Source organism: Marmota monax, unplaced genomic scaffold (genome assembly GCF_021218885.2).
Source record: "Marmota monax isolate L192 unplaced genomic scaffold, Marmota_monax_Labrador192_F-V1.1 WCK01_AAM20220418_F8-fsc00021, whole genome shotgun sequence".
Lineage (NCBI taxonomy): Eukaryota > Metazoa > Chordata > Mammalia > Rodentia > Sciuridae > Marmota > Marmota monax.
This window is the reverse complement of record NW_026695228.1, coordinates 26,726,648-26,848,543: the sequence shown is the minus strand read 5'-3', so window position 1 is coordinate 26,848,543 and position 121,896 is coordinate 26,726,648. Positions and strand designations below refer to the sequence as shown.

The window sequence follows — 121,896 nt, the reverse complement described above, 5'->3', positions numbered from 1 at the left end:
AGGTACGGGCTCGTGGAGCCCCCTGGAGGTCGTGTGGGAACGAAGAAAAGCATCTGGATTACTGTTGGGAGCTTGAAACCCCCACTCTGCTCTGTCCTCGGAGAGCTCTAGAAGATGTGAGAGGGGACAGGACTTCGGCCCAGGGGTGAGAGAGACACAGAGCTGATCTGAGGGGCTTCCAGAGGACGCAGCCCTCCCCTGGGGGATATTAACAGGCTGGCCCAAACCTGAAGGGGTTCTGTGGGAGCTACAAGGTCCTGCATTTAAACAACTACACCCACCAACCCATAAAATTGAACACAGGGGCTGGGGTTGTGGCTGGGCTGGGGCTGGGGCTCAGCGGTAGAGTGCTCGCCTAGCACGTGCAAGGCCCTGGGTTCGATCCTCAGCACCACATAAAAATAAATAAAATAAAGGTGTTGTGTCCAACTACAACTAAAAAATAAATTTAAAAAAAAAAATTGAACATAGAAAACCACCCGGCGAATCCGAAGCTAAATGGGGGCGTGGCCGGCAGCAGAAACTCAACAGTTACTGCCGGCATTCATAGGTACCCACTCAAAACCTCCCGGTCGTGGGAGGGCCATTCCACCCACTTAACGACCATTGGCTAATTGGCTTCAGGCGGGAGACGTTTCATTGGTTGGATTCCTGCACGGTTCCTTGGGGGCGGAACCCGGGGGGCGGGGGGAGACAAGGCCTAAGGGAGGGTGGGGCTTCCTGCGGAGCGGTCGAGTTCCCAAGTGCCGTAGAGGTCCCTAAGCTAAGAAGTGAAGAGTGGGCCCCGGGGGTAGTTCCGGGACGGAGGTAGGGGTACGCTGGGCTGCACCCCGCCGCCGAGCCACGTTCTCACAACACTCCGCTTTCCTGCGTCGGATCCTGGCAAGGCGGGCGGTGTCGCGCGCGTGACGTCATCGCGTGGCGTCGCGCGCGACCGGAGGGAGCCTCGACCTCCAGTGGCGTGGGGAGCAGCTGGGCAATGCTGCAGTTAGTCCGGGTCGGGGCGCGGGCCTGGCTTCGGCCCTCGGGCTGCAGGGTGAGGCGGAGGACGGGAGACAGGGTCAGAGGACAAAGGCAGGGAGGCCGGGGGGTCGTCTCTCACTCTTGCCTACCACTTACAGGGCCTCAGCTCGCTGGCGGAAGAGGCAGCACCGCCCGCGGAGAACTCAGAGCCGGTGGCGGGTGCGGGTGAGGCAGCTAGGGTCGTCCTCAGGAGGAGCGGCGGCGACCGAGAACTTTGACTCTTGACCTTGACCCTTGACCTCCCAATCGTTCCAGGTCTCCGGGAGCCGGTGTTGCGGAAGTGCGAACTCCCACTACCCGCGCACCGGCGCCCTGTGCAGGCCTGGGTCGAGTCCCTGCGGGGCTTCGAGCAGGAGCGCGTGGGCCTGGCTGAACTGCATCCTGACGTTTTCGCCACAGCACCCAGGTGAGTCAGGGTCTGTAATGGCGAACTGATCGGCCAAGGGATGGGGAGCCCGAGTTCAGGAATGGGGTGACCAGGTCTCATATCCGTGAACCTGTTCCTCACCTGCCAAAAGGGGACGACGGTTTTCCCTGCCTCGGGATTGTGTGAAGTTGAGGCAGGAGGATCACAATTTCGGGGCCAGCGTCAGCTACCTGTCTTGTCTGTCTGTCTCTCTATCTGGGTACCAGGGATTTAACCCAGGTGTGCTTTACCACATCCCCAGCCTTTTATTTTATTTTATTTCATTTTTGAGAGTCTCACTGAAGTGCTTAGGGCCTCACTAAGTTGCTGGAGCTGGCCTGAAATTTGCAGTCCTCCTACCTTAGCCTCTGAGCCTGTGGGTGGCACAGGTGTGTGCCACCATGCCTGGCTTGACTAGCCTTAGCAATTTAATGAGGCCCTAAGCAGCTTAGTGAGACCCTATCCATATTCAGTGGTAAAGTGCCCCTGGGTTCAATCCTTAGTACCAAAAAAAAAAGGTAAAGTATAGCTGTAGTAAAAAGGGACTCCTCTCAAGTAGTTTAAGCTGGCACCTGCAAGCTGAAAAGGAACCAGCCGGAGCAAAAGCATTTCAGGCAGAGGGAAGAGCAAGTGCAAAAGCCCTGAGGCTAGACTTCATCTTTCAGAGAAACCAACTTGGCAGGAGCAGGTACAGGATGGGATCAGGAAAAGGCAGGTCTTGTGGGACCTTGGAGGTTTTAAGTAGAGTTGGTTCTCATGTTTCCCTCCTCTTCCCTAGGCTAGATATCCTGCACCAGGTTGCCACCTGGCAGAAGAACTTCAAGAGAATTGTGAGTTCCTGGGTAGAGGGAGGAAAGGGGATGGAGTTTCCTGTGGGGCTCAGGCAGGAGCAGAGGAAACCAATGGTGTGTTTTTTCTGGACTGCTCAACATGGACTTTGTCTTTTCTTTCTAGAGCCATTCAAGGGTAGGTCAATTCTTAGGCATTTTCTGAGCACCCAGCATTGTGGCAGTGTGTTAGGTGAGAGGATTCAACAGTGGACAAGACAGGCCCTGTCCCTGCCTTCATGAAGCTCAGAGTCGTGTGGGAGAGATGAACACTACTTAAGTAGTCATGTCTGTAAATGTATAGTTTGGGGCAGTCATCCCAGAGAAAGGGCATTTAACCTCAAGCCTACTTGTAGATCTGGTTAGATTAAGGTGGCAGTGGAGCTTAGGTGGAGATAATGAAAGCAGGTCATGCAAAAGTACTGTGGCAGGGACCAGAAGGAGCCCAATAGTGCTGTAAAGCTCAATGGGAACAATAGTGAGGTGTTTGGATTTTATGCCAAAAACATGGAAGAATCCATTATCAGTCAGGGTCTGTCCGCCTTTAACCACCTGCCCCAGAGGTCCAGAGAGTTCCTTCCATGTCTCCCCATCACCCTGGGAATAAAGCCACCAGCATGGCATCCCATGCTCCTCATGATCCCTACCCCACGCCTCTTCCCTGTTTTCTCCAGCCACCTACCATTAATATGTAGCTACATTAAAATTTAAAAAGTGTAGGACATCTGCTGAGAGCCAGCAGGACCCTTCTTTGGGAGGCTGATGTTCTGGTACAGAGGAGGGAACTCTGATTTCTTTATCTTCTCCTCTATCTCTAAGCACTTTGTGCTTGTCCCATCAGAGCCCTGATCTCTGTGCCTCCTGGCAGCAGGTCTCTCTGCCTGGCTTACCACCATATTCTTGGACCAGGCACCTGCAATGTAATCTGTCTTATGGACCTGACCCTGCTCACTTTGTACCCACAGAGCTATGCCAAGACCAAGACTAGGGCTGAAGTGCGGGGTGGTGGCCGGAAGCCCTGGCCACAGAAAGGCAGCGGGCGAGCTCGGCATGGCAGCATCCGGTCCCCCATCTGGCGAGGAGGTAAGTGGGGACAAGGGGGAGAAGGGCTCTGGCTGAGTCCAGCACCTGGGTGCTTCTTCACACACAGCTGCCCACTTCTCATGTGATATGGTCTCAGCCCCATGCAAACTTCCTCATCAGCCAAGAGGCTGGGACTACAGACCCTATTGTCTCAGTGGGAGACAGAGTTCTGAGAATTATTCCCTCTCCTCATCTGCATGTCTTCTCTTTTCAGATCATGGCTACAGCCCCTCTTGGCCTCCCCTCCCCTCTCATCTTTCCTTGCCCACATTTCACATGGTACCCAGAGGGATCTTCTAAACCACTCACTTCCACAAGCCTTTGAGTGAAGTCTGAGCTCCTTACTTTGGCATTCCAGGTCTTGAGCCACTGGGATTATAGGCTTGTGCCACCAAGCCTGGTCAGTCCTGGAAATTTTAACTTCCTCATAACTGCAGCATTAATGGTTTGTGCTTTAATTAATCTCATGTCGTGCTGTAATTCTCAGTGTCCTATGGGTTAGGAATCATCAAAACTCAGGACTTGACACCTGGGTAGACTAAGTTCCAGAGAGGTAAAGTCACTGGTCCAGCCTCCTCTTTCTCTCCCTTCCCAAGATCCCCACTTCTTTGCTTGACTGGGCAGGGGGGCAGCCTCTCCTCCAGCAACTTCTTTCCAGCCAGTGAGGCACATTTCTGACCTCCAAGCCCAGCAGTGGCCCATACCTGCTCACACACCTCTGTCCCCACAGGAGGTGTTGTCCATGGTCCCCGAGGCCCCACAAGTTACTACTACATGCTACCCATGAAAATGAGGGCGCTGGGCCTCAAGGTGGCATTGACCGTCAAGCTGGCTCAGGTACAAAGCAGTCCTACTCGGAGCCATGAGGATCTTGGAGAATGGGGGCAGGGTGCCTGGGGAGGTCGGCTGGAGCGGGGAGCTCTGGAGCTTTGGACCCAGGCTCAGGGGTGCTTTCTTCCTCCCACCAGGATGACCTGCATATTGTAGACTCCCTGGAGCTGCCCACTCCAGACCCCCAGTACTTGACGGAGCTGGCGCGCTACCGCCGCTGGGGGAACTCTGTGCTCCTTGTGGATTTGTGAGAATACTGGGAAGGGCAGGGACGGGGAGGCCTGAGCTCCATCCTCTACAGGGCTCACCTCCTGTCCTCTCACAGGATACATGAGGAGATGCCACAGAACATTGTGGAGGCCACCTCTGGGCTCAAGACCTTCAACTTGATCCCGGCTGTAGGTGAGTGAAGGGCACTGGCCCATCTCCCAGACCCCCAGAATACGCATGTGCAGGTCCCACAATTAGAGTCATGACCTGGTTCAAATCTTGCATCTGTTTCTTGGTCACTGAATGGTCTGGATCAGCAAATGACCTCACTCCCTAATCAGATCCTCAGCTTTCCCTAACTGCCTGCCTAAAAAAATAAAAGCTCCAAGGTAATAGCTGTCAAAGTGTGTTCCCCCCACTTCCACCAGAGGGCATGTGTGAGCATCTGAACCATAGCTTGTCCCTGCTCTGCCCAAAGCCCTCTATGGCTTCCACCTCCCTCAGGGAAAAAGCCCAAGATGACCTGCAGGCCACCCAAGCCCTGTTCAGCCTCCCTCTTCCCCCCCAGTCCTCCCCTCCCACCCCCCTTGCTCACTAACTCTGGTAGCTCTGGTCTCTGTCTAGTACATTATGTTTATTCATTTGCTCTATCTTTCCTTCTGGAATGTGAGGTAGGAGTCATGGCCAAGTACAGGGCAGAGCCCAGCATACAAGAGCCTCTAAGTAGGTGAGGCAGCTCTCTGGTGAGGGTCCTGGGGGTGGCTGAGGCAAGATCTGAAGCCAGGGTGCCTGGGTCTCCTAACCATGCTAGACCATGATGTCCCTGTAAACAGGACAGGTGTGCCCTGAGGAGGGAATGGGGTTCCGGATGTGGGCGGGACTGGAGCAGAGCCCAAGGGCAGCCTCTCCCTGACCTGGCTGCCATCCTCCCCACCTGCCCAGGTCTGAACGTGTACAGCATGCTCAAGCACCAGAGCCTGGTCCTCACCCTGCCCACTGTCGCCTTCCTGGAGAACAAGCTACTCTGGCAGGATTCACGTTACTCGCCCCTCTACCCCTTCCATCTGCCCTACAGCAACTTCCCCTGACCCTCGCCCTGCACTGCCCAGGGCCCTGGATACCCTCCTTCTTGCTGCATGGCCATGAGCCAGACCAAGCCCTTGGCAGGCTTGGGAGCCTCCTGAACCCTGTGAGAGAGATGTTGCCTGGCCCCGCCTCATCTCACTTAGGAAGCTGAGGCCACACAGAGCGACCAAGCAGGCCTCAGCCCCAGGAAGAGGTGGTTCTGCAGAGCCAGGATGAGCTCCATCCCAGTTCTCTTTTTTTGTTGGGTTTAAAATAAATTTTATTTTTTCATCCAAGGATCAGCCTCAGAGAACAGTTCATTGCCATTTGGAATAATCCTGTTTGGTGTGTTGGGCTTGGTCTCCAGAGCTGGGCTCCACTGGGCACTCTCCTCAAGGAGCTTGCAGTCTGCAGTGCAATCATTTATGAAAGGGCATTAATCATTTATTGAAATTGCCAGAATTAACTAACCCCTGGTGAGTCAGGCCCAGGAGCTTGAGGAGATGCGTGGGCCTCTGGTATGTCATCCTCCTGGCAGTCGCTCTGAGGGTTTGCTGGCCTGTTTGTCACAGCCAAAGTGTGGTCTTGAGGCCACAAGTAGACAAAGCTCCCAAGCACAGAACTTGCCCTAAGCCCAGAATCAGGAAAGCCAGTGCCTCCTGATCTCGTGATAAATGAGTAAATAAACATCTTTAAAGACACCAAACCGATATCCCAATTCTTTATTTTTTTGCAGTGCTGGGGATCAAATCCGGGGCCTTATTCATGCAAAACAAGGATTCTGCCACTGAGCTACATCCCCAGCCCTTTTTATTTTTCATTTTGATACAGGGTCTCACTAAGTTGCTGAGGCTGGCCTCAAACTTGCAATCCTGCCTCAACCCCCCCAAGTCACTGGAATTACAGGCTTGTGCCCCTGTACCCACCACAAAGACCCAACTCTTGAGTCTGCTGGTGGTGTTTCCCACTAAACAAACTTAAAACTAGCTAGACTATAAAGTAACATGGTCAAGTCTTTAAAGTCAGCCAGACTGAGTGTGGTGGGACACATGTGTAGTTCCCAACTGCTGCTTGTGGAGCTGAGACAGGAGGAACATTTGGGGCCAGGAGTTGGGGGCCAGCCTGGACAATATATTGATACCTCATGAATTTAAATATGTAAATAAGAAAGTTGGCCAGTACTACCTTCTGCATGTGCAGCCCAGCAGTGCTAGGTGGCCATGGTGATACCCCAAGTATGCTGGGCCTCCCCTGTCTGCAAACATCTCTGGAATGTGCTGGGCTCACAACTAAGTACAAAGAAAGGTACTGGAGGACTGGGGCAGAGCTCAGCATGAGTGAGGCCCATAAAACTACCACCTCCAAAACAAAGTTACTGGAGGCCATTAAAAAGGGGTGCGGGGCTGGGGCTCAGCGGCAGAGCGCTCGCCTAGCACAGATGAGGCGCTGGGTTCGATCCTCAGCACCACATAAGAATAAATAAATAAAGACTTTAAAACGTGTTAAAAAAAAGGGGGTGCCTAAGCTGAGCCAGACTGTTACCTGTGTCTCTCACTTGGCCCTGTGGGGTCACCAAGGCCTAGAAAAAGACCCAGTTGTCCTGGCAGTGCTCAGCCTAGCCTCAACAGTCATAACTAGATGTGCAAATGCAGTTCCTTCTGCTTCAAGACTTTCAGGGAAGTGAGAGGCCAATTGCTGCCCACACAGATTTTCGAAAGGAATGAGTCATAACCCATGCCTCCAAGCTGGAATCCTCAGCCAGATTCAGGATGGAAATGGTACAAAGTCTAGAATATGCTTTCTTTTTTTAAATATTTATTTATTTATTTATTTTTAGTTTTCGGCAGACACAACATCTTTCTTTGTATGTGGTGCTGAGGATCGAACCCGGGCCGCACGCATGCCAGGCGAGCGCGCTACCGCTTGAGCTGCATCCCCAGCCCTAGAATATGCTTTCAAATAACCGGAATGTAGGCAAGCTCAAGGTCGTGTGTCTCTAGTCCCAGCTTCTTGGGAGGCTGAGGCAGAAGGATCACTTGAACCCAGGAGCTCAGGTCCAGCCTGGGCAACAGTGAGATCCCATCTCCCAATAATTGGGGTGTACACAGAGTGGACAGTAATGTGGATGAGTGTGCGAGGGCTGCCAAACCACTACCACAAGCTGGAGGGCTTAGACAGAAATGTGTTGTCTCTAGAGGCCAGAAGTCTAAGATGAAGGTGGTGGCAGAACTGTTCCTTCTTGGGGAATATCTGTTCCAGGCCTCTGGACCAGCTTCCAGTGGTTTGCTGACAATCTTTGACCTTCCCTGGCTTGGAGGAGTGTTGCTGGTTATTGCCTCTGTGTTCCTCTACGCATGTCTGTTCTGTATTCAAACCCCCCTGCCAGGATCAAACCTAATGCCTCATCCATGTTAAGCTCTGAGCCAAATCCCCAGCCAAATCTTCCTTTTTTATAAGGAAATCATTTTGGATTAGGGCCCACTCTAATAACCTCACTTTAACTTAGTCATCTGGAAAAACCCTGTTTCTGGGCTGGGGTTGTGGCTCAGCGGTAGAGCACTTGCCTAGCATGTGCGAGGCCCTGGGTTCGATCCTCAGCACCGCATAAAAATAAATAAAATAAAGGTATTGTGTCCAACTACAACTAAAAAATAAATATATATATTAAAAAAAAATTCCAAATAACGATCACATTCACAGGTGCTAGGGGTTAGGACTTCAATGACTTTTTTTTTTGGGGGGGGGGTGGGTACTAAAGTCCATAGCTGTCAAGTTCCTTGTATAAAATGGCATAGTATTTGCATGGAACTTATGTACATCTTCCCATAAACTTTAAATCATCTCTGGATGCCTTATAATACCTAATTTAATGTAAATATTATATACATAGTTGTTACACTGTATCATTTAGTGACAAGAAAAAAGAAGTGTTCAGGACAGATGCAATTTTTTCTTTTAGTTTCAGTCTGTGGGTGGTGGTTGAAACAGAATTTGAAACCTATAGATACAGAAGGCTGACTGTATGTCCACGGTTGCTTATTTGAAATCTTCCATGAATGCAGGGGCCTGGTGGCACATGCTTGTAATCCCAATGAGTGGGGAGGCTGAGGCAGGAGGATGGCAAGTTCAAGGCCAACCCTGGCAACTTAGTGAGACCCTGTCTCAAAAAATAAAAAGGACTGGGGATATAGCTCAGTGGTAGAGTGCTTACCTTGCAAGTGAGAGGCCCTGGGTTCAATCCTCGGCACAAAAACAAATGAAAGTTGCTTTTTTTGGTTCGATTTTTTCCCCCCACACTGAGAGTTAAACCCAAGGCCTTGCACATGCTAGGCCAGGGCTCTACCACTGAGCTACATCACCAGCCCACTTTTCTTTTTCTTTTTGGATACTGGGTCTAAGTTGCTTAGGGCATCGTAAATTGCTAAAGCTGAACTTGAATTTGCATTTCTCCCATTTCAGCCTCCTGAATAACAGATTACAGGCATGTGCTCAAAAAAAAAAAGTTTTTGTTTTTTGGTTTTTGTTTCTTTTGCAGCACTAGGTATGAAACCCAGGCCCTTGTCAATGCTAGATAAGCACTGTACTCACCAACCCTCAAAAAGTCTTTTTAAGAAGAGTGAAGGGCTGGGGATCTGGCTCAAGTGGTAGCACGCTCGTCTGGCATGCGTGCGGCCCGGGTTCGATCCTCAGCACCACATACCAACAAAGATGTTGTGTCTGCCAATAACTAAAAAAATAAATAAATAAATAAATGTTTAAAAAAAAAAAAAAAGAAGACGAGTGAAGACTCTTCTTCCCGGGAGTTGATGCTACCCACAGGTCCTTTGTCCCAGCCTCTTGGGAGGTGAAGTAATCCAGGGCCCAGAGAGGGCAAGGACTTCACGGTCTTGAAAAGTCTCCCCAAAAGGCAGGACACTCAGGATCCCAGCTGACTCTAGTTCCCGAAAGCTAAAGTTCACTGGATCCAATTCCCCATGAAACTCATTGAGAGGCAGGTGGCCACGATGGTGGAACCCGGCATCTGCCAAGGGATGGTTGGCATAGAGGCCACCACCCAGCTCACAGATGCCCCCATCTCAGCAAAGAGGTCTCCAGGACGTCACACCCACCTAGTCTGCCAGTGAAGCCATGTCCTTGTCCCAGATCTGCAGAGCAGTGACCCAGCGGAGCCAGAGAATAGGCAGCAAGCACAGGCCATGGCTGGCAGAGCCTGCCATGATGGCCAGGGCCTGAGACAGCCTGTCACCTGTCACCCTGTGGCGGCCTAGCCCCAAGCAGGGTATGCCACAGCTCTGAACCCTGAAGCATCCACAATCCACCAACCTCAAACCCCTGGAAAGCTAGGATTGCAGGCCAGCCGACAGGAAAACAAGAGAGGGGCAGATCTGAGTGAAGCTCAGACTCAAAGGTTAACCAACATCAGTACCTTGCCAAAGCCAAGAGTCAGCATAAATTTGGACCAACAACGTTGACCCAAGTGCTACACAAACCCCTAGACTCGCACATGCAAGTGGCAACCCCCTGTGGGACAAGTGTGTTTCTATTCACACTTGAATAAATCTTACTCATGGGCTGGGGATGTGGCTCAAGTGGTAGCGCGCTCGCCTGGCATGCGTTCGGCCCAGGTTCGATCCTCAGCACCACATACAAACAAAGATGTTGTGTCCGCTGAAAACTAAAAAATAAATATTAAAAAAAAAATTCTCTCTCTCTCTCTTAAAAAAAAAAAAAATCTTATTCACTCATCCTCGTCTGTGGATTTCATTCTTTGAATTTGCAAGAGGAGAACCCAGAAAGAAGAAACGGCAGCGAGCTGCTGGGGTGTGCTGCAACTCTGGAGGGCATAGCCAGCCACTAAGAGCTGCAACACATCACTCAGAGGCAGCGGAGAAGAAACTGGCTTTCTCAGCTGTAGAGGCCTGCAGCTTACACAGACCCCACCCAAGAGCAGAAGCAGAGAAATTCCGGTTTCCCCAGTGGGTGCTACTTGATTCTGCTGGTTCATCCAAATAGTGCAAAGCCAGCAGCCAAGAAGGAACTGCCCTGTCCCTTCCCCAAAGAAGCCTCTAACCTAGAAAGGCCCACGCCAGAGCTCCCAGCTGAGCCAACTGAGCATTATGTTCACCAGGGCCTGAATCTTGGGCAGATTCTCCACTAGGACAGGATGAGATTCCACCACTGAATAAAGTTTTGAAGGGTGGAAAGATAAGCAAAGTTGTGATTGGAACAAAACACATACATTGCTGGGCACGGGGGCGCATGCCTGTAATCCCAGCAGCTCAGGAGACTGAGGCAGAGGAATCATGAGTTTGAGGCCAGCCCCAGCAATTCAGCTGGGCCCTAAGCGACTCAGCAAGACCCTGTCTCTAAAAAGGATGGGATGTGGCTCAGTGGATAAATGCCCCCGGATTCAATTCCTGGTCCAAAAAAAAAAAAAAACCAAACAAACAACAACAACCCCCCCCCCAAAAAAAAAACACAAACATTGACTGGAACTGTATCTCTGAAAGACTACTCACTTACCTAGCATACGTAAGGCCCTGGTTCCATCCCCAGCACTGAAGAAAAATTTTTTTCAAATGGGGGGGGGGGAGGGCAGGCTGTGCATGGGAAGGAAAGTGAATCCCACACTCAGCGAATATAATTGTCCCTTGGTAACCAGGGGGATTAGTTCCAAGACCTCTCTCAACACCAAAATCTACAAATGCACCTTATGTGAAATGGGGTTTTATCTGCCATTTATAACCTACATACGTTCTCCCATAGAGGTTGGGTCATCTTTAGAAGATTTACAATATGTAACACAATCTAAATGCTATGCAAGTATTTTTATTATCCTGGATTGTTTAGGGAACAATGACAAGGAAAAGAGTCTGTGTATGTTCAGTACAGATTTGATTAAAAAAAACAAAAACAAAAACAAAAGTTTTCCGTCCACAGTTGGTTGAATCTGTGGGTGCTGAACCCACGTGTAGAAGGAGCTGACTGCAGGTGTTCGTCACCCACCTATGGATCAGAAATTGATTTGGGTGCTGGAGCTGACAGACTCCATGCTCTTCTGGAATTCCCAGAAATTGAGGTGACAGAGAATCTAGTAAATCAGAAGCATTTACCGGGTGATCAGTTCAGTAATGTAATGAGAATATTAGGGAAGTGACAGTGGACAGGGTAAGATGCAGGATGTAGTTGGGGGCACCCAGGAAAGCCTTTAGGAGAAGGCTCAGGCCATAAGAAAAGTGGAGCTGTGTTGGGGATGGGTTTGGAAGAGCATTTAGGCTGAGGGAATGGCAAGGCAGCCACACCAGAGCTCAGAGAATGGGGAGAGAAGGTTCAAAGCCATGGAGTGGGGTTTGGATGATTATGCCCTGAATTTAGGCCTGCTTGAGACTGCCTGGCACCTGGCAGGAAGCCTTTCCCTTCCTGGAGACTACAGCAAAGGGCTGGGGGAATATCTGTTTCCCTTTTCCTTGCAGAAATACAAAGGCAGTTCAAGACCAGGAGGAACATGCTCCCCCTGCCAGCCTGCCCCACATTACCATCTATCCCCATTTCAGGAAATGGCCCTCCATCCTCTCAGGGGCTCAGACCTGGACTAAGGAGTCACCCTTGATGCTGCCCTGTAAGACCAGTTGGCCCAGGCTGCAAAACACATTCCAAATCCAACCACTTCTCCAATGCCACCTCCCAGCCCAGCTCCAGCAGTTGTTCATCTGGACCGGAGCAGCCTGGAGCTCCTGCAGCCTCAAGAAGGTACCTGTGAACACCTGAGTCAGGTAGTCCCTCCGCGCTCAGAAACCTTCACGGCTCCCACTTCACTAGGAATAAAAACCAGAGTCCTTCCTAGACGCCAAGCAGCTGTGCTACCTACACTGTCACCTCTCTGCCCTCTTTCCCTCCAGTCCTCCACCCACCCTGCTGCAGACACACTGGCCATGAGCTGTTCCCTAAGCAGGGGTTTTCCACCTCCAGGCCCTCTGCTTGGTACACCACTCCTCGGGAGGTTGGCATGACTTGCTCCTCATCTCCGTCTGGTCTGTGCTCAATGTCACCTTCTCACTAAGTCTTCCTCTACTCAGGAGCCAGAGGCAAGAGGATGGCAAGTTCAAGTCCAGCCCGAACAACTCAGCAAGACCCCGTCTCAAAGTAAATAACAATGGCTGGGGTGCGGTTCAGTGGTAGAGAGCTTACCTAGCATGCCAGAGTTCTGGGTTTAATTCCTGGTGTGTGTGTGAAAAGAAAGTTCACTAACTCTCACACTTCTTATTCCCTTTCCTGCTTAATTTTTCTTCTTTAGTATTAATCAAAAACTAAATTGCTAGCCACATAAACCTAGTGACTGAGGAAACTGAGGCAGGAAAATCGCAAGTTCAACACCATGCTCAGCAACTTAGCGAGGCCCTAAGCAAATGAGAACCTGTCTCAAAATAAAAATGAATGAATGAATGAAGAAAATGAATAAGGGCTGGGGATGTAGCTCTGTGGTAAAGAGCCCTGGGTTCAGTCCCCAGTACTGCCAAACGAACCCCGCCCCCCCGCAACGCTCCATATATCTTATTTTTGTTTCTTGGTACCGCCTCTACTAAGACGATCCCGGCGCGGTGCGAGGGTTGTTTTCTGTGTTCACTGATGTGTCTCCAACACCTGGAACGATGCCTGTCACACAGTAGGCGCCTGATAAACAGAGAAAAGAATATAGCTTCGTGGCTGCAAAGGGGGCCTGAGGCCGCGCGGGGGAGCTCGCTGCTCGCGCTCCTGCAACCCCGCGAGGCGAGCCCAGGAAAACTCCGGCGGAAAGAAGGCTCGGGCTTTTCCAGACTGCGCGCCGGGCCGTCCCTGATCTCACTCTGGGACTTTGCCCTTGTCGTTGCAGGGCGGGGATTCAGCACGCCGCGTACCCGCACCCGCAAGACAAAAGATCCCCGTGGAAATTCCTTAGAAAAATCCGAGCGGGGAGAGGGGCGCCTTTTCGGATGGCGTGTTATTCCCAGGCCGGGTCCCCGGGAGGAAGGGCCAGCGCATCCCCCGGACCTCTCCCTTCCCCTTCTGGTTCACGACCTCCGTGGCCCCTCCAAGGTCTCCATAGCGACTCCACAAGCGTCCCACAACAGGAAGCTTTAGGCGGCGTGGCTCAGAGTCCTGAGACCCAAGGTCCCCAGCCTCGACGTGTGGATGCCGAGACCTGGGGTCACACGTGCAGGCCGTGGCCGGGCGCGCACAGTTGGGGCAGGCGCCCTTCTCCCCGCGCCACCGCGAAGCCTCAGTTTCCCTGCAGAGCCTGGGACGACAGCGGAAGGTCTCCGGGCGTCAGGACCACGCGGCTTCCTTCCTTTTTCTGGGAGCTGTGAAGACGCCCTCGTGGCCGAGGCCGAAAGGGAAAGAGAAGTCGCGCGGGTAGGGGGGGCGGGGAGCGCCGCACGTCCTCACTCGCAGGGCTTGCGGGCGCGGGGAGGTGCCTGGGCCTGCTCAGGTCGCTTCTCCGGAAACCTCGGTGGCAGCTTGGCTGGAACATGCCCTTTGGGGAGGGGCACCTTTGAATGTAGGACTCCGGGCAAGGATCCCTGGGCTTCCACCCCCGCGAGGGGCTTGTCCACTCGATTAGAGAGGCCTGCCCGAGCTGGGGAGTCAAGACTTGAGTTCGGATCCCTTCGCAACTCGCAGCCTCAGTTTACCCCTCTGTGAAATGGACACGTTATCAGTCTCGACTGTTCAGGGTAGTTGGCAGTATTCGATCACCAAGTAAACGGTGAATCGAGGTTACTCCGGCCGGGGATGAGACCCCCGCCCCCCGGTGGCCCGGAGCAGCCCGCTACTCTCCCCTCCCAGCCCTGCCGCCCTCCTTGCTTCAGTTTGGAAATTCCGACCCTGCCACGGCCAGCGAGGCAGGACCACCAGCTCGGGCCGGGCATTCTCTCAGTCCGGAAATGCCAGAGCCCTCGTTGAGGAGGGGAAGGCTCGAGGTTTCCGGGAAAGCAGCACCGCCCCTCGGCCCCCCGTGGCCAGCTGTTATAAAGAACCCGTGCGCTCTCCGGGCTCCAGTGCGCAGTGAGCACCTCTCGCCTCCGCGCTGCTCCCTGCGAACTGCCCTGGCTGCCATGGCCCCCGCCGGCGCCCCGTCCGCGCTGCCCCTGCTCCTGGCTCTGCTCGGGGCTCTGCTCCCAGGTGAGTCGAAGGTGCGGGTGGCCGTCAGGTCAGTTCCCCGGATACGACGTGCGCCTTGGACGTGCGCGGTGGGGGGACGCCTCTCCGGTTGGCAAGGGATCAGTCTGTGCCTGCCTAGGGTCAGCGTTAGGGTTAGGGGAGATGGAACTAGAACCCCCCATTTGAAAGTCACCAGCCGCAGGTTGGAACCCAGACTCCGAATGACCTCGATGGGTGGCCTCGGGCCCCTTTTACACTTAAGGGTCTCGGCTGTAAAATGGGGCCACCACTTATAAGGACCACCTCGCAGGCTTTGTGTGGGGGTGCAGCACTACCCCCGGCCCCAGGACAGGGTCAGATGGTGTGGGGGGCTGGCCTCCGCTCCGAGTAGGCTGCGGGGACCCATCTCCTCCCACAGACATTCTGTTCCTCAGCTTCTGCCCCTGGGGAAGTCCAGGCTGCTTCTGCTCAGGGGAATTCCAGAGTCACTTTCGCAGGGACCACAGACTGCGAAGCAGGTCGTTGAAGCAGGTCGCAGCAGCACTCCCCAGCTCCCCGCTCCAGCCCGGATGGGGGCCTAGAGAGGGGAGGTGACTTAACTAGAAGTCAGGATGAGTCCAGATTAGAGCCCGTGGTGGAGCTGGAACTGTGTCGTCTTGCTGCCTCCTTCTTTTTTTTTTTTTTTTTTTAATATTTATTTTTTAGTTTTCGGCGGACACAACATCTTTGTTTGTATGTGGTGCTGAGGATCGAACCCGGGCCGCACGCATGCCAGGCGAGCGCGCTACCGCTTGAGCCACATCCCCAGCCCCTGCCTCCTTCTTTCCAACACTGTCCAGCAAGGCCGATGCCTGCCCTCCCTCTTCCCCGCTGTGAAATGGGAGTAATTCCAGAATCACCCTTGGAGAATTTCCAGTCTCTGTTGTGTTCTGCCTCCGCCCCAGCTACAGCTAATCTGAGGCCTGGAATCTTGCAAGGGCCAGGCAGGGGTGCTCAGATTTATTATTATTATTATTTGTAATATTTATTTTTTAGTTTTAGGTGGATACAATATCCTTATTTTATTTTTTGTGGTGCTGAGGATCGAACCCAGTGCCTCACATGTGCTAGGTGACTCTCTACCACTTGAGCCACAGCCCCAGCCCCTCAGATTTATTATTATTAATATTAATATCATCATTTGAGATGGGGTCTGGGTATGTCGCCCCTGCTGATCTCAAGTTCCTAAGCTCAATCTATGCTCCCCGAGTAGCTGTGACTACAGGTATTGGCCGTCCAGCCAGGCTCCCTGCTTTTTAATTAATTTTTTTTTTTTTTTGGTACTGGGGATTGAACCCGGGGTGCTTCACCTGAGCTACATCCCCAGCTTTTATTTTCTATTTTGAGACAGGGTCTCACTAAGTTGGCTTAGGGCCTTGCTAAATTGCGAGGCTGGCCTCAAACATTTGATCCTCCAGCCCTGCAGTCACTGGGCCTCCACAGCACTTTAAGTTTTTTCATTTTTTTTTTTTTCAACTTTGCAGGCAGAGTCTGAGGTCTAACATAACCTCTTCCTTCTAATCGCACTTCCTTACAAGACAGCCAACCACTCGCTACCTTCCCTGTGCTGTGACTCCTATTAACAGGGGTGTGTGGTGACTACACCCACTCACCTTGTAAGTGGGAAAACTGAGGCTCAGAGAGGGGAAACAGTGTGTCTGAAGGAGTAAGGAGCTAGCCCGATTCCTAGCTCACTTCCCCTGACCTCTTAGAAGGCAGGAGAGGACTGACTTGGTATTACAATCTGACTCTCCTTCCATGGCTCTTCATTGTCCTCAAAGAACACCATAAGCATTTGTGTATATTATATTCATATATACTATGTGTATATATATATATATATATATATATATATATATATACATACATACATACATTTGCATATTCTACCGCTGAACTACATCCCCAGCCTTAAAAACTCTTCTTTAGTGTGTTCTGCCCTGCTCACGTGATCTTGATTTCATTTCCCCCTCCTCCCCCTTCCCCTTGCTCCCTGGGCTCCAGCTGCTCTGCCTCAGGGCCTTTGCACTTGCTGTTCCTTTTGCCTGGAAGCCACTTCCCTTTTCTCTGGATGGCCAGCCCTTTCTCATCACTCAGGTCTTTGCCCAGCTCTGTCACCAAGGCACCATTGGTTCGCTCATTGTTTTGTTTTTGCCAAATCTTTACCGACATCCCTTATTAATTATCTTGTTTGCTCACGAATATTCCTGTCTCCCACACTGAAGGCAGAGGGTTTTGTTAGTTCAGGGACGTGTGCCCAGCTCCCCGCCCAAGCTGGGCACACAGTAACGTTGGCGCATGTGATGGGTCACGCCTCTGTCCTCACCCTTGTGTTCCAGAGCCTGGAGATGCCCAAGTGTCGGTCTTCCCCACAGAAGCCACTCTGCCCCGAGGAGGCTCTGTGCTGGTGAACTGTAGTTCAACTTGTGAAGAGGAGGCCTTCTTGGGCCTGGAGACTCCGCTGACCAAGGAGGAGCGGGACAGAGGGCACAACTGGAAGGTGTTCAAACTGAGTGACGTGGAGGAAGACAGCAAGCCGATGTGCTTCTCCAACTGTGGCCCAAACCAGACATTAGCTTCGATTTCCATCACCGTGTACAGTGAGTGGCGGCCAGGGGACAGGATTAGGGAGATGGGGTGGGAGAGGTGGGGGTGGAACCTCAGAGCAGCTCACCGAAGGGCAGGGAGAAAGTTCCACTGTCATCTGGAAGCCCTTTGAATTTCTTTGGTTACATTTCGAGTATCAACAGGAATTGGGACCATTTGAAAACACCATCTCTCTATGCCTTAATCTCTGTGTGTGATGCTAGGGATGGACCCCGGGCCTGGCGCATGCTGAGCACATGCTCTACCACTGAGCTTCTTCGCCCAGGGGTTTTATACTCTTTAAACATAGCAGGAGGCTCTGGATCTGATGCTTTAGAAAAGGATGCATGGGCTGGGGGTGCAGCCCAGCAGCCATAGAGCACTTGCCCAGCATGTGTGAGGCCCTGGGCTCCATCCCCAGAATTGCAAAATAATATTTTTTCTTAACCCTAAAAACAAATGCAAATTAAAACTAGCCCTCAGATGACATTGTTCACACATTGATTAAAAGAATTGACAACAGCCGTGCTGGCCAGACTGTGGGGAGTCTGAGCACAACCCTGTGGCAAGTTATTAGGTATTGAGTCTCAAAATGATATTTGCTTGCCGGGCACGGTGGTGCACACCTGTCGTCCCAGTGGCTCAGGAGGCTGAGGCAGGAGGATCGAGAGTTCAAAGCCAGCCTCAGCAATGGTGAGGTGCTAAGCAACTCAGTGAGACTCTGTCTCTAAATAAAATACAAAATCGGGCTGGGGATGTGGCTCAGTGGTTGAGTGCCCCTCAACTAAGGGTCTCACTGAGTTGCTTAGCACCTTGCTTCTGCTGAGGCTGACTTTGAACTCATGACCCTCCTGCCTCAACCTCCCAAGTCGCTGGAATTACAGGTGTGTGCCACCACACCCAGCTCAAAATATAAATAATTTTTTTAAAAAAGGATTTGCATATTAGCTCTGTGGTAGAGCACCCCTGGCTTCATTCTCTGGTAGTGTCAAAAAAAATTGATATATGCTTGTGTTCTGCACCTTAGAAATCCCAGTCCTGGGAATTGGTCCTAAATGGGCCCCTCCCATCAAGGCATTGGTGGAGCCTTAAAGTTTTTATTTTTTTTCTTCCTGTGGTGCTGGGGATCAAATCCAGGATGTGACACATACTAGATAAGCTCTCTACCACTTAGCTGCTTGAGGACACAAGTTCACAAATGATTGCATTATAGAGGGCCAGGGAGAGAAAAGTAGGTTTGCCATATCAGAGAATAGTATGTAACTGTGTAAAAGAATGAGGAAACTCCTCTGTGCCAGAAGGGAAGTGCTCCAAGGTGTACTGTAAAGTTGAAAGGAAAGTACTGCTAGGCATGAGTGGCATGCCATCTTGTATGGCAGAGAGCCAAAGGGGCAGACGGGGAGGTGGTATTTACACACAAAGGAGCCCTAAAAGGAAACACAAGAAATAATAATGTGGGCACAGTAATTTAGGAGTCTGAGGCAGGAGGATCACAAGTTCGAGGCCAACTTGGGCAACTTAGTGAGACCCCCATCTCAAAAAAAAAAAAAAAAAAGAGAAATGACAAGGACAATATTAATTGGCTGTGAATAAAAAAACTGCTGAGAGGCTCCAGGAAAGGGGGAGGCGGAGGATTTTCTTGTAATGTCCTTTTTGCTTTGAGGATTTTTGATGTGTGAGAATGAGTTTCCAAGGCAAAGGAAAAAAAAGCACAAATATAATTCAAATCATAACAAAACAAAAAGGAGAAACAACAAAGAGAACTGGCCAAGTGACTTGGAATGAGACTGCCTGGGTCCCAGGCCCAGCATGGCTCTAGGGACTGGGTGAGGGTGGGGGACATGGGTTCTAGGTTTACTTTTCCATCACGTGAGACCTCCTGCCTTGGGGACAGTAGGGTGAAGCTTCATGGCCCCTCACAAAGAAAGCCTTCAGGCACTCATCGACTCCACTTCTGGTTTGGAGGGTGTCTGAGCAGATGCTGGCCCGCCAGGTGAGGAAAGTCCCCAAACATTCCTGGTGGCCTCTGAAAACCCCTGGGAAATCTAGTTAAGGGCTTCTCTGAGTCTCCGCCTGGCAGTTGAGGACCCAGCACTACAGGTTGGGTCCTAGCTCCGCCGCATTTCTCCTCGGTGACTTTGGATCTCCCTTTGCCTTGGTTTCCACCTCTGGGAAATGGGCCGGTGGCTGCCCGGTGGTTGTTTCCAGGGCATATGAGGTGGGCGGTGCCTAGGAGAGACTGGCTGGGCTCTGCTCCACTCTTGATGCCAACATGAGGAGGCATCCTCTGGGTGGCTAAGCCATGTCAAAAAAGTTAGAAGTAGGGGCTGGGGATGTGGCTCAAGCGGTAGCCCGCTCCCCTGGCATGCGTGCGGCCCGGGTTTGATCCTCAGCACCACATACAAACAAAGATGTTGTGTCCGCTGAAAACTAAAAAAATAAATATTAAAAAAAAAAGTTAGAAGTATAGTTCCTAGAGAACGGGAGCACTAGGACTTTGGTGGATGTGTAGGAGTTGGTAGAAATGGGCGCCCTGGGGCTGGGGTATCCTGTGCCTTTGGGATGGGCAAGTCCCCGAGGTCAATCCCCAGCACAGAGGGAACAGCCCGTGAACAAGGGGCCATCCTGGGGGTGGGTCAGGAAGAGCTGGACACGGCTGGGGTGGAAAGGAGGAGCTGTGCCACCTTCTCTTCCTTGGGGTGCTGGGAGCCATGGAGGGTTTGTGGGCAGGTCCAGAATCCAGGTAGCAGGACGCACAGGAGTCAGAAAGTGGCTGGGCCTGGGCCTGAGGGCTGCACATGTTATTGGCAACGGTGGCATCCAAGAAGGGATGAAGGATGAAGTGACCAGGATTTGGTGAGGGACTGAGGATCAGGGTCCAGGAGAGGTAAGGACAAATCAGACACCCTTCCTCCAAGTTCTTGTCCTTTAAGGGAACGAGGCTTAAGGATTGCTGAGTCCCATTTAGAGGCTGAGGTTTGATGGGACCTCCTATTCTGCCATTTCCAGTTTCTGTAGTTAAGAGTTAAGAGCTGGGGCTGGGGATATAGCTCAGTTGGTCGAGTGCTTGTGTTGCACACACAAAGGCCCTGGGTTCAATCCCCAGCACCACCCCACTCAAAAAAAAAAAAAAAAAAAAAGGAGTTAAGAGCTGTACCTCTGAGGTTTTTGTGACCTTTTGGTTTTTTTTAACAGTTTTACTGAGATATTATTTACATACCACAAAATTCACCCCTTTGGGGGCTGGGGTGTAGCTCAGTGGTAGTACCTTGCTTAGCATTCGAAGGCTTTGGGTTCTGTCTCCAGCACCACAAAATTTTAAAAAAAGCACAACTGGATGAATGTTTCAGTGTATTTATAGAATCGTACAACCACTGCCGCTATCTACTTTGAGAACACTTTCATCACCCTAAAAAGAAGCTTCCTGCCCATTTTTAGTCACTCAGTCTCTTAAATTGATTAATAATATTCCACTTCTAATGGCCCCATTTTATAGTTCAGGAAACTGAGGCCCAGAGGGGCAATGGCACTTGACCACAATCCACAGCAAGAAGCCACATAAGCTGGCGTCCATCACAGGCCAGCCTGGCTCCCCACACCTTAGGGGCATTGCAGGTGACATTTTGGGACCTCTTGAGAAGAGATTAGGGAAGGGAAGGTCATCATGTTCCCTCCCTGGGGGTCTTGGTGCTAATACCCAGCTCATCGTGTAATACACGTCCTGGTCATCAGGTTGGGATTCTGTTCCTCCCTATGGAATGGAGTCTGGCCTCTGTGTTGTATGTATATTCAAGGGGGTGTTCAGTTTCCTTTTTCTTTTCCCATTTTGAAAAATATTTTTTAGGGCTGGGGATGTGGCTCAGGCGGTAGCGCGCTCGCCTGGCATGCGTGCGGCCCCGGGTTCCATCCTCAGCACCACATACAAACAAAGATGTTGTGTCCGCCAAAAACTGAAAAATAAACATCAAAAGTTCTCTCTCTCTCTCTCTCCTCTCTTAAAAAAAAAAAAAAAAAGAAAAATATTTTTTAGTTGCCAATGGATTTCTCACTTTGTTTATTCCTATGCGGTGCTGAGGAGGGAACCCAGGGCCTCACTCATGCCAGGAAAGCGCTCTACCGCTCAGCCCCAGCCCCAGCCCTCGGTTTCATTTTTCTATTTGCCCATTTTTAACATGGGATCCACAGCTCCTCCTTCTCTTTCCCTTGAAATCTGGCCCTTGGAGCTGGGGATGGAGCTGAGTGAGGCCCTGGGTTTTACCAGCACAGGGCGGGGACTTTTTTTCAAATTGGGCTCCTGAAAAGCCTCCCATCAGTTTGGCCTGCTCTACCTCATTCTTTCAGCAAATATTGAGCAACTACTGTGTGCCAGGCAGAACAAAAGAACAAAGCAAACAAAAATCTCTGCCCCTGGGCTAGGGGTGCTTGGCATGCCCCCAGCGCCTGGGTTCTGTCCCCAACACACACACACACACAGACACACACACACACACACACACACATTCCTTCCCTCCTTGGGCAAAAGGAGGAAATAGGGAAACAATTGAATAGAATAGATTGTTGTATATGTTTAGAAGATGGAGATGTGTTGCTGAGCGTGATGGTGCACTCCTGTGATCCCTGCAACTCAGGAGGCTGAGGAAGGAGGATTGAAAGTTCAAAGCCAGCCTCAACAACTTAGTGAGACCCTGTCTCAAAATAAATAATAAAAAGGACTGGGGGTGTAGCGCAGGAGTTCAATCCCCAATGTGGGGAAGAAAAAGAAGGTGGTGTGCACCATGGAGCAAAAAGTCAGGCTGAGCAGAGGTTTTGTTCTGTGGTCGGGATGGAACCAGGGCTCTAGCCCCAGCCGCACCCTCAGCTCACAGGAGCCCTGGTTAAAGTATGTCTAGTGGAGGGGCTTCCCTGGGCATTATATTTGACCAGGCTGTGGGGACAGAGTTTGCAGTTGTTTTCAGATCTGGCTGCACTACATAAAGAATTTTTTGGTCCCCTTTACAAACACTTGGGCCTCTCAACAGCTTTCCCTGAAGCTCTTGCATTCCTGTCTGCTTACCTTGCGTCCTCTTTTGGGAAGTCAGGGGAGTGGCGAGATTCCAGGACAGGTGCCCGCTGGCCAGCTTCATGGGAAACTCCCCCACTGTCCCCACAGGGCTCCCGGAGCACATGGAGCTGTTCCCCCTTCCTCCCTGGCAGCCGGTGGGCGAGAACCTCACCCTGAAATGCCAGGTGAAGGGCGGGGCACCCCGGGCCCAGCTCACCCTGGTGCTGCTCCGAGGGGAGGAGGAACTGAGCCGGCAACCTGCGGTGGGGGAGCCAGCAGAGGGCAACGCCACGGTGCTGGCGGGCAGAGGTGACTATGGTGCCAATTTCACATGCCGAGCTGAACTGGACCTGCGGCCCCAAGGACTAGGATTCTTCCAGAACACCTCGGCCCCCAGGCAGCTCCGGACTTTTGGTGAGGCCCCGGGCAAGGTGGACTCAGAGGGGAGCAGCGTTCCTGCGTGGGTGCCGGGTTCCCGGGAAGGAGCCCCTGGCTGTGCCAGTATCGAGAAGGTGGTGGGCTAGATTGCGGAAGCTTCTGGAAAGGACAGATGCTTACCTACAGGAGCGGGATGCCCTGGGGATGGGGTGCCTGTGTCCGCAGGATCTGGGGCGTCTTTACTCCCACACCTGGAACGTTCTCTTCCTGGACTCTATGGCCTGAGTAAAGATGCCCCAGCCAGCTGTGGGATGTCTCGGCCTCTCTGTTCACGCTCACCCTCTCTCCCCAGTCCTGCCGATGACTTCTCCACAGCTTGAGACCCCCAGGATCCTGGAGGTGGGCACATCGGAGAAAGTGGTCTGCTCCATGGGTGGGCTGTTTCCAGCTTCAGAGGCCCGGGTCCACCTGGCCCTGGGGGACCACAGGCTGAACACCACAGTCACGTACAACAAGGACTCCCTCTCAGCCACAGCTTGGGTGGAGGGGACTGCAGAGAACGAGGGTGACCATCCGCTGGTGTGTGCAATCATGCTGGGGAACCAGAGCCAGGAGTCCTGGAGGAACCTGACAGTCTACAGTAAGAAGGGCAGGGGTGAGGCTCTCAGGGGACATGGCCTGCCGTGGGGGCTGGGCTCACTGTCTGTTCCGCCTCAGGTTTCCCAGCTCCCAACCTGACCCTGAGCGAGCAGGAGGTTTCAGAAGGGACCCAGGTGGAAGTGGCGTGTGAAGCCTCCGTTGGCCTCAGGGTGAGGCTGAGCGACGCCCCAGCTGAGCCATGGGCCCCAAGCGTCCAATTCCTGCTGAACGCCACAGCTGAGGACAACGGTCGCCATTTCTCTTGCTCTGCTGCCTTGGAGGTGGCTGGGCACCTGCTGTACAAGAACCAGACCAAGGAGCTTCGGGTCCTGTGTGAGTGGAGGTCTTAGACAATGACCCCTGCCCTTGTGGCCCAGCCCAAAGGCCCGGTGAACTCTTGCCCTCCAAGGCCTGTCCCCACCCCTGGTAGTCCTGGATGTGAGGGGGTGTCCTTGTCCCCCTTTTGCTCATCCTGCTGTTTCCCTAGACGGGCCCCGACTGGACGAGAGTGACTGCCTGGGGAACTGGACGTGGCCAGAAGAGACCAACCAGAAGCTGTCCTGCCAGGCATGGGGTAACCCGGTCCCTCAGCTGACCTGTCTTCGGGAAACGGATGGGGCTCTGCTGCCCACTGGGGACCTGAGACCTGTCAAGAAGCAGTATGAGGGCACCTACATCTGCAAGGCAGAGAGCCCTCGTGGAGCCGTCACCCGGAAGGTGTTCTTGACCGTGCTCAGTGAGTGTGCCAGTGTGCGGGGCTGCGCGCAGGTGGGAACAGAGATCCTAGCTTGATCCTCAGTCCCTTGTGTCCTTCCAGCAGCCGGGAAAAATGTGCTCATCATCGTTCTGTTGACGGCTGGGGCCATCCTGGGCGCTGTGGTCGTGGCCACTTACCTCTATAACCGCCAACGGAAGATCAAGATATACAAGCTCCTGAAGGCGCAGGAGGCCGCCGCCATGAAGCTGAACACACAGGCCACGCCCCCCTGAGCCCGCCCCGAGACAGGGCCTCCTTCTCGCCGCCCCCTCATCTGCATGGTGTTGCACGAAAGAGAAGGGTGGACAGAAGCCCTTTGGCTACGTCCACCTCCTCAGGGTAACAGGATAGGACAGTGGCCTGAGGATGCAGACAACATTTGGTGTCGTGGCATCTGCACAAATAGGATCTCCAGGCCTCACACCTGACCCGCAGTCACAGTCTGAGCCAAAAGGAGACGGCAAGACCTGGACACATGTCAGATCTGACCAGGACAGTGGGGGAGTGATGGCCGTGGACCTTGTGGATCCACAGCCTGGAAATACTGAGGTTCACTCCCTACTGCCTATGCCGGGGCCCCACAGCCCGAAGGAAGAATAAACCCACAGACCTAGGTAGCAGTGAAACAAAAAGGCCCGTACATCCTCTAAGGCTCTGACACTGCTGTCCAGTTGTCCCCAACTCTTGATGATGATGTATTTATTAATTTGGTATTTTGCCAGCTATTTATTGCATATCTTTTATGTAGGCTACAGTGGTGAACAAGGTGAACATAGGTTCTCACTCTCATGGAATTCTCAGTCTAATTACATTCAGAGTCGCCAGGTAGAGTTGTCCTGGCTGGGCACTGCACAAGAGTGCCTGGTAAAAAGATCAAGTGGGGCTGGACTTTCATACTCCATTGGCCAAGCTGCTTTCTCCCAGAAAGGGTGCTTTTTCTGTCAGGCATTAAGGCACCGTAGGAGCTAGCAATGATGACATGCTTGGCCACCACTCACTGAGACCTTACTACTTCCCCTTCTCAGCACTGGTGCTGTTAATCACCTCTCCACCCACATGTTTCTCAGCCTATGTTCTCAGTGATCCTCAGTGACTATGCCCCTCCTGTGCAGCGACACTATAAAGTCCCATGAAATTCTTCCCAACTGTGTATCCCACCTTATCTCACCTGTCTCTGCCTCAGTGGGACCATGAGGGAATAGAACACCGTGCAGCTCCAAAACCCTTCAGTGTTCAGGACACTGGGGGAAGTGATGGGGGTCCAGTACTGCAAGGCTTTGGACCCCCTCCCACCTCAGGAAGCCTCTCCTTTATGCCAATAAAGTTTTTTCATCAGCCTCAGCGTCAGCCTCTGTGAGGAGAGAAAACCCTGTCACATCTACTGGAAGAAACTCTATGTAGCCCAGCCACAGCTCCTAACCTCCCACTTCCTCTCCCAAGAGAAGGTTGCCTGTTGGCTCAACTCTGAGGCTTTGTTCTAAATCTGGGAGTTTAAAAAAAATTATCTGGACCCGGGTCCACAAAATTGAAATGACAACTGGTTGTCAATGGGGTCTGGAATCTCATTCCTGGGCCAAAAGGGATGGATATCTTCTGCAGGGCTCCTGGGTCCCCTGGGGATCTCGGGGCCCCTCTCTGGGCGGGTCTAAGGAGGCGGGACTACGAATCTCCTATCTCCAGAGCCAGTGGTGGCTCTCTGGCGCCAGGCCCTTCAGCGCGGGCTTTCTGCCATGGGGTCTCTGCTCCTCCTGTCGCTGCTGCTTTTGCTGGTGACCGTGGATCCAGGAGATGGAGGCGTGCTGGGGAGCCAGGCTGAGCGTGTGCAAGGCACCAGCGGCAGCCCTCCCGCCCCCTCGGGGACACCAGCGCCCTTCTGGGTACGCATTAGTCCGGAGTTGGTGGTGGTACCGCAGGGGGGCTCAGTGCGGCTTAACTGCAGCAATAGCTGCCCCCTGCCGGAAAGTTCCAGCACCCAGCTGCAGCCGGAAAGTTCCAGTGTCGGCACCCAGCTGCTGCTGGGCAAGACGCTCAGTGGGCCAGGTTGGGTATCTTACCAGCTGCTGAATGTGAGGGCTTGGAGCTCCGACGTACACTGCTTCGTCACCTGCGCAGGAAAAACGCGAGAGGCCACCGCCAGGATCACCGCCTACAGTGAGGGACAGGGGTACAGGTCCAGCTGGGGTGAGGGGAAGAAGGTGAAGGATGGGGTAGTTGAAAGTCGCGAGAGGGGGCGCCCGCGGACCTTACGGTGGGGCTCCCCTCTTGCTTTAGAGCGGCCTCGCAGCGTTATCCTGGAACCACCGATCTTGGTTGGCCAGGAGTACTTTCTGCGCTGCCACGTGACGCACGTGTTCCCAGTGGGCTCCTTGATGGTGATCCTGAGGCGCCGCGGCCAGGTCATCTATTTCGAAAGCTTGGAGCACTTCCAAGATTTGAATCTGGCCAATGTGACGCTGACCCATGTTTTGCGCACTGGGCCCAGCAACCTATGGCAACCGTTGACCTGCCACGCGCGCCTCAGTCTCCACGGTCTGGTGATACACAGCAGCTCAGCACCTATTATGCTAACAGCCTTAGGTGAGGCACCTGGGGACTTGGGGGAGGGAGGTTATGACTTCAGGATGGTGTGCAGACCTAATGACCACATAGTGGTCGCCAGACCTCTATGTGCACCTTTCCTAATTCTCACCTCCTGCTCCCAGCTTGGAACCCCGCCTCCAAAGCCTTGGCCTCCATCTCCATCGCAGCCCTTGTGGGGATCCTTCTTGCCATGGGGGCTGCCTACCTGTGCAAGTGCCCAGCTAAGCAGCCCGGGCTTAGAAAGCTATTCTATGCCAACCAAGCCAAAGGAAAAAGAAGTCTGGTACAATTTAGTAAACCCAGCTTGGATCAATAAAGCTTCCTTGACCAGTCTCTGTCACACAGCCTAACGGTCCTTAGAGGAAAGTGTCTCCTTTACTGGCCCTGCTTTCTTAAAATTCTTTGTCTTGCTTAGTTAGGCACTTGAGGTTTCTCCCTCAAGGCCTACTTGAGGTTCCAGGGCCCCAGTACCTCTGCATTCCCAACCGGTGTAGTAAAAAAACATCTGCTAGCATTATCAGTGAGGTGCAGATGGGCTAAATGGGGCCCTGGAGGGGCCTTGGGCTGGGGGAGGGCTGGTTCATTATACAGCTTTTCCTCATTGGCTCCGTCGCTACCACGCAGCAGCTCTGATTGGATGTTAAGTTTCCTTTCCCACCCCCATCTCCACTTTACACAGTCGGCTTTCCAGGAGGCCAACATCGGAGGGGTCCTCATCCCCACAGCCCACCATTAGCGTTGAGGAACAGAAAATAAGTGGGTGGGGTCATATAGGGTCACGTATTGCGGGAAAGGGATACCCAGACGAACTATCTATGTAGTGACAGCAAGAGAGAGAGGTCATCAGATGGTCCACGTAGGTTGTCAGAGCCTGGTGTCCTAGCAACGTCCTGGTAGTCACTGGGCCAGGTGGGCATATGGGAGGTGTCAAAGCTTGGGACCCAGATGCAGGGTCAAAAGCGTGACATTTGACTTCTCGGTCTCACGAAGATGCAGAATTTAGGCCCGCTCAGGGTACCTAGCGGAGCCGACACTGTCCAGGGCCCCGCCCGCCCCGAGGAAGGCGCGTTCAGAAGCGCTCCCTGGGAAGCTTGCGCTCGCACAGGCGGGTAGACACATGCCCGCTGCACGCTGGGTAAATACAGACCCCGAGCCGAGCCGATTCTAATTTAGACGCCCGCGAACGCTGCGCGCACGCACACGTGTCTCCGACTCGCTGGCACTTTCGTCCCCGCCCCCTCGTCGCGTGCCGGAGCCGAGCGGGAGGACTAGAGGTGTGGTTGTCATCCTCAGCTCCTCGGGGTCAGAGGACGGTTCAGTGGAAGGAGGCATCCCCACACCGTCCTCTAGACCCGTCTTTTCCCCACACGGTGTTGCTCAAACCTCTGTTAAGCTCCAAATCAATCCCCGCCCCAAGGGGCGCTGGTAGGAGGAGCTAAACCTGCGGGCGGAGCTCAAGCCCAGCTTGTTATCCTAGCGTCTAAACCAGGGTGGGTGGAGGTTTGGGCAGGGCAACCCAGCATCCCCCCACCTCCGCGTCGCGGCCGAGGATGACGCGGGAGAGCGTGGTCGTCCCCAGAAGGCTCCAGGAGATCGGGCCGACCTCCATGTAAACCCAGGGGTCGCTCACTCCTGCCGGCTCGCCTTCGCCAAGGCCTGGAGCCCAGTGCACGCTCGCCTCCCGCCCCCCGCCGCCTCTGCCGCCGCCCCCTCCTTGGAAACCAAGTTACCAACGTTTAAACCAATCCCCGAGCGCAACTCTGCCTCCCCCACACTCCACCCGCCGCGCCGCGCCGTCCTCTAGCCGGGCTCGTCACTCGCGCTCCCCTCGCTTCCTTCGCTTCCCCCGCGGCGGCGATGCCAGGGCCTTCGCCAGGGCTGCGCCGAGCGCTACTCGGCCTCTGGGCTGCCCTGGGCCTGGGGATCCTTGGCCTCTCAGGTAAGAGCCCGCTGCTGCTGGGGGTGGACAGAGCTGGGGCGGAGTTGCCAGACCTGAGCAGCGGCCTTACGCCCCTCCCAGCTCCGCCCTCTCCTCGCTCCCACGCTTCTGCTCCCCACCTTGAGCCCCTGTCTCCCTCCCCCCACCACGCACAGAGACCCAGCCTCGTGACTCCTGGCCCTCCTACTCCCTTCGAGATGGAGGGTGTTCTTTTGCACCCAACCCTGTGCCCTAGAGACCCCGTGGCTCTCCTGTCCCTTCCCCGGGTACCTCCTCGCTCTGTGTGGTGCACTGTGGACCATGGACTGGCGTCTTTCCCACTCACGCTCAGCAAAGACCCTATCTCCTCAACTCATGACTCAGAGGCGCTGTTCCCGCTCCATTCGGAGCCCTGGCAACCGGGTCGTTCCCGCGGTTCCTTCCAAGCGTCCAGCCCCGCGTCCTCTTTCCATATTCTTTACCCAGGATTGGGGTCCTCCCGTATCCTTGACTCAGGCACAACTCAGCTTTGCCCTCACTCCAACCTCAGTCTCCTGGCGATCTGCCAGGACCTTGAGAACTCGTTCATTCCCCATCCCCCACCTGGAGTCCCCTCCTCCCAGCGTTGCTGTGTGCATCGAAGACCCCATTTTCCCTCTCTTCCCCTCCCATCATGTTTTCCCACCACTTCATTGGAGCCTTGGAGACCAGGGCTCACCGTTGCCATGTCCCAGAGACACCCTCAAGGTTTGGACTCTGGGAGCACACATCCAAACCTGAGGCCCGGGCAGGACGCGGGACTCCTGGGTTCTTTCCTGACTGTGGCCTCTGCTCGTCCCTCGGGGACCCCTGACTCAGTGTAGGGGCACTGAGGTCTCAGGCTGAGCCCGCGTTTCCCCGGGCAGCGGTCGCGCAGGAGCCCTTCTGGGCAGACCTGCAGCCCCGCGTTGCGCTTGTGGAGCGCGGGGGCTCGCTGTGGCTGAACTGCAGCACCAACTGCCCTCGGCCGGAGCGCGGTGGCCTGGAGACCTCGCTGCGTCGAAATGGGACCCAGAGGGGCTTGCGCTGGCTGGCGCGGCAGCTAGTGGACATCCGCGAGCCAGAGACCCAGCCCGTCTGCTTCTTCCGCTGCGCTCGGCGCACACTACAGGCGCGTGGGCTCATTCGCACTTTCCGTGAGTTCTGTGTGGCCAAGCTTATACTCCACTACTTTCCTTCCCTTCCAAGGCCCCGCCCCAGGGTTCCGGGGTCCTCCCCTTTAGGCTCCACCCTCTCGATTCCCACGCTCACCCTTCTGGGTCTTACCTCCCTAAGCCCCAGCGTTTTCAATAGCAGCGATTCCCATTTTGCAGAGCGGCCAGATCGCGTAGAGCTGGTGCCGCTACCTGCCTGGCAGCCCGTGGGCGAGAACTTCACCCTGAGCTGTAGAGTCCCGGGCGCCGGTCCCCGCGGGAGCCTCACACTGACCCTGCTGCGCGGGGCTCAGGAGCTGATCCGCCGCAACTTTGCCGGCGAGCCACCCCGAGCGCGGGGCGCGGTGCTCACCGCCACGGTACTGGCGCGGAGAGAGGACCATGGAGCTAATTTCTCGTGTCGCGCGGAGCTGGACCTTCGGCCGCATGGCCTGGGACTGTTTGAAAACAGCTCCGCCCCCAGAGAGCTCCGAACCTTCGGTGAGTGGGTGTGGGGTCCCCAACTTGGGGCGGGCTGATTTTTAAGTTTAGAGACATATGCATCTGAATGCTACTCCTTACTTCAACGCTCACCCGCTGAGTTATTTTCGTCTATGCCTTAAGACTGATAATATAAGATAGTGAATGTGAAATGCTTAGTACATATCAACTGCTCAGTACATAAATTTAAGCTCTATTCTTCGACCCTAGCCTTGTCTCCAGACTCCCCGCGCCTCATTGCTCCCCGGCTCCTAGAAGTGGGCTCAGAAAAGCCGGTGAGCTGCTCTTTGGACGGACTGTTTCCAGCCCCGGAGGCTGGGGTTTACCTCGAATTAGGAGATCAGAGACTGAATCCTTATGTCACACTCGAGGGGGACGCCCTCATGGCCACTGCTACGGTCACCGCAAGCGCAGAGCAGGAGGGTGCCAGGCAGCTGGTCTGCACCGTGACCTTGGGGGGCGAAAGCCGAGAGACCCGGGAGAACCTAACGATCTACAGTAAGGAGCTGCGCACCCAGATTTCCGCGACCTAGGGGTGGGGCCAAAACCACTCAAAGGCGGGGCGATGAGTGGGCGGGATCCCAGTACCTGAACAGGCATGGCCAGAGAATTTTTAAAGGACTGACAGATAGAGGTTGGGAAGTTGGCTGCAACCCGGGAAACGCTCCGGGAGATAAGGGGCGGGCTTTGACCCGTAGGAGGGGCGTGGTCTGCGGACTCCCGGCAATGCTCGGTCCCCAGGCTTCCCCGCGCCCCTCCTGAACCTGAGTGAACCCAACGCCCCTGAGGGGAAGATGGTGACAGTAACCTGCACAGCCGGGGCTCGGACCCTGGTCGCACTGGAGGGAATTCCAGCTGCTGTTCTGGGGCAGCCCGCCCAACTCCAGCTAAACGTCACTGAGAATGATGACAGGCGCGGCTTCTTCTGCGAAGCCATCCTCGAGGTGGATGGGGAGATCTTGAGCAAGAACGAGAGCGCGGAGCTTCGCGTCCTATGTGAGTTAATGTTAACCCATCGCCCAGCTCCTAGTGACCTCCAATCACCTGCTCACTCTCCGATCGCGATCGCATAGTGGAAGCGGGGGTCATTCATCGCAAGCCACTTTTAGCCTCTTGTATCCCACGCCCCTGTCCACAGATGGTCCCCGGCTGGACGACTCTGATTGTCCCAGAAGCTGGACGTGGCCAGAGGGCCCAGAGCAGACACTGCGCTGCGAGGCCCGAGGAAACCCAGCGCCCTCAGTGCATTGCGCGAGGCCCGACGGCGGGGCTGTGCTGGCGCTTGGCCTACTGGGTCCGGTCACTCGCGCACTCGCGGGCACTTACCGCTGCACAGCGGTCAATGTACAGGGCGAGGCGGTCAAGGACGTGACACTAACAGTAGAATGTGAGTAGTGGGGTACCCAGGGCGCGTCTCTTTCTGGTTCTCAGGGCCTAAGCGGGGCTGACCTATAGGAAAGTATAAGAATAGGGTTTGAAGTGTGTCTCTGGGCAGGATTTGGGAAAAGGGAAGAGGCTGGTGAGGAAGCGGCATCAGGGACCAATCTTGGAAAAGGATGGGGGCGTGGGTGTGTGGGTATACTCTGGCAAAAATGGGCGGTCTGAGTGGCCAAAAATTTTAGGCTGAAGACTGGAGAGGGCCTGTGGGTTCATTGTGGGAATTAGAAAAATGCCCCTACTCAGGGCTCATGGAGCTTGATTAGCTACACCCTTTTGGCTAGCAGTCCCTGCAGGGCACAGCCTGCCCAACCCAGCCTGGCGCTGGGACCCAAAAAGGGTCACTAAGGTCATCACATCGGTCCCCAGACCTCAAACCCAACAACATACGCCTCCTTTCAGATGCACCGGCGCTAGACAGTGTGGGCTGCCCAGAACAGATTACTTGGTTGGAGGGAACAGAGGCCTCGCTGAGCTGTGTGGCACACGGGGTCCCTCCGCCCAACGTGAGCTGTGTACGCACTGGGGAGGCCAAAATTGTCGAAGGGCTGCTGCGCGTGGCTCGGGAGCATGCAGGCACTTACCGATGCGAAGCCACCAATGCTCGAGGTTCTGCAGCTAAAAATGTGGCTGTCACGGTGGAATGTGAGTAGAGGCGGCTCAGGACAAGATAGGGTTTGTGGGCACCACCCAGACCAGCTTTCTGTCCCCTATGTGAACCCCTGCTTCCTTGTGTCCCAGATGGCCCCAGTTTTGACGAGCTGAGTTGCCCCAGCAACTGGACCTGGGTGCAAGGATCTGGACGACTGTTTTCCTGTGATGTCGAAGGGAAGCCAGAGCCAAACGTGGAGTGCGTGGGCTCTGAGGGTGCCAGTGAGGGGACGGTGCTGCCGTTGGCAAGCTCAAACCCTAATCCTAGAGACCCCGCTATTGCTAGTGACCTGACACCTGGTATCTACATCTGCAACGCCACCAACCGGCACGGCTCCATGGTCAAAACAGTTGTCGTGAGCGCGGAGTGTGAGCGGAGCCCAGGTGGGCGGGAGTAAGGGGTGTCCCCAGGGTCCCGGGCCCCCTCCCTGACGCCCTCTACTGGCTACTCTGCAGCGTCGCCACAGATGGATGAGTCCACCTGCCCAAGTCATCAGACATGGCTGGAAGGGGCTAAACCTGCAGCGCTGGCCTGCACCGCCCGAGGTCAGCCCTTCCCACAAGTGCACTGCTCCAGAGAGGGTGCGCCCCAGCCTGAGAGGCAGCGCGTGTCCCGAGAGGATGCGGGTACCTATCTCTGTGTGGCCACCAATGCTCATGGCACAGATTCCCGGACCATCACTGTGGGCGTGGAATGTGAGTGCAGGCCTTTCCTGATGCAAGGGACTCTGTCCCTGGAAAAGTGATTTGCAGGGTGACAGAGCCCACGGAAGTTCAGCGGCACCTCTCCCAGTCCCATTTTTGGGAGCAGGGAGTTCTGGCCTAAACCTGGGTGGTAATGAAAATTCTAGGGAACAGGAACTCGCTCCGGCTCGCTTAAATCCTGGATGGATAGTGGCAAAGCTCCACCTCCTCCCATTCAATAAGAAGGGAGCAAAATTTATGTCCTAAAATACTGACTGTGGAGGGAAGGTGCTCTGACGCGAGCAGCATTTTCTCCCCCTCACCGGAAAAGAGGAGGCTTCAGGCCGATTATGATGGGCCAGAGTAGGGCACCTGGGTAACCGCTGAGCAGCCGCTCAATCGGTCTTCACCCCTTTGACCCCTGCAGACCGTCCGGTAGTTGCGGAGCTGGCCGCCTCACCCTCGAGCGTGCGGCCAGGCGGGAACTTCACATTGACCTGCCGCGCAGAGGCCTGGCCTCCAGCCCAGATCAGTTGGCGCGCACCCCCGGGAGCCCTCAACATCGGCCTGTCGAGCAACAATAGCACGCTAAGCGTGGCGGGCGCTATGGGCAGTCACGGCGGGGAGTACGAGTGCGCCGCCACCAACGCGCACGGGCGCCATGCACGGCGCATCACGGTGCGCGTGGCTGGTAAGTGACAGCTGGGGGTGGAGCAAGGGATCTGCTGGAGGGTGTGACCCGGGCCTTGGGGCTCGGGTCAGTATCAATCTCTGCCTCTCAATCCCAAAAGACGAGACCAAAGTGGGTCAAAGTAGAAGTCAACGCGCCTGACGAATGGGGCTCTTGATGGAAGATCAGGGGTGGGAGGCGGAGGTCGGGAGGAAGGTCAGCTCCAGGGGGAGGGACCCTTCAGAGCTGTGACAGCTGTGGGAGGCTCTGATGAACTTGGAGTGGGTTTTGGGGTAGAGGGTGAGGATGACTTGACCTAACTCACCCTCCACTATGGCGCTGTGGGGAAGGGGGACCCAGGGAAGCTGATGGGGGTCAACGAGGTGCCCTCCCCCATTAAATGTAGCTCCTGGGGATGGTTCTCTCTGGGGTGGAGAAACTGCGCTGGCCTCACTGGTCTTCGTCCTTTTGGGAATGGAGAGAATTGACTCACCACTATGGGGTCAAGGGCTTGTATTCGCATGGGGTGTCAACTGGGTCTGCGGTCCCACTGCCCCTAGAGGGCCTTAGGTGCTCTCCAACTTCTCACAGGCCGGGCTCACTTCCCTGGGGCTCACATGCCAGATGCATGAAGTCTGACCTCGTGTTCATGCCAGGGGACAGGGACTGGGGGTGGGAGGAGCCTGGCGCTTTCCCACCCTCGTGAAAATTTCCACGCGGCAGGTCCGTGGCTGTGGGTGGCCGTGGGCGGAGCGGCCGGGGGCGCGGCGCTGCTGGCGGCTGGGGCGGGCCTGGCCTTCTACGTGCAGTCCACAGCCTGCAAGAAGGGCGAGTACAACGTCCAGGAGGCCGAGAGCTCAGGAGAGGCCGTGTGCCTCAACGGCGCGGGCGGGGGCGCCGGCGGGAGCGCGGAAGGTGGACCCGAGACTGGGGGCTCCGCGGAGTCGCCGTCGGGGGGCGAGGTCTTCGCCATCCAGCTGACTTCCGCGTGACCTGCTCCCCTCTCCCCGCGGGCCGGGGGCCGCCCCCCAGGCGCACACGGGGGCTTATTTATTGTTCTATCTATTTATTTATTTATTCATTTATTTATTTATTCAACTCCAGGGGTATCACCCCTATTTTCTACCCATCTCCCCCAATAAAGTTTTTATAAAGGACTCTCGGTCTCAGCTTCTGTGGATGCAAAATGAGACAATGTGGTCGAATCCCGATTGCGACGATTATTCCTCCAAAAGACTTTTTTTTTTTTTTTTTTTTTGAGAGCCTACTATGTGTCAGGCGTTAGGCACGTGACACGCCGCCTGTGAGCAGTGTGATCTGGAGCTTTACCTCCCTGTTCCCAGTTTCCTGCCATCACAGGACCCTTGGGCAGGGGTGGGGACCAGCTCCTTCCTCCTCCTCCCTGTTGCTTATCTCTTCCGTCCAGCTCTGACCTCCGATCTGCCCCCTGACCCAGCTAGATCCTGAAGGTGGGAGATCAGGTGCTTTCCCCAGGTCTGTTTACCGGCAGAGCCACGCCGCCTTGCCGGGAGAGGCCAAGCAGTCCTTCCCAAGTGGTGGGATGGGTGGAGGGAGGAGCAGTGGCTGCAGTTGTGGGTGTCAGCCCTCCTGTTAAAGGACTACTGCTGCCCCCACCCCAAAGCTTCCTCCAGCCAGTGTCCACCCACACTGCCTCAGTTTACCCCAACCTGCTTTATCACTTGACCCATCATGATTCAGAGCTAACACAGGGGATCAGCAGCAACCCCCACGCACATCACCATCCCTCCAATGGCATAAGGAGAGAACAGCTGGGCCTCCCCCTCTCTCCCTCCTCCCTCAAAAACAGGAACACAGAGCTCTGGAGAAGGAAGTTCGCCTGGGCAGCTCCAAGCTTCATTGGCTGCCCCCATGCGAACATTTAATGAGCAAAGATGAGAACAGGAAGGAGGGCATGAGAGGGCAAACTGGTTCTGGGTGTTAAGTGCCAGGGACAAAAAGCAACAAAGCACAGGCAAGTTAGAGTCCCTGCTGGGCTCCCCCCCAAGTCTCTACCACTTCCCCTGGCCTCCTCCAGATCCCCTGAAGCCCACAAAATCTTGCCTGCCTGTCCTGTCCTTTGGTTTGGTTTTGTTGATAGTGAGGGTTGAACCCTGGGGTGCTCTACCACTAAGCTACACCCCCAGCCCTTTTTATTTCGAGATAGAGTCTCACTAAGATGAGGCTGGCCTCAATCTCCCTGCAGAGTACCTGGTATTACAGGTGTGCACTACCATGCCCAGCCCATGCTGTTCCTTCTGACGGGGGAGTCCTCACCTCCAGGTCCCTTTGCTAGTTCCCTAACTTTTTTTTTTTTTTAAGTATTTGTTTTTTATTTGTAGTTGGACACAGTACTTTTATTTTGTTTATTTATCTTTATGTGGTGCTGAGAATCAAACCCAGGGCCTTGCATGTGCTAGGCAAGCACTCTACCACTGAGCCACAACCCCAGCCCTAGTTCACTATCTTGAGGTCTCTATGCCAAGTCAATCCCTGAGGGGACCTTCCCTGAGCCCCATGGATAAAGTAGCCCCTCAATTCTTTTTGTGGGGGGGGGTACCTGGGGATTGAACTCAGGGGCACTCAACCACTGAGCCACATCCCCAGCCCTGTTTTGAATTTTATTTAAGAGACAGGGTCTCACTGAGTTGCTTAGTGCCTTTCTTTTGCTGAGGCTGGTTTTGTACTCATGATCCTCCTGCCTCAGTCTCTCCAGTTGCTGGGATTACAGATGTGTGCCACCGCATCTGGCTCAATTCCTCTTACACATTTTTCTGCAGCCCAGATCACTACTTAAGATTCTATTCGGGGGCTGAGATTGTGGCTCAGTGGTAGAGCGCTTGCCTAGCATGTGCGAGGCCCTGGGTTCGATCCTCAGCACCACATAAAGATAAAAAATAAAGATACTGTGTCCAATTACAACTAAAAAAAAGATTCTATTTGATATTTTATTGAAATTGTATTTATTTTTAAGAAATGGGGTCTCTCTGTGTTTCCCAGACTGAATTCACCTCCTGGGCTCAAGTGAGTCTCCTCCCTCAGCCTCCTGAGTAGCTGGGCCTTCAGGTGTACACCACTGCACCAGCTAACTGAATATTGCTCTCTCAGCCTAGAATATTGGCCCCAGCAGATCATTGATCTTTTTCATTTTTAAATTTTTTTATAACTTTATTTATTTATATGTGGTGCTGAGGATCGAAACCAGGACCTTGCAGGTGCGAGGCAAATGATGTTCTACCACTGAGCCATAACCCCAGCCCCTAAATTTTTTTTCCTTTTTTTTTTTTTTTTTTGCAGTACTGGGGATTGAATCCAGGAACACTATCACTGAGCTATACCCCTAGCTATTTTTAATTTTAGATAGGCTCTAAGTTCTGGAGGCTAACCTTGAACTTGCCATCCTCTGGCCTTGGCCTCCTGAGTCACTGGGATTACAGGATGTACCATAGTACTGTACATTGTTCTTTTTTTTTTTAATATATTTTTAAAAAAAATTTTAGTTGTAGTTGGATACAACACCTTTAATTCACTTATTTTTATGTGGTGCTGAGGCTTGAACCCAGGGTCCTGCACATGGGAAGTGAGTGCTCAACCACTGAGCCACAACCCCAGCCCTGTACTTTGTTCTTTCTATTCACCCAGTATCCCCACTTCGGCACACAATAGATGCTCAATAAATGGGTAAAAACAGTTGTGAATCTGCAGAGACCTTGATGAGTTCAATGTGTGACCTCAAGTTTTTCCATGCTGGGCACTGGGGAGGCCTCTTGTGGTCAAGCACACAGATGTGGCCACCTTGGACCTAAGTCATGGTCTAGTGGGAGAGAGATGAATGTGATTAAATACTTTTGGGCCAGATAGAGAAATGAAACTTCTGGCAGGTTCTAAGAGGGATACCGGCAAGGAGCTGAACTTGAGACTGATGTGGGCTGGGTGTGGAGTTCTGTTTTAGAGTCGGTGGTTTAGGAAGGCTTCCCTGAAGGGGTGATATTAAGTTTTTCCAAATGACAAGAAGGTAGCAGCCCTGGGGAGATGTGGAGGGAAGATGTTTTAGGCCGAAGAAAGGTTAGCAATGATCTGAGGGCTGAGAAATATGGGCCCCGGGGCTTTTCCTACAGCTGTACTCAGGTGAGACTAGGAGGGTCTCGCAGGTTTGTACTCTCTCACCTCCTGCAGTAGGCAGCAGACCCAATCTTGATGCAACTCACCTTTATTTATTTATTTATTTATTTATTTATTTTTGCAGTGCTGAGGATGGAAGCCAGGGCTTGCTGGCTAAGTGCTCCACCACTGAGTCACAGCCCTGGCCCACCCCATCCATTCTTGGGCTCTTTCTTCTCCCTCTCAATAAGCTCTGGTGACTTGTGCCTCCCAGTTGCCCAGGGCTGGTTCCCCTGGTCAGTTTTTGGTTTGGGGTTGGGGGGGCATCTCTTGAAGAGGGGGGAGGGGAACACAGCAGGGTTGGTATGCTCAAGGGTGCAGGGAGGGTGACAGTCTGAAAGCAGGGGTGAGGCTAGCAGATGAAGGGCCCACCTGTGTGTCGGTCGGCATGCATCTGTCCCCTGTGCGATGACACACAGGTGTCTGTCACTGGCTGTGTCTATTGATTTGTGTGGTCAGTCTGTATCTGTGTGTCTTTCACATGTGGGTGTCAGCACATGCATTTGTCTTGTGCATCTATGTGTGTTGTTTGTGTGGTGACTGTTTTCCGGTATAGGACACTGTGCTGAGTGAATGTGGTTAATTCTTGTGTTGGTCTGTATATAACTCTCTGTGTGTGTGTGTGTGTGTGTGTGTGTTCCTCACAACCCCAATGAAACACCTGCCCCCATCTTCCCAGGATGGGGAGAAGTGAAGGAAAGTACTCAGAATGGGATTCCCAAATCACACTGCTCTGAGTAGCTCAGGCTTTCTCAAAGTATTAATAGCAATAACAATAGTCACAGCTGAAACAGTTTCCTTTATTTGGAGTCCAATCAAGCCCGACTGGAGAAGGGGCTGAACCAGGGGGGTGACCTCATGAAACAGGGAGTCTGGGGACTGAGCCTGGATATTCTTCCTGGGAGAGACAGGAGACAGGCTTGACTTTCCTTACTCCTAGGAGTTCTACCCATTCTTCCCCTAGGAAAACTGAGGCAGAACCAGGTCACTTGAGTGAAGAAGGGCTTACATTTCCTGAGTTGGGTCTTGGTGGGGGTCCATGGACAACCCACATCTGCCACACAGCTTCTTGGGCTGGACACTTTTCCTGGGCACCAGCCAGCAACTGGAACAACGGGTACCATATTTCTTGTACCTGGGATGGAGATACAAGAAATTATCATTTAAGATGCAGCAGTGGGGCTGGGCATGTAGCTCAGCAGTGGAGAAAGGCCCTGGGTTTGATCCTCAGCACCACATAAAAATAAATAAATAAGATAAAGGAATTGCGTCCATCTACAACTAAAAACAAAAGATACAGCAGGGACCCAGAAACTATCATGAGGAAGCCATTTTCCTCAAGAGGTACCTCTTCTTCCCAGATCCCCCCACACTAATGGGGGGCCCGACCCCAACTCCCTCCTCCATGCTGAGGACCTGATACCACAGGCATTGCAGAGAGGGGTCCCATCTTCAGCATCTCTCCAGAGTGGGGTCCTCTGGGTCCTACAGGAGGCACAGCATCGTGGAGCTGGAGGGTCAGAGGTCAAAGGGCAAAGATCAGAGTCAAGAATCTGAATTCAAGAGACCTGTGGAGGTAGGGCATTGTGTGTGGGGGGTCCCTGTGAAGGCCCCACCTGGTTCTGGGCCAGCCTTGGGTGTTGTTAAAGACAGGGAAAGCCAGGAAGAGGGACAGATGGTGCAGCTCAGCAGGGGAGGAAGCTGGGGGTGGGGTGACTCAGCCTGAAGGGAGGGGTGCACTCCAACTCCTGGGCAGGTCTAAATGGGGAAGCGGGAGGGGGAGGGGGCAGGGAGACAGAGGCAGGGAGGACAAGAAGTTGGCCCCCCCCAAATATTTACAGCTCTTACATCTTCAGGACTCACCCTGGGCCTCGCTGCCTCCAGGGTTGGGCTCAGGGGCACTGGCAGGGCTTGCGGGTGGTCCCTGAGAGTGGCTGCTGCGGGGCAGATGAGACATTAGCATTGGGGATCAGCGTCCTGTCCCCTGAACACTCATTATCAAGGTATCTGGCAGCCCTAGGAGACAGTCGGAGTCTGAATGATAAGATATCATTCCAAGGGTGGTGTGCTGGGATACAGGCTCAAGTGCCAGTTCTCCCCCTTGCCTGCTGTGTGGCCCTGGACCAGCTACATCCTCACCCTCGAGGCTTCAGTTTTCTAACCTGTACAATGGGCATCATGAGCCCATGTACATGGAGTGCTGCCTGTTGCCAGGGCCGTAGTGATGTCTGTAACCCTAGCAACTCAAGAGGCTGAGGCAGGATGGCAAGTTCAAAGCCAGCCTGGGCAAGTTAGCAAGACTCTGTTTCCAATTTAAAAAAAAGAAAAAGAAAGGACTGAGGATGCGGCTCAGTGGAAAAGTGCCCTGGGCTCAATTCCCAATACCAAAACATAAACGTGTTGCCTGTAACCATTTTTTCTTTCTTTTTTTATTTTTTTTTTGTGGGGGGGGGGCGGAGTACTGGGGATTGAACCCAGGAGCACTTAACCACTGAGCCACATCCCCCCCTTTTTAATTTTTTTTGCAACAGGGTCTTGCTAAGTTGCTTAGAGCCTCACTTTTGGGGAAAGTATACAGCTGCCCTCAGTATGGACCAGCCTGTTTGACAGAGGGGACCAAGTCTCAGTGGAGACAGAGGCAGGGCTGGACATGGCACTGGCCTGAGGTCTTAATCAGACTGAGCCATCCCTCATGTGGAAGGACTGACTCCAGGGCATCTGTCTCCCAATACTTTCCTTTCTTCTGGTGGTGTGCTGGGAGTTGAACCTAGGGCCTTGCAAATGCTAGGCAATCACCATACGCTGAGCCACATTCCAGTCCCCATCAATGTCCTGGTCCTTTCTTGGATGTACATGTCAGCCCTCCCTATCCAGGGATTCTGTATCCAAGACCACAACCAATTGTAGGGTTGTCTTAGTAGGCAGGAGGCCCTGGAGGCCCATCCCTAGCATCGTAAAAATAACAACAAAAATCTGGTCAGGTGTGGTGGTGCACCTTGTAATGCCAGAGGCTTGGGAGGCTGAGGCAGGAGGACTGCAAGTTCAAAGCCAACCTCAGCAACTTAAGAGGCCCTAAGCAACTCAGTGAGACACTGTCTGGAAAGGAAACATAAACAAGGGCTGGGGATGTGGCTCAGTTGTTAAGCACCCTGGGTGCTTTCAATCCTGGTACAGAAAAAAAGAAAGTAAGAAAAGAAACAAACCAACCAAACAAAAAACCTCTGTGGATTGTAAATATTTGAGGAGAAGGGAGCAGGTATGAAGAATAGTAGAATGAACTGGACATTCCGACCCTATGTGCATGTATGTGTACAACTAGAAGAATGAGCAGTCATATTCCATCTATGCCCGATGTGGCAGGATGCATTCTACTGTTATGTATACATAATTAGAAAAAAAAAAACCGTGGGGGGGTACCAGGGAATGAACTCAGGGGCTCTCCACCACTGAGCCACATCCCTAGCCCTATTTTGTATTTTATTAGAACAGGGCCTCACTGAGTTGCTTAGTGCCTCGCTTTTACTGAGGCTGGCTTTGAACTCATGATCCTGCTGACTCAGCCTCCCGAGCCGCTGGGATTACAGGCGCGCACCACCACGCCCAGCTTAGAACAAATTTTTAAGAAAGGAAATATTTAGGGAACAAAATCCACAGGTACTAAACACATACAGACTTTTCATTTCCTAAATGATACAGTTTAACTATTTACATACTGCATGTATATATACTGCATGAGATATTTTAAGGGGTCTAGAAGTGACTTAAAGTACACGGGAAGCTGGGTTCAGTGGCCCATTCCTGTAATCCCCGCTACTCTGAAACTCTGAAGCTGAAGCAGAAGGATCACAAGTTTGAGGTCAGCCTGGGCAACTTAGGGAGACCCTGTCTCAAAAATAAAGAAGGGCTGAGGGTGTAGCTCAATGGTAGAGCACCCCTGGGCTAAATCAACAATACCACAATAAACATTAATAAAAAGGGCTGAGAGTGTAGCTAAGTGGTAGATTGCCCTGGTTTCAACCCATCATATCACAAAAATAAATAAAACAAAGTGTACGGTTTGTACATGGGCTCTACGCAAATAGCATGGCATTTTCTATAACATTTGGGTAACTGGAGGGAGGTGGGGTCCTAGAACCAGCTGCTGTGGATATTGTAAAGGTTACCCTGTCCCAGTTGGGCCCTACCTGTAGGTGGGCAAGATCTGCAGGCTGCAGTCCGGCTTTAACTGAAAAGTCAGAGTCACTCCTTGGAACGTGGGGTCCCCTTTCTCAGTGCCCCGGCAGGGGTGCGGCTGTTTGCGTGGTCTTCTCTGGGGTGGGGCTGGAGGACCCTCAGGGGGCACCATGCTGCAGCGCTTCTGGCTGACTGGGGTCTGCATGTTCTTGGAATTCCTGGCCATAGTTAAGGGGTCCAAAGTCCCCAGGGTCATTGGTCCCCAGCAGGGTCCCAGGGCCAGGGGGTCCTGAGTTGGGGGCAGGGCTAGCCCCTCTTCTGTCTCTTGAAGGAAGCCCAGGGCAGTGATGGAGTCCTGGCATCCAGGCCAGAGGGACCTGTGGACAAGAGGCCAGGTGATTACCTCCATCCCTGGGTGGTTCTTGGATCCAGAAGGCCTGGGGGTGCTCACTGGAACCTATTCCTTGCTCACTGTGCCTTTGAGCAGGTCACACACCCTGCCTGGGCTGTGGAATCCCTTCTAGGTTGTTTCAGGTTTAAAAGTTACAAAATAATTGCAAACAAGGCTCAAGGTAAGCATGCCAGGTGATGTTCTCAGCCCTTATTAACCATTTAATCCACCCAGGAGCCCAGGAAGCAGGGACTTACTCTTGGTGACCAGGCCAGGGCTTCTGACTTCTGAGTAGAAGACCCGCTGACTTTATATGATTTCTGTCTCTATCACTGATACGCTGGCCTACATAACCCCTGGATGACCCTCGGTGATGCTCACATGGGCCACGGGGATTCAGGGAGGTGTGAAATTGTATGGCCTCAGAGCCTAGATCATCTTAAGTGTCTGGAGACCAGAAGCTCTTTTTGGAAGTACCAGTAACTAACTTGGTGACCTCTGGATAACCTCAAGAACCAGAGGCCATGACCCCCTGCCACCAGGCTAGGTGAAATGTCGGCAGGGTGGGGGCAGGCGCCGAGCCTTACGCACCTGCCACTGAGCCTGAAGCATCCGGGGGGCCTCGGCTTCTGCTGGGCGGAGGGTCTTGGCGGCTCCACGTCCAGACAGCGAGACGCCAGGAGCTCTCCCAGCAGCATCAGGTCGGGGTCTTGGCAGTCACACCCCAGCCCCGCCCCACCACCAAGGGGTGGAAAGCCCTACGGCCGCTGCCCCGAGGGTGCAATGAGCCCCAGCTGGGTGGGGCGGGCCGCTGGGGTCTCCTCAGCGCTGCCTCTCCTTCCTGGCTTTACTCAGGTCACCTGCACACCCCTCAGGGCCAAGGGCAGCCTCTATCCCTCCAAATCCCTCCGCAGCTGCAGGGGCGGGGCCTCACCACCGGGGCAACCTGCCTAGGAAGAAGGGGATCCCGAGGCTCTGCCTCAGATCCCCAGCGGTCATCTCTTGCTGCCGGGACAGGAGAGCTGGGGTTCCAGCAGATGCGGATGCAGAATGTGGGTTCCCCCAAGGACACTCGACATGCTGGAAATCTAGGAGACAGTTTTATTGCAGCTCCAATTTGAGTCCACCCCTGCTCACGCTCCCATTCTTAGGGGCTGGGGGATGGCACCCCAAGTAGGGGCCCTGTCCCCTCCAGAGTCTGGACATAGTGATCTCTCCAAGCACGGTCTCTGGCCTTCACCGTGCTTCTGACATCTCTCTCCAGCCTGTTCGCACTCCGGGCTGGGCTGGGCTGGCGGCTCGACTATTCCTTCAAGTCCTGGCCCTGGGGCCATGGCGGTGTGGGGGACAGTCCTGCTGCCCATATCAGTGGGGCTTGGGGACATGTCCATCCACATAGAAGTTCCTGGTGATCTTGGGCAGGGTGAATTCAGCCCCTTCCAGCTCAGGGGTCAGCACGATCTGGCAGCCCAGGCGCGAGTTCTCCTGGAGGAGGGGGGCCATATCCAGCATGTCGTCCTCCCTGGGCAATGAGCGCAGCGTTAGCCGTCCACATGCTGGCCCAGCTGCTGGGGAGACTGGCAGCCCTGGGGTAGGCAGGCTGACCAAGTCCACTTGGGAAGGGGCAGAGGGGAAACTCCCCTTCCAGCAGCTGGAGGCGGGAGAAGAACTGGGGCTGCCCTCCCTGGTGGCCCCTCTGGACATGGGGACCTGGAGGCTCAGCAGCTGAGCCCTGCCACTCAGAGCCTGGGGGTCTGCCCTGCTCACCTCTCCTCAGGGGGAGGCAGAAGATCCAGGTGGGCCTCACTCACATACACATGGCAGGTGGAGCACGCCAGAGAGGCTTCACAGGCTCCTGGGGGCAGGAAGTGAAGGGAACGGTTGGTGAGGGGCAGGCGCCATTCCACAAAGGGTGCCAAGGAGAAGCTCTTTGTTTGACTGCAGGCCTCAGCACTCCCTCCTGGTCATATGTCAGGTGGGTCACCTGCACAGTTCATTGTTCTGGAGCTGCCTGCAGGCTTTATGAGGGCATGTCCAGAGTGTCTTAATTCCCAAGGACTCTCCAGCAGACTGAGGACTTGGCTGGGTGTGTGGAACCAATAATAAGCATGGAGTGACTTCTATAAAGCTGAGAGGGGAACGGCCAGCAGGTTCCCTGCAGCCTGTGAGCCTGTGCTGTGACCCTGTGCTAGGCCTGCTCCTGCCTCCTTGCTGCTCCCAGAGGACACTCTGGCTGACTCCAGAGGGAGAAGGGAGAATAGGTCAGGAGTAAGGATTAAAAGAGGCAGAACCTAGGGTCTTTCTACTCATCACTTGTTGTTGGACACACTTCTGAACCCTCTGACCAGTCACCAAGAACTATGCTTGGTGTCTTTCTTGGCCTAAAACTTTTCAAATGGTTTCACATCCAGAAAAAATCTAGACTCCTCTACTGAGTCCTTGAGATTCCTTCTCCCCTCATTCATTCCACTTCATTCACATTGACCCTCTTGATGCCACTCTAATAGCCAAACTCCAATACCCAAGTTCATCCCCACCTCAGGATCTTTGCACTTGCTGTATCCATGACTTGGAATGCTCTTCTCTCCACTTTTTCCATTCTTGTCTCTGGGGGCTCAACTCAACTATTCTCTGAGTCCCCCAACTCCTATTTCTTGTCCCTATCCCCCTTTTAATTTTGTGTCCCGTTTACACCACAAATAACTTTTCTTTCTTTTGGAAATGGGATTTTGCTATGTTGCCCAGGTTGGTCTCTAGCTCCTAATCTCAAGTGATCTCCCTTTGGCCTCCCAAATAGCTGGGATAATAAGCAAGCATCACTGTGCCTGGCTCATCTGCAACCAGAGTGTCTTAATTCAACCACCTTAATCTCTGGGTTTACCTGTTCCCAGTCAATCGGCCTTCCCTCTCTCTGTGCCAGGTACAAAGTACTACTAAATATTGTTTCATCCTAACAGCAATCCAATGAGATGACAACTAAATCATCTCATTTTATAGATGAGGAAACAGCTAAGTAACTTGCTCAGGGACATAGCTGTTAAAAGGCAAGATTTGAATACAGGATACTTGCCTCTAAATTTCATGTTCCAAACTCTGTTCTGGACTTCTGGCTATTGCATTCTAACACATAACTGCTTCCATGGTAGGAAGGCCTGCTATGGCCTTCCAATATCCCAACAGCCCCTTTAATGATTGGATTAGACTTTAAAAAAATTTTTTAAATACATTTTTTAGTTGTAGATGGACACAATACTTTTATTTTATTTATTTATGTGGTGCTAAGGTTTGAACCCAGTGCTTCACACATGCTAGGCAAGCGCTCTACCACTGAACCATAGCCCCAGCCCCAAGACTTTTTTTTTTGGTACTAGGGACTGAACTCCGAGATGCTTAATGAATCATTGAGCTACATCCACAGTACTTTTTATTTTATGAGACAGAGTTTTGCTAAGTTGCTTAGGGACTCTCTAAATTGCTGAGGCTGGCTTTGAGCTTGTGATTCTCCTACCTCAGTCTCCCTAGGCACTGGGATTACAGGCAGATGCCACCTCATCTGGCTTGAAAAGATTTCTTATTATAGTCTCCCAACAAATAAACCCTGTTTATTTTTCTTTTTCTTTACTTTTGAGAAGGTGGGGGATTGGGGATTGAACTCAGGGGCACGTGGCCACTGAGTCACATATGCAGCCCTATTTTGTGTTTTACTTATTTATTTATTTATTTAAATATTTATTTTTTAAATTGTAGTTGGACCCAATACCTTTATTTTATTTATTTTTATGTGGTGCTGAGGATCGAACCTAGGGCCTTGCATATGCTAGGTGAGTGCTCTAGTGCTAAACCACAACCCCAGCCCCTTATTTATTCATTTTTAACATTTTTATTTATTTTTATGTGGTGCTGAGGATCGAACCCAGTGCCTCACATGAGCGAGGCAAGCATTCTACCACTGAGCCACAACCCCAGCCCTCTATTTTATATTTTATTTAGAGGCAGGGTCCCACTGAGTTGCTTAGCATCTCACTGTTGCAGAGGTTGGCTTTGAACGTGTGTGTGATCCTCTGGCCTCAGCCTCCCCAGCTGCTGGGATTTACAGGAGTGCACCACCGCACCCAGCAGTGTATATGTTTTTTTTTTAATACCACCCTTCCAGTTGATCATGACTTAATAATATGTTTACTCTTGGGATTATTGTCATTATTAGGCTGAAATTGGTGTGAGATGACAGAGTCCTTATTTGTTTTATACATTGTTACCCAAAACATAGTAGGCATTCAATGTTTGCAGAAGGGTAGCACAGATTATGGGCTCAAATGGGCTGGATTTGGATCTAGTTTTGCCACTTACTTGATTTTGGGATGGGTCTACTTAAGCTGGTGTTCAGTTTCCTCATCTGTAAAACGGAATAAATCTCTTCTATCGCATAAAGTTCTCATGAAGATTCAGCCAGTTGATATGTACTAGTGTGCTTAAAGTAATTCGTTATTATTATTGTTCCTTCAGCAAAAGCTGATTTAAAACCTGTTACATCTAAGTACCATGCCAGGCAACAGATAAGCATGAACAAGGTGAACTGGGTCCCTGAGCAAAACAGTGCTATGAGGGTGACTGGGATGGAGACTTTAGCTGGACTGAGTGGGATGGAAGTGTCAGGAAGAAAACATTTACATTGAGAACTGAAGGATGAGAAGGAACCAAAAAGGTCTGCTAGGCTAGCACTTCTGACACAGGAAACAGAAAATGCAGAGGTTCTGAGGCAGGAATGAGCTTGGCTGTTTGAGAAATCACAGAGTGGCTAGAATGGAGGGAGCAAGCAGGAAGGGAACACAGCTCCCAGAGGGAAGTTCTAGTGCCTCTAATAAATGAAGACTGGGAAAGGGATGAGGCCATGGTGAAGAATTTGGATTTTAGTACATATTAGGTAGTAAGCCACAGGTGGGCTAGTCAGTAGAGAGACATATCTGTTTTGATGTGATTAGAGAGAGAGAGAGAGAGAGAGAGAGAGAGAGAGAGAGAGAGAGGAGATCAGGTCCTCCATAATTTCCTGTACTTGGCTCCTACCTTCCAGGTCCACTCCGTGGCGCTGGGCCAAGTGGAGAACATTGTCCCCGACTCTGCCGCTCACCGGGATCCGCTGGCCTGACCGGTCTACGAAGACCACGTTCACCCTGGGGACAGATGGGAGAGCGGATGCCACATTGGACGATGGGCTCAGGGGCCGCATAGATTCTAGGGTTAGGAGACAGGGGATGGGCGAGGCAGAAAAAAAGCCCCGGATGAAGTTGCAGAACAGGGCTTGAATCGGGGAGCCTCATGGGACGAGGAACGAGGGATTTGGACCCGTACACTCACACGTCCCCGGGCCGCTCAGAGCCTCCGGCCTCTTCTTCTCCTGCCGGGCGCGAGCCTAGAAAACACGGTTAGGTGAGCGGCTGCGCGCCGTTCTGCCGGCGTCCGACTGGTTAACGCAGTCTGTCCCAGGAGCCCTGGGTACCTGTCGTCCAGAATTTTCTGGCTATCGCCAGCGCCGCTGCCTCCCTGGACCTGCTCCACCAGGAACCCCTGGCCACCCGCAGCAAGACCCTGGCATTCACGCCGCCCCGGGCCACGGAGGCGGCCATGACAGGCATCACGTGACCAGACGACCGAGCATGCGCAGTCCCGGACACGCGAACTGAGAGCTCGTAATTACCCAAACACAAACGCAGGTTTGCTTGGGTCCTGAGGCGGCGAGGTGTTTGCGCCGGGGGAGGAGGGCACCAGGTGGGAACTCAGTCGTGGAAACATCCTAGATCAACCCGGCCTTCCCACCCAGGCCCACTGTTATCCCAAGAAACAGCCAGCTCTTATTTCTTTAAAACCGTTTACTTACAAACTTTAATTCAGCAAAGGTCTGTATGGGAAGATTGGGGAGAGGACATCCCCCTGAAGTGAATGTGGGCCCCAGAGTCAAGACAAGGAAGCTGGTAGCCCAGCTGGCCAGGGGCAGTGGCCAGGGTCACCTTAGGTGGACAGGTGTACAGCCTATCTGCATGAGTCGTACTGGGCTGAAAGGAGGCCAGCTCCGGGGGATCTGGCCTGGGGTGGAGGTGGAGCTCATCTTCAACAAGGGGAGACAGCAGAGGTTCCGGGAGATGGGCACGGGAAGCCCATTCCCACAGGCAGGGGGATTGGTTGAAGCTGGCAGAGAAAGCCCGTCTCTGCACCTAGGCCTGGGTGAAGGGGTGGTGAGGGCTGGTTTGTCAAGACCAAGGCTTTGGCCTTCTACCGTCCCGGGGTTGGAGACCCTGGGTAGAGGGGCCCAATCCCCAGGCCAGAGCTGTTTGGTCCTGAGTCAAGCTTCTGGAGCTCGGCATCTGAGAGGCTCTGGCCAGCAGGGCCTGTGGCCCAACTTTAAGGCATCAGAAGGCAAGGGGACTGTGGTAGGTAGGGACTGGGGTACTGGCCAGAGTGGGCAGGTAGGGGCAAAAGATAGCCATGCCTGCAGCAGACATGGGAAAAAGAGAAAAGTGTGGAGCTGTTACAAACTGCAAAGTGTGGAATGGAGGCCCAGACAGGTTGGACCTTGATGCAATCAGAGCTAGGGCTCATCCTGGATGGCTTAAAAAATAATAAAAATTAGAAAAGGAAACAAAAATCAGTTGTCAAAGTTAAAAAAGGGGGACAGTCTCTGATCCTCACGGGAGGTCAGGGAAACCTCCAAGGCACTCGAAAGGCCAAAATACAGGAGTGATGAGGCAGGAGAGGACTCCCAGAGAGCCGGGCACAGGTGGAGGACAGGAGACACAGGAGGGGGAGAGAGCAGACTGTGGCCCCTCTCTCTTAAGGCTGCGGGGTTTCGGCGCTGGGAGCAGGCCAGAGGTGCCATGAGGCTCCCGGATGCCACCATACTCCTTGGGCTCCGGCTGGCTGGTCAGCAAAGTCTTTCAGAGATTTCTCTATTACCGAAAGAAAGAAAATTAAAAAAAAAAAAAAAAAAAAAAAACCCACAAAAACACACACGCACACACACAAAACAACACCAGAAAACCCAAAAGCGATTTGGTGCAGGCCCTTGAGCATCTCTAGCATTGGCCCCTTAGAAAATCCTCTTCCGCTTCAGGTAGGAGTCTGCGTAGTGGCCACCAAGGCCCTGGGAGTGTTGGCCCACGTAGCTACCCTCTGGACTGGGCTCAGGTGAGGGGAGCAGGTGAGCAAAGCTGCGTTTCTGGCCGCCCAGTGGGGTCTGGAGACAAAGGGCAGGGGGGACCAGATCAGGGGCTACCCAAGGGCTGAGACTTCCCAGCCCAGTATGTCCCCACCTCCTGCCCCTGCATGTACCTTCAAGAGGTGGCTGTGGCCATTGGGCCCAGGGCCCAGACCCAGGAGTCCTTCACTGGAGCCCAAAGGGGAGGAGCCGACTGCCTGGAAAAATGGGAGAAGTGGGAAAGGTCAATCCTGAGGCCAGAGGGAGGGTGAGAGATTTCTGGTTCATGTCTTGCATCTGCCACTTAAACCAATAAGGTCTGGGGCAGATTACTGTAGTTCTGAGGCTCAGTTTCCTCCTGTCAATTGGGGCTAATACCAGCTACCTGGATCAATGGTAGAGGAAGCAGGGAAGGCAAGAAGTCTACCACTCAATACAAAGGTATAGGGGCAGTGTGTAAGTATTTTTCACTTTTCCCTGAGCAAGCCCAACCGCTGCCACTGCCTCAGCCTTGGCTGAGGGACCAAGGATCACAAAGCCCTGGAGGCAGACACCCCCAACCCCCACATCCTGGTTGTCCTTGGCTGGGGAGGCTCCTCACCTTGCTGAGATGGCTCTGCTTGAGGCCAGCCTGCAGGCCGCTGGTGAAGTAGGAAGTGGGCGAGCCCGAATAGAAGTGAGAAAGGGGCCCCCCGCCACCTCCACCACTCCGCTCTCCAAAGCCACTGGGTGGGGGAGACGTCTGCAGAGAGGGGGTTGGTTGAGTGATGAAGACAACTGTAGGATCCCCTCTTAAAGGACTCTGGGCTTCACCATAATGAGCTTTGATCAACAGGAATGAAGAAAGCTGGCACATGGGGACCTGCTCTCCCTTGGTCCTTCACGGAACCCTGAGACCATGGTCACTTGAGTGAGCACAGGCTGGCCTGTGGGAGGATGAGCTCCATGTGGATAAGAAATAAACTGCCCCGGCTCAGCATCCTTCAACAGCCTAAGAACTACCACGTATATGAGAGGACACTGGGGACCACTGCGCCCCTGATGAGCTCAGCTCCCAAGTGATTGGAGGAACTGCCTGCTGCCCCCACAGAATGGTGAGAAATTTAAAAAAAAGTTTGCAGCCAGGAACAGTGGCAGCCATCTGTAATCCCAGCTACTTGAGAGGATTAAATGGGGGACCACTTGAGCCCAGGAGTTCAAGACTAGCCTGGGCAACACAGTGAGACCCTATTTCAAAAATAGATGTGGTGGCACAGGCCGGTAATTCCCAGCAGCTCCAGAGGGTAAGGCAGGAGGATTACAAGTTCAAAGCCTGTCCTGGCAACTTAGCAAAGCCCTAAGCAACTTAGTGAGACCTTGTCTCAAAATAAAATATAAAAAGGACTGGGAATGTGGCTCAGTGGTTAAGCAACTCTGGGTTCAAACCCCAGTACCAAAAAAAAAAAAAAAAAAAAAAACCGAGTTAGCTTTGCTTAGCTATTAAGTAATGGGCCAGCCTGTTAACTGCTATAACCCGGGGTAGGATGAAAAGGCTACTCTTACCTTGTGTCGGCTAGGTCCATGAGGCCCTAGGGCTGGCTCCCGTGGGTGAGAAAAGAGCCTCCGAGGACCCATATCCTGAATGAAAGGAGCAGAAACACATACGGTCTGAATCTGTGCCAGCTACCCTCCCCCCAGGAAGGAGGCAAATTCATGGTACAGGGCCTGTGACTAGGAGGGTCAGCTGAAGTGAGACCAGAAGTAGTTGTTCCCAGCGGGCAGGTGGATCTGGTCCTAGGGATGGCTGCTATGGTGTACAGACCCAAGGGAGTCAGAGGTTCATAGTTTTTAAGGCAAGCTGGGAATCTGGGATGTGTGAACTCTAGCAGTTTTTATTCAGTCTTTTGTTGTTTTCTAATCCAGTGTGAGTCAACCTAACACAGGTGGCCTGTGGGTGTCCACTTTATAATTTCTGATCAGTAGGTGGTGGGGATCTCATAAAGACCAAATCTCTGATATAGACAAGAATCCTCCTCACAGTGGAGGCAGAAATGGAAAGACAGGCAGGACTCTGAGTTCTTTAAATATGGAGAAACAGTACTGCCTAAAACCTCACAGGAAAGACAGAAAGACAAATGCAGGGTGAGATTGCTCAGGTCCTGGGAATGGAAAGGCAATAGGAGCCTTAAGGGCAGGGACCATGTCCAACAAATCCCCTGGTGTCTCCCTAATGCTTGGCCTGGAACAATTAATATCAGAGAAGCAGAGTAGGATGAGTGTCTCTTATCTGAAACCTTAGGAACCAGAAGTATTTTGGATTTTGGACTCTCAGATTTTGGAACATCTGTATATATAGGACGAAATATTTTGGGGATGGGACCCAAGTCTAAACAAGAAATTTATGTTTCATATATACCTAACACACATAGCCTGAAAGTCATTTTACATGTATGGTTAACATGTCTGTATTTTGACTGGGACCCACCAACATGAGGTCAAGCGTGGAATGTTCTACTTGTATTGGCATGTCAGTGCTCAAAAGTTTTCCAATGTAGAACTTTTCAGATTTGGGATTTTTGCATTAGGGATGTTCAACTTGTATCCTTGAGCTGCTCTCAGGGGACAAGGGACCACAGAACCTGGCCCTCAGGGATGGCTGATCCCAGGCAGCCAGGTACTTACCGAGGGGTAGTCGAAGCCATAGCTGTCAGGCAACCCTGGTTCAGGGGGCAGGCGGGCGCTGGTGAGGGGGCTGAGCAGGCGGGACTTGAGCTGGAAGGCTTTGCTGCCACCACCACCTCCACCAGGGGTGGGGGGATTGGGCAGGGGGCCCTCAGCTGGGCGGCGGCCTCTCCCAGCGCCTCCCCAGCTACGGGCCTCCTTACCCGCTAGGTTACTGGCTGGGAGCAGGCTGTGTAGGTTCAGGTAGGGATTCAAGGGGATCCGGTAGTCCTTGGGGGGCTCCCCTAGTAGCGATACCTGTGACAAGAGAGCTGGATTTGTAAGGTCCCAAGCAGAGGGGATGTCGCAAGGCGGGAGGCTGGAATGATGCTGTGTGCAAGGAGGAGCCTTACCCCAGGGGGAGTTGGCAGGGGCCCACTGTCCTTCTGAAGGCCTCTGAGGCCTGTGCCACGGAGTCCCGCAGGGGCAGGGGGTGGAGTAAGCTGGGCTGCTGGAGGACCCAGGCCCATGGTCTCCCGGTCACCCCCAGAGGGGCCCAGCAGTGGTGGTAGCAGGGGTGGTGGCTTCCCTCGCCGGGGTGGCAGCTCCGAGGGTAGGCCCCCTCCTACAGAGAGAAGAAGAGTGTCAGTCAGTGGCCTGGGCCAGAAGGACCCCTCTTCCCTGGGCCCTAGGGTCTCTGCCTGGAATACCCAGAGGCCAAGGGGCAACACTGCCCAACATCTAGCCCCTGATCAAATGCCTCTAAGACATTAACCTCCGGGGTGTGCCTGGCTACCCTTATAAGGTGAGCACCCACTTGACAAAGAGGTTAGGTTAGGTCACTTGCCGAAGGCCACACAGCTGGGAATTTATAATTCCCAGGGAGGAAGAGAGTTGGGGAAGGAAAATGGGACCTCAGAGGGGTGGGTGGGTGGGGTCCATGTTACCTGCAGATAGCTCTCCAAGGAGGGGGTTGGTGGGCTGGGCCCCAGGCTGGAGGGTGCCCAGGGGTGAGTCTCCCAGGATCCCAGGCTTCTAGGAACAGAGCAGAGACAGCTGGAGACAGGGTGACCTGGGTAGCAGACAGGTGTCACTCAGAGTCTTGGTCACAACACCCAGCACACCCAGATTCCAGCCCAGAGCCTGTCACAGGAAATACTTGCATGTCAGGACCTATAACCCCAAGCTCTCCACTAGTACCAGACACATATACAGTGACAGTCCATAGGCACCCAGATCCCTTGCTGATCATCACAGATAGTGTTGACCACAGCCACAAAGGGTTTTGGTCACTCTAGTCACACAATGGTTCAAACCCACAAATTCAGTGTCACTTGCCACCAGACACAGCCATATCACTGAATACACCCCAGTAAACTAAGCCAGTGGAGCGTGTGTTTTCTGTATATTATGTGCGTCTGCGAGGGGCACTGGGCAGAATGAGGCCTGGAAATTCTTCCCTAGAAGCAAGATGGCTATTTACAACTTGCTATAGTACAGTGGTTTTTGTAGCCACACCCAGCTTCAGGTTGTAAAAGGGTGTGTCCAGTGTGGCCTGACCTGGCCCTGGCTATCTAGGCCAGCTGTCCCCTGCATAGTGAAAAAAAGCCAAACCCTGCCGTGAGAGATGAAGAGGCTGGTCATCCTGGGCCCTAGGGACACGACATAGCCAGATATCCCACAACTCCACTGGGGGACCACTGGCAGCACTCAGGTGCTAAAAGGGGAAGATGGGGCTGTGCAGTGTGGGGTGCAGAGGGAGCCCGGTGCCCATCATAGCATAGTTACCTTCTGGCTCTGGGTCTGCAGGGCAAGCTGCAGCAGTGCTGTAGACAGGGCAGGCCCGCTGAGCAGTGGCATGGCTGGGGGGGCGCCCAGGAGGCCTGGGGGAGATGCAGGGGGAAGCTGGATAGTAGTCCTGGCTAGACAATCCCTTGTCCCCACTACATTCAACATTGCCTCAAGACTGCTGAGAGGGCAGGAAACTGAGGCTCTCAGAGAGCACCTAATGTGCCTGAAGGGCCCAGAAAGGCAGGATCCACCCCAGGGAGGAATAGCCCGCTCTTCCCACCACCCCACCTGGCTGCCCCCAGCTGTGAATGGCACTAGCTCCCCAGCTACCTCTACCCTCAGCCTGTTTCTCAGCACCCTCAGGAGCTTCTGCCACTGAGGCTTGAGGAGAGTGCAGGAGAGGCGTTCTGAGGTGAGGTGGGAGGGACAAGGCTGTAGGCCCTGGTGAGTGTTGGTGACACTGCCTGGCCCCCTTACCCTGCTTGCCCCCTGTGCTGCCATGGAGCAGGGGGTTGAGCAGCAGCTGAAGTGAGGCAGACGGGCCCAGGTTGTTCAGCAGCTGTAGGATGTTTGGCTCAGGCAAGAGCCCTTTGCCACGATTGAGGGCCTACAGAGAGGAACACAGGTGGCTAAGAGTGCTGCCAGCCACAATGGGCATCCCCCAAGGGCCCAGTGTCTTGAGGGAGGCCCCCATGCCCACCTTGGGGAACAGTCCCTCCCACACAAACTCACTGTGGCCTGGGCAGCGATGAGCGCAGCCAGCATACTGCGGCCAGGAGGCCCTGGGGCACAGAAGGAGACTCGCAAGTGGCTGCCCCCCAGGGCCAGGCCATCTGCCCTCTGTTGTGCTGCCTCCGCCATCTCCGCTGTCTCGTACTCCAGCACTGCGAAGCCCTTCAGCTGCCCATCCTGGCCACACGCCAGCTGTGGAGGAGATGGCCATGAGCACTGGGGCAAGTGACCATACCACCCTGAGTGCCATCCCTCATGTGAAGTGACAACAGGGACCAGATACTGCTCCCAATCATGACAGCAAGTCCTCAGAAGGGGTGGACTTAGTGCCAGGAACTTAGTCTCAAGTCCTGCTCCTGTGTTAGATCAACTCATCTTTGCAATGGCTCTGAGAAGCTCTCAGATCCATTTATCAGAGGCAACTGAGGCCCAAAAGTTCAGCAGCCCAAGGCCACAAGGCTGGGAGGAGAGCAGAGCTAGGACCTGCCTCACATGGGTCAGTTGCCCTGGGCCTCATGCCACGGGGAAGGGACTCTGATTAAGATTTTCCAGGGGCTGGGATTGTGGCTCAGTGGTGAAGCCTGGCATGTGTGAGGCACCGAGTTCCATCCTCAGCACCACATAAAAATAAATAAGATGTGAGGTGTCCCTCCCACCTCACATAAAATAAAGGTATTATGTCCATCTATAATTAAAAAAGATTCTCGAGCACATCAAAACACAAGCTGGGGGACTGGGAGGTGTCCTGGAGTGCTGCCCGAGTTGGGCTGGGAAGAGTGCACATCCCTAGGTGAGGCAGGTGCCTCTAAGCTGGGGTTTGAGGCTGACAGTGCCAAGCAGTGGGAGGTCATTCAGCCAGCACAGAGGTACAGACATGGTCAGAACAGGAACATCTCTCGGCTGCCCTCAACAGTAGCCATTTTGTTCTTCAGGCCCACATGCCTTTATCCACAACTCTGAGTTCAGATATGTTCCAGGATTAAGACTTGGAGATTAGGACATTCAAATGCTGCACATAGTGTATATCACATCCCAGTCACCCCTGGAGTGGTCTAGGGCAGCTCCCTGGACCTCAAAGACACAACTGTTTTGCAGGAAGGCTAAAATAAGGAGGCCACAGATGACCCACTTTTGTTCAGGCTTTGTTGCCAAGTGGGTCTGCCACAAACTCAAGGAACCAGTCTCTAGGTTCTCAGGGTATTTCAGCTGCTAGAGTTGTGGGTAGACTCTGCCCCAAAGCAAGCAGATGCTCACCAGCACAGTGGTGACTGGCAGCAGTGCCCCGCCCCAGGCTGTAAGTGTGCAAGGAGGTGCCTTTGTGACTGACACAGACTGCACACTTACAGGCCACTGGCGTTTGCCATTGCACTGCAGAGGCCAGTGCCTGCCCTTTGCTGATGAGGAAACTGAGGCTGAGAGACGGTTGGATTCCTGTCTAGGCCACCAAACCAAAGCAGGGATCACAGGCAAAACAGGCTGGTGTTGTTCACAGGACTGGCTCCCTGAGGTGGTAAAGGCTGTCTCAGGAAATAGTGCTGTCCATCCCTGTCCTTAATGACACAGAGAAGACTATTAAGGTTTGAGACCAATGCAATATCCCTAAAATGGTATATGGCACAGGAGGAGTAAGAGCGAGCTTATGTTCAAATACAGAAAGATAAAACCAAAGTGCAGAAACCAAGCCAAATCAAATCAAACCAGGAATGACAATTTGGGGGGATCAAGAACAGATCAGGAACAAGGAAAAGCAGGAATGTGTACACCCATTTTGAAATATACATAATACAGGTTGAATATCTCTTTTCTGAAATGCTCAGGACCATGTGTTTTGAGATTTTGGAGTTTTTCAGATTTCGGAATATTTGCATGGACTTTATAGAATGAGCATCCTTAAAAAAGAATCCAAAATCTGGGGCTGGGGATATGGCTCAGAGGTAGAGCGCTCGCCTGGCATGCATGACGCACTGGGTTCAATCCTCAGCACCACACAAAAACAAAATAATGTGTCCACCTAAAAACTAAAGATACATAAATGAATAAATATTAAAAAAAAAATCCAAAATCTGAAACTTTTTGATCATCATGTCAATCAGTACTCAAAAAGTTTTGGGGCTGGGCATAGTGGCATACGTTTACAGTCCCAAGTAATCAGAGGGTTGAGGTGAGAGGATATCTAGAGCCTAGGAGTTCAAGGCCAGCCTGGGCAACACAGTGAGTCCTCATCTAAAAAAAAAAAAGTTTCAGATTTGAATGTTTCCTATTTCCGAAGTTTGGATTTGGTATGCTCTCTCTATACAATCTTGGTAGAAGGAGACAAATTGGTGTGAGTAGGATCAGCCAGAAAAAGTGCTAGGGGCTGGGAGTTTTTGCCACTGGCCTTTCAAGATCTGTTGAATGTTGAATTTTATATATATTTTTATACATTTATATTTAGTTGTAGGTGGACACAATAACTTTATTTAATGTTTATGTGGTGCTGAGAATCAAATCCAGTGCCTTATGCAAACCCAGTGTCTCCTGTGTGCTAGGTGAGCGAACACTCCACCACTGAGCCACAATCCCAGCCCCTATGAATTTTTCAAGTATGTCTAGATTGCCTTTCACAAAATAACTAAGCAGAAAAGAAAGACTTTTCAACAACCAAGGTATTGGGATACCTGCTTTGTTTTATTTATTTATACACACACACACACACACACATACATACACGGGTGTATATGTATATATATGTGTGTATACATGTATATACATATATTGTGCTGGGGATGGAATCCAAGGTCTTGAAAATGCTGAGTCACATTGAGCCCATGATCCTGCTTTACATATATTTCTATAGTAAATTTTGCAAATTTACTATATAGCAAATATTTTAAAGTAACTTTTTTTTTTGGCACTGGCGATTGAACCTAGGGACACTTAACCACTGGGCAATATTCCCAGCCCTGCCCTCTTTTATTTTGAGACAGGGTCTGCTAAATTTCTTAGGGCCTTGCTAAATTGCTGAGGCTGGCTCTGAATTTGCCATCTTACTGCCTCAGCTTCCCAAGCTGCTGAGATTATAGGCATGTGCCACTGTGTCTGGCTTAAAGCAATTTTGTAATCAAATAAGGCAATTAAGAGGTGTAAACCTGTCCATGAATAAATGGAAAAGCTCTAGAGTGGGTTTCTATGGATTTATTAGGTGTTCTTAACTTGATTATGTAGAAAACAAATGCTCCTCACTAGGACAGCAAATTCCCAGCTTGGCATTTGGCATTGTACCTGCCTGGCTAAGAGTGTGGGCTCCAGGTCAGCTTCATAACCTTGAACCGTAGCCTGCCTCTCACTGGCTGGCTGACCCTGGCAGTCATGACAGGTTCCTACATCCTTGTACATCCTTGTCCCTGGTGTTCTTATCTGTAAAATGAGACCAGCAACCAGACATACCTGGTAGAATTATTAAGAGCATTAAACAAGGTGCTCAACAAGGGGCAGGGGAAGTCTCCCATTCTAGGCAGGGGCCAAGCCTGGTTTTGAGGCTATGGGAGGTTGTTAGGCCAGGGCCCAGCACCTGCTAAGTGCCTAAGCAGAAGTGCTGGTTTCAGCTTAATTTCAGAGAGCACCTCACCTTCATCTCTGGTCAGGCCCAGTGCAGAGGCCCAACACATATCTTCTCATAATCATTCCTATCTTCCAGAGACTCAGAGGGTCAAAGGACAACAGTTTCTCTACATGGGGACTAAGGCACATACCTTGACATGCCTGACTCCCAGCACTCCTCCATTCAGGACCCTGCACATGACTGTGAGCTGCTCAGAGGTGGTCACCTCAACGTGTGCTACACAGCAGACAATAACTGGGGTGTCAGTGTGTGTAGCTCAATGGTAGACTGCTTGTCTAGCATAGGCAAGGCCCTGGGTTCAATCCCCAAAATCGAAAAAGGTAAAAATAAAAATAAATGAACGAATAAATGGGTGGTAAATGTGTAAATGAAAGAATAAATGGGCAGCTGTTCATAATACTCCACTCAAAGTAACTACTAAGATGTGTGTGGGGTGATGCCTGTAGTCCCAGATACCTGGCAGAATGAATTGGGAAGACCACCTGGTTCTAGGGGTTCAAGGCCATTCTGGGACATGTAGTAAGACCCCATCTCAAAAAACATACTAACAAAAACCACAGCACTACTAGCCTCATTTCAAGATGGGTAAAGTGAGGCTCAGGGAGAAGACCTACAGCTGGCCATGCTCCTGTGGTCCTTAGCTTCCACACAAGAGAATAAGGTCACTGAACTACTGGTCTGTTTTCAGCTCCACAGGGCCCAGCACATAGGTGTGCAACAGAGGTAGCAGATGAATGAGTAACGAGCATACAAGGAGTCAGGTTCCTATGCACACCTGAGTTAAATGGGGCACCAACATTTCAGTTACATGAGAATACCATACCCACTCAAAGTTGCAAACTTGAGGTCTGAACCCACGAATGTCCCATCTGAGCCCACATGCTGGCTTCTGGATAGCCCAGGACTCTGGAGCCAGGTTGCTGCATGAATCCTGACCTTACCAGGCATCCTCAGCTTTTGCTATATTCAAGGCTATATAACTGTGGGCATGTCACTTTACCAACTCTGTGCCTCAGTATCCTGAAAATGCGAATGACACCTGTTTCTCTGGGTTGTTACAGGACAGTAAATTGCATGAGAAGTGCTGAAGGAATGGCCCTCTTGGGCATCTGTGGATACGACTTCTGGAGGCTCTCAGAGAGCTGGGCCTAATTTGCTTTTACCCTACTGTGCCTGACACAGAGCAAGGAACACACACAGAAGTGCCTGGCATGTGTGACTTGAACAAACAAGGAATTGTCTTGCCAAACCAATGACACTGAGTCACTGACAATGAGTGATTTCCCCAGGGTTCAGAGTGGGGCTGGAATATGACCAAACCTGACTCTCTAACCTCAAGACACAGGGTCCTCCTATGAGACCATGCTGGGCCCCCATATCTGGTGCTCAATAAACATCTGATGCTTGTATGAGTGAATGATGAAGTGTGAGCAGGGCTCAATCGAGATCAGAGACTCTAAAGGCAGCCTTGCCTTCCTTTGATGGGAGGAGAACCCAACAGAGGCCTGCAATGGATGGGATTCACATCCCAGCCGTCCAGTCCAATTCTAGGCTCTCACCTACTGCACCCCAGGTCCTCTTCCAAGAACCCCATTCAAAGTTGTGTGGCTATTGCTTTACTGAAAAGGGAACCAGATTAGAGAAGCAGCTGACTCCAAAGGACCCTTCCTAGATACTTTGGGCTGTCATGTGCTCCCAAAAGTCTCTTGCACTGGGCCCCAGACTCACCTGGCAGAAGGTGGGTGTGTGGACTGTAGACAACGCCCGACGCAGGGCATCCACATCACTGAAGCCTGGTGGCAGGCGGTCAACACAGAGGCAGCGGGAGTGGAGGAGGGCAGGTGTTAGCTGCCCAGCATCTGTCCAGTGCACATATAATGTGCGGGGGCCCAGTGGCTTGCCCAGCAGGTCCGACTTGGCGCGGGCAGCCGAGTCCTTCTTCATGTACTCCGCAAAGCCATAGCCCTTGGAGTGGCCAGTGCGCTCACTGTAGACCAGGAAGCAGCGCTCCAGGCTGCCGAAGGGCCGCACCAGCTCCTCAAACTGCGCCTGTGTGAGGCTAGGGGGCAGGTTGGCCACACACAACAGGGCATCCGTGGGCTGCAGCTGCACCGACAGCTCGCGCTCCCGCAGGCGGCTCTGGTGAAAAGCACTAATGGCGGCTTCGGCTTGCTCCCCATTCAGCAGGGTCACAAAGGCTACGGAGCAGGGGAGCACAGGTCAGCCAGTGCCCCTGAGGGCCTGCCCCCAACTCCATGCTGTCTAAAACAGATGTGACTTCAGAATAAAGCCACCAGACATCTCAGGCCCCCCCGCTAATCCCAACAGTTGCCAACCTTGAGCAGTTTATACAGAAAAGTGCAAGCCAGCCAACTGGGGCTACAGGGTTCCATGAGGCCCACTCCCTATTGTCACTCCTCCACTGCTCACAACCTACAGCAGTGTTCATTAGCTGCACCTGATCTGTCCTAAGAAATTAGTGAGAAACCTGGGTGACAATGAGAGGAGTAGTTAAGTACATGGTCAATGGAGCCTGGGTTTAAGCCCCAAATCCAAAATGGGCTCTGAGCTTTTTCATGTCAAATAGGAATAACTTAATCCTCACAACCACAGGTCTGGGGCAAAGGAAACAGGCCCCCTGCCCAGTAGAGAACGCTTGGCTTTAAAACCAGGCAGTCAGCCATGCACGGTGCTACAGGCCTGTTACCAGCTACTCATGAGGCTGAGGCAGGGGGATCACTTGAACCCAGCGGCTCAGGGCCAGCATGGGCAACATAGTGAGATCTTGTTTCTAAAAAAAAAAAAAGAAACAAAAAACAAAATAAAATTAACCCAGGCAGTCAAGCTCTGGAGGTCCATTCTGCATCCCTCATTTGCCACTGTTCAAGGCCATCAAATGTCCCTCAGCCACCTGCCATTCCAAATTATCAATCCACCTAGCAGTCACAAAAAGAAGCTTTGTTCCAAAAGGTACTCAAATGGTGCCATACCCCCCTCAGTGTCTTTGTTTTCTCTTTATTTTCTTTGTTTTTTTTTTTGTACCAGGGTTTGAACCCAGGGACATTTTATCACTGAGCTGCATTCCCAGCCCTTTTTATTTTGAGATAGGGTCTCACTAATTTGCTTAGGGCCTTGCTAAGTGGCTGAGGCTGGCCTCAAACTTGCAATTCTCCTGTCTCAGCCTCCTAAGTCTCTGGGATTACAGGAATGTGCCTCAACCCTCAGCTCCAGTGTCTTCTATTTGCAAAGTCTGTGTGGCCCAGCCTTATGGTCTGGCTGGCCTTTTGCATCTCTTGCTATTGCTTCCTGGACCTCACCAGGCACACTGCACCTGGGACCTCTGCAACTGCTATTCCCTGAGTATGGAAGAGAGGACCCCATCCCTTAACTGTTCAACCCCAATCCACCTTGACCTAAGGCCAAACATCACTTCCCTGGTGAAGCCACCCTGACTACTCCTATGATCCTGGTTCTGAGCTCACACAGCATCCTCCCTATAGCTTTTGGTCCCAAGACCATTTCACAAAACTTCATGATTGGAGCTGTTGAATGACATCCTTCTTCCCAGACTAGACCATCTCTGTTTGGTTCACAGCCGTGTCTCTGGGACCCAGCATAGAGAAGGTGCTGAATAAGTATTTGCTGAAAAACTGCATGAATGAAAAGTGTCATTCAACATCTGATTTCCCATGCTTGGCACATACAGTTGGCTCCCTGTGGCACAGGTACCACATCTGTAAATTCAACCAACCATGAATTGAAAATATAGGGGGGACTGTGTCTGTACTAAACATGAACATATTTTTTGTTGTTCCCTAAACAATAAGTATAACAACTATCTACATAGCATCTACATTATATTAGGTATTATAACTCATCTAGAGATGATTTAAGATATACAGGATATGTGTGAGTTATATGCAAATATTACACCATTTTATATAATAGACTTGAGCATACTCAGCTTTTGCTATATCCAAGGCAGGTCCTGGAAACAATCTTCTGTGGGTACTGAGGGGCAAATTTACTAGGTACTCAGAAACTATTTGACTTGTTGTCCCCATGGCTATTTACTAAGCATCTTGTATATGCCAGACACAAATGCTAATGCAAATCACTTGTTACTTGCTTATAGCCAGAGTGAGGACAGACTAGGATTCAAACTTGTGGTCTGTTTGCCTCCAGGGCCCAAGAGTTTAACTACTACCCTAGTCTGTCAGGTAATCCCCAAAAGGCACCCTCCTACCTAAGTTACAGCTTGTCAGTGAAGCTGACAACATTATTTGCCCAAGCCCATTCTGTGAGGTCTAACACCCGGCACAATCCTGGCAGGACATGTTTACCAAGGACCTTTTACACAGGAGGCCAAAGCTGCCCACCTGGGTGCAGCCTGGATAGAAAGGGGACAGCTAAGATCAGTAGCAAAAGGAACAGCCCAGAACCTTATGGGTGCTTGAGGAAGTGGAGAGGTTTGTGCACATCTTTGCAAGGCAGTGCCAGAAAGGTCTCAGACAGGTTTTGGGGAAGGAAAAAAAAAAAAAAAAAGATCAAGGTTTGATCAGATTTGCAAGGAGACTAGAAGGAAGTAGGTGGCAGGCTAAAATCATGGAAGCAGAGAGGCTACAGAGGGGCTGCCATTTAAGTAGAGATGGAGGCGGACATAGAACAGGTAGAAGCCAAGAGAATGGAAAGCTCAAAGGAGAACAGACCTGGGTGACTGGCTGGCTGGGGCAAGTAATGCGGGAAGAGAGTGAGCCCAAGTCCCGGTGTCTGGCCAGACCGCACAGAGAAGAAGAGCAGGGCTGTCCTAAAATGGACACCTTGGGACAAGGGACAGACTGGTGCTCATGCTGCACTGGCCTTGGAAAAGGTATTGGAACCAAAGTTAGGAAAAGAGATGCACAGCCAAAACCCTCCCATCTTCAGACTCTGTTTTCTCCTGCCCTGGTCCGCCCCATTTCCCCACAAACCTGTCCCTTTGTATTTGTCCACAAAACAGTACTTGAGCTCATAGTCGCTGAGTAGGTTGTGTACTTCCTGTGGAAACAGAAATCAGAGGACAGAGAGTCACTAGGGAACAACCAGGGGCCACCTTCAGGTAGACCAACTATACAGGTGGGTGAATTACCACCTCATTTTACAAATGAGGAAACTGAGGTTTAACAACATTATTTGCCCAAGCCCATTCTGTCCATCCCCAGCAGAGCTGATATTAAGAGCCTGGCTGCAGATTCCATGTGAATAACGCAACACAGAGTGTGTGCCTTCAGGAAGTTGTTGAACCTGTCTGAAGCTCCATCTGCAAGTTGACTGTTTTTAACAACTCTACAGTTAAGTATTAACAAATCCATCTTGTATGTGAGGAAACTGAGGCTCAAAGAGGTGAAGAAACATGTGCAGTTGGTCAGGGCAGCAGTGGGAACACTAACCAGGGGTACCTGACCAGGGAGCTCATGTACCTAATAAGCTTACATTGTGTGGCTTCACATGCCTCCCATTTCCCTCTTGTTGACAGGGCCACCTTCTCACAAGCAGCTTCAAGGGCGAGGCTGGGGGCCTGCTTGTGCCAGATACACTGTACACTTTACAAGAGGGACAGTGTGTTCCCAACTGAAACAAGGTAGGCACAAGGAAGAGCACCAGCTCTAGAAACAAACCAGACAAGGCACAGTGGCATCTGCCCGGGTCTGTCCAAATCAAGCCTTCCTAACATTCCTGGGACCCCACCTGCCATGTACCCATGGCAAGAAGGGCCAGTGGCAGGTATGCTGGTGGGCCAGGGAACAGGGATTCTCAGCAGCAAAGAGAATAAAGCAATCCAATCCCCTCCATTCCCACAGGGCACTGCAGTACCGATGGCATTTCCCTGGGTCCAAAGAGCACGGAGAAGCACTGCCCTAGAAAAGGGCACTCCTAGCAGGAAGATTAGCCAAGAGGAGCACCACAGAACACAGGGCCGCCTTTCCTGCACAAAGATGATGGCAGGAGACCTCATTTTCCCAAAACAATCCTGAGCCTTTGGGGGAAGGCAGCTACAACTTCCGGATCTACCTCTTAAAGAATCATGAATAAATGCATGATATAATAGGAAATACTCTAACCCTGAAACTTCTAGATATGAGATCCCGCCACTGGATGGAAAAGGGGTGGGGGGGAAAGCACAATCTGAGCAGATGGCACCTCCCAATCCGGTAGTCCATTCACAATCCCCCATCAAGGCTAAAACTGTCTGCCCCCTAACATTCCCCGCCCCTTTCAATCACTCCGTCTAGCCCAAGCCTGTGGTCGCCCCTAGCAACGTCCTCGCTCAATTCAAAGTTGGTTTCTCCCTTCATCATAGTCCCCCCACATCTCGTTCTTGGTCTCTTCCGACCCTGCGAGGATCCTGCGCCCCCGCCGACGCCCCCTGGGCGACACCAGCATTGGTGTCGCCTGGTCCCCCCCGCGCACGCGCACGGTGGTATTTCCCGCCACGCTCCCACACAGGCCCCCCCCATACCTGGTTGGTCACGTCCCCCGGGAGGCCCCGGATCAGTATCTTGCGACGGTTACGGAACTGGCGCTCGGTGTGTTCCAGGCGTTTCCGGATCTCTTCTGGATCTAGCGACGGTAACTCTTCTTCGGGAGACCGGTGCTCCGCGGCATCGCTGGCTTCAACCTCGGTCCCAGCCTCCGGGCTCAGCGGGGGCCGGTGAGTAACGGACACGTCGGCCGCCATCTTGGGAAACCCGGCGCCTTCTGGGACCAGCGAGCCAGGGCGGAGCGGCATAGAGCGGCAACGAGGGCGCGCCCGCCGATTGGCCGAGAAAAGCCCCGCCTGTCTCCCGACCCCTTCGGCCCATTGGCCAATTCCCACCCCCCCAGCCTCTTAGAGTTCCAGCGGTGTCTGGGTCGCCGCAGACTCCGCCCCCTTCCTTCTCCGCGGGGCCATTCAGTAGATTCGCGGAGCTGTCCGAGAGTCCCGCGGCGCGGGTGGAATCAAGCCGCGGATTACGGAATTTATAGCCTTTATTGATAAGGAAGTTGAGAATACAGCCAAAGCCACTGCCGTCTTTGGCACAGTATCCTGGCATTCCGCAGCTCAGGACTGCTCTAATTCCACTGCCTCTTTCGGCTGCACAGGCCTGAGGGGCAAGGAGGTGTGTTGCTGGTTCACGTGGTAGATGCCGCTCCGTGTCTGCTTCCCGAAGATGCATATTAAGGCCACTATGGCAGTCACCACGCCTAGAATCACTAACACCCCTATGAGGATGCTGACCACGAAGGAGTTCCGATCTGCGCAGAAAAGCTGGGAGTAAATATGTGTTCTCCTATCCCTCCTGAGCTTGCCCCTTCATCCCCACAGCCCCTTTTTTGCTTACCCTGAACGTGCATCACCACAAGCAAGGTGTACGTGCCCCTTGGACTGACTGCCTGACAGTGATAAGTGCCATTGTGGTGTAACTTGACAAGGAATGGGGTCCCAATGGGCACCTCACGTCTGGAGCCTTCATGCAGACACTGTAGCTGGGGGACTGGGTTGCCTCTGGCCTCGCACTGCAAAATATGACTAGTCCTATCTTTCCACGCCAGTCGCTGAGGACATTTGGCCGGGTCAATCTTGGGACCATCTGTAAAACCATCATGTGATCAGACCCCAAAATTCCCCAGAGGCACAATGGGGCAAGGGAAATTCAAGTCTTCCTAAGACAGAGGTGAGGAATTGAAAGATCTGATAACTCACAAAGGACACGCAGCTGGACAGTCACGTTCCTGTGTAAGACCTCTCCGTCCACTTCCAGGATGGCATTGCAAAAGAAGTAGCGCCCATCGTCGCCCTCCGTGGCAGTTACCTGAAGCTGGGCGGGTTCCCCTGGAGCCCGGGCCAGATCCCCGTCCAGCATGACCTGGACTCGGGGCCCAGCCATGCAACTCACATTCACTTTGGACCCCTCGGTGACGTTGGTCTCGCTCAGGTTCAGAATGGGCCCTAGGAAGGCTAAAGCAGGGCATTGCCCAGGGGCTTACTGGCCACCACCCTTCTACCGCTCTAGCCACGCCCTCCACCAGCCCTGTTCTCCAGGCTCTGCCGGATTTGGGGTGGAGGTCCTGCCCACACTACAACCCTAATTTGGCAGCTCTGGTCTCTCCCCTGCTTAGTCTCCGCCCTCGCCCCCAAGTGCCACGCCCTGGTGCAGCGGGAGGTCCTTCTTTGTACCGCCTCTGGAACTGCTTTCCTTCCCTTCCCTTCTTACTGAAGACAGTTAAGTTCGCCCGGGCCTCCCGACTTTCGCCCCCCAGGGTCACGTTGCAGACAATTTCCTGGGCACCCTCCTGGTCTGCGCGTGCTGTGACTGTAGCTGTGGCCCTGAGTGTGTCTCCGTGGATCGTGACTGCAGGATTCAGCATCTGGTCCCCCAGCGCCAGTTGTACTTGGGCCTCAGAGACTGGGAACAGCCCATCCAGAGTGCAGTCCACTGGCCACGAGGTGCCCACCTCCAATGACAGGGGAGCCACAAGGCGTGGGGGAGCCATGGGAAGGACTAGGAAGAAGGATAGTTGTGAACAAAAGGAGGCCTCACACAGTATCCCTCATCCCTGCAACTAGGGTCCTCTTCATGGGATACATTTTCACTTGGGTCACTCCCTTCCCAGAACAACCAGCATGGCCATAGACCTTCCTCCTGGGGCCTTCTCCCTTAGGCTCCTGCTTTTTTTTCTGGGGGAACCTTGTCCAGTGGCCAAGGGTATGCCTTCCCAGAAATTCTTGAGGTCCACAACACCCCCTACTCTGACTCAGTTCATCACCCAACTTCTGCAGCCCCCTCCCTCACCAAAAGTTCGGAGCTGCCTGGGGGTTGAGGTGTTCTGGAACAGTCCCAGCCCTCTGGGCCGCAGGTCCAGTTCAGCTCTGCACGTGAACTTGGCACCATAGTCACCTCTGCCTGCCAGCACTGTGGCAGTGCCCTCTGCTGGCTCCCCCACCGCACGTTGCCGGCTCAGTTCCTCCTCCCCACGGAGCAGCACCAGGGTGAGCTGGGCGCGGGGTGCTCCGCCCCACACATGGCATTGCAGGGTGAGGTTCTCACCCACTGGCTGCCAGGGGGGAAGGAGGTCCAGCTCCACAAGCTCTGGGAACCCTGGCAGAAGGGAGGAGAAAGGTATTTGTCAGCCAACCAACCTTGCAACACCCTACTGCTTGAGACAGGATGTCCCTGCCCAGAACTGTAACCCTGAACAACTTTTTTTTTTTTTAAATATTTTTTTTTTTTTAGTTTTCAGCGGACACAACATCTTTGTTTGTATGTGGTGCTGAGGATCGAACCCGGGCTGCACGCATGCCAGGCGAGCGCGCTACCGCTTGAGCCACATCCCCAGCCCCTTTTTTTTTTTTAGTCACTAAAAAAATTTTTTTTCTGGTACTATGGATGGAACCCTGGGTCTCTGGCATGCTAGGCAAGCACTGTGCCACTGAGCTATATCACCACCCCCCTGTTGATCTTTGTCAGTTTATTCTAGCAAACCTTCAGAGGGCAGAAGAGAAATTTCCTTTCACCCCTACTGCAGGCACTAAAAGTCAAGATTTTCTGTTCCCAAGGACATCACAGCTAAGAAGGAAAAAAAAATGAGGAAGGAAGAAAATGGACACTTTTTTTAACCACTTATGATATTCATATTAATCATTAAAGTTCCTGTTTAATCTAGATTTTTCCTTATACTTTCCACCTTCAACTTCAGCCACCTTCATGCTCACATCAACCTAGTGAAATCTTGATCATTCTTCTTTTTTATTTTTCCCCAGCCATAAAAAGGAGAGGTGGGGTGATATGCACAGGGACATACAGCCAGAAAGTGACAGAGCCAGGGTAGAATATGGGTCTTCCAAACCACAGATGTGCATCCTGGAAGTCATACTTAGGGACTAACTAGGCCTTTCCTCCTAGCTTCTGGCCTTGACTCCTGCCTTGGCCACTTCCAGAGACTATTTCTGTTTTCTCCAATCAGTCCCAGATGCTCCCATCTGTCACAATTCACCTGCCATGCCGCAGCCTCTCAGGATGCTCTGGCACGCAGTCACTGGGAACACAATACTCCAGGGCTGGTCCTCTCCCAGGGGTGGCTGCAGTGCCTCTCAGAGGCACACCTATATAATCCTGAGCCTGCCAGGTGTGGTGACAAATGCCTGTAATCCCAGTAGCTGCGGAGGCTGAGGCAAGAGGATCATGCATTCACCCTGTCTCAGAATAAAATATAAAAAAGGGCTGGGATGTGCCCCTGAGTTCAATCTCTGGTCCAAAAGAGAAAGAATTCTGAGCCTCCTTTGTGGAGCAGGTCACTCTTGGCCTTGACAACACAAACCTATTACACAGAGTTCCATTGACTGGCTGCTATGGAAGATATTTAACATCTTAATTTGTACAATTTCAATATGTCTCCACCTTCACCTTGGCTACCACTGGGCAGGGATAGTGGCCTGCAGGTCAAGACTGTGATGCTAGTAATTGGGATCTTGGGGTTGGCAGAGGAAATCCTGACCTAGTTCCTGTGGTATAAATGCTCCCACTCTGGCTGACTTGATGCCACTTCACGTGATGCAGAATTAAGAAGAGATGGCCATAGCTTGTCAAGACAAAGAGCACTGGACAAAGGCATCCCAGTGAGTATCCTTCAGAAGCTTCAGGGTACAGGCCCAGGTTATGGTCATGGTAAACTCAAGACATAGATAGGAACATACAAAGAAACATATATAGGCAAATAAACACAAGAGGTCTACATTCATGTTCATCAGTACAGATACAAGGCTGTGGTGTAGCTCAGTGGTACAGCATAATCTTAGCATGTGAGAGGACCTGGGTTCCATTCCTAGCATCTTAAAAAAAGAAAAAGGCAGAAACACTGACACATCAACATACACTCATACACATCCTGAAATGGACATGCACAAATATTTCGATATACAGAAGGATACACACATAGGCAGAGATACTGGTGCACAGGCATAGACGGACATTCAGAGACAGCTAGGCATGGTGATGCACACCTGTAATCCCAGTGACTTGGGAGACTGAGGCAGGAGGATCATAAGTTCAGCCTCAGCAATTTAGAGAGGCTCTAAGCAACTGGGTAAGACTCTGTCTCAACATAAAAAATACAAAGGGCTGGGGATGTGGCTCAGTAGTTCAGTGCCCCTGGATTCAATTTCCAGTACCCTCCTCCCAAAAAATGAACATTCATAGGCAAATAAACACAGATGCTAACATACACACATACATGTACAATCACATAGTTTCACAAACATCTATATAGACACTAGTGCACACACAGGCATATATATAATCACACATACAGTACACTTATCTATGCAGATTTTACAAATCAGTAGTCACCACGAGGGGTGGAATCTGCTATTTTTGTGGTTTATTCTAATCTTTGCTTTTTGTTGTTTGGTTGTTTGGTTTTTTTGGTTTTTGCAATCCTGGGGATTGAACCCAGGCCCTCACACATGCTAGGTAAGCATTCTGCATTTTACCACTGAGCACTTTATATTTTATTGCCCAGGCTGACCTCAAACTTGCAATCTTTCTGCTTAAGCCTCTTGAGTAGCTAGCTGGGGCTACAGAGGGGTACCACCACACCTGAATATTTTATTCCATTATAATTATTATTACTTATTTGGGTACTGGTTGGTAGTGGGAATTTAACCCAAGGCTGCTCTACCCCTGAGCTACACCTCCCAGACCTTTTTATTTTTTGAGACAGGTTCTCACTAAGTTGCCCAGGCTGGCCTCAAACTTTCATTCTTCCTGTCTCAGGAGGATCCCTCCCTGGGATTACAGACCTGTGCTACAGCTGCTGAGAAACTCTGAATGATCCCTAAGAAACCAGTAAGGGGAGGGCGGGGCAGGAATTTGGGAGCTGGGGTGTAGCTGGGTGAACGCTTGCCAGGCATATCTGAGGCCCTGGGTTCCATACCCATCAGGGGACAGGGTACTTTCTGGAATCCACAGTTGGGATGCATCTCTCTGTCTGCCTGTGTCTGTCTCTTTTGCACACAGCATCCAGGTCTGAGCCCTCGTGCAGAAACACTGACACATCAACATACAGGATGCAAACTCAGGATGCAAACTCAGGATCCCCATTACTCAGAGCCATTGGCCATCTGCCCCCGGCACTGAACAAGGCCAGTCCCACCCCCAGGCACATCTACTCACGGTACACAGTGATGCTAGAGTTGCTTGTCATCTGGGAGCCATTACAGAATGCGGAGCAGATGATCTTGCTGTCACCAGTCACATTGCTGAGGCGGAAGGCTGTCCAGCCCTGGTCTTCATCTATGACCTCCTTCGGTAGGGATGTTTCCAGGGTAATGAGCTCAGGACGAGGACAGCTGGTGCTGCAGTTAACTAAGAGGGACCTGCCGGCAGGAAGCACTGGGTCTTGGGGCTCCATCTGCAGGGAGAACTCCTGGCTCTGGCTCTGGGCACCTGCAAGAACAGGAGGAAGTTCTGTGGTTGTTTAGGTGCCCACAACCCACCCAGCAGCAGGCCCCTTTCATGCCCAGATAACGGTCCCTGATCTGGTGATGTTCCCAGGCCAGTGAGGAAGTAAGGATCAATGAGGGATGTGGGGGGCAGGGGAGGAGGTCAGAGGAGACTCATTGGGCTACTGGGGGAGGTCGGTCAAGGAAGGCTTCCTGGACAGCCAGTTCTGAAGCCTAAGTAGGAATTTGCCAAGTGAAAGAGAAGAGTGATTCTGGCAGAGGGAGCCACACAGGCAAAGGTTGGGGTTTAGATAAACCTGGGAGTAAATAAGAGGCCTCTAGCACTGAACGGGGGAGAGAGACGAATCTGGAACAGAGCATACGTCACAAGCAAGGACCCAACCACCCCAAAAATGAGTCAAGGAGTTAGAACCATCTCCTGGGGATGCTGGGGAGCCCGTCGTCAGATCTGCGTTTGACTGAAGGGTTTCCAGGGGCAAGGGCTCAGCATGTGCAGTGCTTCGCTTTCTCTGTTCCCTCAACCGCTGCCCGTCCCTTCACCCAGTCCACCCAGCTTGACCAGCCTCACCTAGGGGCAGCAGACAACAGGCCAATAGCTGGAAGATGACCAGAGTCCGGCAGGCTCCCAGCAGCAGGCTGGAAGGTGTCATGGTGGCCAGGCTGAGAGAGGAAGGTGCCTTTAGGAGGTGTCCCACAGGGGACGAGGGAGGAGACGGAAGCCAGCAGTTAAGATTGCAGAAGTGCAGGGGTTGCATCCTTCCCCAGGCCTGGGGTGAGTAGGGCGAGTCCCTGGCCCCAGGGACCTAGGATGGGGGTCCCAGATGGGGGCCAGCAGCTGGGGAGTCTATAACAGGGACAGGGCAAGACCCAGTTGCTCTGCTGGCAAGCAAATGAACCCACAGGAAATGCTGACAGGATAACGGCTGCTTTTGCTGTCAGTCCTGGAAGCCTTGAGGGTGGGGAGTGAAGGGGGTGTCATGACACACCTTCCGGCTGAACTTAGGTGCAGGGACAGGGTTCTGTCCCCAGAGAGGAAGTTAATAGGAGCCTCTAGTACTGTCCTTGAGGTGATAAGGCAGCATTTCGTTTTCTTTTTCCTTTTTTTTTTGAGACTAGGTCTCACTATTGCCCAGGCTGCTTCCAACTCCAGGGCTCAAGCAATCCTCCTGCCTCAGCCTCCTGAGTAGCTAGGAGGCTGTATGTGCCGTCCGGCTGCCAATAAGGTAGGATTTCAAGGGGCCACAATGCAGGGATTGCTAGGCATAGTTTCAAGGGTCTGTGGGAGATGGCAACCCTCTGGGAGTAGGGGACAAATAAGAGATTTGGAGGCCACAGTGAGGTGCCTTAGGAAATGTGAGCCACAAAAATGAACCAAGCCAACACTTGTTGGACTTGTGTGCCAGGCCCTGGCTGACCACTGAGGACCTGTGCATTTGAAGATTTGGGGGACCCCATTTCCTGCAGGTAGTCCTGAGGTGGGGTGTTTTGACCACAGCTGGGTCCTGAGCCACTGTCTCCCCAGGATGCTGCTCGTGGCTGGCTTTTATCACCATTCTGTTCTCCCCTTTCTGCCCTCTCCAGGCAGCTGGTCTCTACTCCAAAAGAAGGATCTAGGGGTCTAGGATCTAGGCATTTCCTCTCCCACCCACCCCATCTCTGGCCTCTGGTCAGCCTCCTGGGCCTCTGATCTGAGCTCCAAGAGAGGGACCCTGTTGCAGGCCTTGATGCTGCCCCTGCCTTCACCCACTCTCTATCCCTGGGCTCACCCGAGCACCCCCACCCAGAGCACTCCCCCTCCAACCAGGTTGCCCCTCTGCTGCCCTCTCTACTCCCCAAACAATGCATTTCCCAGCCTATGTTGAGAACTAAATCTGAAGCTAAAGCCCAAATCAACAGTATTTTGTAGCTGGGCACAGTGGCACCCGCCTGTAATCGCAGGAGAGTCAGGCTGAGGATTACAAGTTTGAGGCCAGCCTCAGCAACTTAGCAAAGCCCTGTCTCATAGTTAAAAAAAAAAGGGGGGGGGGCTGGGGTTGAGCTCAGCGGTAAAGCATTCCTGGGTTCAATCCCCAGGACTCCCCCAAAAAAGTATTTTATAAATAGCATATCTGATAAGTGATCAATATTCAGATTATAAAGAATTCATACAACTCAACAACAAAAAATAACCTTGTTCAAAAATGGGCAAGAGATTCAGACTTTGCTCCAATGATGTGCTTTTGCCAATAAGCATAGGAAAGCTGCTCAACACCACTAGTCATTCAGGAAATGCAAATCAAAACCTCAGTGTAAACTGGACATGGCTACATTCGCATGTGGTATCCCCTGCTGGGGAAGCCAGTGCAGGATAACTTGAGCCCAGGAGTTTGAGGCTGACAGACAACCAAGACACCCCATCTCAAAAGTAAAACAAAAGAAAGTCTCTGATGAGATGCCATTTCATGCTCATTAGGATGCCATAACCAAAACAAACAAGGAGAAAATAATAAATGCTGGTGAGGATTAGAGAAACGGGAATCCTTGCCCTTCATTGGTAGAATGTAATATGGTGTAGCTGCTATAGAAAACAGTTTGGCAGATTCTCAAAAAAGTTGAACATAGAGCTGTGTGCTTCCACTTATTCGAGGTCCCTCACATAGGCAGATTCAATGTTGTGGCCCAGTGGTAGAGCGCTTGCCTCACATGCCTCACATGTGTGAGTTACGGGGTTCAATTCTCAGCACTGCATATAAATAAATGAATAAGATAAAGGTTCATCAACAACTAAAAAAAACTAAAAAAAAAAAAAGTAGAACATAGATTTACTGTATGACCCAGCAGTTCTGCCTCTAGTTATGTGTACCTTAAGGAACTGAAAGCAGGGACTCTGATATCTATACACCCATGTTCACAGTGGCATTACGAACAGTAACCAAAAGGTGGTAGCAACTCAAGCACCCATCAGTTTACCCATCAGTGGATGAATGGGTAAACAAAATGTGGTTTGTCCATAGAAGGAGATATTATCTAGCCCTAAGAAGGAAGGTTATTCTGACAAAGGTTACAACACAAATCTTATTTATTTATTTATTTTCCTTTCCCACTGCTTGGGATTGAACCAAGGGACACACTACCCCAGCTATATCCCCAGCCTTTTTTTTTTTTGGTACTGGGGATTGAACTCAGGGGCACTCAACCACTGACCACATCCACAACCCTATTTTGTATTTTATTTTTAAAGATGGGGTCTCACTGAGTTGCTTAGCACCTCGCTTTTGCTAAAGCTGGCTTTGAACTTGCGATCTTCCTGCCTTAGCCTCCTGAGTCATTGGGATTACAGGCGTGCACCACTGTGCTCAGCTCCCCAGCCTTTTTTATTTTTTCTTTGGAGACAGAGTCTCACTAAGTTGTCCAGGTTGGCCTCAAATTAGTAATCCTCCTGTCACAGCCTCCTGAGCTACTGGGATTACAAGGGTATACTATCATGCCTGGCTTATGTGATAAACATGAAAGACATTATGTGAAGTGAGGTAGGACAGTCACAAAGGACACATGTTGTGTGCTTCCACTTATTCCAGGTCCCTCACATAGGCAGATTCATAGAGACAGTAGAACAGAAGCTACCAGCAGCTCAGGTAGAGGGAGGTATTGTGTAATGGGTACAGAATTTCAGTTTGGAAAGATGAATAAGTTCTAGAAATTATAGTGGTATTATATTTAATGCCATTTAAAAATGGTTAAAAGGGGCTGGGGTTGTGGCTCAGCGGTAGACCGCTCACCTAGCACATGTGAGCCCTGGGTTTGATCCTCAGCATCACATAAAAATAAATAAGTAAAATAAAGGTATTGTGTTCAACTACAACTAAAAAATAAATATTAAAAAATAAAACAGGAAAAAGTATTATATAAATTTTCACACCAAAAAAATGGTATCCACCTATTTTGTCTTACATCTTTTTTTTTTTTTTTTAAATTTTTTGGTGGAGATGGACACAACACAATGCATTTTATTTTTTTAAGTGGTGCTGAGGATTGAACCCGGGTCCCACCCGTGCTAAGTGAGCGCTCTACTGCTGAGCCACAATCCCAGCCCTGTCTTACATCTTAAATATGAGATGGACTGATGGATGGGCAAAGGAATGGTTAGGCAAACTGAGCTAGCATTATAAAGCAAATGTGGCCCAGACATTCATTGTAGAATTTAGGGTGTTCCCTGAACAATTCTTCCAACTTTTTTGGATGTCTGAAAAATTTTCAAATGTTGGAAAATAAAAACTGCATCTGTGCAGGTCTGGAAGTGCAGCTCTGTGGTAGAGAGCTTGCCTAGTATGTGTGAGGCCCTGGGGTTGATCACTAGCACCACAAAAAGACAAAACAACAATAAAACCCTGTGCATCCCTGCCAGGCACAGTCTGACAAGTTAGGGAGACCCTCTTAAACTTAAAAAATATAAGGGGGGAGCTGGGAATGTAGCTCAATGGTGAAGAGCCCCTGGGTTCAAACCCCAGTACCAATCCGGGTTCGATCCCCAAAGGATGTGGGCAGCTGCTCCTGTCACTAAAACCAGGACTAGCAGATCTGTGCTTCCTGCTGAGAACACAGTACCACCAGAGAAGGAATCTTGCCCCCCCACCACCAAAAAAAAAAAAAAACGAAAGCAAACAGTTTGTTGTCAAGTTCAGTGAAAAGAGAAATGTGTTAAACTTAACCACAGAGATGACATCATACTAGTAAAATCTATTGGACAACAAACCTGGTTTCAACAACAAATATGTTGCAAGGGGTGAGAAAATAGAGAAAGCAGAACCCAGAGATTCAAAGAGACTTTCAGGAAACTGCCCTCAACTAAATGCAACTTGGATCTTATTTGGCTGTTTTAAAACAGCCAAATAAGATCCAAGTTGTAGATGGACGCCATATCTTTATTTTTTTAGTTGTAGATGGACGCAATATCTTTATTTATATTTATTTAATTTCATGTGGTGCTCAGTATTGAACCCAGGGCCTCATGCGTGCCAGGTAAGTGCTCTATCACTGAGCTACCACCCCATCCTTCATTTGGATTTTGATTTGAACAAATTATAAACAGACAAAACACAAATATTTAAGAATCAGTTGGGGAAATCTAAACCTTCATATGCTATACAATGATACTAGGAATTATCTTTAAGCTTTTTCTCTGTGTCAGTGACACTGAGATTACTATTTGCAGTTATCTTTTTGAGATACATTTTTTTAAAATATTTTTTAATTGTAGATGGACACAATATCTTTATTTTTATGTGGTGCTGAGGATTGAACCCAGCGCATCACACATGGGAGGCAGGTGTTCTACCACTGAGCCACAACCCCAGCCCTGAGATAGATTTTTGAAGTTTTTACAGATGGAATGATATAATGTGCAGGATTTGTTTCAGAATTACTTAGTGTTAGCCGGGCACAGGGGTGCACACCTGTAGTCCCAATGGCTCAGGAGGCTGTGGCAGGAGGATCGAAAGTTCCAGTCAAAGGGCTGGATTTGTGGCTCAGTGGTGGAGTACTTGCCTGGGTTTGATTTTCCCGAATATAAATAAATGAATAAAAAAATACTTAAAAAGAAAATTCCAGGCCAGCCTCAGCAATTTAGTGAGGACCTGTCTCAAAAATAAAAAGAACTGGGGATGTAGCTCAGTGGTAAAGTGCCCCTGGGTTCAATCCCAGTACCAGCCTCTCCCAGATACTGGGGGTGGGGATGGGGTAGATTTAACACAAGACTGGGGGTGTAGCTCAGTTGTAGAGCACTTACTTAGGCATGTGTGGGGCTCTGGGTTCCATCCTCAGCACCAAAACTAAATAAATAAACAAGATTGAGCCCACAGTCTCTGCTCCTTTGTAGGCTGAGGCAGGAGGATTTCTTGAGCCCAGGAGTTTGAGAGACCAGCCTAAGCAACATAGCAAGACCTCCCCTCAAACAAAAAACAAAAGACTGGCCCCCTTTGATGCTGCCTGGTGTTTAAGGTGTAGATTTGTTACATTGTTCTCTCTAGTTGGGAATATGTTTTAAATTGTCCATAATAAAAGGTTTTAAAAAGTAACTTACACATCCACACAAAAACCTGCACATGGATGTTTATAACAGCTTTATTCATAACTGTCAAAATGTAGAAGGAACCAGGATGTCCTTCAGTAGCTGAACGGATACTGGAGTATGTTCAGATGATGTAATGTTATTCAAGGCTTAAAAAAAAAAAAAAAGACTGGGGTTGTGGCTCAGTGGTTGACCATTTGCCTAGCATGTGTGGGGCACTGGGTTTGGTCCTCAGCACCACATAAAAATAAACAAGGGTTGGGATGTAGTTCAGTGGCAAAGTGCTTGCCTTGCATTCACAAAGCACTGGGTTTGACCCCCAGTTCCAAAGAAAGAAAGAAAGAGAATCCCACCAAAAAAAAAAAAAAATGAATGAATGAAAAGATATTGTGTCCATCTACAACTTAAAAAAAAAAAAAAAAAAAAGGAAAATGAGCTCTTAGCCCTAGGTTCCACCTTCAGCATTGCCAAATAACCCAACCAAACCTCAGAAATGAGCTCTCAAGCTACAGAAAGTCATGGTGGAAACAAATTCATTTGGTGAAGGGAAAGAAGCCAATCTCAAAGGGCTACATACTGTGTGATTCCCACTTAATGACATTCTGAAAAGGTGAACTTAGAGACAGTGAAGAGATGGATCGGTCTTGGGAGGAGTGGGGATAAATAGGTAGAACAGAGAGGACTTTTAGGACAGTGAAAAGACTTTGGATGACACGATACATGTTATTGCACATTTGTCTAAATCCACAGACTGTAAAAACTCAAAAGTGAACCCTAATGTGAACGCTAACTTGCACTCTGGGGGATGGTAATGTCAATGCTGGTTCACTGATTCTAGCAAATGTACCTCTGTGGATGCGATGTGGATAGCGAGGGAGGATGTGACCAGAGAGGGCAGCGGTCTGTGGGAACCCTGCACTTTATACTCTGCTGTGAAACCTAAAACTGCTTTTTTTTAAAAAACTTTCTTTTTTAAGTTGTAGATGGACACATTGCCTTTTTTATTTATGTGGTACTGAAGAAGATCAAACCCAGTATCTCACACATGTGAGGCAAGTTTTCCACCACTGAGCCACAACTCCAGCCTTAAAGACTACTTTTTAAAAAATTAAAACTGGGGCCAGGTGCAGTGGCGCATGGCTGTAATCCCAGTGGCTCAGGAGGCTGAGGCAAGAGGATTGAGAGTTCAAAGCCAGCCTCAGCAAAAGCAAGGTGCTAAGCAACTTGGTGAGACCCTGTCTCTAATAAAATACAAAATAGGGCTGGGGGTGTGGATGTGGCTCAGTGGTTGAGTGCCCCCGAGTTCAATCTTCAGTACCCCTCCCCCCAAAAAAATTAAGATTTGGCCAGGCATGCTGGTGCACACCTGTAAGCCTAGCTATTCAGGAAGCTGAGACTCCTAGGAGGATCACAAATTCAAGGCCAGCCTGGGCAACTTAATGAGACCCTCTCTCAACATTTTGGGTCTTACTGTATTGCCCAGGGTGGTCTTCAACTCTTGGACTCAAGTGATCCTCCTGCCTCAGCCTCTGGAGTAGCTGTGATATGGTCTGCACCAAAATGCCCAAATCAAAATTATTTATTTACCTTTAAATTAACCAAGGGCTAGGTAAGTAGCTCAGTGGTAGAGTGTCCCTGGGTTCAATCCCCAGCACTACCAAAACAAACTACCAAACAACCCAAACTGCTTTGGAATAGTATGGAATTTTCAGTCAGGAGAGCATTGAGAGTGTGTGTGGTACAAGGGATCCAACCCAGGGCCTCGTGCATGCCAGGCAAGCATACTACTGAGCCATCCCCAGGCCAACACACAAGTCTTTAAAAGTTATTGATGGAGCCGGGCACAGTGGCACACGCCTGTAATCCCAGTGGCTGAGGCAGCTGAGGCAGCTGAGGCAGCTGAGGCAGGAGGATCATGAGTTCAAAGACAGCCTCAGCAACTTAGCGAGGCCCTACACAACTCAGTGAGACCCTGTCTCTAAATAAAATACAAAAGGTGGGGGGGGGGGCTCGGGGTGCGGCTCAATGGGTAAGTGCCCTGGGTACAATCACTGGTACTGGGGGAAAAAAAGAAGTTCTGTATGGAGATGGAGAAGGAAAATACTTAACTGCCTTTCTCAAATGTGTCTGACTTCATAATCCACCTCAAATCAGGCCTGTTAAGCAGAAACACTTTGACAAACACCAGAACAACAATAATATCAAATGTTTATTAAGCATCATCTGCATGTCTCCCTGCTAGGCAGTTTACACACACCATTTCGTCAGCTCTTTACACTTCCATCCTATGAGGTACTGAGCACCACCATCCCCACAGCTGAGATATGAAGCCCAAAGAGGTGAATACATTTCCTTCCTGTGGCCGCACAGGAAGGAAAGAGTGAAACTGGCTAGGTCACGTCTATGTGACAAGTGCCCCCCCCCCCAGTATTTTGTACATTTAACAAGTGGCTACTTAGTGCCTTCTGTGTACCAGGCACAGACTGAGCAGGTGGCTTAACTTTTTACTATTAGAGCTAGAGACATCCCAGGGCCCCCATCATGGTAAGCATGCGCCCTACCACTGAGCTCCACCCCAGCCGACCAGAATGGTTCAGACAGAAGCAGAAGTTTAAAAGCTGAATCCTGCTACCTCTTCAGTCTCACTCTAGCTGCATGTCCCCCAAAGTAGACCTTAGCAAACCCACTTTGCTGAAGATGGGCCCCAAAGGCCACAGCCTGCAGCAAGGAATTATGAGTTTCATTACCAGCCAGTGAAGATGGTGGGTTTCAAATTGGGAGTTGGGGGAAGGCAAAAGGATGGGATCCAAGGACATGATTAGCCCCTTGCCTATCCTGGGTCTTTCAGGGTCATGGTCAGGTTCATGGCCAAGGAAGTGAAGTCAGTTCATAGAGATGGAGTCTCCAGACAGGAGTAAGGCACAAGGGGTGTGTGAGGTCAGCTTCCTCCTCTTGGGGTGGGAGTAGGAGCCCTCTCCATGGGTACTGCCTGGGCACATCCCCCAGGCAGAGCTGCCCTTGTGCCTCAGCACACGCTGAACACTGAAGGAGCCTGGCCTTGGTATTTCTCATGGACCATCTTGAGGATGGGTATGAGGTTCTGGAAGGTAGGGCGGAAGGAGGACTCTGCCTCCCAGCAGTTCTTCATGAGATGATAGATCTAGGGAAGGAGAAATGGGCTGTGGCTGCTGCTGGCTCTGTGGCTTGAAGGCAGGAGCAGAGGAAAAGGCAGGAGGCTCTCACCTCACAGGGACATCTGTCAGGTCGTGGTAGCCTCTCCCCTCGTTCCAGCAACTCAGTGAGCCTCAGCACAGTTATCTGTCCCTGGGTGAGGCCTATAAGCTCCAGGAATTTCTACGGTAGAATCAAGACAAGCTCTTTCCCAGAAGCCGGGAAGACTAGCCAAAAACTTGGCACTAGACTGCTAGAGTTCGAATCCCACCTTGACACTTCTAGGTTGTGACTTTGGACTTGCCACTAAGCTTCTATGGGCCTCAGTTTGCTGATCCCTGAAAAGGGATGCTAACATCTTCCACTGGGGTTACTATAAAAGTTAGGTAATCTGATCTTCATGCTAAGCCTCCTTCAGGGGCTCACTGTTCTTAAGCCTTGCGACCTGTTGGTTCTACCTGTCATAAAGTTTTTATTATTTTTTGAGACTGGGTCTCACTGTATTGCCCAGGGTGTTCTCCAACTCTTGGACTCAAGTGATCCTCCTGCCTCAGCCTCTGGAGTAGCTGCGATATAGTCTGCCCAAAATGCCCAAATCAAAATTATTTATTTAACTTTATGAAGGCATTCTGCCTTTGCGGACAATCTAACAATTTCCTGATTCTGCCCCTCAATTCAGACCTGACCAACCTGAGACCCTCATCTACACAGTAATTGGCTACAGGCGTACATGCGTCAACCTAGGCCAATCAGAGGAAGTCCTGGGAATTATGCAGGAAAGAGGACCCTTGGTCGCCTGGGCTGAGGTGGGTACCTGGAGGGCTGGGGGCACAGTTGCCAGAGAGGAGGGAGAGCCAGCCTGCGATGCTACCATAGAGTACAGAACCAAGAAGATGTATGTGCCTCCTGATGACTCAGGCCCCATTCCCAGTGGCATTTGCAAATAGTGGGATAAACTGCTCTTATGTTGCTTGTGTCCATTTGAGCAGAGTTTCCATCACACTCACAGCCCCCTGCACTGCAAATGGCCCATTTTCCAGGTCAGGACTATGAGGCTCAGGTAGGTGAAGTACTTACTAGGGTGGGAGCTGGGCTGCGAATGCCTGCCTTTCTAACTCCCCTAGAGTACTCTAGGGTGAGGGTGTGGGGCTGGCACTTACGGAAGGGGGACTCTGGCTGGAGTCACAGTATGTCAATAGCTCATAGAGGGTGACCCCGAAGGACCAGACGTCAGACGCATAGTAGAACTTACACTCCTTCAGGCACTCTGGGGCATACCTGCAGAGAGGCAACACTCAGGTCTAGGGACTGGACTCAGGGCTTGGGAGTCAGACCAGGCTAGAACCCTCATGCGGGTGGGTACAACTGAAGGACCCCTTTGGCCCCAGTTGGGATCCCACTCTTAAGGGTTCAGCCTGAGAGGAGTGAAGATCAACTTGACCAAGCCAAGCTGACTTCACCCTCCAGGCAATGCTGAGCTCTAGCCCCACCTCCTTGCATCTCTAGGTCCCGCCCAACCTCACTGGGACTAGGTCTTGCCCTCTCAGACCCAGTCTTCTCGACCTTGCCTATTCCCAGTGACCCTTGCACCATCCTCCCACCCCCAGACCGTGTCTCCGCCTGGTCACCAGAACACAGGGCTGTCCCCATCCTCGCGCACGCGGTAGTATTCGTGGCCTTCAGGCACGGCTTTGGCTAGGCCAAAGTCCCCAATCTTGACCAGCCTGTCGTTGTCCAGCAGCACGTTGCGGGCAGCTAGATCTCTATGGATGTAGTGCTGCGCGTGCAGGTAGGCCATGCCCTGGGGGCGGAGTGGGGTGAGTCAGGATCAGTGGGGTGGAGATCAGCCCCCAACAGCAGGGCCTGAGGATAGGTGACCAGGATGGCTGGGGAACAGTCAGATTAGGCTTAGGGGGACTCAGCTGAAGACAGCAGGGTGGCAGGTGGGGGTCAAGAAAAGGAGGAGCCAGGAAGCTGGTGAGGGACAAGAGCAAAGCTCGGCCGAAGGAGTGTTCTGGGCGTGGCCAACTGAGCAGGTGGATTGGGGCGGAGCCAAGGGGGTGTGGCCTGGCGAACTGGACACAAAGAAGCTGGTGGATGGAAGTCAGTTCAAGGATAAGGGAACCCAGCCCAGTGCGCAGGAGCGGGCTAGCAGACAGGACAGAGTCGTTCAGGGCCGGCCAAATCAGCCGTAGGTTTGGGAAACGGGGTGAGGGGCCCTCCCACCTCACAGATCTGCTGAGCAAACAGCAGCAGCTGAGCCAGCCCAACATTGTGCCGGGGTAGGTAGTCTCGGAGGCTGCCCAGGGGCACGTACTCCATAACCAGCTGCACTGACTTCTCGCCTGTTGCAAAAAAGGATTCGTAGGGGAAGCAGAGGGACGGGCCAGGGGTACCCGCCCTTAGCCCTACACAGTCCCCACCTAGGTGTGGAGGAAAGTCAGGACCCGCACACTCTGGGCCCAGTCCTCAAACAAGATGGACCCATTCTGATTCCTGTCCCAGCGCAAGGGAAGGACCAGTGCTCTCATCCCTCTTGGTCTCAGCAGGTGGCAACCCCCAGCTGGAAAGGAGGCTGCCTGGCTGCACCCAATCCTAAGGTTGCAAGATTCTAACTGAACAAACCAGAGGCTCTGCCCAAAAGGCCACAATACTAAGCCCAGCCCCGCACATCCAAGCCTCACCCAGTCCGGCCCACCTTGGTCCTCGCAGCAGCCCTTGTACTTGACGATGTGCTCATGGTAGAGCGTGCGCAGGATATCGATCTCCCTCCTCCAGCCAGAACGGAGCTGGGGCCCGCAGTCCGCCTTGAGGGCTTTCACGGCCACCATCTCGCCTGTGCCATCGTTGGTCGGGTCATAGCAGTACAGGCTGACCTTGCCAAAGTGACCCTGGCCGCAGTACACAGAAGATAAACCCCACTCCTGTGTTTCTAAGTCACACCTCCTAGCAGATCTGTTCAGAAAGCCCCAGGCCCTACCTACTGTGTTGATGGGTCTCCTGGACCTACATCCGGGGACCTCTCTCAAAGCTGAGGGTGTTCCCATCCACAACACAAAACTATCCTTAGGCAGGACCTCCCTTAATTCCACAGGTGGGCCCCACCCCCAGCTCTCCAGGCTCTGCCCTCACCTCACCAAGATCCCGGATCTTTTTCAAGTATCGCTTGTGGAAAACCGTGGGGTCGGACACTGGTGAGTCTGGATTTACAGTGGAGACGTCCACTAGATCTGGAAGTCGTAACAGGTGAGGCTCAACCCCGGCCCTGTCCCCAGCAGCCGGGGGACACTGCTCCCCAGCATCCCCAGGAAGGAAACTTCCCCCTCAACAGCTGGAAGAGTCCACTTTCTGTACAAAGTGCACAGTTAGTCATAGAGAGCCTGCCTAGCGCGGGTGGTCACAGGTTCCATTCCCAGCCCGCAAAACAAAGAGAAACCAAAAGTAAACACCTGGATATAGTGAGATCGGGCAGAAAACACCAGAGAGAAAAGAAAAAAACTGCAAGGGTCCAATTCGTCCAAAGAAGTTGAACTTCTCCCCCAAGACTTTGACTTTTGACTCAGTGGCCCTGCCTCTGTACAGAGACCTTGAGGACACCATGTCTGCATCAGCAGGGACCCCAGCCCTCTCCTACCCACTGGGGTGCCAGCACCAAGGTGGGGCTCACCGTGGGGCTGCAGCTGAGTGAGGTCGCGCAGGATGGTGCGGAACGAAGGTCGCAGGGCCCGCTCATAGGTCAGGCACTGGCTGGTGATGGTAGCCAGTTCTGGGCAGGAGGGCTCTGGCAGGTGGTGCTGCTTCTGGTAGAACCGCTCTTTCTGTGTGTGTGGGGACCCATGGGATTCAGCGTGGCCCCAGTCCTGCCCCTCTCAAAAGAGGTGGAGCCCACTGGTGCCTGCTGTTGTCATTCCCATTTTGCAGAGCCGTGCCCAGCTGCCTCTGGGGAGCTGTTGCATCTCACCACCAGCACATCCTGCTGTGGCTGTCACCCACCTCTGCTCTTTGCCCCTCATCTCTCAGACTGCAGCTCCCTGAGGGTAGCACAGTCTCCAGGCCTTTGCCCAGGCCAGGCCCTCTGCCGCCGCTGCAGTGCCAGGTCTGGCCCATTGGCCTAATTCTGCACTTAGATCAAACCTCCCCTGGGAAGCCTTGCCTGACTCTTCAGATGCCTTTTGTCCCTGGTCAAGAGCCTTGAGCACCAGCTCTGGGAGGACAAGAAGGAACAGCACCCACTCCCTCAGCCTGCGCTTCCCCATCTCTGTCACTGCCTAAAGCTGAAGCCTGCTGCTTGCTGGGGACTACTGATTTCCACAAGGACTGTAAAAAGCTGGGATACAATTATCCCCTGGGCCCAGGGTTCCCCTGGTCATACCTCAGAGGGACCGCGGCCCTGCAGGGGGGCCTCCCCATCAAAGCAGATCTCCAGGAGGGTGGCACCAAAGCCCCACTTGTCAGCGGCAGTACACAGACTGGTGGCCCCAGCAGACAGGCACTCGGGCGCGGTCCAGGGGATGCGTTCCACCCTCTCTGCAGGCCATGCTCAAAGTCACCAAGTGCAGAGGAGTAGGGAAGCCTGTCCCTGTGGCCAGCCCTGCTTGGGTACTCACCCTCCCTGGAGAGGGCACCCAGGCCCACACCGGGATCACTCAGCTTGATGAAGGGGCTGGTGCCCTCTGCCAGCCCTAGCCGTGCCAGCAGGATGTTCCGGCCACACACGTTACCATGAACCAGGTTCTTGTCCTCCTGGGGTGACAGACAAGGAGAGGGGGATGGCCACCTGGCAGGGGCACAGACTTGATCCACAACCCCCATCCCATGAGGCCCTCATGGGGACAGCCATGTGAAAAGGATGTCCTGGTCATTACTGGGATGCCAAGACAATACACTGTTATCGGGACCAGGCAGCATGGGGCCAGGCAGCACGGGGCTGAATGGGTCCTTCTTGTTCTCCCAAACTTGGTGGCTAAGGCTTGTGGCCAGGGATGAAAGGCCAGAGGCCCCTGCAGTTTCCTTAAATGCATGTCAGGTGTACTCCTGCCCCAGTGCCCTTTGCTGTTCCGAGTCTAATGTCCTCTTGGCTCCCTCTCTCACTCCCAGGTGGCCTTAGTAAGGCCTTCCAACCTACCTACCTAAAGTTCCACCTTTCTCAGTGAGACTCTGTCTCAAAATAAATAAATAAGAAAGGGCTGGGGATGTGGCTCAGTGGTTAAGTGCCCCTAGGTTCAGTCTCCAGGACCTAAATAAGTAAAATAAGTGAGTAAATAAATACAGCCTTCGGGAGGGTGTAGGTGGTTCCAGGCAAACACTATTCCATTTTATAGAAGGGACTTGAACATCTGTGTAGTTGGTATTCTTGGGGGTCCTGGAACCAATCCCCCAGAGATACTCTTCCAGTGAAAATGCCTTGAGGGTAGGGGTTTGCCGGTTCTGTTCTGTTATCTGCAGGTCTAGGTCTGGGCCTGGCATGCAGAGGGTGCCCACTGAACAAGAAGGTGAAGGTGGAACTCTGGAAAGTGGGGTGATCATACAGGAAGGGTTGGGCAATGAAAGGCCAGAGACAGAAGACAGCATCTAAGGACAGTACCCAGGGGACCTGGGACACAGTGAGCACAGGACAGATGGACTCATGGACAGATCTCCCAGGTGTGGCATGTTGTCCAAGTGATGTATCTCGGCCACCCACCCGAAGCCCAGCCATCCAGCCTCCCTCACTGACACAGGTGCCAGCCCAGCCCACATACCAGGTAGCTGAGGGCGCTGGCCAGCTGCTGAGCCACTGCCACCTTCCAGGTCATGGGTACATGGCCCTTCTCTCGCCGTAGCCACACGTCTAGGGGCCCGTTTTCTACGTACTCCGTCACCATGATGTCTGAAAAGACCTAGCTGCTGCAGAGGCCGTCCCACCTTCTGTGGGCCTCCCACCTCCATGGGGCCAGGGGCCAACTTGGGGGCTGGGCCTGTGGCTGGGGATGTTGTGGGGACAGAAGGTTAGGTCAGGTTTGGGAGTGAGTCTGGGGAGAGAAGAAATGCAAGATGGATGTGGGGTAATGTGGCGCATTCCTGTAATCCCAGGGGCTCGAGAGGCTGAGGCAAGAGGATCACAAGTTCAAAGTCAGCCTTAGCAAAAACGAGGTGCTAAGAAACTCAGTGAGACCCTGTCTTTAAATAAAATACAGAATAGGGCTGGGGATGTGGATGTGGCTCAGTGGTCGAGTGCCCCTGAGTTCAATCCCCAGTATCCGCCCTTCCAAAAAAGATGGAGCATGGGGTGAGGCAGAGGGTGTGGAGCACGGAGAAACGTGGAGGAGGAGGTTAGGGCAGGACCAAGGTCAGGATAGAAGAGCAATGGAGGCGGGCAAGGCGGGAGTAAGGCCAGTGCTGGGGACAGCAAGAGAGACAGACATACACTTGGGGTTATGGTCCTGGTGGGGCTGGGGTCATCCTGTATAAGTAGGGACATGTAGAGGAGGGACAGAGGTGGCCTTAGGTTCTAGACAAGGCTGGATATTCAGAGGTTGAGGTCTGGGAGGACCAAGGGACACAACAGGGCTGGAGTCTGCTGGGGGCCAGAGTAATGCTGGGTCAGAGGCGACCAGGCTGGGCTGTGGAGGGGGCCGGGATGAGATGGAGACTGGGATGGGGTCAGCAGTCAGGGTTGAGGCTGAGGGCTGGGCCACAGCCATGGGAGGGGTATAGGTGAGGCCAAGGTGTAATCTGGGGTTGGATGCAAGTTGAGGTTGGCACGTGGTCAGGAGTGGGGCACAGTTTGATGGTCAGGATACAGCCTGGGGGGTGGTGGGGACAGAGGAGAGCAGAGAAGAGGTCTCTGCTGGGATTGTAGTCAGGGGTCAGGAACAGCTGAGGTCGTGGGTACCAGTGGGGGCTCCAGTGTACCACAGGGTATAATGGGGTCCACTCACTCTCGGAGCCGCGCACACAGACACCATGCACGAAGGCCAGATGTGCGTGGGAGACCTGGCTCATGAGGCTGGCCGTCTCGTAGAAGGCCTGTGGGAACCAGGCAGGTGGGGGGCTGTGAACCTCACCCGGCACGCTGTCCCCACTGCACAACACGCCAGGCCACCCTGCACACTCACCAGGGCGATGTCATGGTGACTGGGGTCTAGTACTTTAAGCACCACTCGCAGCTGCTGCCCACAGCCCCCTCCAGGTTTGGGGGAGTCCCCGCCATCTGCTTTGCCCTCCTCAGGGCCCCCAACTCTCAGGAGGCCCTCATATACATTGGTCCTTGTGCCCTGGCCCAAGTGGGATAGCTGCAGGAAGTAGCATAGAATACCGCTGTGATGCCAGCTGCCTGCTGACCTCCCAGAGCCCCAGCTACCACATCCCCAGGGACCCTGTCCCTACCACACCCCACCTGGGTGATCTCATCCTGGTGGATGCGGTGGAAGCTCAGCTGGCTGAGGTTAAGTGGCCTGGAGCTGGCCCGAGTCCCGCGCATGATGATGAGATTGGAGATTTCTGGGGGCAGATGCAAAGTGGCTGACACGGACTGGCATGGGGGAGAGAAGCTCTGCCCACCCCATGGCTCACCCTGTACCTCCGGGCTGGGGCAAGCAGCAGCGACGCAGAGAGAAGCAGTCGTCCCCGGCCCGCAAGGAGCAGCCCTGCAGGGCTCCCCGCAGCTCCTGCACACTGGCAAAGGAGCGGCCCCAGCCCTCCAGCACGAAGGCCCCATCCTGCTGCTCGATGGGGAACTTCCGGATGCGCAAGCTCTGCACTCCAGGTGCCTGGGGTGGGTGGAAAGAGCACTGAGCAGAGGTCCAGGTAGAGCTCAGGCCCCACCCCAGCCCAGGACCCCCGAGCCCCAGGCCCACCGGGTCAGGCTGGGCCACCGTGAGGATAAGGCGGTGCAGGTGGACGGTGCTCCAGTGGATAAGGTAGAGGCCCTCCTCTGGCTGGAGCTTGGCTTGCACAAAGGGCTCCCTAGGGGGGGTCAGAGGGGTGCCATTAGGCCACCTGGGGCCACTGATAGACCTACACCCGGCAAAGACAACATGAGACCTGCCCAGAGGAACACACACCAGCTAGGATAAAAGTCACACACACACACACACACACACACACACACACACGGCCACTCACACGAGACACAAGCATGAGAGCAGAGAACAGGCACACACAGGTACATAACGCTGGAGGCAGCCACTAACAAGATGGTTTACAGGCTGAGACAGGAAACAGCCATCAAATGGGGGATAGGTGCACACCACCCATAGCCACATGCAGGGGGACACACGGACAGTCTAGCACACAGCGACCACCGATACATCTGGTTACATAGTGTGACAGGGCAACAAAGGGGCTGCTTTGGTTTGAATAGGGTTTGTCCCCTCCGAAAACCATGTTGGAGTCTAATCCCCTTGACACATTAGCTTTTTGTCACTCTGACCAAATACTTGAGAAAATCAATTTAAAGGAGGAAAGGTTGATTCTGGCTACTGATTCCATAGTTAGTGGACTCCATTGCTTCTAGGCCTGTGGTGAGGCGGACGCATCATGGAGGAAGGGCTTGATGCAGGAAAGCTGCTCACTTCACAGTGGCCAGGGGAGGGGGAAGTTGGGACAAGATATACCCTTGCAGGGCATGCCCCCAGGGATCAACTCCTCCACCCATGCCCCCCTGCTACAGTTCCCACCACCTCCCGAAAGTCCAATGTCGAACCTATGAGCGGGTGAGAGCCTTCATGATCCAAACCCTACTCTGAACACTGCTGCACTGGGGACCAAGCCTTCAGCACAGGAGCCCCTGAGGAACATTCCAGAGACAATTGTAACAGTAGGGCCTTAGGGACAGAGATTAGGAATGGATGAGCTCATGAGGGTATGCCATCATCTGGATCTTCTGTGTCCCCCCCAAAGGCTTGGTCCCCAGTTTGGTACTGTTGGGGAGGAGGTAGAAACTTAAGAGGTAGAGGCTCATGGGCTCCAGGCTGTTGAAGCATGCCCTCAAAGGGGATTCTGAGACCCCATTCTCTTCTTCCTCCTCCTCATGCTCTCTGGCTTCCTGGCCGAGATGAGCAGTACTGCTCCCATGTACTCCACCATGATGCGCTGCCTCTCCACAGGCCCAAAGCAACATGGCCAACTGACCATAGACAAAACCTCCAGAACTGGGAGTCAAATCTTTTTTCTTATAAGTTGATTGTCTCAGGTCTTTTATTATAAATATTAGAAAGCTGACGAATATAGGGTAGGGCCCTCATATTGAATCTTGGTGGCTTTTTAAGAGGAAGAAAACTTGGGCGTGGTGGTGCCTCTCTGTACCCTCAGCTATTTGGGAGGCTAAAGCAAGAAGATTACAAGTTTGAGGGTAGCCTTACCAACTGAGTAAGACCCTGTCTCAAAATAAAAAAGGGCTGAAGTATAGCTCAGTGCTGGAGCATGTGCCTAATGTGTGGGTCCCTGGGTTCAAACCCCAGTGTTGGAAGGAGAAAAGAAAAAGAAGAGAGGGGGAGATCAGAAGAGACACTCTTGTGCTGCCTGTCTGTGGCCAGGTGATGCTCTGGGCTGTCCTAGGACTGCCAGCAAGGAGGCCACCACCGGATATGGGCCCTCAAACCTTGGACCAGACTCTGAGCCACAATAAGTCTCTTTTCTTTAAAAGAACTCATGTTTTTTACAGAAACAAAAAATGGACTAATCCGGGGCCTTGACATCACAGACATTAAAGACTAGAACAAATGGACACTACAAGGTGTCAGCCATGTAGGGCAAGAAGCCACACACAAAGTGGCTGACATAATTACCAGGTCCAGAGACACCCATACTGTGGCAGCACACACCTGTGATGACAGTCACAGGAAGCAAAATGGCCACTTACACTTCCCCTGGTAGAGGGACAAGCCTCTGAGAGGTCAGACCCTTTTCAGACACCCCCAGGTGCTAAGCCCCAGCATCACAGGTAGTACAAGGGACAGCGAGACACAGGGCCAATGACTAGAGAAGCCACAGTCACAAACCTCACAGCATGCGGAGAACCACACACACATCTCCACATCCGTCCTACGTGGGGACGGATAATTCATACTCTCAGCACCAGTTCACCAACAGAACCTTTAGACAGGGACACACATATCCCAGCAGAGATACACCACACAGGTGGACACCCCCACACAGGTGGACACCCCCAACATGCCCCTGAATGACCCGGGTTGGTGCAACACACTGTCCCATGAAAACCACCCATTCTGTGCAATGCCAATGTCAACATGTGACGCTAATCCCAAATGCTATCACCAGAGCAATGACAGCTACACAATAAACATCCAGTCCTACAGGGTAACAGTCCCAAATGCATCTCTATCATCCCAGGTACCCTCGCTGCATGTAGCCCCTCACTGTGCACACACACAGGTGAACACAAGTAGTGCCTGAACTCACACGCAGGTCTGGATGCACACATAAGTGTGCCTGCTGTCCCACGCACACAGACACAAACACACGTGTTCGCTGAGATGCGCACACCTGTGCCACACAGCCAACACATGTGCACGAACACGTGCACACTCTAGAGGACCGCAGGGGGTGCTCTCTCACACGGCGGGCACTTGCACACCATGCAGTTCCTGCAGAGCGGCTTTGGAGGGAGGGCACCCATCCTGGCCACCTTCCTCGCCCTGGCCACTCACAGCAGGGGCCCATGGATACCCTCCTGGATGCTCATCACTAGCCGCGGGGGAGCCACCTCCTGGCACAGGTAATGGCTGGAGTCTGCTGTTAGGCGGAAGTAGCCGTCCACCAGCGCCACGAAGGACAGGGCCGCAGCCCGGGAAGGCAGTCTCAGCTCCTGCAGGCCAGGGGCATGTCAAGCAGGTGACACAGGCCATAGCTGCCCCCCGCCCGATTGCCACCCCAGGCCCCACCAGGCACTTGTTGTCTTGCTGGTAGATGGTGACACGGCACCCTTTTAGCACCAGGTGCGTGATGTCCTGGAAGTCACAGAAGTAGGTCCAGGGTGGCTCCCTTGGCCTGTCTGCTGTCTGGCCACCCGCCTCACGGGCCTTGGCTTTCTTCCCAGACAGGTGGGTTTGGGAATTCCTGCTGCTGTCGTTGACGTCACTAGAACCCTGCAAATCCAAAGAGTGGGGCACAAGACAAAGCGGGACACAGCCCACTTATCCCCTGCACCGTCTCCAGGGGTCAGGAGATGGAGGGCCAGTCACCTGTTCTGAAATCTCCCTTAGGAGTCCCTCTGCCACAGGCAGGATGGAGACCCATCCCCAAGAGACACATAGGATGAAGCCGGACCTCAAGGAGGACAGAGAGGAGAATCCTGCCCCATCCCCAACTGCCAGACAATGAAGGGTTCCCCAGGGGTGTAGGCCCCAGAAATCAGGTCTCCGGGGGACAGACAGACAGAGGATGCTCACCAAGAGATAGACCCCAGGGGACAAGGGACACAGCCCGGAGGTAGGTGGGGAAAGGGCTCACCACTGCTAACTCAGCAGCCCACCAGCAGAGGTGAGCAAAGACCACCCACCAGGCCTGCCTGAACCCACAGAGGGCAGGAGGTGTCCTGCTCACCTCCACCTGTACTGGCCGCCACTGGATGCCACCAGTGCCTGTCACCAGTACCTCGTGGGTGGGGGATCCCACGGCAGGCTCCAGGCTGTGGTCCACGGAGGCCCGCCTGCTATCCTGGATGTAGCAGGGCTCTCCCTCGGCCTGAGACAGTAGCTCCAGATGACACACAGGTATGCGTTCAGTGCCAAAGCGGGGGGCCAGATGCTCCAGGGTGGCTATGTATTTGACCATGACGATCTGCTGAGAGAGGTGGCCTGGCTGGAAGGCATGCAGGAACTTGCGGAAGACATTGCGCAGGCGCAGCCGTGTAAGGGCGTTGTGCTGCCGAATCTGCTGCCGGAAGGAGCGTGGGATGCAGTCCTTGAAGCTGTGGGGTTGACATGGAGGGGCTGGTCAGGGACCTGGTTGGCAGGCTTGGCTGAATGACATAGGACAAGTGGCTTAACCCCTCTCTCGGTGGTTAACCAGCTGCCTCGGTGAGAGAATATGCACACTGACAAGAAAGTGGATAGAGAGACCTGACACAGGACTAACCCAGGGAAGTTGGGTGCTGTGGGGGTCCAGGGCCCAGACCTCCCAAAGACACACTGGAGCTGAAATCCCAGGTCTCAGGCAACTTCTGAAAGCTTGAAAGGGCTCCGTTTCCTTTAGAGCATCATCTTTGAAATGGGACCAAATGGTGCTCACCTCCAAGGCGGATGAGAGCACTCAGCAAACTGCTGCCTGCAATGCTTGGACTATGGACCAGCACACAGTAAGGACAGAGTGTGGCTGTTGCCATCACAGGAGAACTCGCTATTATTTGAATCATTCATTTTATAACCATCAATAAACAACCCAGCTCTGGGAGGTCTCTCTGCTGCTCACAGAGTCCTAACTCCTCACTCTCCCAAACCACCCCCTTCTGCCTGTTGCCTGCCTGCAACCGACCACCAGTATGGCCAGATCACAGGTTTCCGTGCCTTGGTCTCTATCTCCTGAGATAGTCTCTCCCTCCCCCACTTCCAAGCTTCCCAGGGCTCACCAGTACTCTGAAAAGGGCGTGGCCAACCTCCACACTCACTCAGGCAATCACCTGCATCCAGTTTGCCTACAAAGGAGCCGTGCCGCCTTCTGCCTCTGAGCCTTTGTACACGCTGTTCCCTGTGCCTAGAACATACTGCCAACTCAACTGGATAAAGCAACTCAACTCTGGGGCTCAGCAGAGACGTTCCCTAACTAGGAAACACTCCCTGATGTCCAGGTTGGATGTGTTCCCTCCTCCTGTACATTGCTGTCACATTTCTAGTCCTTCAGAGTGACACCATGACAGGGACTAAAAAAATATGTGCTTCAAGAACAGCTGGGGGCTGGGGATATAGCTCAGTGGTATAGCATGTACCTAGCATGTGTAAGGCCCTGGGTTCAACCCCCAGCACTGGGAAGCGAAAAAATTCCAAAACAAGCTGATCCTGAAAGACACAACTGTTGTGCTGCCTCCTCCAGACAGTGTGTCCTGATGATCTGAGCCCTTACTGCAAGGCAGGGATCCCCCAAGGCTCTGTCAGTAGAGCTGGCTTCAAGCTCCCCAGAATCCAACCTCCTTCCTTCCCTTGAATTTTTACTATTATTATTATTATTATTATTTGTACTAGTGATTGAACCCAGGGTGCTTAACCACTGAGCCACATCCCCAGCCTCTCCCTCTTTTTTTTATTTTGAGACAGAGTCTTGCTAATTTGCTGAGAATTTTGAACTTGAAATCCTCTGCCTTAACCTCTCCAGTCAATGGGATTATAGGTGTGCACCTCCATGCCCTGCCTTCCCTTGAATTTTAATGAGTTCTTAAAGCCAAGAGTTTTAAGGATCTGCCAAGTCCCCACCTCCCTGCTCGAACCTCCTCCCATAACCCCTGGCTCCTGCTGTTCCAGCCACACCTCCTCCAACACATCAGGCAGGAAACAGCCTCAGAGCCTTGGCACAGGCAGTTCCTCTGTATAGAATGGTTTCCTCCTAGACATGTGTATAGCTCCCTTCTTCACCTCCTTGACTACAAAATTTCACAATGAAGAATCCCCTAACTTAACCAATTTAACAATATAAACTAAGTCCTCTGAGCTACTTTGGAAGCTGAGTAGAGGATAGCTTGAGCCTAGGAGTGCAGGGCCAGCCTGGGCCACATAGTGACACCCTGTTTCAGAAAATAAACAAAGGGCTGGGGATATAGCTCAGTGGTAGAGCACTTGCCTAGCACCTAGCACCACAAAAAAAAAAAAAAAAAAATTAACTAAATAAATGAATACAGAAATAAAATGATAAACCTCTCACCCCTGATATTTCATGTTCCACTTTCCTACTTATCTTATTTTTATTTTTTGTAGTATTTTGTAGCATTGGAGATTAAACCCAGGACCTTACACATGCTAGGCAGTGTCCAACCCCTGGGCTACACTCAATCCTGATTTATTTAATTTCTAGTACTAGAGTTGGGACCCAAAGTCACTTTACCACTGAGTTACATTCTCCAGCCATTTTTATTTTTTATTTTGAGATAGGATTTTACCAAGTTACCCAGGCTGGCCTTGAATTGGCCATCCTCTTGCCTCAATCTCTCAAATCGCTGGACACCACATTGGGTTCCTGCTTAATTTCCCCCATTTCATTGATCGCCATCTAAAACACTGTACATTTCCCTTTTGTATCTTGTTCATTGCCTGCCTGCTTCATGAGATGTGAGCTCCCAGAAGATGAGTGATTTTTGTCTGATGTGTTTGGAATTGTGTCCACAACACCTAGAGCTAGTGCTAGCACAGGGCGTGCTCAGTAAGCATTTGCTGAATGAAGGAAGACATGGCAATATTCACGGCCCACCCAGCCCCCAATGCTACTCAGTAGCCCCACTCCCTTCCCAGACACCTGATCTCCTTGGCCACCTCTTCCAGGGGGATGCCACGTTGGAGAGCGAGGTGGCAGAGGTGCAGAAAGGCCATGCCCAGGCTCTCATTCTTAAAGTGGTGGATCTCCTCCTCACTTGACAGCTCCCACAGGGATACCACATCATTCACAAACTCATGCTTGCCCTGGGAGTAGGAATCAGGCAGAAAGGGAAGTATGAGAATGATTTCATTCCCTAGTGAGAGAAACCTAGTTCCTTGCTTCTGGGCATCCTGGGGAAGGAGAGACCACCATTTGCTAGAAAGGCTAAATACACAGCACATACACCTGCTCTTCCCAGTCTATCCCAGCACTTATTCTCATTCAGCCCAAACTCGGATGGCCTGAGTCGAAATGTATTAGTTGTATCAAGTTGGAAAGGGAAGTGGGAGTTCCTTGACTCTCCCAAACGTGACACAAATGGTTCTGTCCTCCAGCCCTGCTCACACCTGTTCAAAGAGGTACTCAAATGAGGCTGGGTCTAAGAGTTGCACCCCCTGCTCTGTCGGTTCTGAGGAAGTCTCAGCCCCTGGGAGTCCACAGCGGTATACAGCTGGCTCCTGAGGATTCATGCCATGCCAGTTTCGGAAATAAAACCTGCAGGGAGGGGAGGGACACAGTTGCACCTTAGCAGAGGCACTGAGCAGCTCCAGAACAAAAGGGGAAAAGGTTTTCAAGGGGCCTCCACCTACCTCATACGGAAATACAGTGTCAGACTTGTATCTCTGGAGACCTCTAGGATGTGGTTTGGGGGCAGCCAGACTTGGGCCTGGGCATCAAAGAGGGCAAAGAGATTGAAGCAGGGTGGAGTGATGCCTGGAACAGGGGAGTAAGGAGGTCAGGAGCCATGTTATTTGCTGCCATCAGCCCTGAGGACCTTCATGCCTGCTATCTCCTTTCACATGCCTTCCCCGGGTCTCCTTCCCGGCCTCCAGCTGGCCTTATGTTATACATGTGGAGAGGACCAGGCAATTTGTTGACCCTGTTTCACAGGGGAACTATATTCCCTTAGTCTCTTTTGCACCTAGGATGAGACTATGGACTGGGTGCTGACAAGTGGGATGTAAACTGAAGGTATAGGTACCCTACTGAGTCTGGAAATAAACTCTCTTGCCATCTTCCTATCCCCTAAGAGGGCTGAAAGTTCCTTATACAGAGTGGTGAAGCTCTGAAGGGGAGTTGAGCCATTTGACCTGCATCTGATTTTAGAAAAACTTGATTACCTTAAGCCAAGAAGATTTGGGGGTTGCTTTCTACAGTGGCAAAACATATCCCAGACTAACACAATTCTAGAAGTAGCTAGCAATGTGCTGGTAATTCCAGCCCAAAAGATATATCCAACCACCTTCTGCTGTCTTCCTCGGACATCAAAGGCCTCCTCAGATGTGCCTTATTCCAAATAGACCTCATCTATAGTCCCCAAACCCGCACCTCCTCTGCCTAGTTCTTCAAGCCAGAACTTGAAGAACTTCTTGAACACCTTCCATATCAAAGTAGTCATCAAGTCCTGCTCTTTCTACATTCTTTATCTTTTTGAGATCCATCTACTTCTGCTGCATTTTGGATCTTAAATATTCCTCAGCTGGGGTTGTGGCTCAGCGGTAGAGTGCTCGCCTAGCACGTGCAAGGCCCTGGATTCAAGCCTCAGCACCACATAAAAATAAATAAATAAAATAAAGGTATTTTTAAAAATAACAAAATAAAAAATAAAATGAAATGTTCCTCAAAGCCTCAGCCAAAGGGTAGCACTACTGGGAGATGGCAGAGTCTTTAAAAGGTGGGGTCTAATGATTGGTCTTTAGGTCATGGAGACTGTATTTTGAGGAGGACCATGGGATCCTTGAGCCTTTCTCTTTGCTTCTTGGTTGTAAGGTAAGGGGTTCTGTTCCACTACATGCTCCTGCCATGATATGCTGCCTTGCCACAGGCCCAAAGCAATAGGACCAACCAATCATGGTCTGGGATGCCTGAAACTTGGAACCAAAATAAACCTATTCAAAATCGATTATCTCAGGCAACCTCTTTCAAATCCAAAGCCCAGGCCTTGCATGGCTTAGAAGTTAGGTTTACAGTGAGGTTGTTGTTTTGTTTGTTTGTTTGTTTTTGTTTTTAAATTTCTTTTGTAGTTGTAGATGGACACAATGCCTTTTATTTTATTTATTTTTATGTGGTGCTGAGAATCCAACCCAGTGCCTCACGCATGCTAGGCAAGCGCTCTGCTGCTGAGCTACAGCCTCAGTCCGTTTTGTTTTTTTTTCCCAATTTTTCTTTCTTTAGTGCTTTGCTTTCTAGCATAAACTTTCCATGGCTCTCCAGTTTGCACTAAGAAAGACCAACACTTATGCAATGAGTAACCATGACCTGGTTTTTGCTTGTGTTCTGGTTTCAATTCTTACTTCTCTTTCCAGATTCTGAAAATTGATGTCTAGTCTCTTGCTTCCTCAAACAGATCAAGCCCTTTGGGCTTCTATGCATGTTGTTCCCTTTGCTGGGCAGGAGTCCCATCACCCATGCTGTAGTTTGGAGGGTCTAGCAGGGGAGCACACCCAGCTCCTTACATACACTTGATGGAAGAGCAGTCCTCCTCTGAAGGGGTAACGTCCTCTTCCGCCTAGCTGCCACTTCAAGGGGGCACACATGGAGTAGTGAGCGAGGAAGGGGACACCTGCCTAGCTAGCCATGTCAGTCAAATCAACCCTGGAGTTCAATGAGGTGACAGATGTCACAGCCAGAACACCCTTACATCCCATGCTATGGTCTGAAGGTGTCCCTCTAAAATTCATAAGTTGGAGCTAGTGCGGTAGCACATGCCTATAATCCCAATGACTTGAGAGGTTGAAATAGGAGGATGGCAAGTTCAGAGCCAGTCTCAGCAACTTAGCGAGACCCTGTCTCAAAATAAAATATAAAGGGGGCTGGGGATGTGGCTCAGTGGATAAGTACCCTGGTTCAATCCCCAGTATAATAAATAAATAGATAAATAACCCAGTTAAGTGCCCCTAGGTTCAATACCTAGTCCAAATAAATAAATAAGGAAAGAAAGTTCCTGTGTTGGAGCTTAATCTCCAGAGTCATTTATTAATGGCATTTAGAGGTGGGACCTTTGGGATGTAATTAGAATTAGGTGAGGTCATGACAGGAGGGTCCTTGTGATGGCATTAGTGGCTTTATAAGAGAAAGAAAGGCCTGAGCTGACCTGCTCACTTGTTCTCACCCCTGCCACACTATGATGCCCAAGAGGCCTTCCTAGGTGCCAGCACAAGCTCTTGGACTTCCCAGGTCTGGAACCATGATTCAAATCAACATCCACTGGGTACTCCCCACATCATTCCATGGCTCTGATCCCTGCTTCCCTCAGGAGAAAGTGTCACCTTGAAACTTCTTCCCATGACATATAAGGCCTGTGAGGTACGGCCTGTGGATGGATCCCTTCTGGAGATCACCCCTGCCCAGGTCTCGGGTTCCTGCTATTCATCTGCCCCAGCAGCTGACAGAGGGCACCTGGGAGCCCAAGCCTAGTCACAGCTCTCCTCTGTGCAGAATCCTCCATGGCTCCCACCACACTGCAAGTCAAATCCAGAATTCTTCCCATGGTCCACAAGAGGCTCCACCACTGACTTGTCGCCTCCTTTCTCTTACCTCCCAGCTCCCCTTCATTTACTCTACTCCAGCCACACTGGTCTCCTGGCTGTTCCAGGCAAGCTCTCACCTGAGGGCCTTTGTACTTGCCGTTCTCTCTGCCTGGAACTATCTTCCTCTAGATATTCCCATGGCTCCCTCCCTCATCTCCTTAAGTTTTTGTTAAGCATCCTCTCAGAGCAACTTTCTCACCACCAGTCACTTTTCTGCTTAATTTTTCTCATCATCTCTGCCCTCTGATACAGTCTTCTTTGTCTTTTTTAAAAATTATTTCCTGCCATCTTCCCTCCTAGAATATCAGCTACACAAGCGCTTTGATTTTGTGATAGCATACAGTTGGTGCTCACTCAGTATTTGCTGAATGAAGCTGCAGATGGACGGATGGGCTTGGCTTTTCTCATCCCCCAACACTGGCCATCACATCAGTGCCCTGGACTTACCAATTTTGTGTGCGATGTGGATGCAGACTTCCTCGGCCGTCAGCGAGGACTTGCTAAAGGTGACCCAGGGCTCTCCACCACTAGGGCCAGCCCAGTGCAGAAGTACCTTCAGACCTCCCATGTCAGCCATAGGCTGAGCTCTGTCCCTATGAGGCTTGCTGCCCTTTGCAGCAGCCCCTTTCTGACAGAGAGGCATGCTCCTCAAAGCTGACTCTGCTGGGAGAAGACAACACATTAGCTCCCAGGCCTCTCTCTGCAGGCCCCCTTAGCACCTCTACCTGCACCTACCCAGGCTGAAGCCCAAGGGGGAAGATTCTGGCTCCCTGGCTGTGAAACCTTAGGCACCCAATTCCCCTCCCTGAACCTTAGTTTCCACATTTTTTTGACAGGGTGGTATGCCTCTTCACCTACTACATCTGACACTAGTAACACTGCCTCTCCTTTTTTAATGGTTTCTTGTTATGTTGCCCAGGCTAGTCTTAAAACTCCTGGGCTCAAGCAACCTCCTGCCTCAACCCCCAAGTAGTTGGGGCTATGGGTGTGTGCCACCACGCCTGGTTTGAACTTTCCCTTATTTTGACAAATTTGCACCAATATAAAAATCCACCCTGAGCTGGGGATGTAGCTTAGTGGTAGACAACTTGCTTACAATGTGCAAGGCCCTGAGAGCAATCCCCAGCACTGAAAACACACACACACACACACACACAAAAAAAAAAAAAAAAAAAACTTCCCTGAGATAACCAGGCAGGCAGACTGTGATAAAACAAACCTGGGTGTGCATCCTAGGACTTCTTATGACAACTCAGACAATTCTCTTAGCCACTGCAGGCCTCAGTTTCCCCATCTGGAAAGTGGAGGTGCTGAGAATGTTGACTGGAAAGATGACTGTGAGGCTTCAATGCGGTCCTGCACATTCAGCACAAACATGGACATTGGCATGAAAAAATGAATGAACATCACCCAAATGAGAATAAAAGTATTATTGGGGCTGAGGGTGCAGAGTTGTAGAGGGCTTGCTTAGCATGCCCCAGACCCTCTAGGTTCCATCCCCAGTACCACAAAATAATAAATAAATCCATTACAATTGGTTTCGCCATCCCAGTAATTCCCATTCCCTGCATCTATCCCAGCAAGAGAGCCCAGTCCCTGCTGACTCCCCCGGGCATGGGGGCAGAGAAAGACACACACTTGTGACCAGCTTGGTACCCCCGATTCCTGGTCCGGGTCTCCAGTTTCACCAGACTATCAGCGACTCTGGAGATGTTACTGATATAAGACAGCGCTGGAAAGAGAAGAATGTTCTAACCGCCAGATTCCTGGGCTCCCCTCCGAGCCAGCTTCCTCACCTGGAAAATGGGCATGTACCAACGTCTACCTCAAACAGATGTTGGGAAGAGTCAACGAAAGGAGGCAGGAAAAGTGCTTGGCACAGAGCCTGGCACACAGCAAACGCTTAATAAACGTTCGCGTTACCGTCTGGGATGACATCTTGAGAAAGAGACTTTTGAGGTGGCCACTTCCTCCTTCCTGTCTCCACTGGACCCAGGACCAGCTTTGAAGATAGAATCGGAGTGAGGTGTGTACCCACGAAGCAGCACCTCCGGACCCTCTACCACCTCCAAACCTCCCCTGTCAGGGGAGTATCTGCGCTGTGCACCCGCTGGATATCTGGCCAGCCCGGAGGGAGTGGGGGCTCCCTCCCGCCCACATTCTGATAAGTGCATCCAGTCCTCAAGCCTTCTTCCAGATGACTTCCCGGGCGCGCCGCTTCGGTGTCCCGTCCAGACTCACCCTTTCCCGGGACTCAGTCTCGAACCCTAGACCCCGCTCCGCCACTGCGGGAAACCCCCGCAAGTTGGCGGCCCGGACTCCACCTCCCGTTGGCACCCTGAAACACGCATGCCCGTGGGCCGTAGCTCCGCCCTGCCGGAAGGTGCCGCTCCGATTGGTCCTTGGCCTAACTTCGTGGGCCAGCGATTGGTTAGGTGAGCGCCCGGATGCACCACAGCGTCTGCAATTGGCTGACATGGGCGTGGGCGTAGGCGTGGACACGCGGAAGAGAGTGGCCTACAGTGGCGGGCGGAGGAGCAGAGTTTGTACGCAAAACGACTGAAGAGTGGATTGATCAGACTGCTGAGGGCTCGAGTCCGGATTGTACGGTCGTGACCCCGGGACAGCGGCTCATGGACTCTCCCCCATGACTTCTCTTATCTTTGCCTGGCCAACCCCACCTCTCTGGCTGAGTTCTCTCCTCAGGAAGAGGGGGGAAAACAAAAAACAACAGGCCTGTAACCTCAGTTATCTGGGTGGCTGAGGCAGGCGGATCGCAAATTTGAGGCCAGCCCGGGCAACTTTTTTTTTCCTTTTTAATATTTTTTTTTAGTCACAGGTGGACCCCAATGTCTTTATTTCATATTTATGAGGTGCTGAGGATCGAACCCAATGCCCCATGCATGGTAGGCGAGCGCTCTGCCTATGAGCCACAACCCAGCCCCCAGCTGGGGCAATTTTGTGAGACCCTGTCTCAAAATTTTAAAAAAGGCGCTGGCGCGGTGGATCACGCCTTTAATCCCATCCATTTGGGAGTCTGAGGCAGGAGGATAGCGAGCTCAAAGCCAGCCTCAGCATTTAGCGAGGTCCTAAGCAACTCAGTGAGACCCGATCCCTAAATAAAATACAAAAAAAGTGGGGGGGGGGTGTGGGGGGCTGGGGTTGTGGCTCAGTGGTAGAGCTCTCGCCTAGCACGTGTGAGGCACTAGTTCCGTCCTCAGCACCACATAAAAACAAATGTATTGTGTTCATCTAAAACTTAAAAAAATAAAAATAAAAAAGTGGTGGTGGGCTGGGGATGTGGTGAAGTCCCCTTGGGTTCAATACCCCATACCAAAATAAATAAATAAGGCCCGTGGAAACAGCTCAGTGGCAGAGTGTCCCTGGGTTCCAGCCCCAGTAGCCACAGGGATATGGGGAATTACTAATTTTCTATTGCTGCATAATAAATAACCCCAAAACTTTGTTCCTTATAACAATAAAAAACAATTGTTTTTAGGGCTGGGGCTATAGGTCAGTTGGTAGAGTGCTTTCCTTGCATGCACAAGGTCCTGGGTTCTAATTCCCAGCACCATAAAAAGAAGGAAAAAAAAAAAAGATTATTTTACAGTCAGTAGTGAATTGGGCCCAGTAGTGAATTGGGTGGTTATTGGCCTGAGGTTGTCCCAGTTCCTTGACTTATGTGCTTTCTCTGGGCAACTTGGAAAGCCGAGGCAGGAGGATCTCTGGAGCTCAAGAGTTCTAGACCAACCTGGGCAACATAGCAAGAACCCATCATTCTCTCTGGCTCCCCTACCCCTTCAGTACCAGGAAATGGACCCAGGGCTGTGCACATGCTAGGCAAGCATTCTACAACTAAGTTACTTTCTCAACCCTTTCTGTTCTTTTGAGACAGTCTCACTAAGTTATCCAGGCTGGCCTTGAACTTGTGATCCTCCTGCCACAGCCTCCCCAGTAACCGGAATTACACATGTGTGCCACAGCACCTGGCTCCCATTTCATAAGAAAAAAGTTTGCATTTTTTTAGGAGGGATACTGGGGATTGAATCCAGGGGTACTCTACCATTGCACTAAATTGGCAGTTCTTTGTTTTGAAACAGGATCTCACCAAACTACTGAGGGTGATCTTGAATTTATGATCCTCCTGCCTCAGCCTGAGGTGCTGGGATTATAGGTGTACACCACACACCCAGCTTAAAATTTTCTAAAAAAAAAAAAATAAATAAACCAAGCTCTCAGGCCAAGAAATAAAACCTCACTGCTTCCTATAAACTTCCTGTTTTGAATCAGCAAGCCTGTCTCCGTCCTTTCTGCTTGCTCTAATTTTCTTCCCTGGCCTTACTGCAACCTGACATTTTGTTCTAGAATGTCAGCCCCAGGAGGGAGGATGGCATGGAAGGTCTGTCTACTTCTCCACTGTGTGCTCAGCACCTGAATTGTGTCTGGCACATGGTAGGTGCGGGTAAAAACAGTGTGGGAATGTGGGAATGGCCTGGGAGCCAGAGGCCCAGACTGTAGCGGAAGGGCTGGCCTTGGCCTTCCGGCCTGAGCTTCCTTTTCTGTTGCCACCCCTGCCATTAGGAGTTCAGTAGCAGGAAACTGAGGGTGCCAAATTCTTCAACAGCCAGCTCAAGTGAGCCTCCTCCAGTTTTAGGGCTAGACTACAGATTTTCTGGTGGACTTGGGATCCAGCATCGGCCATTCCAAAAGTGACCAACAGGAAATGTCAGATGGAGTGACTAATAATAACAATGAAGGTAATAATCCGACTAATAATAATAAACAATGGCTCACATGTTCCCAGCCAGAATACTAAGCCAAGGGCTGAGTGTTCAGCATTCCACAGCCTTCCCAGGTTCTTTCAAAGTGGGACCAACATCCCCACTTGACAGTGAAGAAAAGGGGTCTGGGGTGAGGTGGAAAGGCTCATGTACTGCCTGAAGCCTCTTTCTAGAACTTTGATATTAGATCTGGACACCCAGCTGGGAGGCCTCAAACCCCACAAGTGTCCAGGGTTTGCTGGGGTCTGAGGGGGTTCCCCCACAAGGGACTTTCCATGCTAAATTGGGGACAGCCCTGGGCACACTGGGACAGTTGGCCACTTTTCAGGAAGAAGCTTGAACTGGGGGATTCCCCTGACCTTGCCTGGTCTGTAGGGAGGGGCCTCCCCAGAGCTCTCACAGGACCTGGGAAAAGCCAGGGTTGGTGAATTGAAAACAAAATCCCTTTGTGTTCTTTTAAATGTTAGAGTTCAAGAAACAGCTCCCCACCCCTAAGAGCTGTGAGGTAAATTTCCTGCGAATCTTTCTAAGAAGGTTTCTTTCCACATTGGGCACGTGTGTGGACCTACATTCTCTAAAAAATTCACACCAGCAACCGCAGATAGTTGGTTTGAAAAGGCAGTTACGTGCGCCAAGGCGGGCACCAAATTCAGATCCCAGATATGCCTTTGCTGTGCTTGTTTCTTTCTCTGTAAATTGGGGTTGCTATTCCGGGTCCCCCATCAGAGTTGTGGCTCAGGCATCAGATGAGTTAATAGAATGGAGCCCAAAGTGGAGGGAACATTCTCCCCCTTGCCACTTTTTTTTTTTTTTTTGGTTGATTTTGGTTCCAGGGGTTGAAGCCAGGGACACTCAACCCATGAGCCACATCCCCAGATCTTTTTTAATTTATTTTATTTTGGGTCAGGTTCTCCCTAAGTTGCTTAGGGCCTCACAAAGTTGTTGAGGCTGGCTTTGAACTTGTGTTCTTTCTGCCTCAGCCTTACAAGCCTCTGGGATTCTAAGTGAGCCACTGTACCTGGCACTTTTTTTTGTTTTCATTTAATGATATTTCTTTGCTATAATTCCTTTATACTACATACAGATCTATTTGGTGGAATTGTTTTATCATGAAATATTTCAAACACTTAAAAAGCATAAATCAAGAGGCTGAGACTGTGGCTCAAGGTAGAGCGTTCGCCTAGCACGTGTGAGGGCCTGGGTGTGATCCTCAGCACCACATAAAAATAAAGATATTGTGTCTAGTTACAACTAAAAAATTTTTTAAACAGCATATAAATCAATAAAAACGTCACCTAGGCAAAAAAAAAAAAAAAAAAAAAAGGAAAAACCCACATGTCCAAGAGATAAATGAATAAATAAAATATGATATATCCACACATGGAATATTAGACAACTATAAAAAGAAAAGAAACTCATTCATGCTAAAATGTGGATGAATCCTAAGGACATCATGCTCAGTGAAATAAGCCACACAAAAGGACAAATACTGTATGGTTCTACTCAGGATGTCCTTAGAGTTGTCACAGAGTCAGAAAGTAGAATGGTGAGTGCCAGGGCCAGGGAAGAGAATAGGGATTTAGTGTTGAACAGGGACAGTTTCAGTTGGGGAAGGTGAGAAAGTTCTGGAGATGGACAGTGAGGTTGAATGGCTGGGGACCACCTTTCTGACCTGAGGGAGCTGCGGAGGGAAACAAATGATGTCTAACAAAGACTGTACCAGGCAGGGAACATCTAAGGCAAACGCCTTGAGGGAAAATCTATCCTTGAACTTAATATAATTGTCATCCATTTGCTGGGATCTGTAACTTGCTTGCTCTGTCCACAATATGAATCTCACAGGTACTGATGCCAATCAATTGCCCCGTTCTATCTCCCAGCATTGTACAAATTGATAAGCTGCAATTTGTCCCTTCTCCTGTGGGAGGACATTGATGTGGTTTTCAGTTTGGGAGATTCTGTGGCTCCAAGAAACCTCTTTCTTTTGCTTTTCAGCATTTTTTTCTTTTTAAGAAAGAAAGCATTATTAAAAAGGAAGGTGAAGGAAAATCTCAGAACTCTGGGTGCAGCCCACCTGGGAGGGACAACAGCACCTTCATCTTTATTTTCGAACAACTAATTAATTTCCATGATTCCAAATCAAAAAGGCACAAAAAGATTTTCAGAGTAAATCCCTACTATGTTTGTGGTCTCCTGTCACCCAGCTCATTACTTAATTCAAAACAAATTTATGAGTTAGGTGTGGTGGCACACACCTGTGATCTCAGGGATTCAGGAGGCTAAGACAGGAGGATCACAAGTTTAAGGCTAACCTGGGCAACTTAAATTTTATGTCAAAATAAAAAATAAAAAAGGGCTGGGGATGTAGTAGCTCAGTGGAAGAGAGCCCCTGGGTTCAACCCTCAGGATCCAAAAAAAAAAAAAAAAAAGTCCCTTCTCCGCTTCTCACCCAGGTACAAAGCACCAGGGGACCACACTCCATTTTGCAGCTCACTATTTCCCCCTGGTGGTAATTGGCTTGGGCACAACAGCAGCTTGGCCTCTTTCATCCCCTGCTCCGGCAGTTTTCCTAAACCTGTGTGCCAGGATCCCTTTACAGCATGGTAGATATTATAGGAAAAAAATGACTGTTTCTGCCCTGTTGGCACCTACAGCACACAAAAGTTGACAAAACAGGTCAGCAAAAGCAGGGCACACAGTCAGGTGAGGCAGGCTGGGTGGCTAGGTGTGAAGGTGACTCAGAAAGGGGGGTCAAGAAGTACTTCTAGAAGGTGGCACCAAGCTGTGATCTCCGGGACAACTGGCTCCTAGTGAGTGGTGTCTTCTTGGAACAGGCAGAGGGCTCCACTGGGTTGGAGATGGATATCCAAGTCTAGGGCTGATTGAGTGGTTTATCATACTATTCTTTACTCATTTATTTGCAGTGCTGGAGATCAAACCCAGGGCCTTTCCCATTATAGGCAAGCATTCTACCACTGAGCTACACCCCAGGCCTGTGTTACTCTTTTAAGTCCTTTCCATGGCTGAATGTTTCATGACTTCTTAAAGCAGCAACCCCTTGCAGGGAAGGGTGTTCCAGGTAGGATAGGCAAGTGTCAAAACCATTTTGATCCTTGCTGTCCAAAGGGAGATACCAAGACCAAGTCATCTAAGGCCACAGTGATAAAGAGACACTTTAAAGGCTGGGGCTGTATGTAGTTCAGTGGTAGAGAGCATGGTTAGCATGTGAGGCCTGGGGTTCCAACCTCAACACAGAACGTATACTAATTCAAGCACTCAGATCAGCATGGAGGTAATTCAAGCACTCAGATCAGCATGGAGGGAGTAGGGATGGAAGGAATATGGAAAGCAGAAAGGGAGAAGAGGGTGGAGGTGATAGCCACACGGTGCAGAGCCTGGTGAGCCGCAGGGAGGACTTTGGCTTCAGCTCTAAGGGGGAAGCTGCCCTGACTGGTGTTCACAAAGGTCCTCTGGTAGCTCCTGGGAAGTGGGTAGGGGCTATGGAGGTCAGCATTTTAGGGTTAGAGGTGAAAGGGACCCAGACCATGGTGGAGATGAAGGCAGGGGTCTGATTCCAGATCAGTTCTGGGGACAAGCTGTTCTCAAATAAGGGGACAGGGAAGGCGCAGCTGAGGAGGCCACTCCTGAGTGGGCGGACTGGTGGAAGGGGGCTGGGAGGAACAAGAGAGCACTGAGGGGTGCCCTGCAGGGGTGAGAAGTGAAGATCTAGGACTTTTCTGATGCAATGGCACCTAGAAGATTGTTCTAGACAGTGGAACAGCATGTGGCAGGGCCAAGAGTGAGGACTGAAACAGTTGGAAGAAAGCCTGGGGAGCAAAGGGCTCCATTAGTACTCCACCGGGTTCCCCTTCTGCCCCTAAAATAATAGCTATGGCCACCACAAGCATCTGAAATCCTTTATTGGAAGATCATTGCTCTTTACCAAATAGAAGACTTGACAGACAGACCCACAGTGACCGGCCCCTTGACTGGGGACCCTCTGCCCAATGGAGGGCAGGCCTGGCGACCTCTGCCCCTCCCTGGACCCCTGGGCCTTTGGCATAATGCTGGCGGGTTGGGGGGGCTGCAGGCAGTGAAGCCCCTTTACTCAAAGCAGAGACTTGGATGAGCACTGGGAACAGGGCAGTGAAAGAGGAAGGCAGGGCAGACCCCCGGGGACTGGGGGGAGCAGCAAAAGTGGAGGAAGCCAGGGGCTGGAGAGATGGTGTCTATTTTTTGTTTTCTGTAAAGGGGAGCATATAGGCCTGCAGGCAGGCAGGCGGGTGGTGGCAGTGCCTGGGGTGGGTCACGCGCTGACATCTTTCTCATCACCCGGTTTGGGAACGGCTTCCAGCAATGGGTCCCCGGGGCCCGCCTCCTCCCCCTCCTTGGCCTCGCTGGACTTGGAGTTGGGGACCCAGAGGCCAGAGTCGATGCAACGCTGCATGTGGTACTTCGCATCCTGTGGGGAGAAGGGTGAGCAGGTAAGGCTGGGCTGCTACTGCTTGGTGGCCCAGGTGTCCCCTGCATATCCTCAAACTTGCTCACCACTTACTCTACTCATCGGAGCTGTCAACAATGAAGGAAATATCTGTCCTGTGTGCCACACTGTCCAGTTACTACCACCAGCAACATGGGGCTACTGAGTCCTTTAAATGTGGGCGGTCTAGGTGAGGAACGGAACCTTTTTCTTTTATTTGTAATACTGGGGATTAAACCCAGGAATGCCCTATCACTGACCTGTATCCTCAGCCTTTTTATTTTGTTTTATTTATTTTTTGGTTCTGGGGATTGAACCCAGGGGTGCTCTACCACTGAGTTACATCCCAGTCCCTTTTTATATTTTTAAATTTTGAGACAGGATCTTGCTAAGTTGCTGAGACTAGCCTCAAACTTGTGATCCTCTGCCTCTGGAGTCACTGGGATTATAGGCATTCCCCCATGCCTGGCTTCAACTTTAAATTTTTATAGTGTCAGTCTAGAATAAAAGTTAGCAAACTTTTTTTTCTTTTTCTTTTTCAATGCTGGGGATGGAACCCAGGGCCTCAGCCATGCTAGGAAATTTTCCTACCTCTGAGCTATAACCTCAGCCTCAGCAAAATTTCTTGTAGAGGGCTAATAAGTAAATATTTTTGGTTTTGTGGACCATACGGTCTCTGTCAGAATGATTTAACTCATTACTCCTTAAATCTGTAGTCATAGTGCAAAATTAGTTGTGGACAATATGATAACAAGTGAGTGCAGCTGCTATGTTTCAGTAAAACTTTATTTCATAAAGGCAGACAATGAGCCTTCCAGTTATACTTTGCAGACCCTGGTCTAGATGTTTATCCCCAAAGAAGTTTATAGACATCCTTGGTCAAGTCCTGTGACTAGACCCATTTTATAGACCAGGAAACCAACACGGACAAACAGGAAGCCAGGTGGCAGGAATGGCATCAAATGAAGGCCGACTAAGGCTCAAGCCTCTGGCTGGGAATGCAGCGCAGTGGCAGGGCCCTTGCCTGGCATGTCTGAGGCCTAGGAGCAATCCTCAGCACCACACAGGCACTTCCCAGTCCTTGTCCACCAGCACCGTCACTATTCCAGATAATAAACATTAAGAGCTCTTATTGACCAGCTCTTCTCATGTGCTCAGCACCTCCCCACATGCATTCTACGAGTTAATACTGAGAAACTGTGGTTCAGATGAGGAAACTAAGGCTAGGATCACAAATGGCCCACCATGACAGCGATCAGCCATCATAGAAACAGGGCTGAGAAGTGCCACGTTTTGTGCTGGATGCTGAGCACACTATAGGTGCTCAATAAACCCAAGTGCACATGTGGCACAGTAACATGACCCCCTCCTTACTCCCTGGAAGGACACTTTATCAGTCTGCTTCAGAAACTCAGGAGCAGGATTGAGAGGGGACACATGGCTTGCCCCAAAGAGCCTGAGACGCAGTTGGTACTCACAGTGGGGTCCATCTTGCTGATGGCATCTTGGAGCATCTGCACATCCTTCACATCAAAGCACTTTTGAAGTTCCTGGGGGTGCAGAGGGGCCGGAGTCAGGGCTGGGTCCCTGAGATCCCAGTGGGGCCTGCTCATTGCCTGCCTGCCACCCGCCTAGGGCTGGGGAGCCGCACCTCAGGGAGGGACTCGTAGACCTCGACGGGGTCCAAGCCACCAGGGCCCAGCCGCTTCTTGCGCTCCTCTGCCTCATACTCCTTCATGGCCTTCTCGATGCGCAGCTTGGCGCGGCCCCGCACACGCTCCTTGAAGGCCTCTAGCTCGTCGTTAAAGCCCTCCATGTACTGGCGGTCGGCTGTCTGCAGAGAACACAGGGGCATTCACTGGACATGGGCCCGACATCCAGGTGGGTTCTAAACTGCATGAAGGGCATGCCTAGGCTTGGGCCTCTCCTCACCTGTCCTTCATTTGGCTTCCCTACCCGGGACCTTGTCCACTCTGCCCTCCCCAACTACAGACCCACAGCAGCATGTCCTCAGTGTCTTCATAGTGGGGTTCTACCAGCATCTCAGACTCAATATGGTCACAGCCCAGCTCTGGATTTCCCTCCAGCCTGCTTTGCTCTTCCCAGCATCAGAGTGGTTAGCTCTATTTCTCTAGGTGCTCAGATCAAAACCCTGTAGGCATAACTCTGTCCCTCGCCCCATTTTAGGATGTTCCATGCTCAAAATGTGGCTGCCACTGGACCACTTCCCACCCACCATGACCCCGGGCTCTCCTGACACATGATGTTCTGACCCACAGGAGCTTGAATCTGAGTGCATACTCCCTGCCTCCCCCAGAGGACTCTGGAATGGTTCCTTATAGAGGGGCCTCTGATCACCCAGCTGCTCAGGGACCATACCTTAATCTTAGTGAAGAACTGTCTGAAGCAGGCACGGGGGTCCACCTTCAGACTCTTGGCCAGCTCCAGGATGAACTGCATGACAATGGTCTGGTGGGCCACCTGCTCCATGAGTGCACATTTCTGCCAGGAAAAAGAGGCATGGTGTCTCCAAGTGGCAGCCTCAGAATGACCCTTTCCCCAGTCTACAGCCAGACTCCACTCACCTCTTCCACCTCTAGGTCAATGCACCAGATAACCAAGTAGTTGGCTGTCTCCTCACATACCAAGTGGACATTGTCTGACAGGTACTTCTGGCTGTCATCCCAGCGGCGGAGCATGCCTATAGAAAAGTGTTGGCAAGGTGCTGAAAAGGGCCTGGAGGCAAAGGGCTGGCCCCTACCTGGCCTTGCCTCCCCCGTGGCATCCCCAGCCCAACTCACCAAAGTGCTTGATCTGTTTCTCGTACTTCTCCACAAAGGTTTTGTGTTTCTGCTCCCTCACTTCCTCTGAATCCTCCTCTGCCTTCTCAGGCTTGGTATTGACCATGCTCTGTGACAGGGCAAGAGGGGAAATGGGCTGGGGCAAGGCTGCGAAGCGCGGGGGCCGCGGCCGCAGTGCCCATCCCATCAACGGCGGAGGTGGCCTCAGAGCCATGTGCATCAAGGTGGCAGGAGCGTGGGCGTGGGCCTTCAGGCAGATCAGAGGGGACCGGTGGGGTGCTTCATTCACCCAGTCCCCCAAACTGCCCCCCCCGACATCTGGGTTTTTTTTAAATATTGTTTTTAGTTATAGTTGGACACAATACCTTTAATTAATTAATTTATTTATTTACACGTGGCGCTGAGGATCCAACCCAGCGCCTCGCATATACTAGGCAAGCGCTCTACCGCTGAGCCCCAGCCCCAATTTTTTTTTTTGGTGGTGCTGGGGATACAACTTAGGTCCTCACATTACTGCTCTGCCATGGAGCCACACCCAACCCCTATCCCATCCTCAGACTTGGTTTGGGCGGCACCTACACCCCATGTGGCACTGGCTGTCCTGTTCCCCTGACACGAGTCCTGGCCTCCTTCCACCAGTGCCCCACACACCTTGCTGAAGCCATCTTTGCTGAGCGTGTCCACATTCCAGGGCATGCTCTTTTCCTTCTTGCGCATCTCCTCCAGCTTCTGCTCCCAGCTACGCTCCTCCTTGCGCAGTTGCTGTGCCTCAGCCTGCAGTCGCTCCAGCTCCGCCTGGCCACCTTCGGCCACCTCCAGCTCCTTCAGCTTCCGTTGGCACTCGGCCACCTTGCGCTTGCACTCGCGGCAACCCCTGTCCAGCTCCTCCTTCTCCTTCTGGAACTGCTCCATGCGTTCCACTCGGGCCTGCAGGTAGGGACAGTCAGCGGGCAGTCCGTCACTCCGGGAACAGTCTGTCCCTTGACCCTGGCCTCATTGCAGCCTGGAACTCGCACTGGAGATGGCCCCAGAAAATATGGGCAGCAGCAATCTCCATGCCCTGCTATCCCAGCTTCCACCCTCAGTCCCGTGGATGCTGGGGCCACCTGAGTCATGTTGGGTACCTCTTCTGCTCAGAGCTCTCTGTGGCTCCCACCTCACTCAGAACAAAACCCAAGTCTTCACTGCAGCTCCCAGGACCCTGCACAATCTGTCCTGTCACCTCCTCCCTCCAGTCACAGTGGCTGCCTCTCTTTTTCTTGAGCTCATTTCCCTTGAACCTCAGGACCTTTGTACTACATGCTCAGTCCCCAGATACCCACCCCCAAACTTGCGGCCTCATGTCCTCACCCTCCGGGCTGGAATGCTATTGGTATTACACTGAAGGTAGAAGCCTTCAGGCATTCTTGCCCTGCTTTGTCTGCCTCCTCAGGACTGGCCGCCTGATAATATCTTGTGACAATTATCTGTCATATTTTGGGTGCAGTTCTCCTCCAAGAATATTGACTTCATGAGATGGGGATTTGCTCACTGCTGTATCTCCAGGGCCAGATTGGGACCGGCACATGGTAGGAGTCCAGGGAAGGGTGGTCTGGTCAGGTGAATAAAGTAATGAGATGCCACCCCTCCCCTGGCTCTCAGACTCTGCCTCTGAACTGGACCTGCCCTCAGCCACACCAGGGCTCCCAGCCCTGCCAACAATCCCCTCAAGCTAACTCTGCCTAGAATGCTGCAGCCATCTCCAACTCCAAGCTCAAAACAGAACTCAAGCCCTTACTCCCCCAGTCAGGTCCTCTGCTGTGCCCTCACTCAGCGCAGGCCCTGCCCTCCTGCCATGAGGTTTTCACTCTTGACTTTTATCCACTTCCTGCCACCCTAGCTTGGCAGTGGGTTTACTGTCCAGGGCCCCTCAGCTGGCTCTAGGCCAGCAAGTCTTTCTGATCCCAGTGCTGTGTCCATCCTCAATCCTGGGCATTACTGCCCTCTTGATCAGACCCCTATCCAGACTACCCTCAGATCTCCCACCTTCTCTACTCTATCCTTGCTTGACTCCAGTGCCATCTCTCCTGTTCAACAGTGCCTGCTCTAGCCAGAGTCACTGACTGAGCCCTGAGGGGTGCCACCACTTCATACTATGTCCCTCTCCAAGCCAGGCTTGGAGCCTGTCAGGAGGGCCTTTGAAACCTTTTTATCTGAGGCAGCCCTCACTACCACCTCATCCTAGACAGTCTCTGTTCAGATGGGTCTCCCCCTGCTGGACCCCACCCAAGACTGTTTGTGACCATCAGATGATGTGAAGAGGTGCTTGACCTTGGGTTATATCCCATGGCCACTGTATACCAGATGGTTATCCCTGGGTATCCACTAGCCTCTGGGAACTTGGGTTTCCTCATGGTCAATGCAAACAACAGCTGACCTCATAAGGTTGTAAAGATCCTCTTCAACTTAATGGGGGTCATATCATAATAAATCCATAAGCTGAAAACATCAGTAAGTCAAAAACTGCATGTAATACTGCCAGGCATGGTGGCGTACATCTGTAATCCCAGCAAGTCAGAAGGCTAAGGCAGGAGGATCACAAGTTTGAAGCAGCCTCAGCAACTTAAGAAAGACCATGCCTCAAAATGAAAAATAAAAAGGCTGGGGGATGTGGTTCAGTGGTAGAGCACCCCTTAGTTCAATCCCTGGTACCCCCCCCCCCGCAAAAAAAGAACAAAAGCATGTAATACAACTCACTCCAGAATATCCTAGCTTAGCCTAGCTGACTTGACATGCTTGGAACACTTACCTGAGCCTACAGTTAGGCAAAATCTAATCACCTAATAATACAAAATTATTTTATAACACTGCATTGACTATCTCGTGTTTTTTATTTATTTGTTGGAGATGGGGTCTTGCCATGTTGCCCAGGTTGGCCCTGAACCCTTGGGTTCAAGCAATCCTCCTGCCTCAGCCTCCCAAGTGGCTGAAACTATAGGTGTGCACCATTGCTCTGGTTCTCATGTAACTTATTGAATACTGCGCTAAAATAGCGTGAAGAATAGAACAGCTGCACAGGAATACTTCACACCGCTGGGGGGAAAATCAAAGTGAAACCAAGGTAAGTCAGGGACTGTCTGTACCAGCAGGAGCAAAAAGGATGATTACAGTTAAAAGTCTCGAGCTGTGAGCCGGGCATGGTGGCACACAGCTGTAATCCCAGCTACTCAGGAGGATCACAAGTTCACGGCCAGCTTCAGCAACTTAGTGAAACCCTGTCTCAAAATAAAATAAAAAGGATTAGTGAGTGGCTCAGTGGTAGAGCTCCTCTGGGTTCAATCCCCAGCAAAGGGAGAGAAAAAAAAAAAAAGTCCAGGGCTGTGCTGGATGCTCAGCAAGCACCATTTCCAAGTTGGCTACTGTCATAACCAACTGTCCAAGGGGACAATCTTTCCCTCTCTCTCTGAGGACTATTCTGAGACTTAAACAAGGAAATGTGTCTCAAGTGTTCTACTGGCTTTCTGGCCCAGTAGAAATGTGGGGTGACTAGGAGTGGTCACTACCCCCGCATCACAGCACCCAGCTCTGCCATGTACTAGTAATCTGGCTAAGTCCCTTAAATTTCTCATGGTCTTGTTTTTTCCTCTCTGTGAAACAGAACCTCACAGAGGAGACCCACTGAGTAACTGCACAGAAAATGCTTCCAACACAGCACTTGGTGTCCCACTGTTATCATCATTGTCCTTGTCAAAGCCACTGGAATGACCTGCTGATTCACTCTATGCCTTACTGAGGCAGTGTGCCCAGATAGCCCAGGGCCAGGCACACTGGAGTCTATTCTAATGCCACACAGCCAAGTCTGAGCCTTGCTTTCTGCATATGAATAACAGATCAAGATGATCCCCACTTCCCACAGAAAGCAGCCCTGGCCTCCATTTCCCCACAATGGGTCTGTCACCCTGGGGCCCTCCTGGTTTCTAGAGGTAAGGGGTTCTTTCAGGTTGGCACCATGCTGGCCCTGGGCAGCAGCAGGAACTGACCATCCTATTGGCTTCTGCTGGGCTGCACCACTCTCCCCAGCGTCCTCTAGAGTGGCTGCCAGGGAGGCCAAAGCTAAAAAAGGCCTGAAGCTGGGGGGGCGGCAGTCTGCCCAACTGAGCTTCACACTTCCCGTGTGGGAGGGGTCACCGCAGGCTGGGCAAGACAGAAGGCCTGGGAGCAAGAAAGTTCTCCAGGTGTCACTGTCCTGCCTTACAGATAGGAAAACTGAGGCTCACAGCATGTCAATGGAAGGAGCCAGAAGAAGCCACAGATGGCAGCTATCTCTGGGGAAGGAAGTTGGAGAGATGGGGCTGTGAAGAGACTCATATATCCCATCTCAAACCTTTGGAATTTGTGAGCAAGAATTACCTAAATAATGAAGACAATAGGAGCTAGTGCCCCAGGAGCTTACAGACAGCAAATAAATACAGTAACCCTTTCAACAAACCTACAGGGTAGATGAATCTCAGCTGGGGAAACTGAAACACACTGGAAGTCACATGGTATGTCAGTAATATAGAAGGAGCCAGAATTTGAACCCAGGTGGTCAGGCCTGTGCTTGAAAACACAATACTATCATGCTACCTTCTTACTAATGTCCACTCCCCCATCCAGAATGTTTAGTCCTCCCAGGCCCTGGCCCAAATTTTCTTCACAACTAGTCTCATTTCACTTTTAAAAGGGTCTCACAGAAGCAGTGGGGCCATATTAGCCCAGTTTCACACGGGCTCTGAAAACTTACGTGTCATTCCATTGAAGCAAGAACAGGCAGGGCTGGGATTAGAACCTATCCCTGAATCTGTGCTGGAGCTGCTGAGGTCTGCTGCTTCCCCTACTCTCTACTATAGCCAGAGCAGCAGGACAGGAAATGGTTCTATGCCAGGAGAGGGGAGGCCTCCCACCCAGCAGGACCAAACTGTTCTCTTCACAGTAGTAAAATTAACCTCTTTATGTGACAGAAATAGGTGTTCCCAAGAATAGTCTTTAGAGCTTTGCGGAGGTCTTAAATATTTCATAATAAAATGTTACACACTGCAAGAAATAGAAGTGCTAGAACTTTCTTCCCACACTCCAGGGGTTTGCCCAGCAGGTACTCTACCAAGGAGGCTGCAGTTTTAAGGAATAAGTCTGGAGGTAAGACTGACGCTAAGATGTAGAGACTAATACCATATCCCAAGGGCTTTCTAGGAGTTTCTGGACAAATAACTGGAAGTTGCCATAAAAGAGGGTGGGTGAGGGCTGGGGATGTGGCTCAAGCGGTAGCGTGCTCGCCTGGCATGCGTGCGGCCTGGGTTCGATCCTCAGCACCACATACAAACAAAGATGTTGTGTCCGCCGAAAGCTTAAAAAAATAAATAAATAAAAATTCTCTCTCTCTCTCTCTTTAAAAAAAAAAAGAGGGTGGGTGAGAGATTCCTAACTGGAAGTTTCGATTTGAAGGCATAATGGGGACAGGTTTGTGGGTGTAGGTGCTCTAATTTGGGGAGCAAGAAGTTAGGCCATCAAGGCTTTAGAGCACTATTGGTCTGTGAACACTGATGGACAGAAGAGGGGTGGTAGTACAGATTTCATCCAAACTTGGGATCTAAGGTATGGATGGAGGCAGGGTGTTGTTGGTAGGTAGATAGAAGGGTCAGTGACTATGGAATCAGACCCAGAGGGTCACTGGTGAGAGCATAGACAATCCTGATGCTAGAATGCAGCCCAAGAGGCTGGGAGACAAGTAAGGCAGGGCAGTTTGGGGTCCTGGGCTTGGGTTGTGTGAGTTTCCAGTGATGGGGAAGGTTAATACAGGAAGTCATGGTCTTGGAGGTGGGCACCGATGGGATCTGTAACCCTACACAAGGGGCATGGGTGGGCCGGAAACTAAGTGGGCGGGATTTCCTGGTATAATGGAAAACGGGGTCTAGAGGAGGTGAGGCCAAAGGAGTACAGCTGGAATTGGACTCGCCATGAGGGTGGAGCTGGAAACTGAATATGGAAGGGAACCAGGCTCCAAAATTTAAGTCCTAGGTGGGACTGAAGACCCTGGTGGGGCACAGGTCTACACTCTAGGAAGGGGTTTCTGAATCTTAATGTTGGATGGAGTTCCTTGTTCGGTTTGGAAAAGAAGTGGGGTGTCTGGATCCGAATTGGAATCCCTGGCTAAGACTCTAGGAGAGTCTCAGGATATAATCAACTTATTGAGGGTCTGGACTCCAGAAATTGGGAAGATGTTGAAGGGAGATCCCAAATCAGAAGTGGGTACGTGAATAGGTTTAGGGATCATCTAGCAGAAATCGGGTCCAGACTGAGGCAAACTTCTGGGTGTAAACGAAAGGTCCCAGACTAGATTAAGGAGACTCCCAAGGTTCGGCTTGGGAATCTAGATTATGATAAAGCCCTAAAGGTCAATAGGAAGTCTCACGCAGAAAGCAGAGGGGGGCCCAGTGATACTTGGGTACCAGAGTTGAATCGAGGATCCTGAAAGCCCAAACTGTGTGGCAGGAATCCCAAGTGTCAACAGCGGGGTCCCTGGGCAGTACTAGGGGGTCAGAACTCTGGAGCAGGGTCCCGGGAGTGGGAAAAGGAGATAGGCGCGCAGGCGCTACCTGGTGCCGCCAGCGGAAGAGGCTGGCCGTGTCGATGTTGGGGTGCGTCTCGTCCTCATCGTCAGACACTTCGATGTGGTCCCACACGCTGTAGTCCACCATCTTGCCTCGGCGGCCCAGCCCGCTCTGGCTCTGGTAGCAGAGGCGGCGGCAGTGCTGGAGATTCGGGCCGCGGAGCCCCGCCCCTTCCGCTTCCGTCCGGACGCTCAGCCCCCACCATCGCTTGACGTCACATCCTTAGTAACCGTCGCGGCGGCCCTGGAAACCAGGCCCGCCTTAAAGGGCCCTGCGCACGTGTTCCGGAGCACTGAGAGTTCCCTCCGAGACCCTGCCTCATTGGGCCCTGGGGCTCCGCTAGGCATTTCTTGGGGGCATACGGATAGTCACCCCAACCACGAGCCCTCTTCATCTCCCGCCGCCTTGCGGTGGACGTTCAGGGCAGCGGTGGGGATGCGGGATGAGTTGAGATAGAGGAAGAGGATTGTCCCCTTAGCCACGCCGCAATGACATCAGCCCGGGCTCACTGCATGGGGCGGGGCCAAGGCTAGAAACCTACCCCTGGTAAAACAGGAGTTAACCCTGTTCTGGAGAGGGGTACCCGATCTGATGGAACTTTCCCAGTTCGAAGGTGACATGATTCTGTCCTGGGAAGGTCTAAGTGTGGAGTGATATGGCTCTGCCCCTGGGAAGGGTCAGAGGTGGAGGGGTGATTGTAGCCCTGCCTTGGGAACTTGTTTTTCCCATGTTTTGACCACAACCTCTAACCCCGCCTCCATCTCCTGCCACCTAAAAAACGACTGGTGCACAAGCACCGCCTCCGACATCAGCGAGACCGCCTAACGGGTCTCGTGCGCCTGTCCGCTGCGTCTCCCCGCACTGCCGCTGAGTGTCGCTAATGTCTAGCTAGCTACAAATGCTTCTGGCCCCGCTCCCAGTCCGGGATCACGGAGGCTCAGAGGGGGGCTTTCCTTGTTGTCGCAGTCTCTGGCTGCTCATAACCCCTCCCTGTTCATTTTGGGCCCGCAACCTCAGCAGGAGCTTGAAGGATTCCATTACTCTTAACTTGGGGGACCTCGGCTGTACACTTTTCTAGATCCCAACCCACGCTTTGATAACTGGATAAAAAGCCATGTTGTAGCCTAGGGCCAGGATTATCTCAGATTAAAAGGTGTCCGCGTGGTGCAGGTGGGATAGGAGGAGCTCAATCACCTGGGTGAAGGGTGCCTCTTCCCGGCCTTCCCCAGAGCGGGTGTTGGGGGCGGATCTGGAGAAAAAGGAGTAAAGGGCTCCAGATTGGGCCCCAGGGGGAAGGAAGGAGGGATTCCCCGGCTCAGGGAGGGGGAGGGGCCATCGGGACAAAAGCGCCCTCCCACTGTCACCCCTCCCCCTCGCTCTCCATTCAAACCCGCGAGTGGGCGGGCGGGCGGGGGAGTCCCCTTCTCTTTCCCCTCCCGGTACAGCCCGGTCAGTCCAGCCCCAGCGGCAGTCACGGCCCAGGCACGCGCGCGCACGAACCTACATCCAGCGGGTCTCACAATCGCGCACACACATTCACACACACTCACACACCAGCAAACAAAGGGTCTGGACACCTCTGTCCCCTCCCGCCCTCGAGGCCGGAGAGGGCGGGGCATCCCCTCCCCAGACCCCCAACAAGGTAAGCTTTGGGTGGCGAGGTGTGGTGGGTAGGGGGACCAGGCGCACTGGAGGGAATCTAGATGGTGGGGCTTCCCTGGCTCCCCAGGAAAGACGGGTCCCCCTCAGGGACCTTTGAGGGCTTCGGCCCCACAGCTGGGATGAAGGTGTGCGGGGAGGATCCCGGATGCGAGGATTCCCAGGTAGGCGCGCGCGCGGGGTGGGGGGTGTCTCTCCCCAGCTTCGTAGACGAGCTGCCTGGCCCCAGTGAAATGGGATTCCAGGAGCCCCAGATTCGGTAAGTGGGGATAGGAAGGCGGAAGCTTCCCGCACCATCACAAAACGTTTTTCCTAATCTGCCGCCAGTACTGCATCTCCAGCCCCTGGGGACGGAGAAATTGAACCCCCCCGAGTTACTTTGCACTCTTCCTGTCTCCCATCCCCAGCAACCCCCCACCCCCCATCAGTGCATCCCTGCTGTGTCTTGCTCTTGTGGGTTGCGGCTAGGGAAAACTGGGAATGCTTTTAGGGGCTGCCTTTGCTTCTACTGGTGTATCCCACAGCCATATACCACGTAGCTACGTTGGGACCCCGCAAGCCGCTTTGCCTTCGTCAGCCTCAATTTCCTCATCTGCTAAGTGGATAATGACACCCCGAGGATTCCACGAGGTCCTGCATGCCGTGTGAGCTATCTTGGCTCCATCATTTATTTCCTGGCTCATTTCATGCCTGTTTTCCAAATACCTATGTATGCCTGGCACTATGGCTAGACCATAGGGCTGCAGCAACCAATGAAACCAGCTCCTGGCTGAGGAAGGAGCAAGATCAGTGTATAAACAAAAAAAACCCTGATGATTTCCGTCGGTGAAAACTAAAATTCTGTTGCCAGGCAGAGTGATTGGAGGGAGGGCACTCAAGATAAAATGAAATATTTCTGATATATATTTGCTCTCTTCCTTCACTTTGAGCTCCATGAAGGCAGAATCAAGTATAGAGCAGTGCTGGCCACATAGTAGGTGCTCAGTAAATGCCAAATGAGTTAGAGAGGGGATTGGATTCAGAATAGATTCAGAGAATTTGAGATCCCAAAAGAGGCTTATCATGAAATCAGTCCAGTCCCCCTCCTATTTTACATGGTAGTTGAGTGATTCCTGAAATGTCATCACTCCTGTAAAAGTGAAGAAGGATGAAGGACTGTTTGCAAATAGCTAAAGGAATGGACCCTGTGGAGATCAAAATTGAGCACAAGGCCTTCAAGGCACTCCTAATACCCAGGCTGGGCCCACCCCACCCCACATAAAATTCAGACACTGCCTATTTCAGCCAGGAGCTGAGGACACAGTGGTGAACACCCCTACCCCACCCCACCCCCCACCACCACACACACTACCCATGGAGCTGATAGAGGAGGAAACAGAAAAAATAAGCAAACAAATTAATATATAACAACATTGTGATTAAGAGGTACAGCCCAGTGGTAGATCCTATGCTTAGCAAGTGCTTGCCCTGAGTTCCATAGTGATTAAGACTGCAATGACAATAAAGAACTTGTGCCAGGAGAGAAAAATGGGCAGATGAATTTCAGGTTGGATGTCCAGGAAGACCTGTGGGAGGAACTGAATTTCTTTTCAAAAATATTCAAATCCAGACAAATGTAATCAGTACAGTGCAGTTGAGCACTATCTATGTGTGGAGCCTGAGAGCCTTGGCTATTGAGTAGCAGAGCAGAGATTTTTTTTTTTTTTTTAACTGTACTGGGGATAGAACCATGTGCTGGGCAAGTCCTCTACCACTGAGCTAATCCTCAGTGCAGAACCTGCATTTTATTTTCCTTAAGTAGTGGTACCAGAGTGTTTTATCACCGAGCTACATCCCCAGACTTTTATTAATTTTTACTTTGAGAGAGGATCTTGCTGAGTTGCAAAGGCTGGCCATGAACTTGCAATCCTCTTGCCTCTGCTCCCCAGTGGTTGGGATTACAGGAATGTGCCACTGCACCCAGTTTTATTTTTATTTTATTTTATTGCACCCAGGGACGCTTTACCACTGAGCTATTACCCCAGCCCCCCCCCCTTTTTTTTTGAGACAGGGGTCTCTTAGCCACAAGTCTCAGATATCTTGTTGCTTAGGACCTTGCTAGTTTTCCAAGGCTGGCCTTAAACCTGCTATCCTCCTGCCTCAGCTTCTAGAGCGAATGAGATTATAGGTGTATGTCACCAAGCTCTGATTTGGTACCAGGGATTCAACCCAGGGGTGCTTAACCACTGAGCCACATCTCCAGCCCTTTTTATATTTTATTTAGAGAAGAGTCTCTCACTAAGTTAATTAGGGCCTCAATGAGTTGCTGAGGCTGGCTTTGAATTCATGATCCTCCTGCCTCAGCCTCCTGAGCCACTGGGATTACAGTAAAACCTGCATTTTTAACCTCGGTGAATATTGCTTCCTGCTGCATCTAGATGCACATACCCACCCCACATGCACACACACACTCACAGTCACACAGAGGCACGTCCAACCTCATGCCCACATACACTGATGTGGCGCTGCTGTCATTTTCTCCAGTTATGATATGATCTCAACTATATAACATTTAGACTCCTGGAAAGTCTGCCTGTCCAATTACATATGCACCGATGTGTATGCACACATGTCTGAAGCCCTCGGGATTGCTTCCCATGCCTGCTTTAGCTCTGGGTGTGGAGCTTGGTTAGTTGCAAATAAGTTTAAGGCCATGGTGTGAACAAAGGCCCCCAGGCTGAGCTGGTGGCTGACGACACTGATGGGCTAGCTGAGTGGGGGAAGAGGCCTCACTCAGCCTGAGCCTGGTGCCAGCTGCCCAGAGCAGCCTGCTCTGCCATCTGGACCCTCCTTCCCAGCCAGCCTGCTGTCCAGAGGAGGAGAGGGCAGGCTTAGAGGAACCCCTCCACCCAGTTCCTGAGGCTCTCCCTCCTTCTGCAGGCTGATTTCTGTAGAATTGCTGTTTTTCTGGACAGTAGGATGCATGTCTCTGCTTCTCCACGGCCTGTGGGGCCTGTGTTCACTCCTTTGTTCTTTCCTTCATCCCATAAATCCTTGAATATCTACCTGGGCTGTTCAAGGGACTTGGGATATAGCCAGGACCCCCTACAGGATTCACAGGACCCAGAACAAATGCAAATACAGAGTCCCTGTTCAAAATTATCAAGAGTTGCAAGGTACTGGTACCAGAGTGAACAAGTACAAGTATAGCACACTAAACCTAAGCATGGGAACATATGGGACTTCACTAAACCTAAGCATGGGGACATGTGTGACTTCACAGGTTGTATGTCCATTAAGTTGACCCTGGACACAACCTAGAACAAGATAGAAAATCCCCTCCCCTTGTGGAACTGAGGGATAGAGGGACAAATATATATGCGGGGCATTAAAAGTTAAGAGGGCTGGGTGTGGTGGTGCACACCTGTAATCCCAGCTATTTTGGAGTCTG

At 51.8% G+C, this 121,896-nt stretch overlaps 10 protein-coding genes across 22 annotated transcripts; 4 read left to right on the top strand and 6 right to left on the bottom strand.

The window, feature by feature from the left end:
• The first annotated feature begins 815 nt into the window (after positions 1-815).
• Mrpl4 (mitochondrial ribosomal protein L4) lies at positions 816-9,135 on the top strand. Of its 2 annotated transcripts, none has more exons than XM_046437382.2 (9): positions 816-1,036; positions 1,122-1,188; positions 1,279-1,429; positions 2,208-2,259; positions 3,222-3,339; positions 4,070-4,176; positions 4,308-4,417; positions 4,496-4,572; positions 8,981-9,135. In XM_046437382.2, the coding sequence occupies exons 1-9, from the start codon at positions 980-982 to the stop codon at positions 9,091-9,093; spliced, it is 852 nt and encodes a 283-aa protein (XP_046293338.1). In that variant the 5' UTR covers positions 816-979; the 3' UTR covers positions 9,094-9,135. The 2 variants fall into 2 exon arrangements, with proteins under 2 accessions (XP_046293338.1, XP_046293336.1); XM_046437380.2 differs by lacking the exon at positions 8,981-9,135 and adding an exon at positions 5,323-5,741 and having other exon boundaries at positions 825-1,036.
• A 4,809-nt stretch (positions 9,136-13,944) lies between these two features.
• Icam1 (intercellular adhesion molecule 1) lies at positions 13,945-25,360 on the top strand. 3 transcript variants are annotated; one of them, XM_046437003.2, is made up of 7 exons: positions 13,945-14,604; positions 16,962-17,222; positions 22,358-22,663; positions 22,980-23,267; positions 23,345-23,599; positions 23,754-24,002; positions 24,084-25,360. In XM_046437003.2, exons 1-7 carry the CDS (start codon positions 14,367-14,369, stop codon positions 24,254-24,256), a joined length of 1,770 nt encoding a protein of 589 aa, XP_046292959.1. In that variant the 5' UTR covers positions 13,945-14,366; the 3' UTR covers positions 24,257-25,360. The 3 variants fall into 3 exon arrangements, with proteins under 3 accessions (XP_046292959.1, XP_046292958.1, XP_046292960.1); XM_046437002.2 differs by having other exon boundaries at positions 24,066-25,360; XM_046437004.2 differs by having other exon boundaries at positions 13,946-14,604; positions 24,087-25,360.
• Positions 25,361-25,489: 129 nt separating this feature from the next.
• Positions 25,490-26,943, top strand: Icam4 (intercellular adhesion molecule 4 (Landsteiner-Wiener blood group)). Its single transcript, XM_046437006.2, has 2 exons — positions 25,490-26,600; positions 26,726-26,943. The coding sequence occupies exons 1-2, from the start codon at positions 25,754-25,756 to the stop codon at positions 26,917-26,919; spliced, it is 1,041 nt and encodes a 346-aa protein (XP_046292962.1). The 5' UTR covers positions 25,490-25,753; the 3' UTR covers positions 26,920-26,943.
• A 1,358-nt stretch (positions 26,944-28,301) lies between these two features.
• Positions 28,302-34,793, top strand: Icam5 (intercellular adhesion molecule 5). Its single transcript, XM_046437008.2, has 11 exons — positions 28,302-28,542; positions 29,427-29,696; positions 29,874-30,194; positions 30,405-30,692; positions 30,936-31,190; positions 31,333-31,581; positions 32,034-32,276; positions 32,373-32,651; positions 32,739-32,978; positions 33,394-33,657; positions 34,360-34,793. Exons 1-11 carry the CDS (start codon positions 28,461-28,463, stop codon positions 34,626-34,628), a joined length of 2,760 nt encoding a protein of 919 aa, XP_046292964.1. The 5' UTR covers positions 28,302-28,460; the 3' UTR covers positions 34,629-34,793.
• Positions 34,794-38,226: 3,433 nt separating this feature from the next.
• Zglp1 (zinc finger GATA like protein 1) lies at positions 38,227-43,341 on the bottom strand. Of its 2 annotated transcripts, none has more exons than XM_058576510.1 (6): positions 42,971-43,341; positions 42,000-42,365; positions 39,679-39,749; positions 39,232-39,325; positions 38,825-38,950; positions 38,227-38,713 (listed from the first exon to the last, which is right to left on the bottom strand). In XM_058576510.1, the coding sequence occupies exons 1-6, from the start codon at positions 43,075-43,077 to the stop codon at positions 38,539-38,541; spliced, it is 939 nt and encodes a 312-aa protein (XP_058432493.1). In that variant the 5' UTR covers positions 43,078-43,341; the 3' UTR covers positions 38,227-38,538. The 2 variants fall into 2 exon arrangements, with proteins under 2 accessions (XP_058432493.1, XP_046292670.1); XM_046436714.2 differs by having other exon boundaries at positions 38,228-38,713; positions 39,679-39,752.
• Positions 43,342-43,466: 125 nt separating this feature from the next.
• Fdx2 (ferredoxin 2) lies at positions 43,467-48,115 on the bottom strand. The gene is made up of 5 exons (XM_046436756.1): positions 47,874-48,115; positions 47,732-47,786; positions 47,441-47,547; positions 44,147-44,234; positions 43,467-43,901 (listed from the first exon to the last, which is right to left on the bottom strand). Exons 1-5 carry the CDS (start codon positions 48,007-48,009, stop codon positions 43,745-43,747), a joined length of 543 nt encoding a protein of 180 aa, XP_046292712.1. The 5' UTR covers positions 48,010-48,115; the 3' UTR covers positions 43,467-43,744.
• A 110-nt stretch (positions 48,116-48,225) lies between these two features.
• On the bottom strand, positions 48,226-65,086 carry Raver1 (ribonucleoprotein, PTB binding 1). The gene is made up of 13 exons (XM_046436754.2): positions 64,829-65,086; positions 63,300-63,366; positions 60,058-60,527; positions 54,729-54,920; positions 54,474-54,603; positions 53,994-54,088; positions 53,153-53,240; positions 52,619-52,830; positions 52,227-52,523; positions 51,108-51,182; positions 50,167-50,307; positions 49,700-49,783; positions 48,226-49,604 (listed from the first exon to the last, which is right to left on the bottom strand). Exons 1-13 carry the CDS (start codon positions 65,045-65,047, stop codon positions 49,458-49,460), a joined length of 2,217 nt encoding a protein of 738 aa, XP_046292710.1. The 5' UTR covers positions 65,048-65,086; the 3' UTR covers positions 48,226-49,457.
• Positions 65,087-65,319: 233 nt separating this feature from the next.
• Icam3 (intercellular adhesion molecule 3) lies at positions 65,320-71,736 on the bottom strand. The gene is made up of 7 exons (XM_046436755.2): positions 71,379-71,736; positions 70,521-70,793; positions 67,143-67,448; positions 66,564-66,851; positions 66,053-66,307; positions 65,691-65,939; positions 65,320-65,604 (listed from the first exon to the last, which is right to left on the bottom strand). Exons 1-7 carry the CDS (start codon positions 71,563-71,565, stop codon positions 65,411-65,413), a joined length of 1,752 nt encoding a protein of 583 aa, XP_046292711.1. The 5' UTR covers positions 71,566-71,736; the 3' UTR covers positions 65,320-65,410.
• A 7,311-nt stretch (positions 71,737-79,047) lies between these two features.
• On the bottom strand, positions 79,048-100,479 carry Tyk2 (tyrosine kinase 2). Of its 9 annotated transcripts, none has more exons than XM_046436693.2 (27): positions 100,361-100,479; positions 99,945-100,121; positions 99,758-99,851; positions 99,339-99,475; positions 98,567-98,779; positions 95,180-95,303; positions 94,937-95,084; positions 94,470-94,633; positions 91,575-91,941; positions 90,914-91,117; positions 90,680-90,837; positions 87,866-87,974; positions 87,589-87,778; positions 87,406-87,509; positions 87,125-87,301; positions 86,948-87,035; positions 85,769-85,896; positions 84,635-84,770; positions 84,400-84,554; positions 83,695-83,845; positions 83,160-83,257; positions 82,726-82,918; positions 82,254-82,372; positions 81,656-81,828; positions 81,188-81,305; positions 80,100-80,210; positions 79,048-80,016 (listed from the first exon to the last, which is right to left on the bottom strand). In XM_046436693.2, exons 5-27 carry the CDS (start codon positions 98,760-98,762, stop codon positions 79,882-79,884), a joined length of 3,546 nt encoding a protein of 1,181 aa, XP_046292649.1. In that variant the 5' UTR covers positions 98,763-98,779; positions 99,339-99,475; positions 99,758-99,851; positions 99,945-100,121; positions 100,361-100,479; the 3' UTR covers positions 79,048-79,881. The 9 variants fall into 9 exon arrangements, with proteins under 9 accessions (XP_046292649.1, XP_046292650.1, XP_046292648.1 ...); XM_046436694.2 differs by having other exon boundaries at positions 99,758-99,915; positions 100,043-100,121; XM_046436692.2 differs by having other exon boundaries at positions 98,567-98,782; positions 99,758-100,121.
• A 6,323-nt stretch (positions 100,480-106,802) lies between these two features.
• On the bottom strand, positions 106,803-116,992 carry Cdc37 (cell division cycle 37, HSP90 cochaperone). Its single transcript, XM_046436710.2, has 8 exons — positions 116,793-116,992; positions 110,833-111,108; positions 110,182-110,290; positions 109,966-110,081; positions 109,760-109,882; positions 109,032-109,214; positions 108,859-108,930; positions 106,803-107,362 (listed from the first exon to the last, which is right to left on the bottom strand). Exons 1-8 carry the CDS (start codon positions 116,892-116,894, stop codon positions 107,207-107,209), a joined length of 1,137 nt encoding a protein of 378 aa, XP_046292666.1. The 5' UTR covers positions 116,895-116,992; the 3' UTR covers positions 106,803-107,206.
• Between the last annotated feature and the right edge of the window lie 4,904 nt (positions 116,993-121,896).

What these genes read in the sequence shown, in the direction of transcription:
- Mrpl4 (XM_046437380.2), top strand. Translation starts at nt 980, where the DNA reads ATGCTGCAGTTAGTCCGGGTCGGGGCGCGGGCCTGGCTTCGGCCCTCG. An exon ending in GTTTTCGCCACAGCACCCAG is followed by an intron (nt 1,430 to 2,207) that starts GTGAGTCAGGGT and finishes CCTCTTCCCTAG; the next exon opens with GCTAGATATCCTGCACCAGG. An exon ending in TGACCGTCAAGCTGGCTCAG is followed by an intron (nt 4,177 to 4,307) that starts GTACAAAGCAGT and finishes TCCTCCCACCAG; the next exon opens with GATGACCTGCATATTGTAGA.
- Icam1 (XM_046437002.2), top strand. Translation starts at nt 14,367, where the DNA reads ATGCCAGAGCCCTCGTTGAGGAGGGGAAGGCTCGAGGTTTCCGGGAAA. An exon ending in GCTCGGGGCTCTGCTCCCAG is followed by an intron (nt 14,605 to 16,961) that starts GTGAGTCGAAGG and finishes CTTGTGTTCCAG; the next exon opens with AGCCTGGAGATGCCCAAGTG. An exon ending in CAGGCAGCTCCGGACTTTTG is followed by an intron (nt 22,664 to 22,979) that starts GTGAGGCCCCGG and finishes CTCTCTCCCCAG; the next exon opens with TCCTGCCGATGACTTCTCCA.
- Icam4 (XM_046437006.2), top strand. Translation starts at nt 25,754, where the DNA reads ATGGGGTCTCTGCTCCTCCTGTCGCTGCTGCTTTTGCTGGTGACCGTG. An exon ending in TATTATGCTAACAGCCTTAG is followed by an intron (nt 26,601 to 26,725) that starts GTGAGGCACCTG and finishes TCCTGCTCCCAG; the next exon opens with CTTGGAACCCCGCCTCCAAA.
- Icam5 (XM_046437008.2), top strand. Translation starts at nt 28,461, where the DNA reads ATGCCAGGGCCTTCGCCAGGGCTGCGCCGAGCGCTACTCGGCCTCTGG. An exon ending in CAGAGAGCTCCGAACCTTCG is followed by an intron (nt 30,195 to 30,404) that starts GTGAGTGGGTGT and finishes CTTCGACCCTAG; the next exon opens with CCTTGTCTCCAGACTCCCCG. An exon ending in CATCACTGTGGGCGTGGAAT is followed by an intron (nt 32,979 to 33,393) that starts GTGAGTGCAGGC and finishes TGACCCCTGCAG; the next exon opens with ACCGTCCGGTAGTTGCGGAG.
- Zglp1 (XM_046436714.2), bottom strand. Translation starts at nt 43,077, where the DNA reads ATGCTGCTGGGAGAGCTCCTGGCGTCTCGCTGTCTGGACGTGGAGCCG. An exon ending in CAGATCTTGCCCACCTACAG is followed by an intron (nt 39,753 to 41,999) that starts GTAGGGCCCAAC and finishes TCTGCCCCGCAG; the next exon opens with CAGCCACTCTCAGGGACCAC. An exon ending in CAAGACCCAACTCAGGAAAT is followed by an intron (nt 38,714 to 38,824) that starts GTAAGCCCTTCT and finishes TGTCTCTCCCAG; the next exon opens with GAAGAATATCCAGGCTCAGT.
- Fdx2 (XM_046436756.1), bottom strand. Translation starts at nt 48,009, where the DNA reads ATGCCTGTCATGGCCGCCTCCGTGGCCCGGGGCGGCGTGAATGCCAGG. An exon ending in CCACGGAGTGGACCTGGAAG is followed by an intron (nt 44,235 to 47,440) that starts GTAGGAGCCAAG and finishes TCCTGCCCCCAG; the next exon opens with GAGCCTGTGAAGCCTCTCTG. An exon ending in CTGCCTCCCCCTGAGGAGAG is followed by an intron (nt 43,902 to 44,146) that starts GTGAGCAGGGCA and finishes CTCATTGCCCAG; the next exon opens with GGAGGACGACATGCTGGATA.
- Raver1 (XM_046436754.2), bottom strand. Translation starts at nt 65,047, where the DNA reads ATGGCGGCCGACGTGTCCGTTACTCACCGGCCCCCGCTGAGCCCGGAG. An exon ending in ACACACCCACCTTCTGCCAG is followed by an intron (nt 54,921 to 60,057) that starts GTGAGTCTGGGG and finishes TCTCCTCCACAG; the next exon opens with CTGGCGTGTGGCCAGGATGG. An exon ending in GCCACAGCCACCTCTTGAAG is followed by an intron (nt 49,605 to 49,699) that starts GTACATGCAGGG and finishes CTTTGTCTCCAG; the next exon opens with ACCCCACTGGGCGGCCAGAA.
- Icam3 (XM_046436755.2), bottom strand. Translation starts at nt 71,565, where the DNA reads ATGCAACCCCTGCACTTCTGCAATCTTAACTGCTGGCTTCCGTCTCCT. An exon ending in CTCTAGCATCACTGTGTACC is followed by an intron (nt 67,449 to 70,520) that starts GTGAGTAGATGT and finishes CCCTTCTGCCAG; the next exon opens with GGTTCCCAGAGCTTGTGGAG. An exon ending in TGTGGTGATGCACGTTCAGG is followed by an intron (nt 65,605 to 65,690) that starts GTAAGCAAAAAA and finishes TTTTCTGCGCAG; the next exon opens with ATCGGAACTCCTTCGTGGTC.
- Tyk2 (XM_046436692.2), bottom strand. Translation starts at nt 98,762, where the DNA reads ATGCCTCTCTGTCAGAAAGGGGCTGCTGCAAAGGGCAGCAAGCCTCAT. An exon ending in CGGTGGCCCAGCCTGACCCG is followed by an intron (nt 87,779 to 87,865) that starts GTGGGCCTGGGG and finishes CACCCACCCCAG; the next exon opens with GCACCTGGAGTGCAGAGCTT. An exon ending in GGGTGCCCTCTCCAGGGAGG is followed by an intron (nt 84,555 to 84,634) that starts GTGAGTACCCAA and finishes CATGGCCTGCAG; the next exon opens with AGAGGGTGGAACGCATCCCC.
- Cdc37 (XM_046436710.2), bottom strand. Translation starts at nt 116,894, where the DNA reads ATGGTGGACTACAGCGTGTGGGACCACATCGAAGTGTCTGACGATGAG. An exon ending in TTGACCTAGAGGTGGAAGAG is followed by an intron (nt 109,883 to 109,965) that starts GTGAGTGGAGTC and finishes TTTTCCTGGCAG; the next exon opens with AAATGTGCACTCATGGAGCA. An exon ending in TCAGCAAGATGGACCCCACT is followed by an intron (nt 107,363 to 108,858) that starts GTGAGTACCAAC and finishes TTCTCCCCACAG; the next exon opens with GATGCGAAGTACCACATGCA.